A 144,179-nucleotide genomic window follows, 5' to 3' on the forward strand; every position below is an offset into this window, starting at 1 on the left:
AAAAGCATTCGCAGTGTTGTCAAATTGGTGAAGGACTTTTGTTCTGTAAGCGGTAGTGCTGTCATCTGGGATAAGAGTCTGGGTTTCTGGCATGAGCAGTGGCCCACAACCCCTGCGAATTTCCCAAGCATGCCTTCGGTAACAACCCCAGTGAAGTATTTAAGAGTGCCACTGGAAAGCTACCGAGACAGTGAGTCATATTGTAGCATGCGTTGACGACAAAGAAGCGCAGAAGTGTGAGAGAAAGAAGAAGTGTGCTAACCTCGAGCCTGAACTCTGACGCTGTTCGTAGAACCTTTGCCACGCCTTGGACCTCGGACGCAACTGTAAGGGTCGCTGTTTACGCGACATTTGGTGGAGGTGCGGGGTACGATTTTCATGAGCCGGACGTCCCCTACAAGCCCAGGACGCACCCCTAAGGTGGAGACCCCAGTACACCAGAGCAGCCGCCGACTGCAAGGTCTGCCTCCCGAGTGTGGTCCTCTCCCTGACCACAGACCAACAAGGAGCGTTTCTGTCAGCGCGATGAATCCCCCGGTATCGACAACTCCTGTCCTGCTCAACCACCAGCGGGATCCACCACATTTCCACGGCCTGCCCCATGAGGACGCTGAAGACTGGCTGGAGCAGTTCGACCGGGTGGCTGCCTTCAACGCCTGGAACGCTGACTCGAAGCTTCGCCATGTCTACTTCGCACTGGAGGATTCTGCGAGGACATGGTTCGAAAATCAAGAAGCCGGACTCCGAACGTGGGACACATTCAAGGCAGAATTCTTGCGTATGTTTACCAACACGCTTCGCAAGGAAAAAGCTCAACTGCTTTTAAATAGCCGTATACAACATCCGAATGAAACTGTTACGGCCTACGCCGAAGAGATAAAGCGACTCTTTCGACGCGCGGACCCAACCATGTCGGAAGAGAAAAAAGTGCGCTTTTTGATGCAAGGTGTTAAAGAGCAGTTATTTGCAGGCCTGGTGCGAAGTCCACCAACAACTGTCGCCGAATTCGTAAGTGAGGCGTCTACCATCCAGAAGGCACTTGACATGCGCGCCCGGAAATACCAGCGCACTACAGTGTCTATGAACGCCGCGAGTGCAGGTGAAGCCATACAGTTTTCGTCAGAATCGTTGCGTGATACGATCCGGGCGATAGTCCGGGAAGAGGTGGCCAAATACCTGCGGATTCCTCCACAGCCACAGGTTGCCACAGTTTCCGATATCATCCGTGAGGAAGTACAACAGGCGCTGGGTGTTCCCGCACCCGTCACCGGGCCCGCACCCGTCGCCGCGCCTGAACCCGTCGTAGCTACACCGCTGCCCCTGACCCTGAGCTACGCCGAGGTCACCAGCCGCTACCTGCCGCCTTCGACAGCATCCTACGAGCCTCGCGCACCGGTCGCCCATGTGTCTTCACGGCCGAGCGTACGCCGCCGAAGGACCGATATCTGGCGAACGCCCGATCACCAACCGTTGTGCTACCATTGCGGCGAAGCTGGACACCTGTGTCGCCGCTGCCCCTACAGGGAACTCGGCCTCCGTGGGTTTTCTTTTGATGCCCGTCGTCCGTTGCCTGGTCAGCAGCCACGCGAAATCGCAGAATACATTTCGCGTTCCAACACAGGCCCAAGCCGCCTCCGATCGCCGTCGCCTCGCCGTTACAGCTCTCCTGGACGCCAGGAGCAACTCCAAAGTCCCCATAGGGGAAACTAGATGCAGCAGCCTCTGGAGGTGCGGCTGCTACAGTGCGAAAATTTCAAGATCCTCCACAGACCCACGACAGTTCTTCACTGCAAACTACAGTTCGTTACATACGGCCACCAGCAGAATCGACGCCGCTACGAAATTCCGCTGATCCTCAACGTAACCACGACGCCGACATTCGCCCCACCACTCCTAGAACCAGCAGGTTTTAGAAGTACGCGAGAAGGCCCACAGACTAAAAGGATTCGGTTGGTCTATGCTTGCACGCGCTACGATTTGTAATTTATTTCTTGTTACCAAAATATGGTACGTCTGACAAGTACTGCATTGTTCTCTTGTGAATGTCCGGAGACTGCACCGTGTGTTCGCGATTTTTGTGTGGGGAAGTACTTGCGAGAGCACCCGACGAACCAGCTTATTTCATCGCGTTCGCTCTGGTGGAGTTGGTTTGGCGCACTTGTATTTGCGCCAAGGAGTTAACTGTTTTATGTTTTCTCGTGATACGAAGGACCCATTTTTACGAACTGTGTGTCAGGTTAGGTTGAACAAAGTTTTGCCAAATTTAGCTATAAGTTCGGCGAGCATGCAAGGGAGGATTTTCAGAATCCATAAAGCAGTGTGCATGTCATGTCGCGTATTGAAATCCCTATTTTCGTTTGAATATTTGTCAGCTGCAACGCGAAAGAAACTTTATAAGGACTTGTGCGATGTGTTTCTCCCGATCCCATTGTAGAGATCGTTGTACTGTGCAGGTCCATGAAATTCAGTCATTATACGAGTAAAAATATGACAGTACCACGGGGAGAAAAAATTTCTTTTTCAACTTCCATAGCAATACACTAGAATTTAGGACCTACTTAGAAACGACGGCTTTTTTGTACCTTGGGGAAATCATTGCTTCATATTCCACAAGCCGGTAACTATCGAACACGTTTTCTAAGACTATTCGGAAGCCTTTTTCTTCTGGAACATTCTACAACGAACGCCTATAAACGACCTATCCAAGGATGCATTCGGAAAACGATTTTTACTAATTGAAGATGATGATGGGCTGTACCGCTGGACATGATCATGTTATTAAATCTGGCGATCCAGAATGGCTTTCAGGCATGCATACATTGATGCGAGTAAAATATTTTTTAGGAGCTATTCCTAGTGTTATTGATGTTTTCAAGACACAAGACGAAGTGCTGGAGTGGCTTCTGAGGATGGAAGTGTTGCAGCACATGCCTTATTTTTAATGGATCACACAGCCCGCTATTGCGTGGTTTTTGGCCCGTGTTGCGTGATAGTGGAGTAACGTTCTTTATGTGTAAAATCTGGTTATAAATTTGACAATTATGAAAATAAAATGGCGTGGTCTAGTGAGATTCTGCTTCCGGCCACGCCAGTGAACGGACTCAGGATGCAGGGTTCCTCAGGAGCGGCTTCAGCGGCCATGTCAGGCCACGGTAACAGGACTGCTGAACAGGACAACACTTACCAGGTCGTTTTGCCTGCACTTCCAACAGGTCGGTTTGTTTTGAATACGGTTTTTTTGCACGCCGATATCAGGGCCCGCCCGTACCGGGTGGAAGATTTCCGCGACGCGTTGGCACAGCATTCGCTGATCCCCGATGTTATTGCAATGGGGGCGTATCGGATACGCCACGTCTAGGCCGTCACTCTCAAGGATACTGAAGCGGTGAACAAGATTGTAAGTATAGGTGAGCTTTCTGTGAAAAACGGTCGCTGCTTGGTGGTTGACCCGGCGAACCAGGACGTGCGACTCAAGCTTCACTCAATGCTACACAACGTGCCAGACGAGGTTGTTCGTGCTGAATTTGTGCCGAACGGAAAGGTGTCGGAAGTTTCCTGGGAGCGCTGGCGTGTTAAAGGTATGTTAGAGAAGTGCTCTACTACTAGACTCGTCACGCTGAAGCTGAAAGCTGGCATGAAGCTCGATGACCTGCCGCATCAGTTGAATGTTAGCGCTGAGCTGGCGCTCGTCATTGTGCCCGGCAGACCCCGTTGTGCCTACGCTGCCGGAGTACGGGTCACATCCGCAAAGAGTGCCGGGTTCCTCGCTGCAGAAACTGTCGACGGTTCGGGCATGAAGACAGCCAGTGTGCTCGTACCTACGCTAGCATCGCCGGACCTGGGACCAGCGAAGACTAGTCCGAGTTAATTATGGACGAGGCGGATGCGGAGGATGCTGCTGACAATAGGGGTCAGTCAACAGAACAGGACGCGCATTCCATGACTGTTTTAACAAAGCATAAGGTGACGGTCTCCAGTCAAGAGAATGAAACTCTGCAAGCCTTGCACGTTCCGTCACAGGACCATGAAGACGCGTCAAAGGAAGCGTCAGATGTAATCAATTTTTCTGACGCTGAGGAGCATCTCGGTACTGAGCCACCCTGTACTGATGCCATGGAGATTGGGCTGGAGGCAGTAGCCTTAATTTCCGCGAAACATCCGCACGAGGGAAGCGTTGAGGATATTCAGCTGCCAGGCGGTGTCTGTGGTGAGCCGCCGCCAAAAACTTCGGGCATCCGAAGAGCAACTTTGAGACCGAAGCCGAACTTCTCGGCTGACACGCGCCAGGCGGGGAAACCACCTCCGTAGTTTTGTGGTGCCCTGAAAGATTTGTGGGTCAGCTGCCTACCGACCAGCGTCAGGAATCTTCTACAACCAAGCGGTGCTTGTGTGAGAAAAAAAAAATGAAACACGGCGCTTAGACTACGTTTGAATGCACCCCGACGTTCTGCTGGGAGGACATTACATGCATACATACGCCACTGTTTGTCAGAAGCGGAAGCCACGCAACCATGAAGGTAGGCACCATGCGGGTATGGGCATCTTTGTCTAATACATGACTGTCAAGCCTAATTCGCTGTTACACGTAGCTACTTTGAATGTCAGAGGGCTGGGAGCGATAAGGCGACAATGCCAGGTCAGTCGCCTCCTTTTGGATAATAATATTGATATAGCAGCTCTGCAAGAGTCAAAGATTGGGAGCCAAGAAGCACTGATAGTATGGTGGCTTCTTTTCAAACAAACTTTTATGTGTGTGCATGCCATTCTGTTGGTGTATCGGGTGGATGTCTTTTATTTATGCGTAACACGCTGGGAGTAAGCCTAGAGTCCATTTTTGCCTGTCCAAGTGGTCGGCTTTTGGTTACTGATTTTACCTACTCTAATTTATGCTAGCGTGTTGTGTGTGTGTACGCTCCCAATTCAGAATGCGAGCGTGAATTGTTTTTTTGATTCTATTGAGTTGTGGTTCAAGGTCGACAAAATCTTGCTTGTACTTTGCGATTACAACTGTGTGTGCGCAGCAGCGGACCGAGCGGCAAAGTGTAAACCTCGAAGAGACAGAAGCTCCGAGCGGTTGAATGCACTTGTGCATGAGAATGGCCTTGAGTATGTTGGTAAAGTGTTCTCCACTGGTAACCAGCCAGAGTTCACGCACTTTCAGCGAGATAGCCATGCTAGATTGGACAGGGTGTATGCCTCGGTTGATCTTGTTTCCCTGTGTACTGCATATGAGGTCAAACCTGTATCTTTCAGCGATCATTGTCTCGTGAGTGCAGTGTTCGGTACGAAAGGAAAGAAAGCACGCTTTAACTGGCACCTATGGAAACTGAATGCCAAACTTCTTGCCGATGAAGAGTTCCTTACGGAAGTTAAGACCGAGTTTGAAATTCGTCTTGCTATGCGACCAGTAAGTTTTGCAGAGGAATGGGACAGCTTCAAAGAGTGGGTCAAAGTGAAAGCCATAGAAAAGAGTAGTAAGGTGCGATATAAAGATAAAGAAAAAGAAAAAGAACTGAATGAACAACTTGAGTTTTTTTTTAGCATGGAAAGTACTGTGCCAGGAAATTTCGCCAGCAAAATACGAGAGCTTAAAATTGAGCTTGAAACAATCGACAGCGAAAGATACACAGCGGCTGTCATGCGTGCAAGGGCTGAAAAACTTTGGGCTTGAGAAGTGCCGACAAAACGAGCGCTAGCAGACGAGAAAAGATACGCCTGCCAGAAAGAAATTAGGAGTATAAGGTATGCCGGCCATATCACTGAAGATGCTAAATATATTCAGCGTGCGATAACAGAGCACTTCGAAGAACTGCTTAGCGCTAAGCCTGAGACGGTAGGCGGCTTTCAAACAGACTTTCTAAGATGATGCCTGCACAGGATGACGAAAGTAAAGCGCGCCTAGAAATACCGATAACGTTGCATGAGATCGAATCTGCAATTGATGACCTGACACCTGGGAAAGCCCCTGGGCCGGATGGTCTAAGCGCTGTATTCTTTAAAACTTTTCACCAGTATGCGGCTCAGTTTATGCTCGATGTAATCACTGAAGCTTATGAACGTAATACTGTTCCATTGTCTTTCTCTACATCACACATTGTTCTAATCAGAGGTGGGCAACCTCATGAGGTTTCGACCTCATGAGGTCGACCTCAACCTCAAAATGACCTCAACCTCACGGAGTGAGGTGAGGTTGAGGTGAGGTCGCTGACAGCTCGAAATTTTTTGAGTGAGGTCAAGAAATCGGACCTCAACCTCACGCGTGAGTTTGAGGTTGAGTGAGGTCGTCATTGTGTGAGGTCGAAATTATGAGGTCCAGGCTTTTTGCTGTTGCCACGACTTTCTTTAAAGAGCGCCCCTTTTGACGCGGAGCTCGACCGTACTGCCGCGGTGTGCCCGCCGACTCTCGGTGTTTGGTTACCCCCCGTTCGGACGACCGGATGCCGCAGCCCCCGCCCAGCTTTCGGTATTCCACCGTAATGTCCGCAGCCCGAGGACGCTTCCCTCTGGCCTTCTTGGAAGGAGATATTTTTTTTTTACTTCACGAACTCCTCATGCCCCCCGCCCACCACCCCCGTTTCCTCTGACTTGTTTGTGCCGATGCTTTCCGCAGGCTCAAACACCCAGGATGAAGGAGGAGAGTAAGGGATTCTTAACTTCATAATATCAGGTTTCTCTTGAAATCTCTTATTCAGGCGCAGAAAAAAAAAAAAAAAAAAAAGAGGAAAGCGTTCTCCTACATGTTTTTGTGAGCTAGAAAGTATTGAGATGGTTTCCGGCTCGCCATTTTGGTGTCTAGACGGACGAATTTGTGTGGCGAACTGAGCGTGTCTCTTTTGTGCTCCCGTCTGCTCCAGGCGGACAAATAAATCGGATGAAAATTTTTGTGGCCAGATGTCGGAATAATTTTTTCAGACATTTCTTTTTTTCTTTAAAAATCAATTTATAATACGTGAATGAAGCCAATTACACGCTAGCACTGAGGAATGCAGTACTAAGTCGATGTCTCAAACCTTCTATACGCTCTGGGAAGCGCAGTTGTCTTCTGTTTTTAGTGTGCGACATTTGTTATTACTTTCGTCAACATGGTATTTCTTTATATATATATTCTTGTAAGTCAATTAAGTTCGCGCACTGCCGAAAATAGAACAGGCTTCTTCCCTCGCATTAGGCTCTTTCTTTGGCATCTTTTCAGAGGCCCATAGCGCAACCCTCCTTTCCACTTACCGGCGCGGTCATTTAGTTTTTTTTTTTTTCTTTATCTTTTGCAAGTATTGAAAAGCGCGATCTAGTCTCTGAAAGCGGAGCTGGCACACATGCGCCACTGCCTTTTGGTGTGTATTGGTGACAGTTCGGCATTCACTGTATGAGCAAAACCAGATGCCATGGAGACGGACGGCGAAGGGAGGAGCGCGTGCACAGCAGGGAGCGCGGTCCCTCCGGGCTGCTTGCTCGCCTCCTTTCTGTTGTTCTTGTCTTTATTTTACGTTTACGTGCTGTTACAACACTAAAGGGGAAACGGTTTCTCTAGATTCACGTACGGTGCATGCGGCGAAGCAGCTTTGGAGACACCACCATGCAATTTATTAGTTCTGTCTTCAAAGGAAAACAAGTGAATACCACAAAGAAGCTCGTCTCAGAATTGTTGGCGAAATGGCACCCAGTATTCAGTTCGGACGTACAAGTATTTTATCGTGTTTTTTTTTTTTTTTTTTTTTTTTTTGTTATTATTTTAGGCGGGTGGGAGTTGGACATTTTGCTCCGGCGAAATTTGACGGGCGAGCCGATGTTCGCGACAGCAAAGTGGTTCACGTTTAACCCTCTTTCCTAGCAGTTCCGACGCTTGTAATTTTTTAATGTAAGCGTGGTGTTCGAAGAAGCAATTTCGACAATTCTTGCAATACGACGGGATCACAGAATTATAAACAAACGCCCAGGAGTGGCCGGGTGGGACCTCATAAGATAAACAGCATTCCTCTTCGAAATTTTCTGAAGGTTTATTCGGCGTTGTCCGAATTTTATGATTAATTGGTGTTTTGCTGTCTTTTTCTCTTTTGTTTGTTTTGTTGGAGATTTAGTCTTCACAAGTCGTTTCATGAGTGGCTATTATGGAAAATTTGTGCCCCGTTAATATGACATCCGTTAATATAGAGGACCCGAATTATGGACAGTTTTCTGGGGGCGAAGATTTTTCAATGTATTTATGACTCGTTAATATAGAAACTCGCTCTCTGAACAATGGAAAGGGGATTAATGCACACAGCCTATTCGGCCCATGCATTTTTGCCTCGTTAATATGGACATCGTTTGAAAAAAGCAGGGGAGTCCGAACGCAAGTTAAAGAAGGGTGCGCAGGCCGAGAACCTATGCGACAGCCGATACGGTGAGATGCCTGAACGAGTCCTGTGGAGTCGGAAAGAACCAAAGCGAGCGTGTCGTCGTTTTAGGAGGGGAGGGGGGGGGGGGGGGGGGGGAGGGGGCGCAAGAGCGGGAAGGAAGGAAGGAGGAGGAGAAAAGGAGGGTGGATGGCAGGGGTCGTACACAGCAAACCGAGGGTCAGGTAACTAAGAAAGACCCCAAAAATAGGGAACCGGGAGATTTCTGGGTGCAGCGGCAGCGCCGCAACTAGAGGCCGCAGTTGGGAAAATAGCAACATGTGGTCGCAATAAATTCTGCTGAACGTGAACGGAAGAGAGGCCGGTAAAAGCGTAAGAAAGAAATAATAGGAAGAAAGACAATCGCCAAAATTGGGGGTGGGAACTGAAGTTTTTCTATCCCAGAACGCAGTGTGTTCCATGAAGCCGTTAACGCTTTTCGGTCAGGGTTAAGACACACTCACGAAGTAGAGCGACGAAAGAAAGGCGACTAGAACGCAACCAGAACCGGGCGTCCCGTTCTGGATGCCCTTCCTTCTCATGCTCCTGGTTTTCGTCACTGTTGCGCTGCCGAAATACCACATTTTGCACCACAGCGATCCGCATGTCGGCTTCGCATTGAGTCAATGGTGCGGCCTTGACAAGGTCTGAGCTCTTCGTAGTCGACTAGCCGTCGTTCTAAACTGTACTTCAGCTTGCAGTGTTTGTTTCATAGGAACACATACAAACGGCACAGGAAAGGGCTGTTCGATAGCCTTCTGTATAGTAGCCTGCAAACTTGACTCCCTCGCTTCCTTACACAAACAGTACAAGGCAAGAAAGAGAATCAGAATAACGGGAAGTCAGGGAGGGGAAAAGAGTGCAAAGGGAAAAAGAGTGCAAAGAAGCAGGAGCCTGTAACCCTCAACTTTAGTCAGACGTTTGGCATGGCGGGAGTTAAACACAAAAGAATGGAGCTGAACTTAGGCGCGAAGCGGGAAATCTGTGAATACAAGCGGCAAAAGCCATCTCAGTCAATCCAAGCCGTGAAAGACTGGACCCAAGTTCAACTAGGCCTCAGCCTCGCCAGGTCGACGATATACCATCTATATATTCTACAGGACTCCGATAAATGGCTCAACGTCGGCATCGCAGCGAAGGCCACAGTCCGACAGCGCCCAGCACAGTTCGAAGAAATGGAGTCAGCCTTGTTAATGTGGTTCAGGAATGTGTACGCGAATGGTGCTGTCGTGAGCGACGAAATGCTTGAAGAGAAGGCTCGCTGCCTCAGCAACATTACGGATGCTTCTTCTCCTTCGTCTTGATAGGTTTTACCTGCGATGACTTACGGAATTTTTGTTCAGTAAAACAGGGGGATGTTTACTGAGAAATATTATTCTACGCTCTGTCTAGGCGTTACTGACTTCAGCTACTCAAGAGGATGGCTGACAAGACGTTTCGGGTCGACGGATTTATGGAGAAGAGAGTAGCATCGACATCTCGGCTGTCCTTATACACCCAAATTAATTAAAACAGAAGCTATTAATTATAAATTTTTTCTCAATTATATACCTTTTGTTTTTATTCATGACTCGTTATTATGGATGACTCGCTTTATGGACAGTTTTGGTCGGAAACCAAAGCGTCCATACTAACGAGGCACGACTGTATTCGTATTTTTTTCTAATTTAATGTATTCTGTCGCAAAACAATGTACAGTGTATCAAAAAAAAAAGCTCGGCAATCATCAACGTTTTTTTTTTTTCGAAATAAGAAAAACAGCAAGGATGGAAGCTTGGGCGAGTTGGTGCCGGTTTTCTTGCCTCATAGCGCTAAACAGACAGGGACACAGCCAGACATACGGGACGGCCGATAAAAAAAAACAGCGCCCGTCCCGTGTGTCTCGCTGTGTCCCTGTCTGTTTAGCGCTACGTGGCAAGAAAAGAAAAAGAGCATATTGTCATTGTTGTCGTCGTCACTAGGGTCAACAGCATTTGTCTTTTCAGTTTATAGTAAGAACTGGCTTGTTTTATTTCTAATGCGAATCTTATTCACGTGGGTCAGATGGGATAATCTCTCTGTGTTGCATTATGGGCCTAGGCGTAGTAACGTGGTACCCATGTAGGCCTTAGATTGAAACCGACCACAAAAAGGTAGGCGAGGAGGGGGAGAGGATTGCCACTTTAGTGCAGAGTTGGACATGTGTCCGGTGTTTTTCTGCTTTTATCCGGGATATCAATTGTTGTATAAAATTAGGAGCAAAATACAGCCTTCATACGACAAAATTCTGGCTAGCCTATATACCCCAAGATTACCGAGAAATGTATATTTGCTTTAAGTTACGGTTTAATTTAATTATTCTTTTTTTTTTTTTTTTTTTTTGAGGTCAAGCGCCCGACCTCAACCTCACATTTTGAGTTTGAGGTGAGGTTGAGTGAGGTCGCCAATGGTCACCTGAAAAGTGAGGTGAGGTCACCTGGGGGACCTCAACCTCAATTGATGAGGTTGAGGTTGAGTGAGGTCGCCAAATATTTTTTGAGTTTGAGGTGAGGTCGAGGTTTTTGAGGTCAAATGCCCACCTCTGGTTCTAATACCCAAGACCGAGGATCCGGAGAAACGACAGTTGGTGGGGTCATATCTACCGATTAGCCTCACCAATGTTGACTACAAGGTGTACATGAAGGTTTTAGCAAAAAGACTGCAAAGCGTAAAAAAAAATTGGTTGGGTCTCATCAAACGTGCGGCATCAAGGGTCGATCCATTTCCATGAATATACATGTCGCAAGAACCGCACTAGAATGCGTTGATGCACTCGGTGGTCAGATAGCCATGATGCAGTTGGATATGGCGAAAGCCTTTGTCCGTGTGTCTCACGAAATTCGTTTTTCCATTTTGGAGCATTCTAACCTTGGTGAAATCACAGTGGAGGGTGTTAAAACGGATTATGCGAACTGCACGACCCGTATTATAGTGAATGGTGAGCTGACTAACAACATCGCAGTACGTTCATCAGTAAGGCAGGGCTGCCCGCTCTCACCCCTGCTTTTTGCACTGTATTTAGAGCCACTTTGCTTGGCTATCATTGATAACGATCGCATTTTAGGGTTCAAGCTGCAATCAGCACACGTGAAAATGCTAGCAGTGTTTTGTGCAACCAGAAAGAGCATCTGTGAAGTCACGGGTGTCGTCCAAACATTTGTGATCAAACCTGATGTAAGATCAATGGGGAGAAAAGCTCTGGGTTTTGGCAAGATGATTGGGACGTGGTACCTGATTTCGTCTGTAAGCTGCGATGGCCTGCTTTACCAACGCGATGTCTAGGCGGGCCTTTATATTGTTATCGAGATCCCAACGTGCACTGGATGGAAGAAACTTCCAGAGCGAAAGAAAAGGCGGATGCGTGGCAACGAAGTCAACTCTCAATGTTTTCGAGCTCCACTATTTGCAATGTTTTTCTTATTTCGAGGCTGTGGTACCTCATAAATTGGTTGTGTGTCTCACGAACCTCAATTCAGAAAATTCACCACGTTTTTGCTGTTTGTATTTGGGCATCCACATAGAAAAAAACGACCCGGACGAATTTGTTGATTTCTGTTAAAAGGGGCGGGCTTGACCTTGCACATCTGTTTTTGCGTAAGGTGGTTTCGCGATTTATATTCCTCCGTGATCAAAAAGATACCTTTCTAAGAACTGTGATGCAAGTGCGATTGCAGAGGCTGCTCCCTGAATGGATTGTGTCATGTGAAAACATGCCTGGTACTGTGAGTGGCTACCTGCGTGAGGTTGTTTTTTCGTGCAAGTTGCTGGAAGTGCGGTTTTCTTTTGATTACCTTTACAATGTTCCCAGAAAAAAACTGTATAAAGATCTCATTGACGTGATGCTGCCGGTGCCTTTTTACCGGGTATTAAACTATGGAGGCCCAGGGCAGGACGTTTTGAAAAGAGTTAAGAAGATGCCCGTGAGGCCATCTGCTAAAACGTTCCTTTTCAAACTTCACTCTAATACGCTCCCTGTTAAAGCCTGGCTGAATGAGAAAGGTAGCTTCGTCCCATGAACAACAAGGTGCCTGTTGTGCAAAAAACCTGAAACAATTGAGCGCGTTTTTTTAGTCCTGGGATGCTGTCTTTCTATGGGACGTCCTCCAAAGGACAATTAAAAATGGACTTTCCTTAACTCCGTACGGTATTAGATTCCTACCAGTGCAGAACGATGGTGCACCTTATAATTTAATTATGCTTCTTGGCCTCCATAATTTGTGGAAAACACGAATGCAGGTGCGTCATGCAGATATAAATACACGATCTGCGCGTGAAAACTTCATTGAAAGTGCGGTGTATATACGCGAAACTTTCAGGATGCAGCAGGATCCACCACAATGGCATTGTCTACTTCATGAGTTGGTGCACTTGAAAAGATTTTAGCCGCGTACGCGTTAGCTCGAGTGTAGGTGACGTGTTTTATCATGTTTATTTTTGTTTTGTGTTTCACGGCAATAAAGAAAAAAAAAAGTCTCATGGTGCAACGGTTAGCACTCTGGACTCTGAATCCAGCGATCCGAGTTGAAATCTCGATGAGACATTTATTTTAGTTTTACGCCTGGTCACTCCTTGCATTCACGTTTCTTTTCTTTTTCGCCTCATTTACGTAGTTCGCTTCGGGAGAGCCGGCGCATAAGCTGAGGATAGCGCAACCGTTCTTGGCTATTTATCACGATTCGTCGCGTGCTATTTTAGTCTCTTTATTTATTTAATTTTTTTTTTTTTGGGGGGGGGGGGGCGTTAGATAGAGGAGGAGGTCACTACACCAGTCATGCAGCACCTGTCAGGCCACTTATCCTGCTTCATCTGTCCTTGTCTGTGCTCCGGCGTGGTCTAGTGGCTTGGTACAAATACATCAGTAAAAGATGTATTTGTACCAGAGGTGGGCAACCTCATGAGGTTTCGACCTCATGAGGTCGACCTCAACCTCAAAATGACCTCAACCTCACGGAGTGAGGTGAGGTTGAGGTGAGGTCGGTGACAGCTCGAAATGTTTTGAGTGAGGTCACGAAATTGGACCTCAACCTCACGCGTGAGTTTGAGGTTGAGTGAGGTCGTCATTGTGTGAGGTCGAAATTGTGAGGTCCAGGCTTTTTGCTGTTGCCGCGGCTTTCTTCGAAGAGCGCCCCTTTTGACGCGGAGCTCGAGCGTACTGCCGCGGTGTGCCCGCCGACTCTCGGTGTTTGGTTACCCCCCAATCGGACGACCAGATGCGGCAGCCCCTGCCCAGCTTTCGGCATTGCACCGTAATGTCCGCAGCCCGAGACCGCTTCCCTCTGGTCTACTTGGAAGGAGACATTTTTTTTTTTTTTACTTCACGAACTCCGCCAGCCACCCCCGTTTCCTCTGACTTGTTTGTGCCGATGCTTGCGGCAGGCTAAAACACCCAGGAGCGCGCAAAGCACATAACTCACGTTGACCTGCGGTGCTTTTGTCGGAGGCCGCAAAGAAAGCAGCAAGCTAAAAAACGAAGCAAATTGTCTTTGCGTAGACGGCGCGGAGCAGAACTGTGTCTTGTGCATGCCCATTTCCAGGCGCTATAACGGTTGCTGCCTTACATTCGATAAAGGACCCTGCTGTACATTACACGGAAACTTAACAGAAAATGATGCAGCGAAAGTGTTAGGGGACGTGATACTGACAGATAAAAAAAAAACATGAACAAACCAGAAAAACCGGCACAATACCATCTGGGCATTTTATCGAAGTCCTCCCTTTCGAATTGTACGTCATCGTTCTATATTTCGGTCCTGTAAATTTATATTCTTGTATTTTCGAGAACAACCTCTTTTTGGTCTTGTGCTGCTTGTTTCTTATACAGATTCACAGGTGGCCCCGAACAACTGCAATGGGATGAAATGGACGGCACATCTTATAAGACGCAACTGGTATACAGGAAAACGCATGCGCATGTTAACCATTTGCCGAGATAGAACATGCAAAAAAGTATATGGGGCTTGTATGCTGTCAAGCGCAATGAAAAAAAAAAAATGATTTCGCTCCGCTAAGGCCCTTTATTTCTCTCTCAAATTTTATTGAAATCAAGCAATGCAGGAGGAAGGAGGAGAGTAAGGGATTCTTAACTTCATAATATCAGGTTTTTATTGAAATCTCTTGTTCAGGCGCAGAAAAAAAAAAAAGAACAGCATTCTCCTACATGTTTTTATGAGCTAGAAAGTATTGAGATGGTTTCCGACTGAACATTTTGGTGTCTAGACGGACGAATTGGTGTGGCGAACTGAACGTGTCTGTTTTGTGCTCCCGTCTGCTCGAGACGGACAAATCAATCGGATGAAAATTTTTGTGGCCAGATGTCGGAATAATTTTTTCAGATATTTGTTTTTTTCTTTAAAAATCAATTTTAATGTACGTGATGTGAAGCCAATTACATGCTAGCACTGAGGAATGCCGTATTAAGTCGATGTCTCAAACCTTCTATAAGCTCTGGGAAGCACAGTTCTCTTCTGTTTTTAGTGTGCGATATTTGTTATTACTTTCGTCAACATGGTATTTATTTATATATATTTTCTTGTATGTCGTACACTGTCGAAAAGAGAACAGGCTTCATCCCTCACATTAGGCTCTTTTTCAGAGGCCCATAGCCCAACCCTCCTTTCCACTTACCCGCGCGGTCATTTAGTTTTTTTTTTCTTTTTCTTTTGCAAGTATTGGAAAGCGCGATCTAGTCTCTGAAAGCGGAGCTGGCACACATACGCCATTGCCGTTTGGTGTGTATTGGTGACAGTTAGGCATTCACCGCATGAGCAAAACCAGATGCCTACAGACCATGCATGGCAAAATTACTTTTGAAAATGAATTAAATTACATTACTAACTACTTTGCTGAAAATCTAAGAAAAGTAATTAAATTACATTACTCATTACTGCTCCTAAAAAGTAATGAAATTACATTACGATTACTTCTACTGAGAAATTAAATTACTTTCTAGTTTCCATCCATGCAAAAACTAATCAAAGCTAATAAACAAAACAAAAGCTTGTTCTTCGGACGCGAAGGACACACATTCTTTCGTCTTCCCGTCAAATTCTGTCCCAGAGAGCTATTCCTTCCCTCTCTCCTACAGCACGGGCCATTACAAAAAAAAAAAAAAAAGAAAACCACGTGGTCGAACAGTCGTGAAATGACCGGCGAACCCAGCGTCTTGCTGGCACGGAGCTGTCTCCGCCATTTGAAGGGCCCGAAGAAGCCAGGTTATTTATTGCTTCCGCAGTCCCAAGAATCGACGTCGGCACATTTGTGCTCACTGCTCAGTAATGCTCAAGCCACGGTGCCTCACGTCATCGACCCTTCCGCCTATCTCCCTCAGCCCCAATCCTCCCTTGCATCGTGGTGTTGAGTGTAACCAGGCACCACTGTGCACTAGCCGACGCAGCAGGCAGTGCCGCTGCGCCGCGCTCGCAACTAGTTTTCAGCTCCAGCCATTTTGCACCATTTCTCCCTTCGGGATTCCCATGACGCCTTGTATCCTGCTACTTGGAGAATGGTTGCCCCTGCTACACACGAGGTCTCAGACGTACTGTTCTGCACAACTCTGTCCCCCTTTGCCGATCCGTTACGCTGGCTTCGCTTGCCGCACGTCGTTCTTGCTTTCGCGGCACTCTACTTTGTTGACTATTGAAGGAGTAGTGGCGCACTTTAGTCAAAGTAATTTCGAAAGGAATCAATTACTTTTGCTGCGAAATTACTGCCAAAAAGTAATTCAGTACATTACTAAATTACCAACCCGAGAAACGAATTCATTACATTACAAATTACCGCGAAAAGTAATTCAATTTCTTTACTATAATTCAATTATTGCCATGTCTGCTACAGACGGACGGCGAAGGGAGGAGCGCGTGCACAGCGGGGGGCGCGGTCCCTCCGGGCTGCTTGCTCGCCTCATTTCTGTTGTTCTTGCCTTTATTTTACGTTTATGTGCTGTAACTATACGACAGTAACGGGGAAACGGTTTCTCTAGATTCACCTACGGTGCATGCGGCGAAGCAGCTTCGGAGACACCACCGTGCAATTGATTAGTTCGTTCTTCAAAGGAAAACAAGTGAATACCACAAAGAAGCTCGTCAAGGAATTGTTGGCGAAATGGCATCCAGTATTCGGTTCGGACGTACAAGTATTTATATCGTGTGCGTGTGCGTGCGTGCGTGCGTGTGCGTGCGTGCGTGCGTGCGTGTGCGTGTGCGTGCGCGCGTGTGTGTGTGTGTGTGTGTGTGTGTGTGTGTGTGTGTGTGTGTGTGTGTGTGTGTGTGTGTGTGTGTGTGTGTGTGTGTGTGTGTGTGTGTGTGTGTGTGTGTGTGTGTGTGTGTGTGTGTGTGTGTGTGTGTGTGTGTGTGTGTGTGTGTGTGTGTGTGTGTGTGTGTGTGTGTGTGTGTGTGTGTGTGTGTGTGTGTGTGTGTGTGTGTGTGTGTGTGTGTGTGTGTGTGTGTGTGTGTGTGTGTGTGTGTGTGTGTGTGTGTGTGTGTGTGTGTGTGTGTGTGTGTGTTTTAGGCGGGTGGGAGTAGGACATTTTGCTCCGGCGAAATTTGACGGGCGAGCCGATGTTCGCGACAGCAAAGTGGTTCCCGTTTACCCTTTTTCCTAGCAGTTCCGACCCTTGTAATTTTTTAATGTAAGCGTGGTGTTCGAAGAAGCAATTTCGCCAATTCTTGCAATACGCCACGGGATCACAGAATTATAAACTAACGCCCAGAATTGGCCGGTTGGGACCTCATAAGATGAACAGCATTCCTCTTCGAAATTTTCTGAAGGTTTATGCGGCGTTGGCCGAGTTTTATGATTAATTGTTTTTTTTTTTGCTGTCTTTTCCTCTTTTGTTTGTTTTGTTGGGGATTTAGTCTTCACAAGTCGTTTCATGAGTGGCTTTTACGGAAAATTTGTGCCCCGTTAATATGACATCCGTTAATATGGAGGACCCGAATTATGGACAGTTTTTCTAGGGGCGAAGATTTTTCAATGTATTTATGTCTCGTTAATATAGAAACTCGCTCTCTGAACTATTGAGATGGGATGAATGCACACAGCCTATTCGGCCCATGTATTTGTGTCTCGTTAATACGGACATCGTTTGAAAAAAGCAGAAGAGTCCGAACGCAAGTTAAAGAAGGGTGCGCAAGCCGGGAACCTATGCGACAGCCGATACGGTCGGATGCCTGAACGAGTTCTGTGGAGTTGGAAAGAACCAAAGCGGGCGTGTCGTTGTTTTAGGAGGGAAGGGGGGGGGGGGGGGGGGGCGCAAGAGCGGGAAGGAAGGGAGGAGGAGGAGAAAAGGAGGGCGGATGACAGGGATCGTACACAGCAAACCGAGAGTAAGCTAACTAAGAAAGACCCCAAAAGGAGGGAACCGGGAGATTTCTGGGTGCAGCGGCAGCGCCGCAACTAGAGGCCGCAGTCGGGAAAACAGCAACATGTGGTCGCAGAGCAGAAGAGAGGCCGGTAAAAGCGTAAGAGAGAAACAATAAGAAGAAAGACAAGCACCAAAATTGGGGGTGGGGACTGAAGTTTTTCTATCCCAGAACACAAAGTGTGTTCCATGAAGCCGTTAACACTTTTCGGTCAGGGTTAAGACACACTCATGAAGTAGAGCGACAAAAGAAACGCGACGACCACGCAACCAGGACCGGGCGTCCCGTCCTGGACGCCCTTCCTTCTCATGCTTCTGGTTTTCGTCACTGTTGCGCTGCCGAACTGCCACATTTTGCACCACAGCGATCCGCATGTCGGCTTCGCCTTGAGTCAACGATGCGGCCTTGACAAGGTCTGAGCTCTTCGTAGTCGGCTAGTCGTCGTTCTAAACTGTACTTCAGCTTGCAGTGTTTGTTTCATAGGAACACATACAAACGGCACAGGAAAGGGCTGTTTGATAGCCCTCTGTATAGTAGCCTGCCAACTTGACTCCCTTGCTTCCTTACAAAAGCAGTACAAGGCAAGAAAGAGAATCAGAAGAACGGAAAGTCAGGGAGGTTAACTAGGGAAAAAGAGTGCAAAGAAGCAGGAGCCTGTAACTCTCAACTTTAGTCTGACTTTTGGCATGGTGGGAGTTAAACGCAAAAGAATGGAGCTGAACTTAGGCGCGAAGCGGGAAATCTGTGAATACAAGCGGCAAAAGCAATCTCAGTCAATCCAAGCCGTGAAAGACTGGACCCAAGTTCAACTAGGCCTCAGCCTTGTCAGGTCGACGATATACGATCTATATATACTACCGGACTCCGATAAATGGCTCAACGTCGGCATCACAGCGTAAGCTACAGTCCGACAGCGCCCAGCACAGTTCGAAGAAATGGAGTCAGCCTTGTTAATGTGGTTCGGGAATGTGCTCGCGAATGGTGCTGTCGTGAGCGACGAAATGCTTCAAGAGAAGGCTCGCTGCCTCGGCAACATTATGGGTGCTTCTTCTCCTCCGTCTTGATAGGTTTTACCTGTGATGACTTACGGAATTTTTGTTCAGTAAAACAGGGAGATGCTTACTGAGAAATATTATTCTACGCTCTGTCATAGGCATTACTGACTTCAGCTACTCAAGAGGATGGCTGACAAGGTTTAAGAACAGACATGACGTTTCGCGTCGACGGATTTTTGGATAAGAAGGTAGCATCGACATCTCGGCGGTGTTTATATACCCAAATTAATTAAAACAGCAGCCATTAATTATAAATTTTTTTCTCAATTATATACTTTTCGTTTTTATTCATGACTCGTTATTATGGATGACTCGCTTTATGGACAGTTTTGGTCGGAAACCAAAGCGTTCATACTAACGAGGCACGACTGTATTCCTATTTTTTTCTTAATTTAATGTATTCTGTCGCAAAACAATGTACAGTGTATTAAAAAAAAAGCTCGGCAATCATCATATTTTTTATTCGGATTAAGAAAACAGCAAGGATGAAAGCTTGGGCGCGTTGGTGTCGGTTTTCTTGCCTCATAGCGCTAAACAGACAGGGACACAGCCAGACATACGGGATGGGCGAAAAAAAATGTGCCTGTCCCGTGTGTCTCGCTGTGTCCCAGTCTGTTTAGCGCTATGTGGCAAGAAAAGAAAAAGAGCATATCGTCATTGTTGTCGTCGTCACTAGGGTCAACAGCATTTGTCTTTTCAGTTTATAGTAAGAACTGGCTTGTTTTATTTCTAATACGAATCTTATTCACGTGGGTCAGATGGGATAAACTCTTTGTATTGCATCATCATCATCATCATCATCAGCCTGATTATACCCACTGCAGGGCGAAGGCCTCTCCCATATCTCTCCACTTAACCCGGTTCTGTGCTAGCTGCATCCACTTGACCCCTGCGAACTTCTTAATCTCATCCGCCCACCTAACTTTCTGCCGCCCCCTGCATTATGGGCCTATGCATTGCATTATGGGCCTATGCGTAGTAACGTGGTACCCATGTAGGCCTGAGACTGAAACCGACCACAAAAGGGTAGGCGAGGAGGGGGAGAGGATTGCCACTTTAGTGCAGAGTTGGACATGTAGTGTCCAGAGTTTCTCTGCTTTTATCCAGGATATTAATTGTAGTATAAAATTAGGAGTAAAATACAGCCTTCACACGACAAAATTCTGGCTAGCCTATATATACCCCAGGATTACAGAGAAATGTATATTTGCTTTAAGTTACGGTTTAATTTAATTATTCTTTTTTTTTTTTTTTTTGAGGTCGAGCGCCCGACCTCAACCTCACATTTTGAGTTTGAGGTGAGGTTGAGTGAGGTCGCCAATGGTCACCTGAAAAGTGAGGTGAGGTCGCCTGGGGGACCTCAACCTCAATTGATGAGGTTGAGGTTGAGTGAGGTCGCCAAATATTTTTTGAGTTTGAGGTGAGGTCGAGGCTTTTGAGGTCAAATGCCCACCTCTGATTTGTACCAAGCAATAAAGGAAAAAAAAGGCGTGGTCTAGTGGATTCCACTTCCGGCCGCTCTAGCGAGCGGGCGTGTTCAGCATGAGCTCCGTAGGAGCGGCTTCAGCGGCACACCAGGGCCGCGGTAATAGGATGTTTGACTCTAATGAATCGGAATACCAAGTGGTCCTGCCTCAGCTACCAACAGGGCGAGTTGTTTTGAATACCATTTTTTTGCATGCCGATGTGTGGGCAAGGTCATACCGAGTTGAAAACTTCCGTGATGCATTGGTGAGCCTGGGCTTGCTGTCTGAAGTTATCGCCCAAGGGGCGTACCAGATGAGTCATGTATGGGCAGTGACCTTCAGAAATGAAGACGGTGTGAAAAGGCTCTTGTGTAGGAAGGAGGTGACAGTGAAAGAACGCCGCTGCCTTGTGGTAGATCCTGCCAATCAAGCACTGCACATAAAATTACATTGGATGTTTCACAACGTGCCGGACGATGACATACGAGGGGCGTTTTTGCCGTATGGCAAAGTGACGGAAGTGTCCCGGGAACGGTGGCGTGTTCAAGGCGTGCACGACAAAGCATCCTCGATGCGCCTGGTGACTATTATTTTGAAGACAGGTGTGACGGAGGACGACCTACCGCATTAACTCCGTATTGCAGGTGAACTTGCTCTGGTTGTGGTGCCGGGCAGGGCCCGTTATGCCTGCGCTGTCGCAATACGGGGTACATCCGACGCGAGTGTCGTGTTCCGCGCTGCGCTCTTTGCAATCGTTATAGACACGAAGAGGAACAGTGCGTGAAGACGTACCGTCTTTGCCAAAAGTAACCAGGCTGCTCAGAAGGCTGGCGGAGCAAGCACGCGGCCGTGTGGCGGCGTTGTGCTTGCTGTAGCTTATCGGTGCTCGTCAGCTTCGAGGGTGCAACAGCTAACGTAACTTCGCCTCCTCACTCTCGCCTGTTGGATGAGAAAAACTAGGCGCTGTGGTTTCAGGCGTGCGAACCCTGGTTGTGCCCAGCGAGGGCGCTCAGTATAGCGACGGGCTGTCCGCTCTGCTCGGCAACTGCGGAAAACAGAAAAGCAGGTGATAGTAGACACGGTGCGCTCTTGTTCGTTTCTAGGACGAATATGTGCTAGGTTTGCCAGACAGTGTCGCCCTGAAATAAGGGTTTCGCGAGCGAGAAAGCAATCATGTGCATATAATGGGTAAGCGTGAGGAAGGTTTCATTTTAGTTCTTTACTTAAACCAAAACTTACCTACAAGCAAACGCAAAAATTAGTTGCAATAAATCATTGCACACATTTTTAAACAGCTACCCCGAGGGGCTGACACAATTTCGCAAGCCGAAAAGAGAGATAAGGTGACTTGAAAGGGTTCACAAGCTTTCCCTAGTTACGACCCGTAATGTGGCACTACGCAAGGCACCTTGAAGAAAGCATATTGAAATTTCGAGGTGCGATGCACAGGCGTATCAAACACATAGGAAAGCGCAATTCTGCTGGTGCGCTTCAGCAGCGGATTACAGAACACAAGCACGTATAATTATACATCGAGAAACGTGACATATTATCTGCTTCAGGGCAGTTGCCAAGAAGAGCGAATAGCCCCGTCGCTATACTGAGCGCCCTCGCTGGGCTCAACCAAGCTTCGCACACGTGAAACCGCAGCCGACACATCATGCGCGCCTAGTTTTTATTATCCAACGAGTGAGAGTGAGGGTGCGAAGTTACGTCAGCTGTTGTACCCTCGGAGCTGACGAGCCCCGATAAGCCACAGCGAACGCAACGCCGCCACACGGCCGCGCGCTTGCTCCGGCAGCCTTCGGAGCAGCCTGGTTACTTTTGGCAAAGACGGTACGTACGCTTCTGTAACACATAAAGTGGCAAAGGATGATGTCACCGACCTGCTCATGGACGAAGCAGACGTCGAGGAAACCTCTAAAGGAGCAGGACCGAATAATGAAGATGCGAAGCCTCAAGAGGAAAAGTCTGGAGTACAGCACGAAGCTAAGCCCAGTAATTCTCCAGCTGCCCCGACTTCTAAACTGGAGCCGCCTTCAACACACTCTGAGAGCGATGAAGGATCTTCAGCTTCAAAAGGCAATTAAATGGAGGCAAGCGATGATGGCGCAATCCATTCAAACGAGCCAGGCACAACTGGTACTGTCTAGAAAAGGACGCATGAAGAGGCGGATATCCAGGATGGACAGCAAGGCCAACCGGCTAATGATGAACCCCCGGCAAAAACAACGGGGGGACGTCGGGCGACATTACGCCCAAAACCGAACATCCCGCCGGACCGAAGACCGGCGGCAACGCCCACTTAGTGTACAAAATCGGTGCCGTCGAAGGCGCCTAACCGCTCCTGAGTCAAAATGGACGGATTCAAGGGAACTTCGAGATGCACCTTCAAGGTACTGTTGAGGACTTTGCCGGACGTTCTTTTTTCGTACCATGTCGAGTTTTTACTACACTCACGATGTGGTTGTGGCAGTCATGTGTGTAATGACATCACACGATTCTATAAGCATGCTTTAAAATGTCGAACAACTTCAATTACTCGATAAATGTAGCGACAATTAATGTCAGGGGCTTGTCAACGAGGCGAAGGCAATATCAGCTTAGCCGCCTTTGCATGGAAAAAGAGCTTGACTTAATTGCGGTACAAGAGACAAAGGTGGAAAAGCAAGAGCAGACCGATCGTATGGTGTCGCCTTTTAAAACCAATTACAACATCTGTGCATGTCATGCCGTCGGAAAATCTGCTGGCTGTGTTGTGTTTATACGTAAAAGTGTTGGAATTATAGAGGAGATGATTACTGTGTCTGAAACGGGACGCCTTATCGTCTTGAACTTTTCGCTAGCTGAAAAAGGGTGGCGCTTGATTTGTGTCTATGCTCCCAACAGTGTATGTGAGCGATATTATTTTTTTTTTTTTTTGAAGATCTTCAGTAATATATGCAATGTGACAGGTACGTTATTTTGCTTGGAGATTTTAACTGTGCTTGTTCTGCCGAAGATCGGTCTAAACTGGTATATACAAGTGACCGAAGCGCTGACTTGCTCCTATCCTTAGTGGCTGACTATAACATGGAAGATTTAGGTCGCACTATAACGTTCGGTGGGCGGCCACAATTCACGCGCACCAAGCGAAATAGTCAAGCAAGACTTGACAGAGTTTACGTATCGCTTCCGTTGGTGCCACACTGCAATAGTTATACGGTTATACCGGTTTCATTCTCCGATCATTGCCTTGTGAGTTTCACCTTGGCAAAAAGCCAAAGCAGCAGCGATTCAACTGGAACCTGTGGAAGTTCTACGCTAAAGTACTCGATGATGAAGCTTCTGTTAACGGAGTCAAGGAAAAACTGGGGTGGCTAATGAATAATGAGCCAGAAAATTACGGATTTGCCTGGGAAGAATTTAAAACTGAACTCAAAATGGCTGCGATTGAAAGAGGGAGCATCAAGCGTCGAAATGAAAGGAAGAAAGAAAAAGAACTTCAATGCCAGCTGAAATTTTTGGTAAACACAGTGAGTTTCGAACCGGAAAAAGTGGCAGCCGAAATAAGAACCAAAAGTGAACTGGAGGTTATAGACAACGAAAAATACAGGGCAGCTCTGATTCGAGCGCGGAGCGAACGCTTATGGCTTGGGGAAGTACCAAATAAACGATCTCTAAGCGACGAGAAGAGGCATGCATCAAAAAACGAAATCAGACAGATCCGCTATCAAAACAAGGTGACGGGTGAACAAAAATTGATAGAGCAAGCTTTCGTGGATTATTTATTATAGCGAGTTATTTAGCAACGTTACCCGAGTCAGTGACGATTTCATGACGGAGTTTATGTCCGATATGCCAAAGATAGAAGATGACGACAAAGAACGCCTGGAGGAAGCGATAAGCGTGCGCGAAATTGAGACTGCTATCGAGGAATGCCTGCAGGCAAGTCACCGGGGGGACCAGACGGACTTGGAGCCGCATTTCACAAGGCTTTCGCCAATGAGCTGGCATATATACTGCACCGCGTGTTCAATGAGGCCTATAATAAAAGTCAGGTGCCACCGTCCTTTAGAGTAGCCCATATTGTTCTGATCCCAAAAACGAGTGACCGTGACAAGCTACTGTCAGTAACATCGTACAGGCCTATCAGCCTTACAAATACTGATTACGAAGTATTCATGAAGGTGCTGGCGAAGAGGGTGCAAAGCGTGATTAAACACCTTGTCGGGCCGCATCAGACGTGCGGTATCAAAGGGCGAACAATCCTTATCAATACGCACATCGCCAGAAATGTTTTAGAGTGCTGCGATGACATGGAAGGTCAAGTTGCTATGCTGCAACTCGACCTGGCGAAAGCATTTGATAGGGTTTCACATGAGATTCTGTTCAGCATATTAAGGCATGTGAATGTTCGCAGCACCATTTTAGATGGCGTAATGATGGCCTACAAAGATTGTGCAGCACAGCTCATAATAAATAAATCTCTTACGGAGAAAGTGCCTATACGATCTTCTGTAAGACAAGGATGCCCACTGTCACCCCTATTGTTTGCTATTTATGTCGAACCTTTTTGTTTAGCAGTGATTCGTCAAATAGCCATAATAGGTTTTAAGATACACTCTACAGATGTAAAATTACTGGCGTACGCTGACGACATAGCCGTATTCTGTTAAGATCGCCAGAGTGTGTTAGGGGCCGTCAATCTTGCTAAGAAGTTCTGTAAGCTCACTGGTTCAGAGTTAAACTGGGAAAAAAAGTGTTGGTATATGGCATGGCAACTGGGACATTAAGCTATATAGGTTTGCATGTATGAATTGGATAACCACACCAACGACGTATCTTGGTGTACCACTCGAGCACTATCAGAATCCCGCAGAGTACTGGAGTGAGGACAGGATAGAATGAGGGAGAAGATGGGAAATTGGCAGGGTCGTGGCCTTTCAATGTTTGCGCGTGCTACTGTGTGCAATTTGTTTTTGATAGCTAAAGTATGGTACGTGCTGCAGGTGCTGTGTATCAGCCCTGCAAATGTACAGAAAATGCACCGAGTTTTTGCTGTATATATAGGGGGCTCAACTTGGGAGAGAGTCAGCCTCACTAATCTTTTCCGCTCAGTCCGCGATGGAGGCCTGGGCCTATCTCATTTGTTTATTAGGCAGATTGTGTCACGTTTCTTTTTTCTACGGGACCAAAGGGACAGTTTTTTGCGCACAGTTATGCAAGTTCGACTCGCGAGAGCGCTGCCTGAATTCATTGTTACAACCAGTGATATAAGGTGCGCCGTCGCGTGACTGGCTACTTTCATGAAGTTGTGGTTTCTTTCCGTATGCTGCATGATCGGTTCTCATTGAATTACCTGTGTTCTGTTACAAAAAAGAAATTGTATGCTGACTTGCTGGAAAACCTACTACCAGCTCCATTGTACAGAGTAATTTACTGTGAAGGCCCAGGAAGGAATGTGTTGAAGAGGGTCAAAAGAACGCCGGTTAGACCTCACATTAAATCCTTCTTTTTAAGTTACACACGAACACCCTCCCCGTAAAAGCATGGCTACACCAGAAGGGCATATTCGTTCCATGGACAATTGTCTATTGTGCAAAAAAGCGGAAACAATTGAACACGTTTTCATCGAGTGCTGGGACCCTGTCTTCCATTGGGACATATTGCAACGAACTCTAAAGAAACACCTGCCCATTACACCCTATGGCATCCGGTTTCTGCCAGTGAAACGTGATGAAATTCCCTATGACATTGTCGCGACGCTGGGGCTACGTCGACCCGGCCTTCACTTGGTAGCGTGCAGAGACTCGGGGTTGAAGAAGGACTGAATCTTCGAAGTTGGTGGAATATGTACAAGCAGGTTTAATGGCACTTTGAGAAACTTATTTACAAGATTATTTACACGAAAAAGAAGGGTACATCAGAAAAATGGCAAGCGTTAAGAGTTCATAGCAAGAAGCGACTGGATGAGCCGTTTACCCAGGGCCCAGAGCGACATTTCGTGCTCTGCAGCGTCCTTAAAACCCCCTATGTCCAGCCCCTCTCTGAAGATGCTGACCAACCAAATCCAGGGCACGCCCCTCAGGTATCGGCATCCAATCGAACACATCACTGCACTGATGGTCTGAAGCACTGACTGGTCCGGCATTCATTCGTTGGGCGTGATCACTTGTTGGCGGGAAAAGCTTGGGAACGGCGAGGAGAGGAGGTACATTTCTATTCTTCAGCAAAGAAACCACAGGCTGGTTCTGACAAGGGGTTTTACTTCTCAGAAACCCGAGTGCACGTGGCGCCGCATAGGGCTCCCAACATTGTCCCTTTTCGACAATTGCAAATCTTTCCTGCATTCCCGGGAAATCACTTAATGGCCGTATGAGTCATGCTCCTTTCTTGTCCTGCACGTCAGCGGACATGTCACTCTGTCGTCTCCTTTGGATAGGAGGCATTCATCACTGGAGGATAGCACTTCTCGACTGGAAGGGTGAACAAAAGAAAGAAAGCACTTCCTGCTATTTCCCGCAGGGGGACGTTTCTTTGTGTTTTTCCAGACGTTCTCTTGACAGGGTCAATTTGGCATTTGCAGGTTGTCCACAAAGCAAAACAGGCTTACAAAACAGGATTCCTGGAAATAGGCTCACTTAGAGCCATTGGACCATCACCACATTTCCACAGCACTTATTCATGCCCACAGGCGAACAATAGAGCGCGCAAATGCGGATGCTTGGTCGTAACAGCCTCCTCCCCCGCCAGAAGAGTCTCGGAGGGCAGCAGTCCCAGCTGCTGCATGAAGAGACGACTTAATGGTCTGCACGTGAACGCTTGAAGCTCGCTGTTGCTTGTCGCGTTGTCTTGATTGTTGTAGGCCAAATTGCTCGAGCTGTCTGAAACTCATCCACATGTCGAAGCAAGCACTCGGCTCCCGTCTGAAGAGACCAGGTCAAAAGAAAACTGCCATTGTTGTTCGAGAAAAGCCCACTCTCAAGACGTTCAGGACCCACGTATTCCTAGAAAACCAAACGTGCTGCTTTACATAGTCACACATATACAAGCGCACGAAAAAAAAAAAAAAACCTGATTATCAATTTGGATACATGGTGAGGAACATCTCGGACCGCTTAGAAAGAGCGGCTAAGCGCGTCCGCATTCCCATTTAACTTCCCCTTTTTGTATCTTATTTCAAAATTGTACTGCTGTAAAATCAAGCTCCACCTAAGAAGGCGACTGTTCTTTGATGTCGCAGTTTGCAGCCAAGCCAGGGGACAATGGTCCGTCTCTACGGTGAATTTGGCCCCTCCAAGATAGCACTGCAATTTTTGAATGGCCCATACAATGCAAGCGCATTCTTTCTCTGACGCGCAATAAGCCCTCTCTCTAGAACTCAGTTTTCTGCTCAAGTAGAGCACGGGGTGCTCATTACCGTCGTCATCTCTCTGGCAGAGAACAGCACCTAACCCTCGATCACTGGCATCACACTGGACCGTGAATTCTCGGTCATAGTCTGGAGCTCGCAATACCGGACGGCTAATCAGCACAGCCTTCAGGTTTACGAAGGAGGCTTCCTTTTGTTCGTCCCAGACTACATTTGTCGGTTCTGTCTTGCGGAGAGCGTCGGTCAGAGGGCTAGCCAAAGCTGAATAGTTAGGGATGTAGTGATTGTAGTACCCAGTCAGACCCAGGAATGCTCGAATTTCCGTCTTCGTGCTCGGCCGCGGGTAGTCTGCTACCGCAGAAATCTTAATCTCGCTGGGTTTCCTGAAACCTTGACCTACATTGTGACCCAAGTAGTCCACGGTCGCCCTTGCCAGGCAACATTTCTCGGCCTTTACGGTTAGTCCAGCTTGACGCAAAAGGCTCAGTACAGCTCTTAGATGTACCATATGGTCCGCCCATGAGTCGGAAAAAACCGCAATGTCGTCTAAATAAGGCACCGCGAATGTTTCACACCCCTTTAAAACCCTATCCATGAGTCGGGAAAAACAAAATGGAGCATTTTTGAGCCCGAAACTCATCATTGTTGGCTGGTAGCTGCCCGTCGGAGTGACGAAAGCCGCGTATCTGCTGGCGCGTTCAGTGAGCGGTACTTGCCAGTATCCTCGAGTAAGGTCCAGCGTAGTCACATATGCCGCTCTACTGACCTGTTCTACTCTCTCCTCAATATTCGGAATAGGATACACTTGATCCCTGGTGAGAGAATTTAGCTTTCGGTAGTCTACCACAGGCCTAGGGTCTTTACCTGGAGCTTCTACTAAGATCATAGGCGAAGCATAATCGCTTTCCGAGGGTTTTATTACTCCCAATTCCAGCATGCGAGTTACTTCCCTATCCAGAATTTCTCTTTGCCTTGGAGAAAATCGGTAGCACCTTGATCGCACTGGCACGTCTGAAGTCAGCTCAATATCGTGCTCAGTCAAATCAGTCCTGCCTGGCCTGTCCACGAAGCAGGCCTCAAACTCTGTTATTATTTCGCCCAGATCTGACAGCTGGGATTTCTTTAGTTCTCCTCTCTGCTCCGTCTTTTTGTGAAGCTCCTGAGCGTTGCTTCCTTTTCCGCTGAGGCAAATCAAGTTGTCCCCAATCTCCTCAGGAAGGTTTAACGTTAGATTTACCATGGTTTCCCTCTGCTCATAGGGCTTCATAAGATTGCAATGATAAATGCGCACTTCTTTACGCCTACCGGGAATTTTCACTGCGTAGTTAGTGTTAGAAAGCTTTGCAACGACTTCAGCCGGTCCTTCCCACTGTACTTCGAGCTTATTCTGCCTTGAACTTCTCAGCAACATCACCTGGTCCCCGATACAAAACGTCCTTTGACGGGCTGTCTTATCATAGTACACCTTGGAACGAGCCTGGGCTGACTTCATGCTGGCCTCAACGAGTTCCTTAGTGTTATGTAAGCGATTCAAGAGGTTCAGAATGAATTCTACTACTGTTGGGTCTTCTCCGCGCCCCTCCCAGGCTTCGCGCACCATTCGCAAAGGTGAGCGCAGTGACCTTCCGTACACCAACTCGGCTGGGCTAAATCCAGTGGATTCGTGCGGCACTGACCGCAAAGCGAAAAGCGCTGCAGGCAGGCAGGTATCCCATTCGCGCTTGTTTTCATAGCAACGTCCCCTCAGGACTCGTTTGAGAACAGAGTGCCATCTTTCTACGCTGTTGCTCTGCGGATGATGGATCGAGCTATGCACTACCTTAATGCCGCATCGCTCGAGAAATGAGGTGGTGAGGACACTCGTGAAAACGCTACCCTGATCACTTTGGACCTCGGAAGGGAATCCAACTCGTGCAAACACTGACAGCAGCGAATCCACTACACTCTCGGACGTCACCTCGCGCAGCGGAACAGCCTCTGGAAACTTTGTGGCTGGGCATAACATAGTGAGGATATAACGGTACCCTGACTCTGTCACAGGAAGTGGCCCAACTACATCTATTACTAACCGGTGAAACGGCTCGGTAATGATTGGTACTAACACCATCGGAGCTTTCCACTTATCTTGCGCCTTTCCAACCCGCTGGCACGTGTCGCATGACCGTACAAAATTTTCCGTGTCCTTAAAACATCCAGGCCAATAGTATTCTTGCAACAGCCTCTGCTTTGTTTTCTTTATTCCAAGGTGACATGACCACGAGCTGCCATGGGAAAGTCGCAGTAAGTCTCCGCGATACTTTTGAGGAACGACTAATTGGTCCCGCTCTACTCCGCGCTTATCCTTGAATAAGCGATACAGCACTCCCTTTCTCATCTCGAAAGAAATATTGTTTGCTGTCTTAGTGGCGCGGTGGCGCTCCCTTATCTCCTGTATCTTGGGATCATTGGCTTGCTCTATAGCTAAGTCCTCTCGGGTTCCACTTAAAAGTCTCGTGAGATTACTAGACACTGGCGGCAAGAGGTTACTCTCAAGAACGTCCTCATTCCGCGTCTCATCAAGCTCACTTTCAAGTTGACATATCTGAGATGCCTCGCTCTCAAAGTTTTCTGACCAGCTATCTTCCGCATTTACCACTGTTTTAACTGCCGTTTCCTCCGCTGTGGATTTTTCTGGAATGAGCAGTGTAGCTAGTTCTCGTGCCTTTGAACGTGTTAAGGCTTGCACAACTCTGTCTCCGAAAAGGATGCCCCTCTTTCGCAGCAGCATGTCCGATTTGTTGGAGAACAAATACGGATAGCACTTAGGAAGCTTTCCTGAAACGGCAGCCTCGGTTGTTAATTCGCCGAAAGGGCCCTCGATGACCACGTTCGCGATCGGCAAGCACACACTCTGTTCCTCAACTACCTGTCGGATCCATGCACACTGTCCTGTATAGTCGGAAGGCGATACATACGCCGGATGGACAACATCCATCGTTGCGGCCGAATCGCGCAGTACCTTGCAAGGCTTCCCGTTGACTACTAGGTCATGCAGGTAGGGTTCTAGAAGCTGCATATTTTCATCGCAGTCACTGACATACGAGAAAGCAATCTTTTCTTTCCGGCAGTTGACGGCAATGTGACCCTGCTCATTACACCTAAAGCATGTGAGCGGCTTCCTAGCCTCAAGCTTATTCTTTGTGTTCTGCACGTTGGTCACTTCCCCACTTTTCTCACTGCCGTCCTTTCTAGGGAATTTGCCTGAAGAAACCTTCATTTCTTCGTTTCCAACTCTAGCAAAGTGCCTTTCCTGACGGTTTTTCACACTGAACTTGGGATTGCGGAGCCTATCCACTGCTGGGTTGCTGAATTGTCGGCGCGAAGCGTACTCCTCAATGACTTCGGCAGCTTCAGTTGCCGACTTAATGTCGCCTCGGTCCTGTAACCAATTTCTTTCTTTTTCTGGGAGGCAGCTATAAAACTGCTCCAAAAGAATTCGCTCGACTACAGCGTCCCTATCACTGTAGGAATCAGTGCTCTTTAGCCACTCGCCCAAATTAACTCTTAAATTGTATAGGAATTCAGGGTAACTCTCGTCCCTGGACTTAGTAGCGTTCCGAAAACGTTGTCTGAACGCCTCGGCGCTAAGCCTATACTTTCTCAGAAGGCAAGCTTTGACCTTCTCGTAGTTGTCCGCGTCCTCCTTGCTTAGCCGCGCGACAACCTCCGCTGCCTCGCAGGGCAGAACCGTCAATAATCTCTGAGACCACGTGTCTCGCTGGAAGGACAGTTTTTCGCAAGTTCGCTCAAAGTTAGCCAGATACAGACCGATATCCCCTGATATCACATATGGCTGCATGTACTTTGACATCTTGAAATCTGCCTCCTTGTTGAGACGAGGTACCGCTAGCTGGGGACAATCGCCCGACCTCTTGCTCAACTCTAGTTCTAATTTCCGGAGCTCAATTTCTAGCTCCAGCTTTTTTGCTTCTCTTTCAATTTCACGCTCTTTCTGCTGTCTGAGCTGTTCCTTTTTTTGACCGATGAGGTTCCATGCTTCACTGAGCTCCTCATCATCGGTTCCCAGATCAGTGATTGCCTTTATAATCAAGGGTTTTCGTGCCAAACCACTTGTATCAATTCCCAATTCCTCACACAATAGCAACAGGTCCGGTTTCTGCAGCTTTTGTAGGTCCATGATCGCTCCGAGTGTCGGCTACTTCCAAAACAACTGTGCAAACTACCAACCTAAAGGCGTTTCCACACTCTCTTTACCAGTTCTAAAATCTAACCCTGTTCTAGAACCTGGTCCACATCAGAAGAAAAGCCAAGCACTCACCCACACATGCGATCGATGTTCCGAGCTGCTCTCTTGTTGGCCGATTGTTGCGCCTGCTTGTTGCTTGAGATGCCACCTCCGATCACCAGATGTTGTGGCTTGCAGATTCTGATCCACCTCGAATCACCAGATGTTGTAGCTTGTAGATCCAGATCCCATCTCCAGTCATCAGATGTTGTGGCTTGTAGATTCAGATCCCAACGCTGGTCACCAGTGTTGGGGCTTTATCCCACCGCTGCCACCAGTTGTCGCGACGCTGGGGCTACGTCGACCCGGCCTTCACTTGGTAGCGTGCAGAGACTCGGGGTTGAAGAAGGACTGAATCTTCGAAGTTGGTGGAATATGTACAAGCAGGTTTAATGGCACTTTGAGAAACTTATTTACAAGATTATTTACACGAAAAAGAAGGGTACATCAGAAAAATGGCAAGCGTTAAGAGTTCATAGCAAGAAGCGACTGGATGAGCCGTTTACCCAGGGCCCAGAGCGACATTTCGTGCTCTGCAGCGTCCTTAAAACCCCCTATGTCCAGCCCCTCTCTGAAGATGCTGACCAACCAAATCCAGGGCACGCCCCTCAGGTATCGGCATCCAATCGAACACATCACTGCACTGATGGTCTGAAGCACTGACTGGTCCGGCATTCATTCGTTGGGCGTGATCACTTGTTGGCGGGAAAAGCTTGGGAACGGCGAGGAGAGGAGGTACATTTCTATTCTCCAGCAAAGAAACCACAGGCTGGTTCTGACAAGGGGTTTTACTTCTCAGAAACCCGAGTGCACGTGGCGCCGCATAGGGCTCCCAACGTTGTCCCTTTTCGACAATTGCAAATCTTTCCTGCATTCCCGGGAAATCACTTAATGGCCGTATGAGTCATGCTCCTTTCTTGTCCTGCACGTCAGCGGACATGTCACTCTGTCGTCTCCTTTGGATAGGAGGCATTCATCACTGGAGGATAGCACTTCTCGACTGGAAGGGTGAACAAAAGAAAGAAAGCACTTCCTGCTATTTCCCGCAGGGGGACGTTTCTTTGTGTTTTTCCAGACGTTCTCTTGACAGGGTCAATTTGGCATTTGCAGGTTGTCCACAAAGCAAAACAGGCTTACAAAACAGGATTCCTGGAAACAGGCTCACTTAGAGCCATTGGACCATCACCACATTTCCACAGCACTTATTCATGCCCACAGGCGAACAATAGAGCGCGCAAATGCGGATGCTTGGTCGTAACAACATCCTTATGCTCCTAGGCCTTCACAGTCTGTGGCGAACAAGAATGGCAGTGCGTCACGCAGATCCAAATGTTCTCTCTGTACGCGAAAATTTCATTCAGAGTATGGCATACATGAGAGAAGTGTACCAGGCATTACCCGAACCTCCCGAGTGGATCGATGTATTTGATGAGTTAGTGTGCCTGAACAAAATTTTAATTTGGTCTCGCCAACTGAAGACAGGTTGGTGTGTTTTATCTCTTGTAAACAGTGCATTGTCCGGCAATAAAGAAAAAAAAAAGGCGTGGACTAGTGGCTAAGATACCTGACTCTCACCCAGGAGGCCCGGGTTCGATTCCCGGCGTCGGAACTTGAGGTCTCATGGTGTTAGCACTCTGGACTCTGAATCCAGCGATCCGAGTTCAAATCTCGGTGAGACCTTTATTTTACTCCTACGCCTGGTCACTCCACGCATTCACATTTTTGTTCTTTTGTCGCCTTATTTACGTAGTTCGCATCGTGAGATCCGGCGCATAAGTTGAGGATAGCGCAACCGTTCTTGGCTATTTATTACGATTCGTCGCGTGCTATTTTAGTCTCTTTATTTATTTATTTTTTTGCGCGCTGGATAGAGGAGGAGGTTACTACACCCGTCATGCAGCACCTGTCAGGCCAATTATCCTGCTTCATCTGCCCTGTCTGTGCTTCGGCGTGGTCTAGTGGCATTCTACTTCCGGCCACCGTAGTGAACGGTCGCAGAATCATGTGCTCCAGCGGAGCAGCGATAGCTGCCCTTTCCAGCCGCGGAAACAGGCTCGACGACATGGACGATAGCGAGTATCAGATTATTCTGCCAACTTTGCCCACCGGACGCGTTGTTTTTAATACGCTTTTTTTGCAAGGCGATGTGCGAGTCAGGCCATACAGGGTCGAGGATTTCCGCGACGTCCTGGTCAACGCTGGTGCGCTCCCCGACGTTGTGGCGTTGGGGGCGTATCAGATCAACCATGTTTGGGCGGTCACATAAGCAGCACAGAAGCAACGAAGAAATTGGCGGCTTTCAAGGAACTCGAAGTTAAGGGACGGCGTTGCCTCATTATTGATCCCGAAGACCAACAGGTGAAGCTGCGACTTCACTGGATGTTGCACGGTGTGGCAGACGACGACATCCGGACGGCTTTTGCTGCTTTTGGGAATGTGACCGAGGTGACCCGGGAGAGGTGGAGAGTTCAAGGAGTCAAGGAGAAGGGATCCACCACGAGGACTGTGCTCCTGAAATTGAAACCCGGCATTAAGGTCGACGACTTACCTCACCAGATGCGAGTTGCCGGAGAGCTAGCCCTTGTCGTGGTGCCTGGGCGAGCGATGCAGTGCCTGCGCTGCCGCGGTACCGGTCACGTTCGACGAGAATGTAAGGTACCGCGTTGTCCAAAGTGTAGACGCTACGGACATTTTGAGGCTGCCTGTGTGCTTTCGTACGCTTCGGCCGCGGGACATGGTACTACGGAACGGTCGGCGGAGCTCACCATGGACGTAGTCGAGGCGGAGGAGGCGGCGAAAGGTGCCGGAGAAGTGCGAACGCAGACACGGGAGACAGATTCGTCGGTGGACTAGGCAGAAAACAGCAATGCTGCGAGAGATGTGGGGAGAGCATCCTCTACACCTGAGCTCAGTAGCAATGAGGAAGGCACGTCACTGGAGCTGGCAAACGGTATGGAACTGGATAATGGGGAGGAGCACTCGGACACCAGCGGTGTTCGTAAGCCAGGCGTCCCAGCCCCAGCCAAGCGATCCCAAATACAGACCGAACCCGAAGGTAACCAGGCGTCAGCCCCCAGCGTCGACGAGCCACCAGCAAAAACGGAGCAATCCCGGCGGTCCACGCTACGTCCGCGGCCAAACATTTCATCAGAGAGACGGGCAGCGGATAAAGTGCCCCCGCTGCCGGGTCAGCCGCTCGCACCGGACGGGGATGGATCCAACGACGGCGTCTAGCAACGCGCTAGACGGGAAAGGTAAGCACCATGCTTTCGGTCTCTTCACCCTTGATGAAAATGTCGCCTCAAACCACCTTAAGAGTAGCCACGTTAAATGTCAGGGGATTGGCAGGCAAAAAGAAGCAGAGCCAGGTGTACCGGCTCTTAACCGACCACGATATTGACGTGCTTGCCGTGCAGGAAACTAAGGTTGATGGGGAGGAAGAGACCGGGAGCATGGTGCGACGTTTCACGGCTAGATTTTACGCCATTGTTAGCCACGCAGTTGGGACATCGGCCGGGTGTGTATTGTTTGTCAAAAAGCTGCCTGGTCTGGTTGTAAAGGGCTACTCCTCATGCTCTTCTGGACGGTGTGTAGTGGCTGATTGTGAATACAGCGGTGTTGAGTGGCGCATTATTTGTGTGTACGCTCGTAACTGTGTGGAGGAAAGAACAGTGTTTTTCAAGAATGTTATGCAGCAGTTAAGTACGGAAAGGCAGGTAGTATTGCTGGGCGATTTTAACTGTGTAATGAATGCTCGAGGCAAAACCAGCACACGTGGATTCAGAGACAAGAGCGCTGAAAAGTTATGCCAGTTAACAAGCGAATGGAATATGGAGGATGTGGCTGATTGCTTGGAAGGACCGCATGCCGTTCAGTACACGCACTTCCAAGATTCTAGACACGCGCCTCTGGACAGAATTTACGCGTCGCTGGATTTGATTCCTTCATGCAATGAATACCGAGTTGTGCCTATGACATTCACGGATCACTGTTTGGTGCAGTGCTTATTCGGCACCAAAAAACGAAGCAATTCATTTAGCTGGGAGTTATGGAAATTGAACAATAAATTGCTTAAGGATGATGCCTTTAGACGCGTGGTATTGAATGAATTGATTAAAGTGAGGCCAGGGACTTTGCTCGAAATCTGGAAACAGTGGGAGTTGTGCAAGGAACAGATTAAAATTAAAGCCATTGACAGATCCAGTTGCCTGCTGTATGAGAAGAAACTTACAGAAACCCAGCTGAAGGCTTTGCTCGCAAAACTACACGAACAGGAATGTAAGGCACCCGGCAGATGGATAGAGGATATTCGAAAAATAAAAGAACAGATCAACCTGATAGAAGAAGACAGATACCGAGGAGCGTTAGTGCGTGCAAGAGCGGAAAATTGGGCCATGGGCGAGAAGCCATCGAAAAGGGCACTGGGGATTGAAAAGGCTCATGCCGAGAAAAACCGCATTGATAAGATCGAATGGGGCGGCGTGCTATCGTCGGAAGACGATCATATCAGGCATGGTTTCTTCCAATATTATCAGGAACTGTTCAGCAAAAATGTGGTAGACATGAAAGCTTTCAAACAAAAGTTTCTTGCAGCTATGCCGCGACTGGACGAGGATAAGAAGGAAAGATTGGAGATGCCAATCACAGAAATTGAGGTAGAAAAAGCGATCGATGGTTTAAATATGGGTCGCCTGGGCCAGACGGCCTAAGTGCGGCTTTTTATAAAGAATTTAAGAACGAAGTAGTTACAATATTGACAGCGCTCTTCCATGAAGCCTATGCAATAAATAGATTGCCGCAATCTTTCGGACTATCTCATACTATTATTATTCCCAAGACAAATGACGAGGAAAAGCTGAAGCAAGTCACAGCATATAGGCCAATTGCTTTGACAAACGTAGATTACAAAATATGGATGAAAGTGTTAGCTAGAAGATTGCCGTCAGTTATTACAAATATTGTTGGTCCTCACCAAACGTGTGGTATAAAGGGGAGGTCAATTATGACATACACACGGCAAGATCGGTGCTCGAGTGTAGTGAACTAATGCATAAATGTGTAGCCATCCTCCAATTGGACCTCGAAAAGGCTTTCGACTGTGTGGCCCACGAAATATTGCTGTGTATTCTGGATCACGTGAACCTAGGTTCAGTAATCAGGGAGGGCGTGGCCATGGCGTACCGGGGATGCACTACTAGATTAATCATTAACAAGAGTCTGGGGGCCCCCATTCAGGTGCAACGCTTGGTACGCCAGGGCTGCCCCCTCAGCCCACTTTTGTTTGCCATCTACATAGAGACACTATGTGTGAACATTATCCAAAACGAGGCAGTTAAAGGTTTTAAGTTGCAGGCAGCTAAAGTCAAGTTGCTCGCATACGCGGATGACCTAGCGGTCTGTGCTGTGGATCAGCATAGTATACGCGAGGCAGTGCTGTGTGTCGACAGTTTCAGGAAGGCAACCGGAAGCAAAGTGAACTGGTCAAAGTGTCAGGGATTTTGGCATGGCAATTGGCCATAGACCCCAGAACTTTTTGTAAATGTGCCCTGGGTAACAACCTCCACAAAATACTTAGGAGTTCCATTAAACAGCTACAGGGACAGCGATGCATACTAGAAAGGACAACTGAACGAAATACAGGAAAAAGCAGATAGATGGAAGGGGGCATATTTATCAATTTTTGCAAGAGCGACGGTGTGCAATGTGTTCTTTTTAAGCAAACTCTGGTATGTCATGCAAGTGTTGCACTGTTCCCGGGTAAATGTACAGAAGATACATCGTATTCTAGCTGTGTTTGGTCATCGAGCTGGGAACGGTGCAAGCGGACGAACTTGTTTCGAAGTGTGAAAGACGGTGGTCTCGGGCTGGGACATCTATTTCTCCGCCAGCTTGTCAACAGGTTTTTCTTCTTCCGAGATGTTAGTGACCCTTTCTTAAGAACTGTGTGCCAACTAAGATTGAACCGTGCTTTGCCTGATTTTGTTGTGGGTACCAAGAGTTTACCAGGGAGAATCTTCGGTTATTTTAGAGAAGTGGCTGACAGCGTGAAATTTCTTACAGCGCGTTTTTCGACAGAATTCTTAAGTGAAGTGAAGCGGAAAAAGCTATACGGTGATCTGTGTGATGTTGTTTTTCCAGTGCCAGTGTACAGAGCCATGTACAATGGAGGCAACGGTGGGGACGTTTTGAAAAGAGTTAAAAGAATGCAAGTGCAGCCAGGAAAAAAACTTTCTTCTTCAAAATACATACAGAAACACTATCAGTTAAAAAGTTCTTAGAAAGGAAAGGTTTATTTTTACCATGGGGTACGCACTGCCTAATATGCAAAGTGCCCGAAACAATTGATCATGTATTTCTTCACTGTTGGGAGGAGGTGCATCTTTGGGATGTTTTACAAAGAACCATTAAAAAAGAGTTTCCGCTTGATCCGTACGGCATCAGATTTTTGGCCATTCAAAATGAGGATGGTTTCCCGTCGGACCAAGTAATGCTCTGGGGCCTCCATAGTATATGGCGCTCCAGGATGGCAGGTTATTACTGCGACCCAGACGCGCGACCGGCCCGCATGTACTTTAAGGAGATTGTGCACAGATTCGTGCAAGTGGTGAGATCACAATCATGTAACCCCGATTGGCTACCCAGGATGGAAAATTTGAGCCTGCTCAAAGAATTTTAAACAAGACAAGGCCTGTCACGCAGCTCTGGCAGGTTGCTGGTGTCAAGATTGAAGTTTTTTTTTTTTGTTTGTGTGTGCAGTGTTTGTCAAAGTATGGCAATAAAGGAAAAAACAGGCGTGGTCTAGTGGCTAGGATACCTGGCTCTCACCCAGGAGACCCGGGTTCGATTCCCGGCATCGGAACTTGAGGTCTCATGGTGTAATGGTTAGCACTCTGGACTCTGAATCCAGCGATCCGAGTTCAAATCTCGGTGAGACCTTTATTTTACTCCTACGCCTGGTCACTCCATGCATTCACATTTCTGTTCTTTTGTCGCCTCATTTACGTAGTGCGCTTCGTGAGATCCGGCGCATAAGCTGAGGATAGCGCAACCGTTCTTGGCTATTTATTACGATTCGTCGCGTGCTATTTTAGTCTCTTTATTATTTTTTTTGCGCGCTGGATAGAGGAGGAGGTCACTACACCCGTCATGCAGCACCTGTCAGGCCAATTATCCTGCTTCATCTGCCCTGTATGTGCTCCGGCGTGGTGTAGATTCTGCTTCCGGCCACGCCAGTGAACGGACGCAGGATGCAGGGGCCGTATTACGCACCGCTCTCAAAATCGCTCTCAAGTTTGAGAGCGTGACGTCAAAATGACAAGGCTCAGACATGTGAAGTGTGACGACATCACGGCTTTAGCCAATTACAAGCAGGCTAGGGTGCTTAATAGCAAAGCCCCACCCCGGAAACTTTTATTTGCACGATAAAGGGGCCGTGTGCAAACATTTTTCGTGAAAACGCAGCGAATAAAAGTATAAATGCTCTATTTACCTAAGAAACATTGTTCGAAGCTATAATACGGCAACTAAAAATAGAAGCATTTTCAGTATTACAATTAAATGTGCGCCTAGGTAACGATTTTCGCCGCGAGGGTCAGCTGACGACAGCGAGGCGTGAACATGGCGGCCTGCAAAGAAACAGCTGATTTTCCCGTCTAGTTGCTACTTTTTACGCGTAGTTTAAAATCGAGGTCCTCTGCGGATGTTGTTAGTTGCCGTAAAAATCTGACTGAAAGCAGTAAAGGCTACGAACCTGCAGTGAACAGCTTGGTGAAAGTGTTTGTCACGAAAATAGCTTGCTGAAGAGTGTTTTTCATCAGTGCTTACCAGCGATGACAAGAGCGACGAGCGGTAGCCATGTGATCTAGTGTTGTTTCTTTGGAAAATACAAGAGGAAAATGAAGGCTACACTATTACTTCTGCCGATAGATGGAAGCTGACAGTGTCAGTAAAGTAGGTGTCAGCCGCTATGCAAGAGCTCGCGACTGCAGTGCGGGAAACGAGATCCGACGCACGACCCTCCACCACTGACTTGTGCAAGCCACAGTAAATCGCTGCTGTGCTTCGCAACCAGTTGACTTCAGGCACATTGGGCTCGGTTCTTCATATTGCGATTGATGTTGCTGCTGCTCCATTCCGTTCATGTTCAGTTGCTGATGTTGTTCTGTGTGAGGTACCGAAACCGACGTTTACGCTCCGTTTTGGTTTGTTCAAGAGAAAGAAAGCACTTTTTTTCTTTGTTTTTTTCTTTTAATTGTCACCGAGGCGAGAACGAGTTTGTTCTACCAGACCTCAGTTTAGAGGCGATAAAGGTAGGCCTGAGCAGGGTTGTCTAGTATGTTGCATTTCGCGCAGCGGTAAGAGTGATGGTGTTGGTCGCGCATTGTTGCAAGGCCTCTCTGACGGTGTCATAGTTTCTGTTCGTGCTAGACGGCGTCCACTCTTGGGGGAGCCGTTGTAAAGAAACTTACCAGTACAGTGAATCGAGACGATAGAACATTTCTCTTCACCAATAGATATTTCACAGGAATGAAGCTTGCTGACTTCTTGCTCAGGAAGAACATCTATCTAACTGGGGAAAAGCAAGCGTATCATGCATGTGATGCCGCGAGCGAGCTCGAAATCGGCTCAATTTCTGCGATCGCACTATGACAACTAGCTTTGAAGTGCCTTTATATCCATCAAAGAGTCTTTATTGTTTCAAAATATGTTCATTTTACACACATTACGCATTCTCTTTCAATATTGTGTGAATTATGTACAAGTTTTTTCTATTAAAATATCAGTTTCAACAGAAGATGAATTTTTTTGGTTATTGTTGAAAAGACTTAGAAAATAAATGCCAATGACAAAAGTAGCTGTGCAAAATGTGTATATCACACATTTATGGCGTGGTCATTTATTGGATGCTTATAGTTTAGCTTCCTCTACTGTCTTCAAGCTGTTTAGCATTCTTCTTGACAGTATTGCACATTTTATTAGTGTAAAATAACCTTTATTCCCACATAGCCCCAGCAATGCATTTGTTATGATTGCAGTTATTTTATTGTCACTAAGATTTTTGTCATTCAGCAGTCATTCTGGGCACTGAAGCCAAGTAAAATGCACTATTCTCCTAGCAGCTGCTACAGCAGAGAGCAAGACGTCTAATAGTCTACCATTCAGCTGGCTTTGTTATATCTGATATATAAGCATTTTGTATACTGCACTATGCATACAGTACCTATTTGTATAGGTAGCTTCAATATGCAATGGAATGGCTTCTTTGGGCCTAGTAGTTTATTCTCGTATGTACTGTCAATGTTGTATGGTCAATGTATATCAAGGTACATGTGCTTCTCTATATGCTGCCTCTTTTGCAGTAAAAACACTCAAGTGAAATGCTGCTGCCAAGAAATGTGTGTCTACTGAATATAAGTGGCAGTAAAAAAAAAAGATCTTTGTTGGTAGTATTTTCTGATTACAATCAACATCATGAACATTTACTGCCTTGCTGTAATACTGCACTTTTCAGTTTAAGCATGTTTACACCACAGTGACCACAACCAACTGTACCAGGCTGCAAGACGGTAGCAGAGAAGAGACAGCGAGCTGGGACTGGGATGGCTTGGCGCTGGTGTAATCAGCCATGACTTCAGTGGGTAGTTGGCGTCTCATGGGTAACCAAAATATGACATCCACTTAGGCTCATCTTTTGCTAATCTCAACAGCTTTTAAGCATGCTTTAGCAATCATTGAAGATCCATACTAAGTAGCCCACAGCCAGAATCGTAAACATTCGCAGGAATGCTTACAACGTGTGCCAATGCTGTTTAGGCAAGCATCATTGTAAGGACAGCCTTGTAACTTGGTAGTGATGATTACCTGCATAACAGAAGCACCCCGGTTTCTTAGGCAGCAAATAAATTTAAACACTATAAATATTTGTCTCCTATTGCTTTTGCCATGAACAAAATTTCACTGCAAGATGCATTCTTTGGCATATAGCCCGTCTCAGCATATTCAGGAAATGTATCTCTTGCCGAAGCCGAAATCTAAGTCAGTCTCTCCCTGCAAGGCTTGTTTTAAAAAAAAAAACAAAAAAAAGTCTTGTTCTCAGAAAAGACTCCCGGTCTTTGCAGAAATGAAAAGAAGCAGGCGTTTTTACGGCGCATTCACTTTCAAGCCGCGAATGTGTCGCAGGCAGAAGCGTGACGAATGGCCCGAAACCAGTCATCGAGGAGTAAGGCGCGCTGGACAATCAATAGTCCCTTCATCCTGTGCTTTACATATAAAGGGCAGGTATACAGAACCCTTTCGACAGCTCTCGCTAGGTCATTTTGAAGACAACTGTTAAAAAACAATGCACGAGTGGGAACGAGACCTTTTAGTTGAAAAAAAAGCCTTGCAGAGAAGCCGACTTACAACAAGTGGTATTGCACACATCAATGCATATAATCAAGATCGTTCGATGACCAACACGGGTTTTTAGAGCTTAATCAGCAAAAAGACGCAGGTGTTCAGCAGACCTTCGATCACCTTTCGGTGCACAGGAGTACCGCTATCAAACATTATGGTGTCGCAGCGCTGGCAGACAAGGACAAGACCAGGGACACACACAACTGCACTGAACTTACAACTTTATTTTGGACGCTTTTGATTCGCGCATATATAATTGACAGAAGGATGAAATGAAAAGAAGCAGGCGTTTTTACGGCGCATTCACAAACGCTAGACGAACGCGCCGTGGAGGAGGCGTTGGTCCGGTGGGGCAGCCAGGGTCACGGAATGCGCGTGTTCGCTTCGAAGATCTGAGATAAAGCAGGCACAATACAAGTTTACTGTGATCTTCAGAACTCTTCGGCAAACACACGCAGTCAATAACAAAATCTACTCACTATTGTGATGTTCACAACGTGCGTAGAACCCCTTGCCTAGCGACTTGTTTCCGTATCCTTGACGGCAATCATCGTTCCGCCCGATGGCTTCCGCTACCGACGCACTGCGTGATGCAAACGATCTTACATTCCCTACGTACGTTGGAAACACGGTATAATCGTGGTTGGAAGCCTCCGGTAGCAAAAAAATGCGGTGCGCTTGCCGCCGCGGTGACGACGCACTCGCCCGCAAGCCGCCGTTCATCGATGTTCGTCGGCAATCGTCGCGCAGTCACTACACTTTCTGCTTGTTCCCGAGTTGAACAGAGCCGGAGCAACTTGTCCGGCAAGTCAAACGCGTCCTCGTGCTTCGTTCTTCGCTGTGGATCGCCGATACAATGCCTCAAAGCGGCGCATCGCAATTTACGCGGCCGCCATTTTCACTCTCAAACGTTTGAGACTGCTTCTGTCGCTCTCAAAAAAACGCTCTCAATTGGCGGCCATATTTAGGTGCTTAACGTTATCATTTCTTTCGTGTTCATGACGTCTGATGACGTCCATCGGTGACGCAGAACTGACCAATAGGCCATAGGCCTTTGAGAGCGATCCGTTTGAGAGCGGTGCGTAATACGGCCCCAGGGCTCCTCAGGAGCGGCTTCAGCGGCCATGTAAGGCCGCGGTAAAAGGAATGCTGAACAGGACAATACGTACCAGGTTGTTTTGCCTGCACTGCCAACAGCTTGGTTTGTTTTGAATACCGTTTTTTTCGCACGCCGATATCAGGGCCCGCCCGTACCGGGTGGAAGATTTCCGGGATGCATTAGCACAGTACTCGCTTATCAACGATGTTATCGCAATGGGGGCGTATCGGATGAGCCACGTCTGGGCCGTCACTCTCAAGGATACTGAAGCGGTGACCAAGATTGTGAGTGTAGGTGAGCTTTGTGTGAAAAACGGTCGCTACTTGGTGATAAACCCGGCGAACCAGGACGTGCGGCTGAAACTTCACTGGCTGCTACACAACGTGCCACTGTGCTGTGCCACTGCACACGTCGCTAACTCGCTTACTTTCGCAATGCAGGCTCTCGTCCGAATCTTCACCTGTGCTCTCTTGCCGACCTTCATGGTTGGCACGCCGGTCATCACACTTGCTGCCATGTCATCACGTCAAAATGGCGACATGGCTTCCTGTCCCCTGCACCCCGACATCTGGCTGCACCTCGAAACGCCCCCTGTCGACAACCGGACCAACATCAGCAACCCAATCGTCACCGACAACCCGGAAATCATCGCCTATAAAACAGCGACATTCACCCCCCGCGCACTGTGGGCTCTGCGGCTGTGCCACTGCACACGTCTCTAACACGCTTACCTTCGCAATGCAGGTTAGTAACAAGTATGCCCTTTTCTATAGAACAACGAGCAATATTTGCCTGGTGCAGCTGCCGAGCCCTCAGTGTTGCTTTTGTCTTGCTATTGAATGGGCAAATGTCATTCGCGCATTATTATTAATTTCTGGCGACGTGGAAATGAACCCGAGACCATCAGATACAGACAATATCTTGGCTGAACTGCAGAAGTTAACCGCGGGTCAATCGCAGCTCATCATTGAAGTACAGGGTCTCAAAAACCAACTAGCATCAACTGATGTAACGTTATCAACCTTAAGTGACCGTATTGCAGACTTATAAATCAAATGTCAATCCCTCGGCAACATGCAAACAGAACTTGAAAACCTTCAGGTCAACACTACAGAGACCAGCCGCCAGCTTTCCGTGCTCGACTCCCGCCTTGATGACTTCGAGAACCAGTCGAGAAGGAATAACCTGATATTTTATGGCCTCCCCGATCCAAATAGATCAGAAACATACGAACAATCAGAAAAGATTATCATAGATCACTGCCTTCAAAATCTAAGCTTGGAATTAGAGCCTAAAGATATTGAGCGCGCTCATCGCCTTGGCCGACATAGCTCAGACCGTCAAAGGCCAGTAATAGTGAGGCTCTCTTCTTTCAAAACCAAGGGAATAATTCTATCAAAAGGCCCAATGCTCGAAAACACCGATTTTAGCATAGGCGAAGACTTCTCTCGTCCTGTCCGAAATGCACGGAAGCAACTTATTGCATTCGCGAAAAACAAAACCGGACCTTTTTCCTTACGATATAAAACTTTGCACATGGGACCAAAGCGCTATGTTTTTGATGAACAATCTCAAACCGTGAAAGAAGTCTTGTAGGAATCATTTCGCCGTCCGAAAACGCGCAATCAGCCAGGAACAAACACTCGAAACAACCTTTCATTCTCGATAATCTATGCAAATGCTCGCAGCTTTCTTCCTAAGCGCGAATTACTGTCAAGTATTACATCTTCTTCTGGCAGCGACATACTAATCGTAACTGAAACGTGGCTCACACATGACGTTGCAGATGGTGAAGTTCTAGACGACATGCCGGACTTTAACCTATATCGAAACGATCGCAAAGGTGTACGAGGAGGAGGCGTTTTTATCCGCATTAACAAACAAATATCATGTTCAACTGTAGCAATCAATTCTAACCTGGAACTAGTATGGCTCAAGTGCAGCGCTCCAAACGAAACCGTCCTTCTTGCCGTCTGCTATAGGGCCCCAAGCAGTAAACCGGGGTTCGCCGAAAAACTAAACGTCTCGCTTGTACAAGTTACTACCAAGCATCCTAACGCGAAAATTCTCCTTTTTGGTGACTAACTTTCCGTGCATCGACTGGCAAAATTTAGGGCCACTGACGGCTGGAAACTCAGAAGCAAGAAACTTTGTTGAAGTATGCCTCAATTTTAATCTCAGTCAAATGGTCCTTGAACCCACTCGTGTTACTGAAGGGACATCTAACCTCCTAGACCTAATCCTAACAAACCGCCCTGAGAATCTAACATCACTTACCTACCTGCGCGAAATTAGTGAGCATAGAGTTATTCATGCCACCTTCAACTTCTCCCCTAAACCCCGCCAAGCCTTCAGCAAAGCTATTCGTGTTTATGATAAAGGAAACTATGATGCTTTTAATGATGAATTACATGCTTTCCTGCCGTCTTTCCAATCTACTTTTCATAGCCGATCTATTGAAGACAACTGGTTAACCTTCAAAAATAAGATAAAAGAACTAACTTGCAAGTTCATTCCTTCTACCAGTTTTCGGGCCAATAGCCAAAAACTTTGGTTTACTAAAACTCTCAAAAGATTGGAAAGAAAGAAAAAACGTCTTTATAGGTCAGCAAAAATGCAGTCTAATACAGAAGCATGGCAGCGATATCATGCAGCCGAGGCACTCCGTAGCGCCAAAAAAAACTTTTTTTCGAAACTGACCTACCAGACATCCTGGTCAACAACCCTAGAAAGTTTTGGGAAATACTAAACCCACAAGCGACATGTACCATTACCCTTACTAACCGAGCAGATGAAGAGATTAGTGACGCCGACTGTGCCGACGAGTTCAATCGCTCTTTCGCTGCTGTTTTTACAACAGAAACTGACTCATCAATGCCCAGCCTACTTCCATCAGTGCGCATGGCATCTCAATCCTCATTAACAAAATTAAGCTCTCATCTGCTGGCGTTGATGATATCAAAAATACGAAGGACATATCTTCCGTATATCTGTCTCTTTTATTCTCACAGTCTCTTTCAACAGGAACGCTACCGAACGACTGGAAGATGGGGAAGGTCATCCTGCAGTCCACAAATCAGGTACAAGAGAATCGCCATTAAACTACCGTCCCATCTCACTAACTAGCGTGCCATGCAAACTCATGGAACATGTCATCTACTGCCATATCATGAACTTTCTAGATTCACACAACTTCTTCCATCCTGCGTAACATGGTTTCCGAAAGGGTTTCCCGTGCGAACACAACTAGCAATCTTTACTTTCGATCTGCACACTAACCTTGATCGCAACCAGCAAACTGATTCAATTTTCTTAGACTTTGCAATGGCCTTTGATAAGGTGCCTCACAAACGCTTAAACTCGCCGCTCTAAATTCGCATCCCAACATTCTAAATTGGATTAAAGAGTTTCTTGCTAACCGCTCACAGTTCGTCTATGTTAACAACAAAAGCTCAAACACAATCCCCGTAACATCTGGTGTCCCACAGGAATCTGTACTCGCCCCTCTCTTTTTTTTTTAATATATATAAATGACCTACCTCTTCATGTACACTCTCAGATAAGAATCTTCGCCGACGACCGCGTAATCTATCGGAAAATTACTAACGTATCTGATCAAGTAGCACTACAGCATGACCTAACCCAAGTGCAAGAATGGTGCAACCGCTGGTTAATGACTTTAAACGCCAAGAAGTGCAAACTCATCTCTTTTAATCGTCAGTATAACCCCCTTATTTTTTCATTGCTAACTCTTACACAGAACGCGTGGAATCATATAAGTACCTTGGAATCACACTTTGCAGCGACCTTTCTTGGTGTACACACATAACTAACATCATATCATCTGCAAACAGATCTTTAGGCTTCATAAAACGTCACCTACGTCATGCGCCCCAACAAGTAAAACTTTTGGCATATAAAACACTGATCAGATCAAAGCTTGAGTACGCCAGTCCAATATGGAACCCATCTCAGATATACTTAACAAATGCGATCGAATCAGTTCAAAACCGCGCCATCCGTTTCGTGCATCACCCATACTCGTATTTCATCAGAGTTTCATCTCCAAAGGATAATTCCAGTCTTGATAACCTTTTACTTCGTCGCCGCATTGCCAGTCTTTGTTTACTGCACAAATTCTAAACAGTTCACTAAATCAGGCACCTTACATTGTGCATCGCACCCACCTACCTCATCACGCTTCGCATCCATTTCAGATAACTCGGCCTGTTGCTCGCACAAAAACTTTTTCAGGATCCTTTTTTCCCCGAGCAATTGTGGACTGGAATGCCCTTCCCCACGAAGTCGCCGCCCTCTCATGCAAATCTTCATTTATTGATGCCTCAAAAATCTATTTTCAAATACAATGAACTGTGCTTGTATTTTCTCATGTCTGTAAACCCACCCCTTATGTAATGCCTCCAAGAGAGGCCTTTAAGGAAATAAAGTGAAGTGAAGTGAAGTGCCAGACGAGGATGTTCGTGCTGCCTTTACGCCGTACGGAAAGGTATCTGAAGTTACCTGGGAGCGCTGGCGAGTTAAAGGTATGTTAGACAACGGCTCTACTACTAGACTCGTCACGCTGAAGCTGAAAGCTGGCATGATGCTTTACGACCTGCCTCATCAGTTGAATGTTAGCGGTGAGCTGGCGCTCGTTATTGTGCCAGGCAGACCCCCGTTGTGCCTACGCTGCCGGAGTACGGGTCACATCCGCAAAGAGTGCCGGGTTCCTCGCTGCAGAACCTGTCGACGGTTCGGGCATGAAGACAGCCAGTGTGCTCGTACCTACGCTAGCATAACCGGACCTGGGACCAGCGAAGACTCGTCAGAGTTAATAATGGACGAGGTGGATGCGGAGGAGGCTGCTGACATTAGAGGTCAGTCAACAAAACAGGACGCGCCTTCCATGACTGTTTTAACAAAGCATAAGGTGACTGTGCCCAGTCAAGAGAATGAAACGCTGCAAGCCTTGCACGCTCCGTCACAGGACCATGAAGGCGTGTCAAAGAAAGCGTCAGAAGACGTAATCAATTTTTCTGACGCTGAGGAGCATCTCAGTACTGAGCCTCCCTGTGATGATGCCATGGAGGTTCGGCCGGAGACAGCAGCCTTGATTACCCCTAAACGTCCGCACGAGGAAAACGTCGAGGAGATTCAACTGCCAGGCGGTGTTTGTAGTGAGCCGCGCCGAAAGCTGCGGGCATCCGAAGAGCAACGTTGAGACGGAAGCCGAACTTCTCGGCAGAGACGCGGCAGGCGGGGAAACCGCCTCCGTAGTTTTTGTGGTGTCCTGAACGATTTGTGGGTCGGCTGCCCACCGTCCAGCGTCAGGAACCTTCTGCAACCAAGCGGTGCTTGTGTGAGCAAAAATGAAACAAAGTGCTTTGACTTCGTTTGAATGCACCCCGACGTTCTGCTGGGAGGACATTACATGCATACATACGCCGCTGTTCGTCAGTAGCGGAGGCACGCAACCATGAAGGTAGGCACCATGCGGGGCATCTCTCTCTAATACATGACTCTCAAGCTTAATTCGCTATTACACGTAGCTACTTTCAATGTCAGAGGGCTGGGAGCAAGAAGGCGACAATGCCAGCTCAGTCGCCTCCTTGTGGATAATGAAATAGATATAGCAGCTGTTCAAGAGTCAAAGACTGAGAGCCAAGAAAGCACTGACCGTATAGTGACTTCATTTCAAACAAACGTTTATGTGTGTGTATGCCATTCTATTGGTGTATCGGGTGGATGCCTTTTATTTATACGTAACACGCTGGGAGTAAGTGTAGAGTTCGTTTTTGCCTGTCCAAGTGGTCGACTTTTGGTTACTGATTTTACCTACTGTAATTTATGCTGGCGTGTTGTGTGTGTGTATGCTCCCAATTCAGAACGCGAACGTGTTGTGGTTGAAGGTCGACCAAATCTTGCTTGTACTTTGCGATTACAACTGTGTGTGCGCAGCTGTGGACCGAGCGGCAAAGTGTAAACCTCGAAGAGACAGAAGCTCTGAGCTGCTGAATGCACTTGAGCATGAATACGGCCTTGAGGATGTTTGCAGTGTGTTCTCCACTGGAAACCAGCCAGAGTTCACGCACTCTCAGCGTGATAGCCATGATAGATTGGACAGGGTGTATGCCTCGGTTGATCTTGTTTGCCTATGTACTGCATATGAGGTCAAACCTGTGTCTTTCAGTGATCATTGCCTCGTGAGTGCAGTGTTCGGTATAAAAGGAAAGAAATCGCGCTTTAACTGGTACCTATGGAAACTGAATGCCAAGCTTCTCGCCGATGAAGAGTTCCTTACGGAAGTTAAGACCAAGTTTGAAAACCGTCTGGCTATGCGACCAGTAAGTTTTGCAGCGGAATGGGACAGCTTCAAAGAGTGGGTCAAATTGAAATCCATAGAAAAGAGCAGTAAGATGCGGCATACAGAGAAAGAAAAAGAAAAAGAACTGAATGAACAACTTCAGATTTTTTTTTTTTAGCATGGAAAGTACTGTGCCAGCGCATTTCGCCACTAAAATACGAGAGATTAAAAGTAGGCTCGAAACAATCGATAGCGAAAGATACACAGGGCTGTCATACGTGCAAGGGCTGAAAAACTTTGGGCTGGAGAAGTGCCGACAAAACGAGCGCTGGCAGACGAGAAAAGATACGCCTGCCAGAAAGAAATAAGGAGTATAAGGTATGCCGGCCATATAACTGAATATGCTAAAGATATTCAGCGTGCGCGGTAGCAGAGCACTTCGAAGAACTGCTTATCGCTAAGCTTGAGACTGTAGGCGGCTTTCAAACAGATTGTCTAAAACTGATGCCTGCACTGGATGACGAAAGTAAAACGCTCCTAGAAACACAGATAACGTTGCAGGAGATAGAATCTGCAATAGATGACCTGACACCTGGGAAAGCCCCTGGGCCGGATGGTCTAAGCGCTGCCTTCTTTAAAACTTTTCAGCAGTATGTGGCTCAGTTTATGCTCGATGTAATCACTGAAGCTTATGAACGTAATACTATTCCATTGTCTTTCTCTACATCGCACATTGTTCTAATACCCAAGACAGATGATCCGGAGAAACGACTGTTGGTGGGGTCATATCGACCGATTAGCCTCAACAATTTTGACTACAAGGTGTACATGAAGGTTTCAGCAAAAAGACTGCAAAGCGTAATAAAAAAGTTGGTTGGGTCTCATCAAACGTGCGGCATCAAGGGTCGATCAATTCCCATGAATATACATGTCGCAAGAACCCCACTAGAATGTGTTGATGCACTGGGTGGTCAGATAGCCATGATGCAGTTGGATTTGGCGAAAGCCTTTGTCCGTGTTTCTCACGAAATTCGTTTTTCCATTTTGGAGCATTCTAACCTTGGTGAAGTCATAGTGGAGGGTGTTAAAATGGCTTATGCGAACTGCACGACCCGTATTATAGTGAATGGTGGACTGACAGCATCGCAGTATGGTCATCGGTAAGGCGGGGCTGCCCGCTCTCACCCCTGCTTTTTGCATTGTATTTAGAGCCACTTTGCTTGGCTATCATAGATAGCGATCGCATTTTAGGATTCAAGCTTCCATCAGCACACGTGAAAATGCTAGCATATATGTATACGCTGATGACATTGCAGTCTTTTGTGCGACCAGGAAGAGCATCTGTGAAGTCACGGGTGTCGTCCAAACATTTTGTGATCAAACCGGATGTAAGATCAATTGGGAGAAAAGCTCTGGGTTTTGGCACGGTGATTGGGACGTGGCACCTGATTTCTTCTATAAGCTACGATGGTCTGCTCTCCCAACGCGATATCTAGGCGTGCCTTTAGATTGTTATCGAGATCCCAACATGCACTGGATGGAAGAAACATCCAGAGCGAAAGAAAAAGCGGATGCGTGGCAAGGAAGGCAACTCTCAATGTTTTCGAGCGCTTCTATTTGCAATGTTTTTCTTATTTCGAGGTTTTGGTACCTCATCAATGTGTTGTGTGTCTCTCGAACCTCAATTCAGAAAATGCACCGCGTTTTTGCTGTTTTTATTTGGGCATCCACATGGGAAAAACCACCCGGACGAATTTCTTTATTTCTGTTAAAAGGGGCGGGCTCGGCCTTGCCCATTTGTTCTTGCGTCAAGTGGTTTCGCGATTTATATTCCTGTGTGATCAAAAAGATACCTTTCTAAGAACTCTGATGCAAGTGCGACTGCAGAGGCTGCTCCCTGAATGGATTGTGTCATGTGAAAACATGCCTGGTACTGTGACTGGCTACCTGCGCGAGGTTGTTTTTTCGTGCAAGATGCTTGAAGTGCGGTTCTCTTTTGATTACCTTTATAATATTCCCAGAAAAAAATTATATGAAGATCTCATTGACGTGATGCTGCCGGTGCCTTTTACCGGGCATTACACTGTGGAGGCCCCGGGCAGGACGTTTTGAAAAGAGTCAAGAAGATGCCCGTGAAGCCATCTGCTAAAACGTTCCTTTTCAAACTTCACTCTAATACGCTCCCTGTTAAAACCTGGCTGAATGATAAAGGTATCTTCGTCCCATGGACAACAAATTGCCTGTTGTGCAAAAAAAAAACGGAAACAATTGAGCACGTTTTCTTACAGTGTTGGGATGCTGTCTTTCTATGGGACTTCCTCCAAAGGACAATTAAAAAGGAACTTTCCTTAACTCCGTACGGTATCAGATTCCTACCAGTAACGATGATGCACCGTATGATTTAATTGTGCTCCTTGGCCTCCTTAGTTGTGGAAAACACGAATGCAGGTGCGTCATGCAGATATAGATACGCGATCTGCGCGTGAAAACTTCATTGAAAGTGCGGTGTATATGCGCGAAACGTTCAGGATGCAGCAGGATCCACCACAATGGCATTGTCTGTTTGATGAGTTGGTGCACTTGAAAAGATTTTAGCCACGTACGCGTTAACTCGAGTGTAGTTGACGTGTTTTATCATGTGTATTTTTGTTTTGTGTTTCACGGCAATAAAGAAAAAAAAAAAGCGTGGTCTAGTGGCTAGGATACCTGGCTCTCACCCAGGAGGCCCTGTTTTGATTCCCGGCGTCGGAACTTGAGGTCTCATGGTGTAATGGTTAGCACTCTGGACTCTGAATCCAGCGATCCGAGTTGAAATCTCGGTGAGACCTTTATTTTACTTCTACGCCTGGTTACTCCATGCATTCACATTTCTGTTCTTTGGTCGCCTTATTTACGTAGTTCGCCTCGTGAGATCCGGCGCATAAGCTGAGGATAGCGCAACCGTTCTTGGCTATTTATTACGATTCGTCGCGTGCTATTTTAGTGTCTTTATTTATTTTTTTAGAGGATAGAGGAGGAGTTCACTACACCCGTTAGATAGAGGAGGAGGTCACTACACCCGTCATGCAGCACCTGTCAGGCCACTTATCCTGCTTCATCAGCCCTTGTCTGTGCTCCGGTGTGGTCTAGTGGAGGATTCTGCTTCCAGCCACGCTAGTGAACGGACGCAGGATGAAAGAGTCCGCCGGAGCGTCTACAGCGGCCATGTCTGACCGCGGAAACGAGGGTTTTGCATCTGACAAGGAATACCAGGTTATCGTGCCAAGTCCGCCAACCGGGCGAGTTGTTTTGAATTCTATTTTTCTGCACGCTGATATAAGGGCCCGCCCATACAGGGTGGAAGTCGTTCGCGATGCGCTAGCCGGAATGTCGCTGCTCCCAGACGTTATCGCTCTGGGGGCGTATCGAATGAGCCATGTATGGGCGGTAACTTTCAAGGATGCGGAAGGTGTGAAGAAGATTTTGAATGCGGGCGAGCTGAAGGCTAAAGAGCATCGGTGCCTTGTTATTGTCCCGGTGAACCAATGCGTGCGTATGAAAGTGCACTGGCTTCTTCATGGCGTGACTGACGAAGACGTGAGGCTAGCTTTTGCGTCATACGGGACAGTCAGTGATGTCACTAGAAAGCGATGGCGCGTTCAAGGTGTCGCCGATAAAGGCTCAACTACGAGGTTGGTGTCCCTCAAGCTCAAGCCAGGGATGAAGCTTGACGACCTTCCACACCAAGTCATTGTTGCTGACGAGTTGGCACTTGTGGTTGTATCGGGACGACCGCCACTCTGCCTCCGGTGCCATTCTACTGGTCACATCCGACGACAGTGTAATGTATACCACGTTGCGGTGCTTGCCGAAGGTACGGACACGAACAGGAGCAATGCACCCGCACATATGCCAGCGCTGCAGGCCCCGTGAGCAGAATGGATACGTCCGATCTGCTCATGGACGAGGTTGAATCTGAAGAGGCAGCAAAAAATGTAACTGATGTGGACGAAACACAGTCAGCTGCTTCAGGATCTGAGCAGAAGACGACCCCTGAAATGGACAATTCAACCGAGACTCAGCAGACGGTAGTTTCTGCCAACAAAATCACCTCAAAAGAAGGAAAGGACAGGCCGCTTGCTGAACATTCATCACAGGAGATGCATCAGCAAGGTGAAACTATGGACGTCGCGGAAGATGCAACCGGTAGTCTAGCGGGAAAGCGTCCACGGGATGCAACAAGCGACGCATCTGGGACGCCAGGAAGCAGCATTGGAGATGAACCGCCACCAAAAGCGGCTTCGACCAGACGGCCGAGTTTTAAGCCGCGCCCCAACATCCCGCCTGATACACGGTCGGCGGGAAAACCGCCACCGTAACTACCGTGAATCTGTGCATTGGTGCTGGCTGCGTTGGAAGGTGCTGAGGGGACATTGTAAGAACAGTTTCTCGCTACTGTCTGGTGCAACTATGTGTCTGCATCATGAAGAGCATATGCAAATAAGTTCAGTAAGTCTTTTTTTTGTTGTTGTTTTTTACCAGCAAAGGCCGTCACCATATACGTTCAAATATTCAAACTAAATCATGGACCCTAGCAATAAGATAGTGCTACGTATTGCCACATTAAACGTTAGAGGACTGGGAGCAAGAAAAAGACAGTACCAGCTTAAAAGACTTCTCTTGGAAAAGAAACTTGACCTAATAGCCGTCCAAGAAACAAAGATCGAAAGTGTTGAGCAAACGGATCGTATGGTGGCGCCCTTTCAGACCCGCTACAACGTATGTGTTTGCCATGCTCTTGGTACATCAGGGGGTTGCGTTCTTTTTATTCGCAACGACATAAGAGTTGTCCCTGAATCTGTCGTCATTTGTGAAAATGGGCGTCTTCTTGTTGTAGACTTTTTCTTCCTTACGTGCAACTGGCGAGCAGTTTGTGTTTATGCGCCAAACGTTGAGGCTGACCGCGCAATATTTTTTGATAATCTTTATCAGTACCTTTCATGCGACAAGAAAGTAATCCTGGTAGGAGACTTTAACTGTGTCTGTAGCGCTGCTGATCGCTTAAAAAAGCTGCCTGTCATGGACAAGAGTGCGTTAGCGCTTAATCAGATTGTACAAGAATGCAATTTGGAAGATGTGGGGGCAGCTCTAACAGATGGTATGCGTCCACTATTTACGCATTTTCAGAATGAAAGTCATGCAAGACTTGACAGAATATATTGTCACGAAGACAGGGATTTATGGGAATCGGCAACAGGGGCAGATACACACAGTCAAGATAGAGGTTCCTGGGAAACGGTAACACAAAGACACAGGCTCATTAGTCAACAGTCCTAGCTAGCCGAAGCGCGCGAGAGTCTAACTTCTTCGTCTTTCAAGCGCTACCTCGAACCGTCAGGTGGCATTATTCCCCCCCCCCCCCTCGAAAAAAAGCCAAAAACAAACCGCAAGCTCACAGAAAAAAACTGATCCGGATGGCAAATACGACTTTCAGCGGGTAAAATACGGCTTCATGCGAAGCACATGCACCAGGTCAGACGAGCACTGACGACTAGAACTCGGTACAGTTCCGTCTGGAATAACCTCGTACGTAACTTCTGAGAGGCGACGCAACACTCTGTAGGGTCCGAAGTAACGATTGAGAAGTTTTTCTGACAGGCCTGGGCGCCGCACAGGTGTCCACACCCAGACTTTGTCACCAGGCTGGAACACGACATAGCGATGGCGGTCGTTATATCGGCGTGCATCTGTTGCTTGCTGTTTTGTAATGTGATTACGGGCGAGTTGGCGAGCTTCCTCAGCGTAGTTGGTGAATTCTTTTGCGTCAGAGGTAAGCAGCTGGTCATCAGCCGCACATGGCAGCATAGCGTCGAGCATGGTCTGTACATCGCGTCCGTATACTAGGCGAAACGGAATGAATCGAGTTGTTTCTTGGACGGCCGTGTTATATGCAAATGTGACATAAGGCAATATCTCGTCCCATGTTTTATGCCGGACATCCACATACATGGCGAGCATGTCCGCTATTGTTTTGTTTAGTCGCTCAGTAAGGCCATTAGACTGAGGATGGTAAGCAGTAGTCTTTCGGTGATGTGTCTGGCTTAGTTGGAAAACTTCTTCAAGAAGAGGCGCTGTAAATGCCTTGGCACGATCAGTGATTACGTATGAAGGGGCGCCATGGCGGAGGACAATCTGCGTCATGAAAAATTGTGCCACTTCGGAGGATGTTGCACGTGGCACCGCCATAGTTTCCGCGTAACGTCTCAGATAATCTGTAGCCACGATAATCCACGTATTGCCAGCTGACGATAGAGGAAAAGGGCCGAGAAAGTCCATACTAATTTGGTCGAATGGTACTAGCGGTGGGGGAATAGGCTGCAGGAAACCCGCTGGTTTCAATGGCGGTGTTTTGCGTCGCTGGCACTCGCGGCAACCTCTAACATATCGATGAACGGTTGCGGTAAATTTGGGCCAGTAGTAGGCCTGGCGTACTTTGGTAAGAGTGCGTGCAAAACCCAAGTGTCCAGCGGTGGGTTCATCATGGCAAGCATGAAGGATTTCATCGCGGAGATCTGCAGGGATGACTAGAAGATAGGTTCGGTCACTGTTGCCGGCGCTTTTCTTATAGAGGATTCCGTCGCGTGTACAGAAGGATGTCAAGTTTTTAGCAAACAGTCGAGATACTGTAAAATCGAAACCCTCCAGATGATCGATCACAGTTTTGAGGTCTGGATCAGCCCGTTGCCGGGCCTTTAAATCAGAGGAACTGATAATGCAAAGAAAATGGGCGTCTTCATCCGTACTGTCATGGGCCAACTCCACGGGTGAACGAGACAGTGTGTCAGCATCTTCATGTTTACGTCCGGATTTATAAACGATAGAGTAATCAAATTCCTGCATACGAAGGCTCCACCGTGCAAGACGTCCTGATGGATCTCGAAGACTAGCCAGCCAACACAAAGCATGATGGTCTGTCACAACTTTAAATTTACGGCCGTAGAGGTGAGGTCGGAATTTCATTGTGGCCCAAACGACGGCGAGACACTCCTTTTCAGAAGTTGAATAGTTTGATTCTGCCCGAGAAAGGGTGCGGCTGGCATAAGCGATCACTTTTTCCTCGCCTTGCTGGTGCTGGACCAGAACAGCACCCAGACCGACGTTGCTGGCGTCGGTGTGAATTTTGGTGGCAGCGTCCTCATCGAAGTGTGCAAGAACGGAAGAACGGGAGGGTTGTGCAGCCGTTGGCGCAGCTCGGTGAATGCCTCCTGCTGCTCGGAAGACCAGACATACGGGACGTCATCACGTGTCAGGCGCGTCAAAGGTTCTGCAATCTTGGCAAAATCGGCAATGAAACGGCGATAGTACCGCGCACAGGCCCAAGAAACGTCGGACTGCTTTCTTCGTGGTGGGGATGGGAAAATTGGCTACAGCGGCTGTTTTATCAGGATCAGGCCGGACACCGTCAGCGCTAACCACATGACCGAGAAATTTCAGCTGCTGATATCCAAAATGACATTTTTCCGGTTTGAGTGTCAAATCGGCCGAGCGAAGAGCGTCCAATACCGTTCGCAGCCGCTTAAGATGTTGGTCAAACGTTTCTGAAAACACGATGACGTCGTCCAAATAAACCAAACAGGTTTGCCATTTAAGACCAGCTAGTACGGTGTCCATCATTCTTTGGAACGTCACTTGCGCTGAACACAGACCGAAAGGCAATACTTTAAATTCATATAAGCCATCGGGTGTCACAAAGGCAGTCTTTTCCCGATCGCGCTCATCCACTTCTATCTGCCAATAACCACTTTTTAAATCAATGAAGGAAAAGAACTTGGCGTTGCTAGGTCGATGGAGTGAATCGTCGATACGGGGCAACGGATCTACATCTTTTTTTTTGTGATGTCATTCAGTTTCCTGTAATCAACGCAAAAACGCAGCGTGCCATCCTTTTTCTTAACCAACACGACTGGCGACGACCACGGACTTTTCGACGGCTGAATAGCATCATCATTAAGCATTTCCTGGACGTGTGTCCGAATTGCCTCACGTTCTTTGGCCGAAATACGGTACGGCTGCTGTCTAATAGGTCGGGCATCGTCAGACGTTAAGATGCGATGCTTGGTGATAGAAGTTTGCCGGACTTTCGACGATGAGGCAAAGCATGGGGCGTACTCCAGCAGTAAGGCACGCAGGTCGCGCTGTTGACAGACAGAAAGGTCACTGCTAATATCGATGTGGTCTAGAACCCTAGGAGGATCAATAATGTCAGACGCAAAACATTCAGAAACTTCCTTTAACAGTTCGCCGAAAGCGATGGCAGTAGAGCGATAGAGGTGGCGAGATTCATTCGTGAAGTTCGTGACGAGAAGCTCAGAGTGACCCTTGCTGAGAATAATTAAGCTTCGAGCTGCACAGATGCCACGAGAAAATAAAAGCGAACGGTTGCCTTCAGCTATTATTGGCCCGTCACGAAGCTTATCGCACACAACACTCACAAACACGCTGGAGCGGGGAGGCACTGAAACACACTCGGCTGAAACTCGTAGGGCGCACGTACGTTGGCCGTCGGTGGGGTTGGCAACCGCTTTCTCCGTTGAGAACGAGGCCGTTCACTGTCGGAGATCGATGATGGCGCCATATTCCCGCAGGAAATCCACACCGAGAATCAAATCACGAGAACATTCCCGGAGAACGACGCAGCTGACAACGAACGTTGACGTACGAATCTGGATTCTAGCCGTACACTGTCCAATAGGAGTAATTACATGGCCCCCAGCCGTGCGTATCTGCGTGCTACACCATGGTGCCATAGCCTTCCTAAGGTGCGCTGCCAGTTTCCCACTCAAAATCGAAAAGTCTGCTCCGGTATCCACTAAAGCGCTGACGTTATGACCATCGATGCACACAGGGATGTCCAACGATAGCCGGTCTCGTGAACCAAATGCTGTCGTTTCAGCTCCAAAATTCATATCTGTTCTCATTGGGGGACTTCTTTGTGCTGAAATTTTGCGGCCCCGCCCCCGGAGGTCGCTCTACTCAGTTTTCCCGGTGGGGGCTTGGCGAGCGACCAGGCGGTGCTCGCGGGAAGTCACCAGTTGTTGAAGGAGGTTGCCGACATGGGGATGGAGACCTGGATTGTCGGCGCGCCCTCCGGAGGCTCTCTTGTGCGAGGTTGTCTCCAATGTCACGAGGTAGTTGATCGAACGTGCGTCTAGATGCGTTGGTGTAAAATACCTCCGGTCCGAGTTCCCGATAAGGGCACCACCGGAAAATGTGACCAGGTTCCCCACAGTGGCAGCAAAGGCGGCGGCTCCGAGGGGCCCGCCAGACGTCCGTTTGTGGAATGTTTGACCGCGGTGGCCGCACGTACCGCGTTGGCTGCTGTGCAGGAGTGTATTGCGTTGGCTGCTGGACTGGCATGCACTGGGTTGGTGGTAACGTAGACAACGGAGCTTGGGCGGAAACTGGGCGTCGGAGAATGTCAGCGTAAGTCGGACGAGAATAATCAGGAACAGGGGTACTTTGAGCTTCAGCAACATGCAGAGATGGCTGCGTGTCTTGCTGAATCTCTTCGCGGATCATATGTGCGAGAGAATCGCCCCTGGGTTGGAACGTGCCACAAACCTTCTGCAGTTCCTCCCGTACAATTGCACGAATAAGATCTCGGAGGTGTTCAGTATTGCTTACAGCAGCTGTAAGAGGCTCGGCAGCAGTCGTAGCGAGGATTGGGCTGTCGTAGACCGCCGAGCGGCGCTGGTGTAGGATATTTTCCATGGTGACCGCCTCTGTTAAAAATGAGGCAACTGTAGTTGGTGGGTTACGTACAAGACCAGCAAAAAGCTGTTCGTTAACTCCATGCATCAGGTGGCGCAGCTTTCTGTCTTCAGACATGTTGGGATCCGCACGTCGAAATAGTTTCGTCATGTCCTCAACATACATCATGACGGACTCGTTTGGCATCTGTTTCCGGGATTGTAGAGCACGTTCTGCTCGTTCGCGCCTATCCAGGCTGACATACGCCTCTACGATAAGACGGCGGAACTGAGGCCATGATGTTAATGTGCCTTCTCGGTTCTCATACCATGTCAAAGCATGGTCTTCCAGGCAGAAAATGGCGTTCCGTAGCTTTAAGTTGTCGTCCCACTGATTAAAGGATGACAAGCTTTTAGAGGACGAAGAATTTATTAACTACGTAGATGAACAAATAAAAGATATAATTCAGGCTTTTTCGGCAAACGCTGTTGCCGAATGGGATGAATTCAAGCAGCGCGTAAAAATAAAAGCTATTGAGAGAAGCTGCATCAACAAGTTCAATCACAACAATGAAGAAAAGCAATTAAATGAACGTCTTGAATTTCGTTTGTGCATTGAAAGCGACAAGCCAGGAAGCTGTTCGAAGGAACTGAGAGAAGTAAAGAGCCGCTCGCAACAGATTGACACGAACGAGTACAAAGCGGCGGTGATAAGAGCGCGAGCTCAAAAGCTATGGGCAGGCGAAACGCCGACAAAACGCGCCTTATCGGACGAGAAAAGGTACGCGTGCCAAAAAGAAATTAAACAGATACGATACCGAGGCGAGGTAATTTCAGACAGTAAAATCATAGTGCAAGCTTTTGTTGAATATTTCAGCGAGTTGTTAGGTCATGAAAGAGATGTTCAAGAAGGGTTTGAAAAAGATGTTTTACCGCTTATGCCATCGCTTGATGATGAGACAGAAGCGCGACTTGAAGAACCAATTAGTATTAGCGAAATTCAAAGTGCAATCGATGGCTTACAATATGGTAAAGCCCCTGGACCGGATGGGTTAACTGCAAATTTTTACAAGGGGTTAGAACACCAGTGGCCATTCTGTTACACCGTGTGATCTCGGAAGCGTATGCAAAGCAAAGAGTGCCACTGTCCTTTGGCGCTTCCCATATTACCTTGATACCCAAAACTGATGATCCCGAGCAGCGGTTGCTGGTGGGGTCGTACCGTCCAATTAGCCTCACCAACACAGACTACAAAATCTACACCAAAGTCTTAGCAAACCGACTACAAACCGTAATAAAGCTTTTGGTAGGTCCACACCAAACATGTGGCATCAAAGGCCGCACAATAGCTACAAATATTCATGTCGCCTGTAATGTTCTGGAATGTTGCGATGTTTGTAAAGGCCGTGTTGCTATGCTGCAACTCGATTTAGCAAAAGCTTTTGACCGCGTATCACACGTGGTTTTACTTAGTATCCTTGAGCACACCAACGTCGGTCGAGTCGTACTAGAAGGCGTTAATATGTCATACGCATGTTGCACGACACGTGTGATTGTAAATGGTACTCTTACCGGAAGCGTGCCAGTGTGCTCGTCGGTAAGACAGGGCTGCCCTCTGTCGCCCCTACTATTTGGAATCTACCTCGAACCAATGTGTTTAGCTTTGCGTCACAGCGATAAGGTGATTGGTTTTAAGCTTTACGACGCTCATGTTAAGGTTCTAGCTTACGCGGATGATATTTCCGTCTTTTGTTGAGATAAAGACAGCGTTCGGGAAGTTGTTACCATTACGGGGAAATATTGCAAACAGACTGCCAAATTAATTGGGAAAAACGCTCAGGCTTTTGGCAGGGACAATGGGATAATAAACCCGAGTATTTCGCTTTCATGAAGTGGGCGGAATTACCTACAAAGTACCTTGGCGTGCCGCTTTGCTGTTATCGTGACACTGAGCGACAGTGGGCAGAGGAAACCAACCGAGTACGGGAAAAAGCGGAAGGATGGCAGGGAAGGGATTTATCTATGTTCGCGCGGGCTAGCATCTGTAATGTTTTCTTGCTTTCCAAAATATGGTATACCATGAATGTCTTATCTATGTCACTGGTCCATGTACAGAAAGTGCATCGCATTTTTTCTGTGTTTATTTGGTCCTCCACATGGGAAAGAGTAAGCCGCATAAAATTGTTTCTGCCTGTTATATATGGAGGCCTTGGTCTGGTTCATTTGTTTTTACGCCGGATAATATCTCGGTTTCTATATCTTCGAGACCAGCAAGACCCGTTTTTGAGAACTGTTTTACAAATAAGAATGTGCAATATGCTACTACAATTCATTGTGACGTCATTTTTAGATCCCTGTACCACGGTCTCTGGTTACTTACATGAGGTTGTTCTTGCATTCAGAATGCTGAGTGTCCGATTCTCAGTGGAATATCTTTCTTCAGTTTCAAGGCGCAAACTGCATACAGACCTTATAGACATTATGCTACCTGTGCCTGTGTACCGCTCTGTATACTATGGAGGCCCAGGACAGGACGTCTTAAACAGAGTAAAGAGGATGCCAATTAAGCCTACGACAAAGTCGTTTTTCTTCAAATTGCATACCGGGACGCTTCCAGTCAAAGTTTGGCTGAAAAAAAAAAAAAGGAATATTCGTCCCGTGGACAACCAATTGCCTCCTCTGCAAGAAACCCGAAACACTTGAGCATGTCTTTATAGACTGCTGGGACCCGATATTTCATTGGGTTGTTCTTCAAAGAACAATAAAAAAAGAACTCCCAATAGATCCCTACGGCATACGCTTCCTGCCAGTTGAAAATCAAGAAACTTTATACGATATGATAATGCTCCTTAGCCTCCATAGTATATGGAAGACTAGAATGCAAATGCGTCATGCAGTCGTCAATACGTGATCTGTTAGAGAAAATTTCGTCGAGAGCGTGGCGTATATCCGAGATGTGTACAAAAGCGAGCCTGATCCATCGGAATGGATGAATCTACTTGACCAATTGGTTGCCATCAAACAATTTAAAATCACATGTGTAAGCCGAAGGCTTGGCGACTCTTTTATCATTGATTTTGTGTTTTGTACTTGTCATAAGTCTGGTAAAAAAGTAAAAAAAAAAAAAGTCTAGTGGCTATGATACCTGGCTCTCACCCAGGAGGCCCGGGTTCGATTCCCGGCGTCGGAACTTGAGGTCTCATGGTGTAATGGTTAGCACTCTGTACTCTGAATCCAGCGATCCGAATTCAAATCTCGGTGAGACCTTTATTTTACTCCTACGCCTAGTCACTCCATGCATTAACATTGCTGTTCATTGGACGCCTGATTTACGTAGTTCGCTTCATGAGATCTGGCGCATAAGCTGAGGATAGCGCTACCGTTCTTGGCAATATATTACGATTCGTTGCGTGCTATTTTAGTCATTTTATTTATTTTTTTTGCGCGTTAGATAGAGGAGGAGGTCATTACACCCGTCATGCAGCTCCTGTCAGGCCACTTATCCTGCTTCATCTGACCTTGTCTGTGCTCCGGCGTGGTCTAGTGGGGATTCCACTTCCGACCACCGAGCGTGACGGACGTGTTCATCATGGACTCCCAAGGAGCGGATTCAGCGGCCCAGCTGGGCCGTGGTATCAGGAGTAGCGAAAGGACTGCCAAGGATTATGAACTGGTTCTACCTCATCTGCCTACAGGTTCGAGTGTTTTGCATACTGCTTTTTTTTTTGCATGGCGACATAAATGCCAGGCCGTACCGGTGGAGCACTTTCGAGACTCCCTCGCTCGTCTTTCACTGCTGCCGGAAGTGGTTGCCCTCGGGGCATATCAAATGAATCATGTGTGGGCGGTAACGTTTAAAGGGGAAGAGGCGAAAGCGAAGATTTTGCAAGCCGAAGCTTTTGAAGTGAAGGAGCACCGATGCGTGGTCATTGACCCCTGTAACCAAGGCATCAGGTTGAAACTTTTCTGGCTGCTTCACGGCGTGCAAGACGATGATGTGCGAGCGGCGTTGGCGGCTTTTGGAAAAGTTACGGAAATATCAGAAGACAAGTGGAAAGTGCAAGGGTGTGTCGACATGTCTTACAACGACTCGAACGGTCACGCTGAAGCTCAAAGTGGGCGTTACCATTGAGGACCTGCCGCATCAGCTTCGGGTCGCCGAGGACGTCGCACTCGTCCACGTCCCAGGCAGAGCCCCGCTTTGCCTCCGGTGCCGCGGGAAAGGACATATACGTCGTGAATGTCGTGCGCCGCGCTGAGGGCTGTGTCGTCGCTACGGCCCTGACGAGTCCCAATGTGTGCGCACGTATGCCAACGTTGCAGGCCCCGTGCCGAGTGAAGTGGCAGGCGAGCACTTGATGGACGCAGTGGACGCCGAGGAAGCTAGCAGTGGAATCACTGAGGATGCAGAGCAGAAAGAACAATCCTCTGTGAAGACCCCTGCTCTGAAAGAACACTGTGAATCAGATTTGATAGCTCCGTTGTCAAATGTTACTGAGACATAGACACCCACGAAAGAAGACGGCAATACCAGTGCTGCAAGCCCAGCTTCGACTACACAACGCAGTGAGGAACAGGGAGACACTGAAGCTGAGATGCCAGCTGCTTCTACCTTGCCTGTGAAGCGTGTGCACGAAGACAGTGTCAACGAGGGATCAACACAAGGAGGAGCGGGAAACGGCCAGCCTCCAGTGAAGGCCGGTCGGCCTTCAAGCCAACGCCAAACATGCCTCCAGACCGGAGAACTGTGTCACCTGAGCCTCCGCCATAGCGGGGGTACCCTTTTCGGGCGAGACGATACAAGCCCGGTCCATGATCGGCAGCAGCGCTTGGAACGACCGACGGACTCGCCAAAACGGAAGAATGGTCATCCCGTGCAACAGATCAACCACAATGCTGTCTTTCTGCAAAAGAGATGTGAGTGATATGTTTCGCGATTTATAATTTCTTGAGATGGCGACCAATTTATCCACTCGCTTGCGCGTAGCCACGCTAAATGTGAGGGGGCTGTCAACGCGTCGGAGACAACAGCAGCTGAACCGCCTTCTACTGGAAAATGAAATTGATGTGCTAGCCGTTCAAGAGAGCAAATTGGAAAGCGAACAACAAACAGAGAAAATGGCTGAAATATATCGTTCTAGATATAATGTTTGCGGTTGGAAGATCGGGGGGATGTGTCATTTTCATCCGAAATTATATAGAGTGTGTACAGTCTGTGTTCTCGTGTGAGAGTGGTCGGCTTTTGATATGTGATTTCAGTTTTTCTGGATTGGACTGGAGAGTGATCTGCGTTTATGCGCCGACTAGAATATTTGAGCGCGAAGAGTTTTTTCACTATATGAAGTCCTTCCTAATACATGAGAGGCGTGTTCTCTTGCTAGGAGACTTCAATAACACCGAGGTTTGGGCCAGTTGGTATTGATCCATATTCAAACCCATTCGCAGCACGAATAAAACAACGACAGGAAGGAAACACACACGACAGGACGAATGCATGTGTGAATTTAATCGCTGTGACCACCTGCCAGTGCCGGACTCTTTCTTTCTGCATCAAGCAAGGGGTGGTTCCCTTGGAAGTTCAAGCATTACTAGGTGTTGTGTCGCCGTCCCTGGGCCACGCAAGAAGATTGTGTAGAATACTCAAGTCCGAAGGTTGGCGCCAAATTCGTCTGTATAAAGACTGGCTTCGTGTGCTTGTCCAGGAAGGAAAGGATCCATGCGGAGCGGCGAGAATGTTCCGCGATTACAAAAAATTGGCAGCACAAAGTACAGAGTTCTTGTGGCATCGAGTTCGAGTTTCCCTACCGAAAAGGAGGAGCAACCACACTGCACCCAGCAAGGTCGACGTCGTGGATGACATCGAGCTCTCGGATGAAATTCGCGGCATCCTTGAAAAAGGGCCAAAATTCTGCTTTGAACCCGCTGCAGGGAAGCCGGAACTCCTGGCTCGACGTGTAGCAGGAAAAGCAAAGGAGCGAGACAAGGACAGAGCCGTTTGGGATGGAGCTGTGGCAAACAACGTGAGTCACTGTTCTAAGCGCTTGCCTCAGCAACGAAAGGTGGTCAGCTACTCAAAACAGCATGGCTTAATGGTAGCCCAGTCTGACAAAGAGGGTGGGTTTGTGGTGCTACAGGAAGGAGCGTATGAGCAGAAAGCCATTCAAGCTGTAGAGAATAATTTCAAGAAAACTAACTTCAAGAAGAGAATACAAAAGACCACAGCAATAAGGATGCTCCAGAATCTACACCTTGATTCGCTTGCAAAGAGTGTGAAGAATTCGGAAAGTTGCACACTAGAAGCATTCTTCTCATGCAAAACGCACAAGCCTGATTTCCCATTCAGAGTGATAGTATCGGAGAAGGGTAGTTGGCAGTCGGTTATAGGAAAGTTTCTCCAAAAGCAGCTGTCGACATTGAAGACAGAAGACCCCTTCCTCGTCAGGAGCTCGCACCAGATCGTTGAAGAACTGAAGCAAGGGCTCGGCAGCACCACATCAGCCACCTTTGGATTCTCTATTGACATTGAAGATTTGTATTATTCCATACCGCACGAACATTTGTTTAAGGCTGTAAGGTCGGTAATTGATGAGTCGGGAGAAGTGCCTTTTCAAAACTTGTCGGGTGTAAGTAGCGACCGTTTCTTAATCCTATTAGAGTTTTATCTACAATCCACTGCCATTAATTTTAACAACAGGTTTTACACGCAAAAAGCAGGTATTTGCATTGGCTCGTGTGTGGCGCCAGTTCTGTGTGACATATTTTTATCTCGCGTTGACAAGAGTTTGTTAAACTCGCTTCCTGACGTGCGTATTTTTAGGTATGTAGACGACTATCTAGTGATAATGGACAAGCCGCACAATTCATCTATTGACGAGGCTGTTGCTGACGTTCTAGACTCATTCAGGTCGGTCTCAAATGGTTTAAAGTTTACCCATGAGCTCCCACGTGACAATAGCATACAGTTTCTTGACCTAAGAATTTCATTTTTAGAAGGACACATATGTTGGATGTACAATCCAAGATCACAAAAGGCACTCCTCCCCTATAGTAGCGCTCATTCTAAAATAATCAAAAGAGCAATTGCCATGAATTGCCTCAATTCCGCCTTAGAAAAATCGTGTACGCATCTAATGTCCGAAAGTGTCAAAATGCAAACAGAGCGATTGCGTATGTCTGGCTTTCCTCCTGGTACTTTATCTGCAGTTGCAGAGAGCCTGCTTCAGAAGAAAAAGGGTATTAAAAAGAAAGATAAGCAAGATCAGAGGCAGGTCACTCAAGTAATTCCGTACCTTCATAAATTATCTCACAATCTTAAGAAAGTTGCCAAAAGATATGATGTAAACGTGGTCTTTTCTGCGCCGAGTAAGCTTTCAAAAATTTGTCCTATGATGGTGAGAAAAGAAAAGCCGATTTGTTCGATCAAGCACCACCTTTGGTTCACTCGGTGCACTACTAAGATAGTGTACAGCATTCCACTCACCTGTAATCGTGTGTACATAGGTCAAACTGGACGCTGTTTTAATCAGAGAGCAAAAGAACACCACGATCAGGTGAAAGAAGGAAAAGGCAGCAATCTCGCAATTCACTGCCGAGACTGTAAGTGCAAACCCATTTTTCGGAAAACTAAGTTTCTTGGGCGGGGAAGGGATCAGGTAGAAAGAGAAATTATTGAGGCATATCACATTAGAAAAGCAGGCGATCAATGTGTCAGCACCCCATCCCTCTATCTACATGATAATGAAGTGGCTTTTTTAGACACACATGTTTGACTGTCAGAAGGTGATAGTAGCTCTGTACTTAAGCTTGGGTTTTTCATAATAAACTTTAGTTGGAAGACAACGCAGCATTCGTCCTGTCGTGTGTGTTTCCTTCCTGTCGTTGTTTTATTCGTGCTGCGAATGGGTTTGAATATGGAGACTTCAACTGTGTCTGTAGACCGGAAGATAGAACAACAGACCGTGTCCTTCGTGACAAGAGTGCAGAGTTACTTATTGACATTGTTAATGAGGCAGAGCTTGAAGATGCTGGCTGTATACTGACGCATGAAAGCCAAGCAAAGTTCGCACACTTTCAAGGTAGCTGTCACGCAAGGTTGGACCGAATATATGTTCCCATTGATTGTGTGCCCTTGTGCTCGGAATGTCAAACACTTCCCATGAGCTTTAGTGACCACTCCCTTGTAATGATTACTCTAGGCATGAAAAGTAAGGCAACAAAGTTCAATTGGGAGCTATGGAAATTTAATGAAAAACTGCTGCTGGATGAAGCGTTTATCACTAAAGTGAAAGAATATATTACACATATGTTACGAAATGACTCTAATTTTATACAAGCATGGGAGCAGTTTAATTGCGATATAAAGATGGCTGCTATTGACCGAGCATGCACTCTTCGACGTAAAGAAAGCGAACAAGAAAAACAGCTTCGTAGCACACTTGAATACATGCTTAGCATGTAGAGCATTGAGCCTGGCTTGTTCGCCCAAGTTATAAAAGAGATAAAAACTAAACTTGAGGTGATAGACGAAGAAAAGCATCGCGGGGCGGTGATAAGGGCACGCAGATAAAATTGTGGCTTGGAGAGACGCCCACGAAAAGGGCACTTAGTGATGAAAAAAGGTACGCAGTGTCAAAAGAGATAAAAGAAATCTGCTATCAGAACGTAGTTACCTCGGAAAAAAAAACGATTGAAGGCGCGTTTGTAGAATTTTACAGGGAATTGTTTAGCCTGAAAACACCGGACATTGAACGCTTCAGAAAAGACTTTCTGTCGCTGATGCCAAGAGTCGAAGACAAAGTTGCGCAGACACTTGAAGCAAGTATTACTTCCGAGGAAATTGAGGCCGTCATCAGGGAATTAAATTCCAATAAGTCACCCGGACCAGACGGTCTTGGTGCTGCCATATACAAGGCCTTTCCAACTGAAATGGCTATTTTACTGGAAAGAGTTATTAGTGAATGCTACGAAACGAACGTCCCTCCTCCGTCTTTTCGAATGTCGCACGTTATACTAATCCCAAAAACCGATGACCCAGTTAAGCTTCAGTCTGTAGCGTCTTAGCGTCCTGTAAGTCTAACGAATGTTGACTATAAAATTTACATGAAAGTATTAGGGCGACGACTCCTACGTGTAATTACTTCTCTTGTAGGCCCACATCAGACATGCGGCATAAAAGGAAGGACACGCAGCAAGGAGTGCTCTCGAATGTTGTGACGCAATGCATGACCATTACCCATGATGCAATTAAACCTCCACAAAGCATTTGATAAAGTGGTACATGAAATTTTGTTCTCTGTTTTAGAATATGTCAATGCAGGTTCCGTGATTACAAATGGCGTGAAAATGGTTTACGAGTGCTGTTCAGCGAGACTGGTCGTGAATAAGCATTTAACCGATTGTATACCTGTTCAGTCGTCAGTAAGACAGGGCTGTCCTCTGTCTTCCCTTTTGTTTGCGCTTTATCTGGAGCTTTTCTGTTTAAGATTGCTTACAAGTCCAAACATACGTGGTTATAGATTTTTTCAAAGTGAAGTTCGGGTTTTGGCATACGCGGACGATATTGCGGTTTTTTGTACGGACCTTAAGAGCGTGCAGGAAGTTGTAAAAGAAGTCATAGCTTTTTGCACTGCAAGTGGAAGTGAAATAAGTTGGGCAAAGTGTTTAGGATTTTGGCATGGAAACTGGCAATACGCGCCTCAACTGTTCTCCAGTATGCAATGGACAATAACGCCAGGCAATTACATTGGTGTGCCACTAAAGCATTACCGTGAAAGCAAGGAATGTTGGCCCGGTGAAGTTGAGCAAGTGAAAACCCAAACTAACAAATGGGGAGGGCATAACTTTTCTATGTTCGCAAGAGCTACCGTTTGCAATATGTTCCTAGTTGCAAAAATTTTTTACATCCTGCAAGTGTTATCTATGTCAAGAATTTCTGTTCAAGAACTGCATAGGGTATTTGCCACGTTTGTGTGGGCTCCAACATGGGAGCGTACCAGTCGATGTAATCTGTTTCATACGGTGCATAATCGTGGACTGGGATTGCCACATTTATACTTAAAGCAGATTGTAACCAGGTACTTTTTTTTGCGCGAACAAAGCGATGTTTTTCTTAGAACGGTAATCCAAGTGCGTTTGCGTGATTCACTGCCGGAATATGTAGTTTCGACTATGTCTACAGGGCCAATGGCTCTAAGTGCTTTTCTTCGCGAAGTTGTCGCGTCTTTCCAAATAGTGAAGGCGAGATTTTCAAATGAGTATATGTGTACTGTTACGCGAAAACGGCTGTACAAAGATTTATTGGAAACCTTTTTACCTGTGCCTCTTTATCGCGCTGTATATGCTTTGGGTCCGGAGCGGGACGTCTTGAAAAGAGTGAAAAGAATGCCCATCAGATCGTCCGCTAAATCGTTCCTTTTTCAATTGCCTACCGGCACTCTTCCGGTGAAGCCATGGCTTGAAAGCAAAGGCCTTTTTGTGCCTTGGTCTGCTGACTGTTTAATTTGCAAAAAGCTGGAATCCATTCCTTGATTGTCACAATGTGGTTTTTTTTGTGGGACGTGCTACAGCGTACTATTAAAATGTACTTACCAATAACGCCGTTTGGCATACGCTGCCTTCCATGCGCCCATCCAGGAGAAGTGCTCAGTGATTTATTAATGGTCGTGTGTATGCACAGCATATGGAGAACGCGAATGGATGTTCGCCATGAGCATGTTGTCGTACACCCAGCCCATCAGTATTTTGTTGAAAGTGTAATGTACACGCGTGATGTTTTCGGAGGGCAATCTGAACTCTCGGAATGGCTGCCAGTCTTGGACAAGCTCACGTCACTTAATCCATTCTATCACAAGAAACTTGTCAGAAAGTGACTTCCGTTTCCATGCGACTTCTCATCGTTCTTTGTCGTTGCCAAGTCGGTAATGAAGAAAAAAAAAATCCGGCGTGGTCTAGTAGCTAGGATATCTGGCTCTCACCCAGGAGGCTCGGCTTCGATTCCCGGCGTCGGAACATGCGGTCTCATGGTGTAATGGTTAGCACTCTGGACTCAGAATCCAGCGATCCGAGTTGAAATCTCGGTGAGACCTTTATTTTACTCCTACGCCTGGTCACTCCATGCATTCACATTTCTGTTCTTTTGTCGCCTCATTTACGTAGTTCGCTTCGTGAGATCCGGCGCATAAGCTGAGGATAGCGCAACCGTTCTTGGCTATTTATTACGATTCGTCGCGTGCTATTTTAGTCTCTTTATTCTTTGTTTTTTTTTTTTTTTTTTTTTGGGGGGGGGAGGGTGTTAGATAGAGGAGGAGGTCACTACACCCGTCATGCAGCACCTGTCAGGCCACTTATCCTGCTTCATCTGACCTTGTCTGTGCTCCGGCGTGGTCTAGTGGCGTTTGAAGCAACATTTTAAAGCAGCAAGACGCTGCGGAGGAGGTCTTCAGTCTGATGGGCGAAGTTGTGGTAATGAAAGTCCATTAGACACGGTTGTCAGCCAAGGGGCATGGTAACCACGATCATTTACTGATGTATTTGTACCAATTCATGCAATAAAGAAAAAAAAAGGCGTGGTCTAGTGGCTAGGATACCTGGTTCTCACCCAGGAGGCCCGCGTTTGATTCCCGGCGTCGGAACTTGAGGTCTCATGGTGTAATGGTTAGCACTCTGGACTCTGAATCCAGCGATCCGAGTTCAAATCTCGGTGAGACCTTTATTTTACTCCTACGCCTGGTCACTCCATGCATTCACATTTCTGTTCTTTTGTCGCCTCATTTACGTAGTTCGCTTCGTGAGATCCGGCGCATAAGCTGAGGATAGCGCAACCGTTCTTGGCTATTTATTACGATTCGTCGCGTGCTATTTTAGTCTCTTTATTATTTTTTTTTTGGGGGGGGAGGGTGTTAGATAGAGGAGGAGGTCACTACACCCGTCATGCAGCACCTGTCAGGCCACTTATCCTGCTTCATCTGACCTTGTCTGTGCTCCGGCGTGGTCTAGTGGCGTTTGAAGCAACATTTTAAAGCAGCAAGACGCTGCGGAGGAGGTCTTCAGTCTGATGGGCGAAGTTGTGGTAATGAAAGTCCATTAGACACGGTTGTCAGCCAAGGGGCATGGTAACCACGATCATTTACTGATGTATTTGTACCAATTCATGCAATAAAGAAAAAAAAAAGGCGTGGTCTAGTGGCTAGGATACCTGGTTCTCACCCAAGAGGCCCGCGTTTGATTCCCGGCGTCGGAACTTGAGGTCTCATGGTGTAATGGTTAGCACTCTGGACTCTGAATCCAGCGATCCGAGTTCAAATCTCGGTGAGACCTTTATTTTACTCCTACGCCTGGTCACTCCATGCATTCACATTTCTGTTCTTTTGTCGCCTCATTTACGTAGTTCGCTTTGTGAGATCCGGCGCATAATCTGAGGATAGCGCTACCGTTCTTGGCTATTTATTACAATTCGTTGCGTGCTATTTTCGTCTCATTTTTTTACGCGTTAGATAGAGGAAAGTATACAACAGTTGCATCTTACCTGTGCTCACCTATGGAGCTGAAACGTGGAGGCTAACCAAGAGAGTTCTAGTTAAGTTGAAGACAACCCAGAGGGCTATGGAACGAAAAATGGTAGGGGTAACATTAAGAGATAGGAAGTGTGCAGAGTGGGTCAGAGAAATAACTCAAGTTACCGACATTCTATTGGAAATGAAGAAGAAGAAATGGGCATGGGCAGGACATGTAGTGCGAAGAGAGGATAACCGATGGTCGCTTAGGGTAACAAACTGGATTCCAAGAGAAGGAAAGCGTAGCAGGGGGCGGCAGAAAGTTACTTGGGCGGATGAGGTTAAGAAGTTCGCGGGGGTCAAGTGGATGCAGCTAGCACAGAACCATGTTAAGTGGAGAAATATGGGAGAGGCCTTCGCCCTGCAGTGGATATATTCAGGCTGATGATGATGATGATGATGATGATGATGATGATGATGATGATGATGATGATGATGATGATGAGATAGAAAAGGAGGTCACTGCACCCGTCATGCAGCACCTGTCAGGCTACTTATCCTGCTTCATCTGCCCTTGTCTGTGCTCCGGCGTGGTCTAGGGGCTCCCTAAAATTCTGATGAAGGTGTTAGCTAAGAGATTGCAATACATTATAAAAGATATTGTTGGACCTCATCAAACATGTGGATTAAAGACCAGAAGCATATTTAATAATATTCATGTAGCGCGTAGTGTGTTCGAGTGCTGCGATGCTCTAAACAGGAGAGTGGCCATGGTTCAAGTTGATTTTGAAAAAGCATTTGATCGTGTGTCTCATGAAATATTGTACTGTTTGTTGGAACATATTGGTGTTGGTTCCGTTGTATTTAAAGGAATTAAAATGGTTTATGCATGTTGTTTTACACGCCTTATGATTAACAAAGCGTTATCTGAAAGAATTGATGTAAGAGCATCTATGCGGCAGGGATGTCCCCTGTCTCCTCTCCTCTTTGCTATGTATTTGGAACCATTGTGTGGAATGGTAACTGGTAACGAATACAGCCGTGGTTTTAAGCTGGGAGTAAGTGAAATGAAACTATTGGCATACGCTGATGATGTGGCGCTTTTTTGTGAAGACCGTGAAAGCGTTTCGGAAGCTTTGAAAGTAACACAAAGATATTGCAGGCAGACTGGTAGTGCTGTTAATTTAAAGAAAAGTCTCGGAATCTGGCACGGGGAATGGGAAGAGGAACCGGGAATGTTCTGTGAAGTAAGAGGGGCTACAAAGCCAGGAGTTTATTTGGGAGTCCCTTTGGACAAATACGGGGAGAATACGAATTACTGGAATGAAAAAGCGGAAGAAATAAGGGAATTAAAGGACGAAAGGATGGATGGGACGTAACCTCTCTATTTTCGAACGTGCGACTGTATGCAATACCTTTTTGGTGGCAAGAATAATGTATATACTTCAAGTATTGTATTGTGCTCGAATCAATATACAAAGGCTCCATCGTGTATTTGCGGTCTTCATTTGGTCGTCCAACTGGGAACTAATTACCAGACATAATCTCTTTCGGCGAGTTAAAGACGGAGGGTTGTCTCTAATGCATCTATATGTGCGGCAGATGGTTTTAAGGTTTTGTTTCCTACGTGACCAAAAAGATGCATTCCTGAGAACCTTTATGTAAATCACGCTATCCAGTGCAATTCCAGAGTTTATAGTCTCTTCATGCTCTGCTCGGGGATACACTGTGTCACGCTTCCTGCGAGAAGTGCTGTGGTCGTTCATGTTTTTGCGCGTGCGGTACTCTGTAGAGTATTTAGCGACGGTACCACCTAAGCGGCTGTACAAGGATCTTATTTCACAATTGTTCCCAGGTCCATTGCACAGAACCTTATACTGTGAAGGCCCAGGAAAAGACGTGCCCAAGCGAGTTAAAAACATGACTGTTGCACCGGGCGTAAAAACATTCTTTTTTAAATTGCATACAGGACCACTCCCAGTCAAAACATGTATGGAAGAAAAGGGCCTTTTTGTGCCTTGGGGCTCAAACTGTCTACTATGTAGGAAACCTGAAACAGTTGAGCACGTGTTCCTGGATTGTTGGGATGCGGTGTTTTACTGGGATGTGTTACAAAGGACACTTAAAAAAGACCTGCCATTGACGCCACGTGGAATTCGGTACTTGACAACTGTTAATGATGATATTCAATATGTCCTCATCATGCTATTGGGCCTTCACAGTATTTGGAGGAGTAGGATGGCTTATAGAGATTGTGATGTCGATGCACGATCTGTATGTGATTATTTTGTTGAACAAGTGTATAAACTAAAAGAAATTTTGAAGCAGCAAGACGCTGCGAAGGAGGTCTTGAGTCTGATGGGCGAACTTGTGGTAATGAAAGTCCATTAGACACGGTTTTCAGCCAAGGAGCGTGGCAACCGCGATCTTTTACTGATGTATTTGTACCAATTCATGCAATAAAGAAGAAAAAAAGTCTCATGGTGTCAGCGACCGGGCTCGGTGCGAAGGACGACAACAGGGAGCTGATGGACGTCGCCGAGGCTGAGGAAGCAGCAAAGGGTGCCGACGTGCTGGACAAGGTTCCCGTGTCGCAGGGCACCTCGGTGACTCCGAGTGGCGACGCCCCCCTTGCCGATAAGCCAGAGCTCGCGCCAGCTACGGTGAATTTGCCACAGCCAAGCGAGGAGACCTCAGCGGACGCGGAGAGCCTGCCGGCTCCCAAGGACGCAGAAGCAAAGGAAGTGAGCGAGGTTCACCGGCACAACTGCGGTGGTCGGACGACCACGGCCGCTACCCCCGGGAAACGCCCACATGCCGACACCAGCACCGGCGACGACAAGGAGGCAACGCCCACTTCCGAGGAACCACCAGCAAAGGCGCCTCAAACAAGGAGGGCCACGTTGAAGCTTCGCCCAAACCTTGCGAGCGAGAGGCGGGCCGGCGACACGGCGCCTCTCGAGCACGGCCAGAAGCTCGAGGAGGACAGCGCCAGCAGCGACGGAGGCGTCTAGCCTTGTGCTAGGCGCGAGAGGTAAGCACCGTGCTTTCGGTCTCTTCTTCTTAATTAAAAAATGGCTCCTGCATCACCGTTGAAGGTCGCCACGCTAAATGTTAGAGGTCTGGCAGGAAAGAGAAAACAAGGCCAGGTGTACCGACTTTTAACGGAGCATGATATTGATGTATTAGCTGTGCAGGAGACGAAAGTTGACGGTGAGGAAGAGACCGAGAGCATGGTGCAACGTTTCACGCCTAGGTTTTTTGCTGTGGTTAGCCACGCTGTAGGCACATCGGCTGGCTGTGTTCTTTTTGTGAAGAAGTTGCCGGGGCTTGAAGTGCTTGGTCATTTTTCTTGTGAGTCGGGCCGGTGTGCACTTCTAGATTTTTCGCTGAATAGCACGGATTGGCGGATTGTCTGTCTCTACGCGCCTAATGTAGCAGATGAAAGGGCGCAGTTTTTCCAAGGCATCCAGCAGCGGCTCTGCACCGATAGACAACTGATCGTCCTAGGTGATTTTAATTGCGTCCTTAGTGCGCGAGACAAGACAAGCCGGCGGCCATACCGAGACGCAAGCACTGAAGTGCTATCGCGAATTGTTGAGGAGTGTAACCTCGAGGATGTGGCAGAGTGTCTCGAGGGAGCCCGCACCGTAAAGCTCACGCACTTCCAGGGTTCGAGCCATGCAAGGCTGGACCGCATTTATGCATCCCTCGACATCTTACCTGAATGCAATAGTTATGAAGTAGAGCCGGTATCGTTTTCAGACCATTGTTTAGTTAAATGTTCTTTTGGATGGGTAAAGAGAGGGAATTCTTTTTCGTGGGAAATGTGGAAATTCAATAATAAACTCTTGCAGGATGAACATTTTACCCGCATAGTAAAAGAAGAAATTGAAAAAATAAACCCAAGTAAAAATATGCACCTTTGGCAACAGTGGGAGCTGTGTAAAGAAACTATAAAAATTAAAGCAATAGAGAGGGCAACCTGTATACGGTTTGAGGAAAAACAGAAAGAGACGGAGTTAAGGACACTGCTCCGTACGTTGCTTAAACAGGAAGCTCGAGCGCCGGGGAAATGGATTGAAGATATACGGAAAACAAAGCAAAAACTAGAATTGATAGACGAAGATCGTTATCGAGGTGCGTTAGTGAGGGCAAGGGCAGAAGACACAGCTGCAGGGGAGGCGCCATCAAAACGAGCGCTGGGGTTCGAAAAAGCAAACGCTCAACGGAACCACATCGACCAAATAGATTGGGGCGGTATCTTGGCGGCGGACAACGACCACATCAAAGCAGCGTTCAACGCCCATTACCAAACCCTCTTCGCATCCCACACGGTAGACGCTATCACTTTTAAGAATAAGTTTCTGGCGACGATACCGCGTCTGGACGATGAAGTGAAAGAGAGATTAGAACTAAAGATAACTGAAACAGAAGTGGAGCACGCTATTGACAGTTTAAATGCCGGTAAATCGCCGGGACCGGATGGGTTCAGCGCGGGTTTTTACAAAGAATTTAAGTACGAAATCACACCTATTTTGAACGCAATTTATAACGATGCCTACACAGTAAATGCCCTGCCTCCGTCATATGGGTCATCCCACACCGTACTCATTCCTAAAACTGATGAAATAGACAAATTACGCCTGGTAACATCTTACAGACCCATAGCACTTACAAACGTTGAATATAAAATTTTTATGAAGGTTTTGGCCCGAAGGTTGCAAACGGTTATTAAGGATATAGTAGGACCACACCAAACGTGTGGGATAAAAGGGAGGTCAATAGTGACCAACATTCAAAAGGCGCGAAGTGTCCTTGAGTGTTGTGATGACTGGGATGGTCGGGTCGCCATGCTTCAGATCGACCTCGAAAAAGCATTCGACTGCGTCGATCACGAAATTTTGTTTTCCCTTTTAGAACATGTGAATGTTGGTTCAGTTATATGTAAGGGTGTGGCCCTGGCGTACCGTAACTGCACGACGAGAGTGATTATTAATAAGAGTCTGGGAGCCCCCATTCGACTGCAGCGTTCGGTGCGACAGGGCTGCCCCCTCAGCCCTCTTTTGTTTTGCATTTATATTGAAACATTGTGCATGAAACTTATGAATAATGTCAACATTAGTGCGTTTAGGTTACAAGCAGCCGAAGTGAAGCTGCTCGCGTATGCAGACGACATCGTTATTTTTACGGTTGACCAGGAGAGTATCACCGAGGCTGTCAAATGTATCCGTGAGTTCTCTCAAGTTACCGGTAGCGGGGTGAACTGGGCCAAGTGCCTTGGGCTCTGGCATGGACAGTGGCCGTCGAAACCAGATCGCTTTGCCAATGTTACGTGGACAGACACACCGACCAAGTACTTGGGCGTCGAGCTGGATGCCTACCGCGAAAGCGAGCATTATTGGAAAGGGCAAATGACCGAACTACGGGAGAGAGCCGAGAAGTGGAAAGGCACCAACATGTCGATTTTTGCCAGAGCTACTGTATGCAATCTTTTTTTCTCAGCAAACTTTGGTTCGCAATGCAAGTTTTGAGTTCGCGCGTAAACGTACAGAAGTTACACAGGATTTTCGCCGTTTTTGTTTGGGCCGGTAAATGGGAACGCTGCAGCAGGACGAATTTGTTCCGTCGGGTAAAAGACGGCGGTTTGGGACTCGGCCATCTGTTTTTACGGCAGGTGGTCAACCGGTTCTTGTTTTTTCGGGATGCTTCGGACCCTTTCTTACGCACCGTCTGCCAAGTTAGGCTACGGCGCCTACTGCCGGAGTTTGTTGTCTCCACCGAAGAAGCTACGGGTGGGATTTTTGGTTATTACAGGGAGGTCGTCGCTAGTGTAAGATTTCTTTCAGTGCGTTTGTCTAATGAATATTTGTCCACTGTAAAACGAAAAAAGCTGTATCGCGATTTATGTGACATTGTTTTGCCACAACCCTTGTACAGAACCTTATACAGTGGAGGTCCAGGCAGAGATGTCTTGAAGAGAGTAAAGAAAATGCAGGTGTCGCCAGGAGCTAAGACATTTTTCTTTAAATTACACACCGGAACATTATCAGTAAAGAAGTTTTTGGAGGAAAGGGATTTTTTTTTACCGTGGGGGGCGCACTGTTTAATCTGCAAGCAGCCGGAAACAATAGACCATGTTTTTTTGCATTGTTGGGAAGGGGTTTATTTCTGGGATGTTTTGCAACGTACGATAAAGAAAGAATTTCCACTAGACTCCCACGGCATCCGGTATTTAAGCATTGATAATGAAGATGGCGTTCCGTATGATTTAATCATGCTCATGGCCCTCCACTCTATATGGCGCTCCAGAATGGCGGGCTATCACTGCGACAGGGATGCTCGACCCGCTAGAATATACTTTCGAGAAAGTGTGAATTGGTTTATTGCCATACAGAAAGTGGCTGCTGAACCTCCCGAATGGCTCTCAAGGGTAGAGCCTTTGCTGTCGTTGCGGGAGTTTTAATGTACTTAGACGAAGCCAGCCTGACATTGGCTGATGATGACCTTCCAATATGTACTTTGTTTTGTGTTATTCGTGTTGTGTTCTTGTGAAATGGTATGAACCAAAGCCAGGAAATAAAGAAAAAAAAAGTGTAATGGTGTAATGGTTAGCACTCTGGACTCTGAATCCAGCGATCCGAGTTCAAATCTCGGTGAGACCTTTATTTTACTCCTACGCCTGGTTACTCCATGCATTCACGTTTCTTTTCTTTTTGTCACCTTATTTACGTAGTTCGCTTCGTGAGATCCGGCGCATAAGCTGAGGATAGCGCAACCGTTCTTGGCTATTTATTACGATTCGTTGCGTGCTATTTAGTCTCTATTTTTTTTTTGCGCTTTAAATAGAGGAGGAGCTCACCACACCCGTTATGCAACACCTTTCAGGCCACTTATCCTGCTTTATCTTCCGTTCTTTGTGTTCCGGCGTGGTTTAGTGGGACTTCTGGCCGCCGAGGCGAACGGACGTGTTTTGATGGGCTCCAACGGAGAGGTGTCAGCGGTACAGTAGGGCCGCGGAAACATGGTTTTTGGATTCTACGGACCAGGACTACCAAGTGGTTTTGCCGCAGCTGCTATAAAGTCGTACTATTTTGAACACTATTTTCTTGTATGCCGATGTAAAAAGTCGGCCGTACCACGTTGAAGACTTTCGAGATGCGCTCGCACGTCTGGGTATGCTCCCCGAGGTTATCGCCTTGGGGGCGTATCAGATGAATCATGTATGGGCGCTTACCTTCAAGCATGGAACAGGAATGCAAAGAATGTTGGCAATACATGAGCTGACTGTACAAGGAAGCCGGTGCATGATAATTGACCCGTCAAACCAAGACATCAGGCTAAAGATGAATTGGGTGCTGTACAGCATGCCCGACGAAGACATCCGTGCGGCCTTAGGGCCCTTAGGGTCACGGAAAAGTGACCGACATTTCAAAGGAAAAGTGGCGGGTGCACGGAGTTACCGACAAGACAACGACGACGAGGCTTATTTGACTCAAGCTGAAGCCAGGAGTGTCTGTCGAAGATCTGCCACACCAACTGCGCATTGCCGGTGAAATGGCCCTGCTCGTCATACTTGGTAGAGCACCGCTATGCCTTCGCCGTCGATCTACGGGTCACATCCGGCGCGAGTGTCGTGTGCCTCGATGTACCAAGTGTAAATGCTTTGGTCACGACGAAGAGGCTTGCGTCAAGACCTACGCAAGCATAGCATAGCCGGGCCGGGAGGTTGGGAAGAAGCTTCGGAACACATCATGGACGAAGCTGATGTCGAGGAAGTAATGAATGCTTCAGACGGCATCTTTAGCGCAAAAAAAACACACGCACACGAGAGAAAAGGCGGGACACGGGAAGTAATGAATGGGACGGGAGAAAAGTCCGGATCATTATCGGATTCTCAACAGACTGCGCCTGAAAAGGCAGCTGAGATCAACTCTGAAGATAGACGAGAGGAAGGACGAGAGCAAGACGGCGTCGACAATGCGAGCGCATCAACAACTGCTCAAGGGAAGGACGACAACGTCGCAGCAGCGGCAAACGATGAGAGTCAGTCGGAACTAATGGAAGTAGTTGGGAACGCAGCAGGGAAGAGGAGGCACGGCCAGAGCGCAGGGACAGAAGACAGCCTGAATGGGACAGTTAGCGAGGAGCAGCCAGCGAAGACGGTGATGCCTCGTCGTAATACCTTCAAACCAAAGCCCAATGTCTCCGCCGGCCGAAAAGCGGCCGAAGAACAGCCTCTGTAGTAAAGGGGGCCAGCAGACTGAGGGGACGAAAAGGAACTGGCAACAACCAAAAATGGCTTCGTACCAGAGACGCGGTGACTTCATGGGCGTCACTTGTTCCACGGGCGCCTGGAAACCAAGGTTTCAACCTGTTCAGATAAGCACCGTGCGGTGCGTTTGTTTTGCTTTGAAATGGCGTCAAACTTTCAGTCGGCGCTACGTGCAGCGACCTTAAACGTCAGGGGCTTAGCAGCCAGACGGCGACAGTACCAAGTCAGCCGGCTTCTACTTGAAAATGATATAGATGTGGTTGCTATACAAGAAACAAAGGTAGAGAACCAAGAGCAAACGTACCGCATGGTGCAGCCATTTAGATCTCAGTACAATGTTTGTGTATGCCATGCAGTTGGTACCTCGGCAGGCTGAGTTATGTTATTATGGAATAGCTTGGGCATAGTTGAAGAGACAGTCACGGTGTGTGCATCTGGACGATTGGTTGTAGTTGATTTTTCCTTTCTAACCTGAAGTGGCGAGTAGTTTTTGTATACGTGCCGAACAAGGAAAGTGACCGAAGGATTTTTTTTTTAACACCTAGAGGTGTATTTTAAATGTGAACGAATGTTAATTGTACTGGGTGACTTCAATTGTGTGTGCATGTCTGAAGATTGCGCTAGGAGGCCAGCTGTAACTGGCCAGAGTGCATATGTATTGAGCATGCTGGTTTCAGAATATAACTTAGAAGATGTCGGGTGCATTTTAACATCTGGCAAACAAGTGCAGTACACTCACTTCCAACGTGGAAGCCATGCAAGGCTTGATCGCGCGTACATCAGCTTGGAGCTTGTACCCCTATGCAAAAATTATGAGGTTAAATACGTACCTTTACCGACCACAGTTTAGTAATGTTCAACATTGGAGCGAAAAAAAAACAACTAAAATTTAACTGGGAACTTTGGATAGATAACAGTACTTATGTCAACACAGTAAATGAATTGTTAAAGAAACTCCTGGATACTAGCTCTGGAAACTGGGCAGAGGGTTGGGAAAATTTCAAGGCTGAGGCTAAAATTAGGGCACAAGGGCGTCTGTGTTGCACCGAAAGAAAAAACAGAACGAAAAAGAGCTTCAACGTGAACTCGATCTATTGCTAAGCATAGAAAGTGTGCAGCCTGCGAAACAGATAAGGGATGTCAAGAGTAGGCTGGAACTTATCGACGCAGGCAGATACACGGGAGCTATAGCAAGTGCGCGAGCAGAACAATTATGGATGGGCGGAACGCCGAACAAACGTGCGCTAAGTGACGAAAAGGGCTACGCCGCAAAAAGCACCATCGGCCAAATACTGTACGATAATGCAGTTACGTCAGACCAGGCTGAGATAGAAAGAGTATTTGTGGAGCACTATCGTGATCTACTGGCGCTCAAGAAAATAAAAGAAAACGGCTTTAGTGCTCATTTCTTGCAGCATACGCCTAAATTAGACGAAGATGTAAAAGCTAGATTTGCAGCCCCAACTAGTGTGCTAGAAGTTGAAAAAGCAATCGATGAGCTGAGTGCGGGAAAGTCTCCTGGACCCGCGCTGCATTCTATAAGGAATTCAAAGCAGACATCAGCGAGGCTTTACATCGAGTTTTGATAGAAGCATATGAAATGAATGAGTTGTCACCCTTTTTTCGAACTGCTCATGTTGTGCTAATACCGAAAAGTGAGGACCCTGTTAAATTACTGTCGGTGGGGTCTTACCGACCTATAAGCCTCACCAACGTTTACTACAAAATTTTCATGAAAGTCTTGGCAAAGAGGTTACAAAGTGTAATAAAGCAACTGCTAGGACCCCATCAAACATATGGGATTAAAGGGCGCACGATCTGCTCGAATGTTCACATTACTAGAAGCGTTTTGGAATGTTGTGATACCTTCGGGAGCCATGTTGCAATGTTGCAGTTAGACCTTGCGAAAGCGTTTGACAACGTTTCCCACGAGGTCCTATTCACCATATTAGAATATGTTAACGTAGGCACTGTTATATTGAACGGGGTGAGAATGGCCTACTCAGGGTGCAAGACCCGGCTTAACGTTAACAATCACCTTACTGAAGCTGTGGCTGTGCGATCGTCTGTCAGGCAGGACTGTCCGTTGTCGCCCTTGCTTTTCGCGTTGTACCTCGAGCCTTTCTGCTTAAGCTTAGTCAATAATGAAAGGATCCGAGGATTCACACTGGGAAAAACCGAGGTGAAAGTTTTAGCCTACGCGGATGATGTCGCAGTATTTTGTGAAAATAAAGAAAGCATAAACGAAGTGGTGCGAGTAGCGGGAGAATTTTGTAAGAAAACGGGTTGTCAAATCAACTCGGATAAGTCTGCTGGATTTTGGCATGGGAATTGGAATGAAACCCCTGAACTATTTGCGAACATGTGATGGACAGTCCTGCCACTAAAGTACCTTGGCGTGCCCCTAGAGCACTACAAGGAAACTGAAGTGTACTGGAATGAGGAAACGGACCGAGCCAAAGAAAAAACGCAAGGATGGCAAGGTCGCAATCTGTCGATGTTTGCTCGTGCAACGGTATGCAACATCTTTATCGTAGCTAAATTGTGGTATGTTTTACGGTTCTTGATCATGAAGCGAACCAATCTGCAGAAAGTTCACCGAGTCTTTGCAGTGTTCATCTAGGGCGGAAAGTGGAAAGGACCAGCCGCACAAATTTGTTTCATTCTGTACGCAACGGCGGTTTAGGCCTCTGCCACCTTTTTGTTAAACAAATTGTATCACGCTTTCTTTTCTTGAGAGATCAGAGGCACCCATTTCTGCGCACAGTGATGCAAACCCGCTTGGCGACCGCACTGCCAGCGTTTATTGAGTCAACCTGTGAATGTAGGCGCTATTGCCTGTTCGGATTTTGGCGTGAGGTGGTATTCGCATTCCGAATACTAAAAGTGCGTTTTTCAATGGAATACCTCAGCTCTGTTAGCAGGAGACGCCTGTATAAAGACCTTCTTCTCATATCAATCGCAGCACCTTTGTACAGAACCATATACCATGGAGGCCCCGGGCAAGACGTTTTGAAGAGAGTAAAAAGAATGAGTGTTAATCCAAGTATCAAAACATTTTCCTTTATATTGCATACAAATACTCTTTCGGTCAAGACATGGCTAGCAGAAAAAGGCATTTTTCTGCCCTGGACAGTTAATTGTTTGTTATGCAAGAAGCCGGAGACAATAAAGCGCGTATTTATTGATTGTTGGGCCCGGTGTTTCATTGGGATATATTGCAACGTACACTTAAAAAGGACCTGCCAATTTCACCGTATGGTATTCGCTCTCTACCTGTCGATAATGATGACATTCCTTACGACATGATAATGCTCATAAGCCTCCATAGCATATGAAGAACTCGAATGTCAGTCAGGCATGCCTATGTTAGCATTTCTTCGGTTAAAGAAAATTTCATACAATGCATTATGTATGTACGTGAAGCCTGTCGGGTCCTTCCAGAGCCGCCTCATTGGGTAGGGCTCCAGGATACGCTAGTCAACCTGAAGGGGTTGTAAATGACCATGCAGACCGCACGGCGGTCAGCGTGTTTTAACCTTTATATGTTTTGTAATTTGTCTGAGCAGGCAATAAAGAAAAAAAAAATCCGGCGTGGTCTAGTGGCTGGGATACCTGGCTCTCACCCAGGAGGCCAGGGTTCGATTCCCGGCTTCGGAACTTGAGGTCTCATGGTGTAATGGGAAAATCGTCTTGCTATGCGACCAGTAAGTTTTGCAGCGGAATGGGACAGCTTCAAAGAGTGGGTCAAATTGAAGTCCATAGAAAAGAGCAATAAGATGCGGCATACAGAGACACAGAAAGAAAAAGAACTGAATGAAAAACTTCTTTTTTTTTTTTTTGCATGAATACACTGTGCAAGGGCATTTCGCCAGTAAAATACGAGAGATTAAAAGTGAGCTGGAAACAATCGACAGTGAAAGATACACAGCGGCTGTCATACGTGCAAGGGCTGAAAAACTTTGGGCTGGAGAAGTGCCGACAAAACGAGCGCTGGCAGACGAGAAAAGATACGCCTGCCAGAAAGAAATAAGGAGTATAAGGTATGCCGGCCATATAACTGAATATGCTAAAGATATTCAGCGTGCGCGGTAGCAGAGCACTTCGAAGAACTGCTTATCGCTAAGCTTGAGACTGTAGGCGGCTTTCAAACAGATTGTCTAAGACTGATGCCTGCACTGGATGACGAAAGTAAAACGCTCCTAGAAACACAGATAACGTTGCAGGAGATAGAATCTGCAATAGATGACCTGACACCTGGGAAAGCCCCTGGGCCGGATGGTCTAAGCGCTGCCTTCTTTAAAACTTTTTGAGCAGTATGTGGCTCAGTTTATGCTCGATGTAATCACTGAAGCTTATGAACGTAATACTATTCCATTGTCTTTCTCTACATCGCACATTGTTCTAATACCCAAGACAGATGATCCGGAGAAACGACTGTTGGTGGGGTCATATCGACCGATTAGCCTCAACAATTTTGACTACAAGGTGTACATGAAGGTTTCAGCAAAAAGACTGCAAAGCGTAATAAAAAAGTTGGTTGGGTCTCATCAAACGTGCGGCATCAAGGGTCGATCAATTCCCATGAATATACATGTCGCAAGAACCCCACTAGAATGTGTTGATGCACTGGGTGGTCAGATAGCCATGATGCAGTTGGATTTGGCGAAAGCCTTTGTCCGTGTTTCTCACGAAATTCGTTTTTCCATTTTGGAGCATTCTAACCTTGGGGAAATCATAGTGGAGGGTGTTAAAATGGCTTATGCGAACTGCACGACCCGTATTATAGTGAATGGTGAACTGACTGACAGCATCGCAGTACGTTCATCGGTAAGGCAGGGCTGCCCGCTCTGACCCCTGCTTTTTGCACTGTATTTAGAGCCACTTTGCTTGGCTATCATTGATAGCGATCGCATTTTAGGGTTCAAGCTGCAATCAGCACACGTGAAGATGCTAGCATACGCTGATGACATAGCAGTGTTTTGTGCAACCAGAAAGAGCATCTGTGAAGTCACGGGTGTCGTCCAAACATTTTGTGATCAAACCGGATGTAAGATCAATTGGGAGAAAAGCTCAAGGTTTTGGCACGGGGATTGGGACGTGGCACCTGATTTCTTCTGTAAGCTGCGATGGTCTGCTCTCCCAACGCGATATCTAGGCGTGCCTTCAGATTGTTATCGAGATCCCAACGTCCAACGTGCACTGGACGGAAGAAACATCCCGAGCGAAAGGAAAAGCGGATGCGTGGCAAGGAAGGCAACTCTCAATGTTTACGCGCGCCTCTATTTGCAATGTTTTTCTTATTTCGAGGCTGTGGTACCACATAAATGTGTTGTGTGTCTCACGAACCTCCATTCAGAAAATGCACCGCGTTTTTGCTGTTTTTATTTGGGCATCCACATGGGAAAAAACCCCGGGACGAATTTGTTTATTTCTGTTAAAAGGGGCGGGCTTGGCCTTGCACATTTGTTCTTGCTGAAGTGGTTTCGCGATTTATATTTCTCCGTCATCAAAAAGGTACCTTTCTAAGAACTTTGATGCAAGTGCGATTGCAGAGGCTGCTCCCCGAATGGATTGTGTCATGTGAAAACATGCCTGGTACTGTGACTGGCTACCTGCGCGAGGTTGTTTTTTCGTGCAAGATGCTTGAAGTGCGGTTCTCTTTTGATTACCTTTACAATGTTCCAGAAAAAAAAAACTATATAAGCATCTCATTGACGTGATGCTGCCGGTGCCTTTTTACCGAGCATTACACTGTGGAGGCCCAGGGCAGGACGTTTTGAAAAGAGTTAAGAAGATGCCCCTGAGGCCATCTGCTAAAACGTTCCTTTTCAAACTTCACTCTAATACGCTCCCTGTTAAAACCTGGCTGAAAGATAAAGGTATCTTCGTCCTATGGACAACAAATTCCTGTTGTGAAAAAAAAAACGGAAACAATTGAGCACGTTTTCTTACAGTGTTGGGATGCTGTCTTTCTATGCGACGTCCTCCAAAGGACCATTAAAAATGAACTTCCCTTAACTCTGTACGGTATCAGATTCCTACCAGTGCAGAACGATGATGCACCTTATGATTTAATTTTGCTTCTTAGCCTCCATAGATTGTGGAAAACACGAATGCAGGTGCGTCATGCAGATATAGAAAACTTCATTGAAAGTGCGGTGTATATACGCGAAACGTTCAGGATGCAGCAGGATCCACCATAATGGCAATCTCTTTGATGAGTTCGTGCACTTGAAAAGATTTTAGCCACGTACGCGTTAGCTCAAGTATAGTTGACGCGTTTTATCATGTGCATTTTTGTTTTGTGTTTCACGGCAATAAAAAAAAAGTCTTATGGAGTAATGGTTAGCACTCTGGACTCTGAATCTAGCGATCCCAGTTCAAAAATCAGTGAGACCTTTATTTTACTCTTACGCCTGGTCATTAAATGCATTCACGTTTCTTTTCTTTTGTCGCCGCATTTACGTAGTTCGCTTCGGGAGATCCGGCGCATAAGCATAAGCAGAGGATAGATCAACCATTATTGGCTATTATTTATTACGATTCGGTGCGTGCTATTTTGGTCGCTTTATTTTTTTATTTCTTTTTTTGCGTGTTAGATAGATAAGGAGGGCACCACATTCGTTATGTCGCATCTGTCAGGCCACTTATCCTGCTTCATCTTCCCTTGTCCTTGCTCCGGCGTGGTCTAGTGGCTAGGATACCTGGCTCTCACCCAGGAGGCCCGGGTTCGATTCCCGGCGTCGCAACTTGAGGTCTCATGGGGGATTCCACTTCCGGCTGCCGAGCGTGACGGACGTTATGGGCTCCCAGGGAGCGGATTCAGCGGCCCAGCTTGGCCGTGGTATCAGGAGCACGGAAAGGCCTGTCAAGGGTTATGAACTGGCTCTACCGCATCTGCCTAAGGGTTCGACCATTGTTTTCACGGCGACATAAAAGCCAGGCCGTATCGGGTGGAGCACTTTCGAGACTCCCTCGCTCGTCTTTCACTGCTGCCGCAAGTGGTTGCCCTCGGGGCATATCAAATGAATCGTGTGCGGGCGGTAACGTTTAAAGGTGCAGATACGAAAGCGAAGATTTTGCAAGCTCAAGCTTTTGAAGCGAAGGAGCACCGATGCGTGGTCATTGACCCCTGTAACCAAGGCGTCAGGTTGAAACTTTTCTGGCTGCTTCACGGCGTGCAAGACGATGATGTGCGAGCGGCGTTGGCGGCTTTTGGAAAAGTTACGGAAATATCAGAAGACAAGTGGAAAGTGCAAGGGTGTGTCGACATGTCTTACAACGACTCGAACAGTCACGCTGAAGCTCAAAGTGGGCGTTACCATTGAGGACCTGCCGCATCAGCTTCGGGTCGCCTAGGACGTCGTACTCGTCCACGTCCCAGGCAGAGCCCCGCTTTGCCTCCGGTGCCGCGGGAAAGGACATATACGTCGTGAGTGTCGTGTGCCGCGCTGCGGGCTGTGTCGTCGCTACGGCCATGACGAGTCCCAGTGTGTGCGCACGTATGCAAACGTTGCAAGCCCCGTGCCGAGTGAAGTGGCAGGCGAGCACTTGATGGACACAGCAGACGCCGAGGAAGCTAGCAGTGGAATCACTGAGGATGCAGAGCAGAAAGAACAATCCTCTGAGAAGACCCCTGCTCTTAAAGAACACTGTGAATCAGATGTGATTGTTCCGTTGCCAAATGTTTCTGGGACCGAGACACCCACGAAAGAAGACGGCAATGTCAGTGCTGTAAGCCCAGTTTCGACTACACAACACAGTGAGGAACAGGGAGACATTGAAGCTGAGATGCCAGCTGCTTGTACCTTGCCTGTGAAGCGTGTGCACGAAGACAGAGTCAACGAGCGATCAACACAAGGAGGAGCGGGGAACGGTCAGCCTCCACTGAAGGCGACCCCCTTCGCCGGTCGGCCTTCAAGCCAAGGCCAAACGTGCCTCCAGACCGGAGAACTGTGTCACCTGCGCCTCCGCCATAGCGGGGGTACCCTTTTCGGTCGAGACGCCACAAGCCCGGTCCATGATCGGGAGCAGCGCATGGAACGACGGACGGACTCGCCAAAACGGTAGAATGGTCATCCCGTGCAACAGATCAACCGCAATGCTGTCTTTCTGCAAAAGAGATGTGAGTGATATGTTTCGCGATTTATAATTTCTTGAGATGGCGACCAATTTATCCACTAGCTTGCGCGTAGCCACGCTAAATGTGAGGGGGCTGTCAACGCGTCGGAGACAACTGCAGCTGAACCGCATTCTGCTGGAAAATGAAATTGATGTGCTAGCAGTTCAAGAGAGCAAAATGGAAAGCGAACAACAAACAGAGAAAATGGCTGAAATATATCGTTCTAGATATAGTGTTTGCGTTTGTCATGCGGTTGGAAGATCGGGGGGATGTGTCATTTTCATTCGAAATTGCATAGAGTGTGTGCAGTCTGTGTTCTCGTGTGAGAGTGGTCGGCGTTTGATATGTGATTTCAGTTTTTCTGGATTGGACTGGAGAGTGATCTGCGTTTATGCGCCGACTAGACCGTTTGAGCGCGAAGAGTTTTTTCACTATATGAAATCCTTCCTAATACATGAGAGGCGTGTTCTCTTGCTTGGAGACTTCAACTGTGTCTGTAGACCGGAAGATAGAACAACAGACCGTGTTCTTCGTGACAAGAGTGCAGTTACTTAATGACATTGTTAATGAGGCAGAGCTTGAAGATGCTGGCTGTATACTGACGCATGAAGGCCAAGCAAAGTTCACGCACTTTAAAGGTAGCTGTCACGCAAGGTTGGACCGAATATATGTTCCCACTGATTGTGTGCCCTTTTGCTTGGAATATCAAACACTTCCCATGAGCTTTAGTGGCCACTCCCTTGTAATGATTACTCTAGGCATGAAAAGTAAGGCAACAAAGTTCAATTGGGAGCTATGGAAATTTAATGAAAAACTGCTGCTGGATGAAGCGTTTATCACTAAAGTGAAAGAATATATTACACATATGTTACAAAATTACTCTAATTTTATACAAGCATGGGAGCAGTTTAATTGCGATATAAAGATGGCTGCTATTGACCGAGCATGCACTCTTCGACGTAAAGAAAGCGAACAAGAAAAACAGCTTCGTAGCACACTTGAATACATGCTTAGCATGGAGAGCATTAGGCCTGGCTTGTTCGCCCAAGTTATAAAAGAGATAAAAACCAAACTTGAGGTGATAGACGAAGAGAAGCATCGCGGGGCGGTGATAAGGGCACGCAAATAAAATTGTGGCTCGGAGAGACGCCCACGAAAAGGGCACTTAGTGATGAAAAAAGGTACGCAGTTTCAAAAGAGGTAAAAGAAATCTGCTATCAGAACGTAGTTACCTCGGGAAAAAAAAAACGGTTGAACGGGCGTTTGTAGAATTTTACAGGGAATTGTTTAGCCTGAAAACACCGGACATTGAACGCTTCAGAAAAGACTTTCTGTCGCTGATGCCAAGAGTGGAAGACGAAGTTGCGCAGACACTTGAAGCAAGTATTACTTCCGAGGAAATTGAGGCCGTTATCAGGGAATTAAATTCCAATAAGTCACCCGGACCAGACGGTCTTGGTGCTGCCATATACAAGGCCTTTCCAACTGGAATGGCTATTTTACTGGAAAGAGTTATTAGTGAATGCTACGAAACGAACGTCCCTCCTCCGTCTTTTTGAATGTCGCACGTTATACTAATCCCAAAAACCGATGACCCAGTTAAGCTTCAGTCTGTAGCGTCTTACCGTCCTGTAAGTCTAACGAATGTTGACTATAAAATTTACATGAAAGTATTAGGGCAACGACTCCAACGTGTAATTACTTCTCTTTTAGGCCCACATCAGACATGCGGCATAAAAGGAAGGACACGCAGCAAGGAGTGCTCTCGAATGTTGTGACGCAATGCATGACCATTACCCATGATGCAATTAGACCTCCACAAAGCATTTGATAAAGTGGTACATGAAATTTTGTTCTCTGTTTTAGAATATGTCAATGCAGGTTCCGTGATTACAAATGGCGTGAAAATGGTTTACGAGTGCTGTTCAGCGAGACTGGTCGTGAATAAGCATTTAACCGATTGTATACCTGTTCACTCGTCAGTAAGGCAGGGCTGTCCTCTGTCTCCCCTTTTGTTTGCGCTTTATCTGGAGCCTTTCTGTGGAGTCTTTCTGTTTAAGATTGCTTACAAGGCCAAACATACGTGGTTATAGATTTTTTCAAAGTGAAGTTCGGGTTTTGGCATACGCGGACGATATTCAGGTTTTTTGTACTGACCATGAGGGCGTGCAAGAAGTTGTAAAAGAAGCCATTGCTTTTTGCACTGCAAGTGGAAGTGAAATTAGTTGGGCAAAGTGTTTAGGATTTTGGCATGGAAACTGGCAATATGCGCCTGAACTGTTCTCTAGTATGCAATGGACAATAACGACAGGCAATTACCGTGGTGTGCTACTAAAGCATTACCGTGAAAGCAAGGAATGTTGGGCCGGTGAAGTTGAGCGAGTGAAAACCCAAACAAACAAATGGGGAGGGCATAACTTTTCTATATTCGCAAGAGCTACCGTTTGTATTATGTTCCTAGTTGCAAAAATTTTTTACATCCTGCAAGTGTTATCTATGTCAAGAATTTCTGTTCAAAAACTGCATAGGGTATTTGCCACGTTTGTGTGGGCTTCAGCATGGGAGCTTACCAGTCGATGCAATCTTTTTCATACGGTGCATAACGTTGGACTGGGCTTGTCACATTTATACTTAAAGCAGATTTTAATCAGGTTCTTTTTTTGCGCGAACAAAGCGATGTTTTTCTTAGAACGGTAATCCAAGTGCGATTGCGTGATTCACTGCCGGAATATGTAGTTTCGACTATGTCTACAGGGACAATGGCTTTAAGTGCTTTTCTTCACGAAGTTGTCGCGTCTTTCCAAATAGTGAAGGCGAGATTTTCAAATGAATATATGTGTACTGTTACGCGAAAACGCCTTTACAAAGATTTATTGGAAACCTTTTTACCTGCGCCTCTTTATCGCGCTGTATATGCTTTGGGTCCGGAGCGGGACGTGTTGAAAAGAGTGAAAAGAATGCCCATCAGATCTTCCGCTAAATATTTCTTTTTCAATTGCATACCGGCACTCTTCCGGTGAAGCCATGGCTGGAAAGCAAAAGCCTTTTTGTGCCTTGGTCTGCTGACTGTTTAATTTGCAAAAAGCTGGAATCCATAGAGCATATTTTCCTTGATTGTCACCATGCGGTTTTTTTGTGGGACGTGCTACAACGTACCATTAAAAAGGACTTACCAATAACGCCGTTTGGCATACGCTGCCTTCCATGCGCCCAGCCAGGAGAAGTGCCCAGTGATTTTTTAATGGTCGCGTGTATGCACAGTATATGGAGAACGCGAATGGATGTTCGCCATGATCATGTTGTCGTACACCCAGCCCATCAGTATTTTGTTGAAAGTGTAATGTACACGTGTGATGTTTTCGGAGGGCAATCTGAACCCCCGGAATGGCTGCCAGTCTTGGACAAGCTCATGTCACTTAATCCATTCTATCACAAGAAAACTGTCAGAAAGTGACTTAAGTTTTTAATTCCATGCGACTTTTCATCGTTCTTTGTAGTTGCCAAGTCGGTAATAAAGAAAAAAAATTGAGGTCTCCTGGTATAATGGTTAGCACTCTGGACTGTGAATCCAGCGATCCGAGTTCAAATCTCGGTTAGACCTTTATTTTACTCTTACGCCTAGTTACTCCATGCATTCACGTTTCTTTTCTTTTGTCGCCTCATTTGCGTAGTTCGCTTCGGGAGATCCGGCGCATAAGCATAAGCAGAGGATAGAGCAACCATTCTTGGCTATTATTTACGATTCGGTGCGTGCTATTTTGGTCGCTTTAATTTTTTATTTCTTTTTTTTTTGCGCGTTAGATAGAGGAGGAGGCCACCACATTCGTTATGCAGCACCTGTCAGGCCACTTATCCTGCTTCATCTTCCCTTGTCTTTGCTCCGGCGTGGTCAAGGGATTCTGCTTCCGGCCACGCCAGTGAACGGACGCAGGATGCAGGGCTTCTCAGGAGCGACTTCAGCGGCCTTGTCAGGTCGCGGTAACAGGACTGCTGAACAGGACAATACTTACCAGGTTGTTTTGCCTGCACTGCCAACAGGTCGGTTTATTTTGAATACCGTTTTTTTGCATGCCGATATCAGGGCCCGCCCGTACCGGGTGGAAGATTTCCGGGATGCTTTGGCGCAACACTCGCTAATCCCCGACGTTATCGCAATGGGGGCGTATCGGATGAGCCACGTCTGGGCCGTCACTCTCAAGGATACTGAAGCGGTGACCGAGCTATTAGTTTAGGCGAGTTGTGTGTGAAAAACGGTCGCAGCTTTGTGATTGACCCGGCCAACCAGGACGTGCGACTGAAACTTCACTGGCTGCTACACAACGTGCCAGACGAGGATATTCGTGCTGCCTCCGTACGAAAAGGTGTCTGAAGTTACCCGGGAGCGCTGACGAGTTAAAGGTATGTTAGAAAAGGGCTCTACTACTAGACTCGTTACGCTGAAGCTGAAAGCTGTCATGAAGCTTGACGACCTGCTGCATCAGTTGAATGTTAGCGGTGAGCTGGCGCTCGTTATTGTGCCAGGCAGACCCCCGCTGTGCCTACGCTGCCGGAGTACGGGTCACATCCGCAAAGAGTGCCGGGTTCCTCGCTGCGGAACCTGTCGACGGTTCGGACATGAAGACAGCCAGTGTGCACGTACCTACGCAAGCATTGCCGCTCCTGGGACCAGCGAAGACTCGTCCGAATTAATAATGGATGAGGTGGATGCAGAGGACGCGGCAGACATTAGAGGAGAGTCAATGAAACAGGACGCGCCTTCCATGACGATTTTAACAAAGAATAAGGTGACGGTCTCAAGTAAAAGACTGAAACTCTACATGTATTGCACGTTCCATCACAGGACCATGAAAGCGTGTCAAAGGAAGCGTCAGAAGACGTAATCAAGTTTTCTGACGCTGAGGAGCATCTCAGTACTGAGCCTCCTTGTACTGATGCCATGGAAGTTGGGCCGGAGACAGTGGCCTTAATTGCCGCGAAACGTCCGCATGAGGAAAGCTTCGAGGAGACTAGCTGCCAGGCGGTTTTTTTGGTGAGCCGCCGCCGAAAACTTTCGGCATCCGAAGCGCAACGTTAAGACCAAAGCCGAACTTCTCGGCTGACACGCGGCAGGCGGGGAAACCGCCTCCGTAGTTTGTGTGGTGTCTTGAACGATTTGTGGGTCGGCTGCCTACCGACCAGCGTCAGGAACCTTCTGCAACCAAGCGGTGCTTGTGTGAGCCAAAATGAAACAAGGTGCTTGGACTTCGTTTGAATGCATCCCGACGTTCTGCTGGGAGGACATTACATGTATACATACGCCGCTGTTCGTCAGAAGCGGAGGCCACACAACCATGAAGGTAGACACTATGCGGGTACCGGCGTCTCTTTCTAATACATGACTCTCAAGCCTAATTCGCCGTTACACGCAGCTACTTTGAATATCAGAGGGCTGGGAGCGAGAAGGCTACAATGCCAGCTCAGTCGCCTCCTTTTGGATAATGATATAGATATAGCAGCTGTGCAAGATTCAAAGATTGAGAGCCAAGAAAGCACTGACCGAATAGTGGCTTCTTTTCAAACAAACTTTTATGTGTCTGTATGCCATTCTGTTGGTGTATCGGGTGGATGCCCTTTATTTATACGTAACACGCTGGGAGGAAGCGTAACGTCCGTTTTTGCCTGTCCAAGCGGTCGGCTTTTGGTTTCTGATTTTACCTACTCTAATTTATGCTGGCGTGTTGTGTGTGTGTGTGTGTGTGCGCGCGCAGCTGCGGACCGAGCGGCGAAGTGTAAACCTCGAAGAGAAAGAAGCTCCGAGCTGTTGAATGCACTTGTGCATGAGTATAGCCTTGACGATATTGGTATTGTGTTCTCCACTGGAAACCAGCCAGAGTTCACGCACTTTCAGCGAGATAGCCATGCTAAATTGGACAGGCTGTATGCCTCGGTTGATCTTGTTTCCCTATGTACTGCATATGAGGTCAAACCTGTGTCTTTCAGTGATCATTGTCTCGTGAGTGCAGTGTTCGGTAGGAAAGGAACGAACTCGCGCTTTAACTGGTACCTATGGAAACTGAATGCCAAGCTTCTCGCCGATGAAGAGTTCCTTACGGAAGTTAAGACCAAGTTTGAAAATCGTCTTGCTATGGGACCAGTAAGTTTTGCAGCGGAATGCGACAGCTTTAATGAGTGGGTCAAATTGAAATCCATTGAAAAGAGCAGTAAGGTACGGCATAAAGAAAACGAAAAAGAAAGAACTGAAGCAACAACTCCAGTTTTGTTTTGAGCATGGAAAGTACTGTGCCACGGAATTTTGCCAGTAAAATACGAGATATTAAAAGTGAGCTGGAAACAATCGACAGCGAAAGATACACAGCTGCTGTCACACGTGCAAGGGCTGAAAAACTTTGGGCGGGAGAAATGCCGACAAACCAAGCGCCAGCAGACGAGAAAAGATACGCCTGCCAGAAAGAAATAAGGTGTATAAGGTATGCCGGCCATATCACTGAAGATGCTAAAGATATTCAGCATGCCGTAACAGAGCACTTCGAAGAACTGCTTATCGCTAAGCTTGAGACTATAGGCGGCTGTCAAACAGATTTTATAAGACTGATGCCTGCACTGGGTGACGAAAGTAAAGCCCGCCTGGAAACACCGATAACGTTGAAGGAGATAGAATCTGCAATAGATGACCTGAAACCTGGGAAAGCCCATGCGCCGGATGGTCTAAGCGCTGCCTTCTTTAAAACTTTTCAGCAGTATGCGGCTCAGTTTATGCTCGATGTAATCACTGAAGCTTATAAACATAATACTGTTCCATTGTCTTTCTCTACATCGCACATTGTTCTAATACCCAAGACAGATGATCCGGAGAAACGACATTTGGTGGGGTCATATCGACCGATTAGCCTCACCAATGTTGACTACAAGGTGTACATGAAGGTTTTAGCCAAAAGACTGCAAAGCGTAAAAAAAAATTGGTTGGGTCTCATCAAACGTGCGGCATCAAGGGTCGATCCATTGCCACGAATATACATGTCGCAAGAACCATATTAGAATGCGTTGATGCACTCGGTGGTCAAATAACCATGATGCAATTAGATTTCGCGAAAGCCTTTGACCGTGTTTCTCACGAATTTCTTTTTTCCATTTTGGAGCATTCTAACCATGGTGGAGTCATAGTGAAGGGTGTTAAAATGGCTTATGCGAACTGCACGACCCGTATTATATTGAATGGTAAACTGACTGACCGCATCGCAGTACGCTCATCGGTAAGGCAGGGCTGCCCGCTCTCACCCCTGCTTTTTGCACTCTATTTAGAGCCACTTTGCTTGGCTATCATTGATAGCGATCGCATTTTAGGGTTCAAGCTGCAATCAGCACACGTGAAAATACTAGCATATGCTGATGACATAGCAGTGTTTAGTGCAACCAGAAAGAGCATCTGTGAAGTCACGGGTGTCGTCCAAACATTTTGTGATCAAACCGGATGTAAGATCAATTGGGAAAAAAGCTCTGGATTTTGGCAAGGTGATTGAGACGTGGTACCTGATTTCTTCTGTAAGTTGCGATGGTCTGCTCTCCCAACGCGATATCTTGGCGTGCCTTTAGATTGTTATCGAGATCCCAACGTCCAACGTGCACTGGATGGAAGAAACATCCAGAGCGACAGGAAAAGCGAATGCGTGGCAAGGAAGGCAACTCTCAATGTTTTCGCGCGCTTCTATTTGCAATGTTTTTCTTATTTCGAGGCTGTGGTACCTCATAAATGTGTTGTGTGTCTCACGAACCTCAATTCAGAAAATGCACCGCGTTTTTGCCTTTTTTATTTGGGCATCCACATGGGAAAAAACCACCCGGACGAATTTGTTCATTTCTGTTAAAAGGGGCGGGCTTGGCCTTGCACATTTGTTCTTGCGTCAAGTAGTTTCGCGATTTATATTCATCCGTGATCAAAAAGATACCTTTCTAAGAACTGTGATGCAAGTGCGATTGCAGAGGCTGCTCCCCGAATGGATTGTGTCATGTGAAAACATGCCTGGTACTGTGACTGGCTACCTGCACGAGTTTTTTTTTTTTTTTTTTTTTTTGTACAAGTTGCTGGAAGTGCGGGTTTCTTTTAATTACCTTTACAATGTTCCATAAAAAAACTATATAAAGATCTCATTGACGTGATGCTGTCGGTGCCTTTTTACCGGGCATTACACTATGGAGGCCCAGGGCAGGACGTTTTAAAAAGAGTTAAGAAGATGCCCGTGATGCCATCTGTTAAAACGTTCCTATTCAAACTTCGCTCTAATACGCACCCTGTTAAAACCTGGCTGAATGAAAAAGGTATCTTCGTCCCATTGACAACAAATTGCCTGTTGTGAAAAAACCGGAAACAATTGAACATGTTTTCTTAGTGTTGGGAAGCTGTCTTTCTATGGGACATCCTCCAAAGGACAATTAAGAAGGAACTTCCATTAACTCCTTACGGTATAAGATTCCTACCAGTGCAGAACGATGATGCACCTTATGATTTAATTATGCTTCTTGGCCTCCATAGTTTGTGGAAAACACGAATGCAGGTGCGCCACGCAGATATAGATACACGATCTGCGCGTGAAAACTTCATTGAAAGTGCGGTGTATATACGCGAAACTTTCAGGATGCAGCAGGATCCACCACAATGGCATTGTCTGTTTGATGAGTTGGTGCACTTGAAAAGATTTTAGCCGCGTATGCGTTAGCTCGAGTGTAGGTGACGTCTTTTATCATGTGTATTTTTGTTTTGTGTTTCACGGCAATAAAGAAAAAAAAACGGTGTTCTAGTGGCTAGGATCCCGGGCCTCTCACCCAGGAGGCCCGTGTTCGATTCCCGGCGTCGGCACTTGAGGTCTCATGGTGTAATGGACTCTGGACTCTGAATCCAGCGATCCGAGTTGAAATCTCGGTGAGACCTTTATTTTACTCCTACGCCTGGTCACTCCATGCATTCACGTTTCTTTTCTTCTGTCGCCTCATTTACGCAGTTCGCTTCGTGAGATCCGGCGCATAAAAGCATAAGCAGAGGATAGAGCAACCATTCTTGGCTATTATTTACGATTCTGTGGGTGCTATTTTGGTCGCTTTATTTTTTATTTCTTTTTTGCGCGTTAGATAGAGGAGGAGGTCACCACATTCGTCATGCAGCACCTGTCAGGCCACTTATCCTGCTTCATCTTCCCTTGTCTGTGCTCCGGCGGGGTCTAGTGGCTAGGATACCTGGCTCTCACCCAGGAGCCCCGGTTTGATTCCCGGCGTCGGAACTTGAGGTCTCATGGTGTAATGATTAGCACTCTGGACTCTGAATCCGTCCAGTTTTCTGGAGTTGTACGCGGGACAGCTGCGCGGTTGCTAGCGCTTCACACACCCAGGAAGGCTTGGTTTCTTCTATATCAAGATTAGGCAGGCTGGTCGTCAACGACGCCAGTGTGCGACGCACATTAACGAAACATGACGGCGGCTGCTCGGCTGTAGGGCCAACCATGTGTTGTGACAAAAATAAATTACGCGAAGTACGTTGGAAGTATGCGAGGAGTTCTCTCCTTGAGTTGTGCACGAGGTCGCGTACTCCTCGCAAGGCGAGCATGTTACACGTAATGCGGATGCATGGTATACTGAATCCACCCATGCTCGTGGGTAGCCGAACGAACAAGCATGACAGAGGTTCGGTCCTGTCTGCCCAAACGGAATAAAAATATGACGTGGTTAGTCTGTGTGCAAACGTGCGAGGTGGACTTGCGACGCGAGCGACAAAAAAGCACACGGATAGGTCTGTGGACTTTATTATGTAGCTGCGCTCTGCCAGTGAAAGGTGGAATGTCGCCGCTACAGATAGGCGTTTCTCACCGCTTGTGCGGAGGTCCGTCCACGTTTCAAGGGCTACTTCTCCGCTGGCGAGGAAAAGTACTCCAAGGACCTCCACTTTACCCGCAAGGGTTCATGTGAAGGTGCCAAACCTCAGCGCTTTGCTTTTTTCCCCCTGTTCAACAGGGCTCCGGATATCTCGCTGTACTCGCGAAACAGCCCTACGAAAGCTGTGTAACTATCGTCATCCTTCCGGAATAGGGACACGTCGTCGGCTTACGCCGACGACGTGTACCTATTCCTTGATGTGCTGTCGATGATACGCCGGACGAGTGGATCCAGGCATAAAACAAAAAGTCTTGGGAAAAAGTGGGCACCCTTGCCTAATACCCCGGGTGACTGAAAAGGGAGCACTATGACGACCGTTCACGGACAGACGAGCATTGAGGTCTGCACAAAGTAAGCGCAGCCTGTCTACAATTCCTGGTGGAAATCCGATGGCATCGAGGACATCAAACAGGTACGGATGTTCCACCCGATCGAATGCTTTCGCCTGATCGAGCGAGACAAAGCACCCTGCAAGGCCTGTCCTATACTTGCGAACGTGAATAGGTCTCGTGTGAGCGTTAATAGAGAGTTTTAGCTTACCGTCATCCGCGATCCGCTACCGTGATCCGCCCCCGCGCGTTCCACTGCGCATGCCCAGACCCTCCTTGACGCCGACAGATGGCGCCACATACTGAATGTCGGCACACAGACCTGCCGCGTCAGGACCAATCAGCTTGACCGCCCCGCCCACGCGCGGTAGAGAGCCACGGTGGCGGATCGCGGATCACGGTAAGCTAAATCTCTCTAATATCGTAAACGCGGAACGGCCAGGCACGTTGCTGGTTTGAGCCTGGTGAATTAAATTAGGCAGGGCCGTGCGTATTCTTCGAGTCAAACAACTATGGGCCGCCATGCTTTGGGGTCGGAGGGGCCTCGTCCGTTTTCTGGATGAGTATAATGCGGCTCTACCGAAAAGAATTTCGTTGTAGTCCATTACGAGAAAGCTGTTCACCATCTTCAGCAGCGCGCCATAGATTTCGACAAAAAAAGTGGTATGAAAGCCTGTTGGAATGCCGTCCGGGCCTGGAGCCGAAGCTGCGTTCATAGCTTACAAGGTGGCGTGCAGATCTTCGCTTGTGACTGGTGCACAAAGGGTTTCTGTAACTCGTCTGCTACATGCGGCAAGCTTCCAGAAAAGCTGTGTAGAAGTCCGTCTTATGCTTCTGTAAGATGCAACCAACTGCAGGAAGAGCACAAGTTCGAAGCGTGGCTTGCGAAGATGGTGGAAATGTCAGACGTGGTTTCGCTTTGTGTGACATTTGGGAGCGTTACGAAAGGCACAGTGGCGGGAACGAATTCCTACGCGGTGCCTGCGTGTGCGTGACGTAGCCCAGCCGGGTCTGATGTAGGCTGCCCGAGCTGGCGCGCGCGACTAGCTGCCCGTCATGACTGCCTAAGTAACACGTGGTAACGAGCTTTGAGTAGGCAGAGATATTTACGCATTGCAAAGGATAAGAGCGCTCCCCTCTGTACTATACGGATGCGCTTGAGAGTATCGTTAAGTGACTGTGCGTTACCCGACGTCTGCGGTCTTGACCAAGGTAGATATACCATGGTATCGAAGGCTCCATAGACGCCCATTGGTCCAAATAATGGCGGCTCATGGGCACTGCCATATTGGGGGGCAACTACGTATGAGTTACGTTGAGTGACGTCACGCATACGTATGTTTTTAGCGCGAATTTTAAAGTGGTCTTTTTATAGAACCCGCATTTTCAAGCCGGTATCTCATGAAGGTTGCCTTTCAGTGCGCACCAACCTTTGCCAGTCAAATGTGTTCGAGTTCCTGGTAGTTATGGCCTTGTTAATGTGCAATTCGGAACCCAATGAAAGTGACTGGCAAAGAAGGCAGCATAGAAAGGCAGCAGCACTTTCAGACGCTGGCTTACCTTGGCTGGCTAAGCATGCAATCATGCACGATTCGTAGTGGAAACCTTGGTGGTAGTGGGAAATACTGGTGCTAGTACTTTTGAGTACAAGGTATGATGTACAAAGCACAGGCTCAAGTCCACAGTTTGCAATACAGTGTACGGCAAGTATGGTTTTCATATTGCTGTTCTTGCGCACCTTCATGATGCTCCTACAGCAGGGCACCTAGGAGTGTCCCGCACATACGGCAATGTTCGACAGCGATTCTACTGGCCTGGCCTCTACCGCTCTGTTCGTCGCTACGTCGCCGCCTGTGAGTCGTGCCAGCGCAGGAAGACCCCGTCTCTTCACCCTAGTGGGCCCCTGCAACCACTCGCAGTTCCAACTGAGCCCTTTTCTCGAGTTGGTCTCGACCTGCTCGGGCATTCCCCACATCGACTTCAGGGAACAAATGGATTGCCGTAGCGACCGATTACGCCACCCGGTATGCCATAACCAGAGCTATCCCCACCAGCTGTGCCTCCGACGTTGCAGACTTTCTTTTGCATGACGTCACCTTGCTTCATGGTGCTCCTCGTCAACTGCTCACCGATCGCGGTCGCTGCTGCCTTTCTAAAGCTGTTAATGACCTTCTGCGCTCATGCGCTACGCGCCACAACTTCACAACGGCCTACCATCCACAAACGAACGGTCTTACTGAGCGCCTTAATCGTACCCTGACCGATATGATGTCAATGTATGTTTCTGACCATCACCGTGACTGGGACATCTCTTTACCTTTCATAACATTCGCTTATAACTCCTCACGGCATGATACCGCCGGATACTCTCCCTTTTATATACTCTTCGGCCGCGACCCTCTACTTCCCTTCGACACCTTACTGCCTCTTGACGATTCCTCCTGCAGTTACGCTTCTGATGCCATCGCCCACGCTGATGCCGCCCGTCATATTGCTCGAGACCGGCTTCGTGCGTCCCAGAGTTCTCAAAAGCACCGTTACGATCTCCAGCACCGTGACGCCTACTACCCTCCTGGCTCCCTCGTACTCCTCTGGCTCCCTGCTCGACGTGTAGGCATGTGCGAAAAACTTCTGCCCCGCTACGTGGGCCCTTACCAGGTCTTGCGGCAACTTACCGACGTGACGTACGAGATTATCCCTGTGAACCGCCACTCTCCGGCAAACCATCATCCAGAAGTCGTGCATGTCGCCCGTCTCAAACCTTATATCTCGCGCTCACCTGTGTAGTCTACGCACCGGTACTGTGCTTCTTCCGCGGGGGGGGGGGGGGGGGGGGGGGGGTATTGTTACGGTACGCAGTGAAAGAGACGATGACGAAGTGCTAGGCTAGTAGAGAAAGACGATGCTGCAGCTACGTCTGGTTCTCCTGTGAGTGTGTCCCTGACGGTGAACTGTTGCGACTACGACGTACCATCGCCTCCTAATATCTCGACGTGCCTCGTAACAATATGATAAGCGTGTTAGAGCGATATCTAGCGGATGCGTTGTAGTTCATATATGGCTTATTAACGTGTACTTGGGATGTGCACTGATGTCGCAGTAACAATGGTTAAACATTATACATTTATTCATAAACATAAAAAAAATCGCGGAATGAAAAGACGGTATCAAAGGCGCTATTGCTCCTACTCTTAAGGCGAATCTTAAGTGTCCGCCACGTTTTTAAACAGAGAATTATCGATATTGGGCATATTTACTCGCCTTGTTATTGCAAGTTGCTTGACACATATCTGTTGTTCGAACAGTCTATCAGGAGCTAATTTTATATGGTACATGCCGAAACAAGAAAAAGATGTCCTTCAACATATCACCCAAAACAGGTAATAGCTTTAGGAACTGAAACTAAAGCTGCCTTGCACAAAGCACCTTAAATATTCCGCTTGTGGTGATCAATCATAACTGGGCTCGACGCGTAGTTAATATGAAAGGCTGAGGGGTGCACATGAACGAACTGTGGGCGAACGGTCAGCCTGGTTATGCGCAGCTGAACCGATCGATTACAGCCCCTGCATAAGAGGAAACATCCGACATTTCCGATGAATAACCGCGCGGTAATGACGGAGATGGGGATGGAGCATAGATGCACGGACGCAGAGATGGATTTTCTACAAAAGCTAAGCGAGGATTCACTGCCCAGGAACAGATGCAAGGCGACATTACATTACAAACTGAGTCTTCGCGATTTCCGCAACAGTAAGCACGCGACACTGCGCTTACAGAAGAGTTCTCCGCGACGCATACGCATCGAAGAAGCTGCGATGCACTCGTTCAACACTTTCATGAAAATATGTTTCCCAAAGAAAGAGGCCGACGCTTGGTGCCAGTGTAAAGGGTGCTCTTCTCTAACTCAGCTGGCAAGAAAGGCCAAGTACCTCTCGATCGACAAGAACTCGAGTAGAACGAGAGAGTATAGGTATTGACATTACCACGCGATATTGCGGGGATAATATTTTAAGGCAAAAGCCTTAGGCTCACAGGCAGCGGGAATGTTCGCACAAACTGACAGTTAAGGAAAAAATTGCCTCTACCGGGAATAGAACCACTATCCCTCCAATCCCCCCGCGAAGCTCGCAAACCATTAGGCCACACCGGAATTCTGTTTATTTTTATTAAACAAAACACTTTTATTTTGAATGCAAATATACAAGGCTAACATCGCCTTGAAGAACGAGGAAGCGGAGTTTAATGAACAGTTAAGAATTATATAGAGGGATCTGGTAACAAGGAGACAGAGAAAGTTAGACATGTTATCCCGAGATGTGTGCAACAAAGGAGCCAATACAGAACGCCCGAGAAGGTGGAAGCTTTGGGCGAGGGTGCTGCCATTGGCACGTGCCGACATCAACAGCACCCTAACAGCCTGCACTTCCAGATCTTGAAATTGCCCGCAGCGTGGCAGCCCTGCTGCACTTCCTCCCGCATGCTGTCGTCGAGCCTGACGGCTCAAGCGCGCTCGCTGCCCACTCTGTTTTGTCTAAAAAATGGCGCCACGCTGGTTTCGGGTCACGCACGAAACAGCAGTCACACACTCACGCCAGAGGGCATACAGTGCGAGCACTAGCTAAGGTGCCTCAATGCACCCTCCGCGCCGCCGCACTTCGAGCCACCCTAGCACTAGCACACAGTTTCGGAGCACTGGGCACCCACGAGGCGGTTCGATACACAAGCGGTCTAACCACGTGACGTCCAAATTCGTGCTCGAGAGAAACCGATCAGAATTCTCCTTTTCTAGTGTGAGGATAATAGTAGCGATGGCAACGACGATTCAGTCAGTGACAATGATAACGATGATAGTAGTGATGACAATGACGGGGCATTTAGTTTATTATTATGTTTGTAGCGATGGTGATGATGATAGTAAGGATGACAATGACGATGTAGTCAGTAAAAGAGACGATGAAGTGCTGGGCTAGTGGAGAAAGACGACGCTGCAGCTACGTGTGGTTCTCCTGTGAGTGTGTCCCTGACGGTGAACTGTTGCGGCTACGACGTACCATCGCCTCCTAAAATCTCGAAGTGCCTCGAAACAATATTTATGGTTTATTACAGCAACCAAACAAATACAGTGATAAAGCACACCAACAAAAAATACGCGTCACAGGCAGCTGAAGCAGTATTTTCTTAAATTGGCTATTCATCTCAATGGTCACATTGCGGATAGAATAAAGCCCTGCATTTCCACGAACGTTGCCAGGTAGGAAATTGAAAAGCATAAAAGACAGTGCTAAAACAGCTTCAAGTGAGGCAAACATGACATGACATAAGTAGGCGCATCAACACGGGTCGCAGCCTTTTTGACGACAGATACGCAGACGGTTCGAAGTGCTTGGAACAAACCCGCAAGTCTCGCAGCTACCATGGTGTCTTCTTCTCCAGGCTGACGTTGTGGTAGAACTGCACCCATGCTCGGCACCTGAAAGTGATGCAACGTGCCCTTTATTCACAATTGCGCCGTAAGGAATACTGCATACTCCAAACGCCAATGCGTCATTATTCCTGTCATGCTAACTGCAGTACAATATACTTCCATTATATCTGAACTATGGTAGTAAATGCTCGTCCCAAGCTCTGTGCCCAAGAGTGCGGTTACGTACGCTCGTCCTCATGCCATGCGGGTAGCTATACTTTTCTATGGTTAAGATTGACGAGAATAAAGTGCGTTTAATGTTACCCTTACGGTCATGCATATGCAGAATAGCAATAACAAGACAGGCAGTAACTCCTGCTGAATGCATTCAGCTAAAGCACCCTCAAGGCCGCGCATATACATGTGGCTGAATTTCGATACTACCAGTTGTGAGGGTCAAATTGGCTTCGCGGTGTTGGAAAACTAAACAGCGCTGTGCTCAGACTTGTCAGGCAGCACAATCGGTTTTAAATTGGCCTTCCGGTCAGTGGCATGCGCGTGGTTGCTCCTGAGAGCCCGGTATCAATTTAACGCTGGTGATAGCCGGCTGCATTAAACTCACCATAAATCAGACAAATGGTGGGCCTCTTTCGCACAGCTCAGCACTTAAAGTGTGTGCCCTTTAGTGTAGTACATAAATATCCCCAAAAAAATGAAGCCACGTGCGCACGAACTGGTTACAGAAACAGAAGCGAACAGCCCAACGAAAGCATTCGGAGCATTCGGAGCATACCTAGAGCAGACGCCTTGTAACAGACGACAGTGACAAGAGCTCACCTGTGAAAGTCCAGCGGGAAGCGATGTAGCTTGACACCGACGGTACTGTCCATGCTGTCGCAATGTGCCACGGCGCATTGTTTCTTCACACGCCGCAAGCGCATCTTGAAATAAAGCGCTTCAAAAGAACAGCGCGAAGCGTGCAAAGACGGAAAAAGACTTCGCACTGGCCGCACGTCGAAGGAAACGACAAAACCGAGAAAACTGCCGCAGCGGTGCGGCGAGGTGCAAATTTTACAAAACGGTGACAGAGAAGCGACGCGCAAGGACGACGAAAACTTCGCAAAAGGGGCATTTCGAGACCGGCGAGCTAAATTTATAAGCTTTACCAGGCGCGTTATTGCAGACAGCTGGCGATAAGAAACCGCTTCGTGAGCTCCCGCGGCCACTGTGGCCGGGTGCCGAAACAAGGCCTGCAAAGTCAAGCTGCAAATGCACCGCACACTCATTAACAGGGGGCGTAACAAGAACGTTGCAAAAAATTAAAAATGCGGCGTAATGTTTTGCTGAAATAGTTTACCTATTTTATAAAACGTGGCATTAAAATATTTATTTATTTATTTACGTTGTTTTATAGCGTTTGTATTTGTGCTTTTGAATTTCATTATCTAAGTGTTTCGCACCCTCCCCCCCCCCCCCCCCAAAGTGGCTGTGCTGCTGTCGCGCTAGACCGTTTTTGGGCCGTACAATTTTACATCCGCCTTGTCTTCACCGGCAGCCACCAAAGTTGCCTGCCAACGGCTCTTGAGTGTGTCGCACAAATCCATTGGAACGAAACTTTCGCACGATGTTGCCAGCGCCGTGCTCAGCGATGCCACGCTATCCGAGTCTGTCAGTAGACTCGTGTTCATGCGACGCGTAACCGTGCGTGGGGTGTCCTCACTAAAGTCGAGCCTGACTAACAGAGGGTAGTGATCGGAAGTACACGGCGTGCCTGCACAGCGTGCCTGCGGGGAACGAAAGAACCTCGCAGCTAACGACAAACGAAGCGATCTCTGGCGGAAAAAACTTATCCAGCCGGCTCGCTGACAGCGCTCTCTCCCACGTCGCTCCAAACGTATCTCCGTGAAGTTGCACCACGCGTCGGACAATCTGAAGTGGATCGCGAGGTCGCGGAGCGTGCGGGCACCGGCATAAGGGCGACCGTGAACCTGTCCGTGGAGGTCGCGGACGGGGTTTAAAACACAATTGAAGTCACCAAGGACAAAAGTGGGGCAAGGCTCAAGAAAAAATGAAGCGAGGCGGTCAAAAAAATCTGAACTAGACTGCCGTACTGGCGCGTATAACCAATGCACGTATCCGTCGCTGGCTTAGGGTGAAATCGACCGCGAGAGTACGGCCGTCCAGCCCAGAGGGGCGATGAACACCCGAACGCAGGCAGGGGTTTAGAAAAACGACATCAAAACCAGACTTATGAGAACCCGTCAATTAAAAATAAGCAAAAACAGAAAACCGGGAAGTGAAGTTGAGCACATCAAGTGAACTCTGAAAATTTCATTCTTGTAAAAACAGGATGTCGACAGCCCTAGCCCTAGCAAAATGCATCACCTCTCTGCTTGTCTACAGACCCGAATCCCCGAACATTCAGGGCGAGCAAATGCACAACCGCCAGGACTGCCAGGAGCACTGACAGTTCAACGTACATCCTACAGAGCCCCGCCATCGGTGGTTTTCGACGCGCACGGCACTTTTCGACCGCAACGTTAATTGTGGGGGCTTTCTGATTCCGATGATGGAGGGCGTTTGTAGTCCGGTCTGACAATGTCCTTTTTATCCGCGTGTCATCGGCGTCTGTGGCGTTACTAACCGGTTGTCGCGTGGTCCTGGCGACGCTCGCAGCTGAAGTCGATGCTATAGTCGCAGGTGGGAGGGGCTGGCCAGCTGGTGACAGGAGGAGCGTGTCGTCTACGCCTTGAGGAGTCGTCGTGCCTGATTGCTCGCACATTAGTTCGCTTGTCAGGCGAAATGGCGCGTCACTGTCTGGAACTTCCTCCATGATGTCCGACGTTGCGCTTGATTCGTCGCCGCTGTTCGCGCTGTCGGAGGTCTCTACGCCCGGAAGCGGCGACAAGGGGTCGGCGAAGACTGTGCCGAACGGCTCCGCTTCGGTTGAAAACGACCCCTCGTGCTCCTTCCCGGCCACTTCCGTCACGGGGGTAGACTCGAGTTCTCTCGGGCTGCTGCTCGCCAGGTCCGCGCCGGCAATCGGCGCTCGGACTGCGGCGCGTCCCGTGATTCTGCAGCCACATTGTCCTTGCTGGGTACTTCCTTGAGGCAGCTGCCGCCGCATAGGATCGTGGTCGCAGGCAGTCCGCTGTGGCGTGGCTTCCGCCGTAGCGCCTGCATGACGCTCCGCATCCGGTTGGGTCGTGGCCAAACACTTCGCAGCGAGAGCTCTGCAGCGTACGGCACGCCGTGCCGATGTGGCCGCCCTGTCCGCAGCGGGAACACACCTTCCGATCGCATCGGTAGTCGAACATGACGCGGTGGCCTTGGATGGTCAGGACGTTTAGCACCACCTGCTTCATTTCCATCCGGACCACGCGAGTACCGCTGCCGATGTGACGACGACCCTTTAGGACTGGGTGGTTGATATCCAGCACCTTGCGCAGAAGCTCCGTGCCGCTGCGAGTGCCGCGTCTCCCACGAACAGCGGCACACGAAAAGCCGTCACTTGGACCACGGCGGGGCCCACGCAGGTGACAGGGACAGAAGTGCCGTTCAGGTTGAAGGCGCCTTCCACGAGCATCTTCTGCACCGCCGCTGCCGAGGTTATGGCGACGCAGAACTTAATTCCTCCGTTGTGCTGGAGGCTCTCCACCGCTTTCGGGCCGACAACCGCTTCGATGCCGTCGACGATGTTGTCAGCCGTGGCGTCGAATGTCACTTGGAACAGAAAACGGGACGCCTTCGGGGGCTCCGCACGGAACATCGGAGTGGTAGCAGGTCCCGCGCCTCCCCTGACGTCACGGGCGGCCGACAGGGCTGCTGCTCTAACGGAGGTTGCCCGAGCACCGGTAAGGGCGCGGCGCCTGGGCTCGGAGGCTGGTAGCGGGACCTCCGGGACGCACTGGATCCAGGGCCTGCCTACAATAGTTCACGAAACTTCTCAGGAAGCCAACTGGGAGGAACTGCACTCGGTCACGTTTGTCGGTGCGTGGCTGGTCGAGATGAGTCCACGAGCAGGTTGCGGCGCACGCCTTTTATTAGTTTTTCCGCGCCTGCGCATTAGCGACTGCGGCGATAAGCCGGACATCACAGCTATTTTCGTATCTTCTTTATTTTTCGTGAGGCGGCGCCTCGGTAAAAAGAGGTCATCACACCCGTTATGTAGCACCAGTCAGGCCACTTATCCTGCTTCATCTTTCCTTCACTGTGCTCCGGCGTGGTCTAGTGGCTAGGATACCTGGCTCTCACCCAGGAGGCCCCGGTTCGATTCCCGGCGTCAATATGTGAGGTCTCATGGAGTAATAGCTCAAATCTCGGTGAGAGCTTACGTTTTCTCTCCGGTATTGCCACTCCAGGCGTTTGCAGGTGTTTTTGCCTAATTTATGTCCTTTCGCCTTGTGAGATCCCGGAGATATGATAATCAGAGGATAGCGCAATTATTCTTAGTTATTCATTACGATTTGGTGTTTGTTATCTTCGTGTCTTCTTTTTTATCGTGGCACATGAGGAGAGTGTCTCATCACGCCCATAATGCTTCCCGTGTCAGGCCACTTATGCCTGCTTCTTCTTTCCTTCTTTCTGCTCCGGCGTAGTCTAGTGGCTAGGATACCTGTCTTTCACACAGGAGACCTGGGTTAAATTCCCAGCGTCGGAATGTGAGGTCTCGGGGTGTAATGGTTAGTACTCTGTACTTTGAATCCATTGATCCGAGTTCAAATATCGGTGAGAGCTTAATTTTTCCCACCGGCGTGTCCACTCCAGGCATTTGCAGATTTCTTTTTTTTTTCTAATTTCCGTCCTTTCGCTTTGCGAGATGCATAATCTGGGGTCAGCGCAACCATTCTTAGTTATTCTTTACAATTCGATATTTGTTATTTTCGTCTCTTCTTTCGTTTTCGTGGAGCGTAAGGAGAGTGTGGGAAGATAAGAGGATGAGGTCACCATGACCATTACGTAGCCAAAGTCAGGCTACTTATGCCTACTTCATCTTCTCTTTGTGCCCTGACTGGTCTATTGTTTTTAATATTAGTATAGCTCTCAAAATATGCTTTAATTACTCAAGAAACCTCAGTCATACCTGAGGTGATCTGAATAAATTTCTTTCAATTGTTTTAATTTTTCAATCTGCAGGAGCCAAGAGATGCTGGATCTACAAGTTTTTTATCATTTCACAATACATACAATGGCTTCCTTGGAGCATTCTGTCACTGGGCGTGGGTCAAGATCTCCGTGACGCACCGCAGGCCATTTTAGAGTGTTCTAGTATGAAAAACTGAGCACCCTGCGATAGGCGGTCGAATGTCTCAGCGAGATGTAGTTGCATCATCATCAGTGAGCGCTGTGACACCCAGCGCGTCGTAACTTGCAGATTCGCCTTATGTGTATGTTCCGGCTGAAGCTGCGGCCCTTGATACCACAAATTGAATGTTCCTCTGCCAGCGCTGCTAGAAAATCTTGAATTATTTCGCCCAGAACCGTCATGAATATCTTGTAACCTACATTGGCGAAGCTTACCGAACGATAATAGCCCACAAAGAGACGTTTTCCGGTTCATCAGTTTTTAGCATCACTGCAACGTGCGACATTGTGAGTGGCATTGTCACGTGTTTTTTTCTCATATACTTCGACAAAGCACTTTGAGGGTAATCAAGGCTTGGTTTGTCCTAAATTGTTTATAAAGGCCATAGGGGCCAGGTGTTTTACCTAATGACCGTTTACCTGCTGGGTGCTGTATTTCTCGGAAGTAAATCGGCTGTTTTGGATGGGTTTCAACTTCATCGAGATTTAACATTAAGAGCAGGAATTCACCACGGAAGCATTCGTCGAGTTTTCATGCGTTGCTCCGTAAATCTTTGAATTTGTCGGTGATCACGGGCTGCTTGATAGCAGTGCTCAACGCCGAAACATCGTCGCCATTTCTTACGTGCCGTATGTTTTTACTGGAAGCGTGCTTTCTTTTTTTTTTTTTATCTGCTATTGCCGGCTTTCTTGGCAATTCTCCAGCCCAAAACTTGTCGACTCGTGCACATACGGTCCTCCACAATAATCATTTGTACCAGCCTGTGTTTATTTTTTCCAGCTGCATTCTTCGCGTCTCGTATTTCTTTTAGATATGTACCGTCTTTGCCAAAAGTAGCCGAGCAGCCCAGCCGGCCAGCGAAGCAAGAACGGGGCCGAGCTGCGGCGCTACCATCGCCGTCGCTGGCCGCTGCTCTCCGGCGACGAGCGTAATCTCACTGACGTAAGCATGCTCCCTCACTCTCATTCTGTGGATAATAATAAAATTTGGAGGACGCTTAAGCTTCGCCTTCAAGAGTGGAACGCGATAGCGTTATTACATCGCAGGGGACGCTTTCCCAGCAGAAGCGCTACGGCGCAGCGATCACGTCAGAGGCGTCCGGCATCAGACGCTGCACCTAGCAATCGCGCTGTGAGCGGAAAGAGGAGCCGCGTCGCCTAAACACCACTGTTCGAGTGACGCACGCTGGATGTTGGAAGGGGAGAGAGCGAGAAAACTTATTAAACGCAAGGGTATTGGGGCATCCTCGCACCGGTACCCGCGCGGCCCAAGGGGAGAAGCGGGTGAGTGAAGATAGTGATCTAAAGAAAGGAAAGACGCTTGATTTTACAACCCGTGAGGGTGCACGGCGAAACGTCAGGGGCGAGTGGCGCACCACGTGTCGGGGCAGCGCCGCACATAGAAGTTGCTTTTTATTTATGAAGTGCATGCCGGGATTTATCGCTCACGGCCAACGACGCCGACGACGCCGGCTTTTCTGCAGCACGAGCTCCTTAACGCTCCCGCGTTAAAACGTAAGCGAGTATCATGTGCGGTGTCTGATTTTGCGCCTTCATAACGCTGCGCTACTGAGGCAGGGCGCTCCGCATAGCATCACTTGCTCAATGCTCCTTTTTGTCTGGCGCTGTGAAGCTGCGCTGTTCGTTAGAATGCCTTCGCGTTTAATATCGGTACAGTGCTCCCGGAGTTGCAACGAATGGACAAATGCACGCTTTTATACTCGTTTAAATTGTCCCGGAAGTATGGGGAGGAACTCATTTCTAAATCTCGATGCGCTTTTCCAACGGTTCCTAGCCGTCTGTTGTGAACGCTACCGGATTTGCTGTCACGCTAAGTCAAGCTGAAGGAGAGAAAATTAAAAGACTTCCAAATGTTTCATGTGCCCCTCTTGCTGCATACCTTCTTTTCCGCTATTTGGTAACGTACGAAAAACGCGTTAGTGTTCTCCGCGTTGGTAATTACGTTCATGTGTCAGCCTGCTGCCAATCTGTTCGCTTAATGAGTGAACTGCATAAAAATGTCATTCTCACACCTAAAGCATATATATTACCCATTTTCTCAATAAGTGCGGCCGTTTCTTTTTTTCTTTTGTTTCTTTTATGAGGAAACACCACGCGACCAACCTAACAGCAATATGTCCTGGAAGTAAAAAGAAATTCGGACACGTGGCATTTGGTTTGGACTGCGAACTACTTTTGCGTTACTGTCTATTACCTAGCAACTTGATTGGTAGTTTAGTGACCGTTGGCAGGGTGGTGCATCGGTGACTCGATAAATAAGTTGCTGGAACAGAACCTTCAAGTCTGACACAAGAACAAGCTCGCAAACCTGAGACTCCCGTCATTACTGAACACCCTGGCCGCAAAAAGATGAAGATTAATTACGAGGGCATTTCAATGCAAGTGGAAGAAAAAAAGTCTTCGTAGGCATCCTTCGCAATAGCAAGGCTTTCTTGGGGGAATCATATGCTCAGGAATATTTGCATCACTTATTCGGCATTGCCAAATATTTTTTGAAGCAGTTACAATCTCTGCTCAAATACTCGGCATTCAGTTTGGCGTTGCAATCGCGAAAGCAATTACGCACTTCTGTCCGTTAACAAGCGGCGGCAAATGCGACATTAACGGATTGACCTCATTACATAGACAAGAATAGCCGCACTAGAAACAGCAGAAAATATCGCCTCGTTTTTATTTCTCTTTAGCTCAGCGAAGTGTCATCATTGCCGACTAGGAATCGCGGGAAAAACTAAACCCATGTTTTTATCATGCCCTGTCTGACGTGCTAACTTTTCGAATCATTTTATCTACGGGAGCTGTGTACTGGTATTCCACATGCAAAGCGTTCTAACGAAAAGCGCAGCTTCACAATGCAAGCCCGAAATCAGCGTTGAACGCGTTTTGCTGTGCACAGCGCCCTCTATGATTAGCACAGCGTTTTAAAGGAACGAAATCGTGTGCCGCACATGGCACCCGCTTACATCTTATCATCCCAAGAAAGATAGCGAGGGGGCAGCCTTACGTCAGCGAACTTACACTCGCAGCCGGCGAGCAACGGCCACTGACGGCGACCGCCACGCCGCCGCTCGGCCCCAAGCTTGCTCCGCCAGCCGGCTGTGCTGCTCGGTTACTTTTGGCAAAGACGGTACCTGGTTGTGTGCTTTCTATCCCGATAAGATGCTCGAGTTACTCAGACAACTGGAATTCGATTAATATTTATTCATACTTCATAATGCTGCTCTTCTCGGCGGCTTTCATTTTTGCGAACTGCCTCCATTTCTGCTTAGATTTCTTTTGGGACCATCTCAGAGAGACAATAGCCGCCGACGGAATTTCGCCTGATGGTTTCAGTGATGCTTTCGCATTATTATGGCGTTGTTTCCCAGTCTTGAAGTAGGACCAAAGAATACTTGTAAAAAGCTAACAGGGTGTCAGAAGTTAACAGCGCAACTTAAACCCTACATTCTCAAAATTCACCTGCATCAGGAAGGTTTAGCGTCACCTTTTAACAAAAAAAGTTATGGAAAACTGCTTACGTGCTTGATGCTAAAGGCTTAGATTTAAAAAAGTGGATTAAGGTACAGTGTGGTGGATTAAGGCGAATTATGATATGTGTTGATGTGTTTTACGATGGGGGTTAAGTGGATCAGAAATAGTGAAGCGTATACATACTGCAGTGATAATCAACAAGGCACTCGCAACCACGGGACCGTCCCGATGACGTAATGCCGATATTTCGGCACCACTTTTTCTCGAAACCGCAGCCGATGAATTTCACTGCTAATGGGGATACATATTACGTCTTTCACAAGTAACCTTTAACAAACCTTTAACAAGTAAAGATTTGCTATCGCTTGTGTTCCATGCGGTCTTTAACGAAGCTTACGAGCTGAGAGGTCTACATCATTTGCAGCATCTCATGCAGTGGCAATTCCAAAGGCAGATGAAATAAACGAATTGGTAGAGCTGAGCTTGCCGAGTTATCGCCCTATTTAGTGGGAACTTATTAGCAATAGCAAATGGGAATTAGAAACCAAGAAGACTGAAGCGTCAGCCTTGCTTTCGCATCTCACAAGCTACTGACCTCTGGTTCGCCTCAGAGGCTCGTCTAAGCGTCTTACGGTCGAGAGCATACCCAACCCTGTTTGATGTCAATTTCCTCCGGCATTATATTCAGCTCCGCTGACTTGTCAAATCTCTGAGTATTGTACGACGCCGTCCTCATTTTTCAGCAGCGTCTACTTTACCTGGCATGGAGAGCCGAGTTTTGCTTTAGTTTTGCGGGCTAGCACGAAGCAACCGCCCCTCTTGCGGCCGTTGATTGCGTTGATTGGTCCTTACCAATGGAGATTACAAAATTTGGATGCAAATTCTTGCTAAATGTCTACAAACAGGAATGCAAGACATTGTGTGAGGACGTGAGACAAGCGGAATAAAAAGCAAAACTAAATTTTAAAAATTTGGAGGACGCTTAAGCTTCGCCTTCAAGAGTGGAACGCGATATCGTAATTGCACCTCGTCGAGAAAACTTATTAAACGCAAGGGTATTGGGGCATCCTCGCACCGGTACCCGCGCGGCCCGAAGGGGAGAAGCAGGTGAGCGAAGATAGTGCTCTAAAGAAAGGAAAGACGCTTGATTCTACAACCCGTGAGGGTGCACGGCGAAACGTCAGGGGCGAGTGGCGCGCCACGTGTCGGGGCAGCGCCGCACATTGCGAGGAGGGGTTCTTCTGTGTTTGCCGCAAGATGGCTCTGCATGTGCGCAGAGCGCAGAAGAAATGTAGCGGAAACGTACTTCGCTGCTCGTGTAACTGCGACTTCTGTTATAATTACCGATATACACCGCAGTATAACGTTATACGGCACGTTTCTAAGGCAACACCGAATTCACTAGAAGCGCTTTTGTACCGCTTTCAAGCATCGAACGCACATCTTCTGGGACGCAGTACGGGGATTTTTTGCCACGGATTTGGAAGTCACATGGCCAGGGCTCTTGTGTCTCGACGCGTCTTGTGATCGTCCAGAGCTTCGAGACATTGTGATAGTGCTTGCGTTGCATGCCCTATGGCGTGCGCGCGTGGATGTGGTGGAGTGCGTGCGTTGGCCGAAACCAGCGTGGCGGCACCTATTGGACAAAGCAGAGTGGACAGTGAGCGCGCTAGAGTCCTCTGGCACCGACAAAAGCCTGCAGGAGGAACTACGGCGAGGCTGCCGCGCTGTGATGGTCTTCAAGACACGCCAGTACGAACGGTTTGGGTGCCGCTGATGCTTCACGCAGCGTTGCCCAAGAGAATTTTTTTATTTTTATTTCTTTTATTATTTCTATTTTTTTCCTCTCCTGGTTTTCCTCTTTGTCTTTCAGCGACGCACTTTAGGCTTATATGTTACACTTTTTCCAACCCTTTCTTACCAGACCTCTCGACATAAGTCTCTATTGTGCTTAATCTCCCCTCACGTTTCCTATGGCCGACGTTAACACGAGAAGCAATAAATGCACTCGGCTATTGGTTGAGTTGCAGCCTTGTACATATATATGTAAATAAAGGTTTTTTTGTGAAGAAAAACAAAGAGAAACTCGTGGCTGAGTGGTAGCGTCTCCGTCTCACACTCCGGAGACCCTGGTTCGATTCCCACCCAGCCCATCTTGGAAGTTGCTTTTTATTTATGAAGTACATGCCGGGATTTATCGCTCACTGCCAACGACGCCTACGACTTCGGCTTTTCTGCGACACGAGCTCCTTAACGCTACCGCGTTAAAACATATTCACAGCGCTCGTTGCATTCTTGACTGTTGGAATGCTGCAGGACATGGTATAGCAGCGCTCCGTTTGATCTTCAGTTGGCTTTCGATGGCGTATCTCCTAATTTTTGTTATACGCACCCTAAACTACGTCACTGTCCGCTGTGTCATTAGTGAGGGAGTGGTCATGGCTTATTGTGGGTGCACACAACCAATGAATAAATAAATCCATGAGTGAGAGTATTGATATACGGTGTTTAGTACGTCAGGACTGCCCCGGCCTCCATGCCTGTTTTGTATCTGTTTAGAGCCCTTCTACATAAATATCGTCCTTCATGAACAAATACGAGGATTCAAGCTTCATCAGACCGAACGGAAACTGCTTGATGATGTCGCGTCATTTTGAGTTGGTTGTCGCAAGTATCATAAGTATCGCAAGTGTCACACAAGTTGTAATAGCAGTAAAAGAATTTTTTCCTGCTGTAAGCACAGACAGTTATTCCGTTAATTGGGAAAAACGCCGGGGGTTCTAGCATGGCGATTGGCATGTGACGCCTGGCACTTTCGCCAATATTAGCATTGTATCGACCCCTGTCAATTACTTCGGAGAGCCGCTTCGATTCAGTCGAGACAGTTATCCGTATTGGGGAGACTAGTCAGCAGAACTCAAAGAGAAAGTGTAAAAATAGGAAGGGTGGCACTGGTCAATATTTTCTTCGCCGACTGTGCGCAAGCTACATTTAGTCAGCAAAATTTGATATGTGCCTCAGGTTATACACTGTTAGTGTTCAAAAAGCTGCACAGTATTCTTGCTGATGTGTCTATGCGCTTCTTCTTTGGAAGAGAAACGCAGGACAAAGCCATCTTGTAAAACTATCTCAGGAGGCCTTGGGATGGCTATTTTCTTACGCCATTTTGTCCATCGTTTTATGTTCCTAAGAGGAGCGAAGGATCATTTTCTTCGTGCGCTCTCTCAGGAGCGCTTCGCACAAGCTGTACCGAAATCTCGGTGTGATGGCTGACTGCGCACCAGGCGGCATTTATTTATTTTTGTAGCAAGTTGTATTAGCTTACTGTTTTCTTACAGTCCATTTTCCGTTAAAATATTTGAATGGCGTCAGTCGAAAACATTTATGGCAGCTCAACTCGCGGTCCGACTGAAACTTTCTCGTCTTCGATGAACTGACTGCAAATAGGGATGTAAAATGTGCGAAAATTTTGAAGGCCAGAAAAAAAAAATATTGGAATTTTTTTAGAATATCAAATATTTATGTTAATCAAGATGTAGCTCCTTCCTGGAACGGATGATTAAAATGAGCTGGTCATTGCGGACAAGGTATATATACAACAAGCAGCATATATACAATGGCGAAGTCATCCACAGTGATCAACCAACATGCGAAGAAAACGTGCGAAAATAAATCGGGCCTGTAAGTATTGCTAGCTGCGGAAGGGGAGATGGGTGAAATGTTTTGACAGCTAAACATCCTGCTTCATTTCTTTTTGTTCAGTTACAACGGCGCACGAATCGTGTAAGAAAATGAAGGCTTTCTCAGACACAGCTCTAGTTTTTCCAATGTTAGCCCAGAAAGCAAAAAAAGAAAAAAGGATGTGACCCGTTTTGATCCGGAGCCAGACGCATAAAAGTTTCTTCCGTATAAACCACTTTGTTGTCACAGGCGCCTTGGCGCTTGACCCAAGAACTTTGCCCAGTTTTGCTCAAAGAGTAATGTTTACCCTTTGTGCTAGCTCTAACCTCGCTGCTGTGTCAACTTGAGTCACCGTGGCAGCTTCTACGGAGCCTTCTGAGCTCCCGCAGGTATTGACGCACCGCAAGTGCCTGAGGCTTCCGCTGTAAATGCTTTCACGCCTTGCAAGGTTTTCAGCGGCCGCGCGCCCGGCTAACAGTCGGAAAAGAAGCCAGTGCCGAGAGCGCCGTGCGACCGTCGCGTTCTAATGGAGAGCTTTGCATCGCCAGGGACGAAGCCTGTCCCGAAAGCAGAATTACTCTCGGTCAGTAGTCCTGACCAGACAGTTTTCTTTTTTTTTTTTTTTTTTTTTTACTGCACCTCCGTACGTCAGGCCCTTCCCGACGCCAGCGTTTAACGTTTCATCTATTAGTGAGGGCTCGTATTTCTGCGTACACGCCACTTTTTCAGAGGCCCTTGAAACGCGTCCCGAGACCAGCCTCCCTCTCAGACCGTTTGAGCGGTAATCAGCGTCCGACCCGACAGAAGCAGCCGACGCCCGACGTCCGTTTTTAGGCGGCGAGTTACACGTGCAACGGGATTAACACCAGCGAAAGTCACCTGGCGAAGATAACTTCTCAGGTAGATGGTCGATGTTGGTGCTGCCGCTGGGGGCATGCGAGCAGAATAAAATTAGGAACGCGTTAAGGGAGTGCGCGAAAGCCTTAAGCGCTCGTTAACGCTAAGAAAAGAGCGAACTAAGTGTTTTCTCTCTTTTGCCACGTGCAAAGTGTGATAGCTGCTGTGTCGTGTTGTAATGCTTCCACGAAAGCAACCAAGGAAACGAAAGGTACGATGTCGCTGTAGCGAACGAGCTGCGCGACCAGTCTTTGGCGCGTGCCCGCGCTACGCGCATAAATAACAGGTCACGGGTGGGATCCCTTCCCACTCGTGGATTGCCTTTGACTTGCTCTTTATTTCCTTCCTGTTTCCTCTTACAGACGTAAACGTTTTTTTACTTGTTTATTTAGAAATACTGTAGTTCTGAGGGCCATTACAGGAGAGGAATACACAATCAAATAATATTATCAAAACACAAATACATAAAGAGCAGTGAGAGAGAGAAAAACAGGACCAGCATTAAGAAGTACACGCAAACAGATGCGTAAAATAATAAAAACAGCATGATCACTTGACAATTCTCCCGTTGCTTGTAACACTATTCGAAAAGGCTATCAAACTCTTCAACATTTTTAGCTTCTACAATATTTTCTGAAAGGCCATTCCACATATTAATACATCAAGGAAAAAAAGAGTTTTGAAACCCATCTAGGTGGGTTTTGTAAGGACGTATCGCGTCACTGTGATTGAAACGATCACTGTGTTATAGAGAGGGGTGAATATAGGAGAATGTTTCCTTGCTTATTTTTATTTTTTATTCCCTCGGGATGTGGGCCCAAACTGAGTGCTGCATTACATCTACAGCCGTCGTGATTTTTAATAATATAGCGCGAGCGTCGACCGAACTGCTGGCCAGCGCCTTATAACGGCGATAAGCGTATGCAACACGGTGTGAGTTCGCGCATGCGCACGAAAGTAGAGCGTAGTCTGCTACGCTGTTTCGATCACGAGGACACATGCCCTGCCACAATATTTGTCCGAAAAAAAAAAAAAAACGGTGGCCAGTGGAGCACGCGTACTACGCTTCATAACTCTTTTATCGTGCTCGCACCTCACAGAGGGCTGCTCTATTTCCTTTCTTCTATTTTTTCTTACACTAACTGATTCGATCGTGCGGCCTCCCGTACTAGGGAAAAACAGAAAAATCACGTCTAATTGCCAAATCTTATTTACGGGCATCTGCTTACTGCCCGTCTGGTTTTCGCGAACAGAATGTTTTTTTTTTTTTTTTCTTTTTTTTTTTTTTTTTTTCGGCAGGAAATATGTCCTCGTGATCGGAACAGCGTAGCGGACGACGCTCTACCTTCATGTGCGTGCGCGCACTCACACTGTGTTGCATGCTTATTGATATTATAAGGCGCTGGCCAGCAGTTTGGTCCACCCCCCCAATGCCCTCGCTATATTAATAAAACCCAGGAAGGCTATCCAGATATAGGTCAAATGGAATGCGTGTGCCCGTAGCGAAGCGGGCCAGTTTTGCGTCTGTCTGTGGTTGTCCTGAAAACAGGAGGCATGCCCTGTGGTTTGCACTACGGTGTCGATGTACAATTTTTTCGAAAAGTTATAATTCTAATAACAGTCCCTCTGATTCCGAAAATCAAATACCCACCGAATGGGCATTTCAACAGACCCAGCTGTCACAACAAGTTCTAAAGCAGCCGGGCAAGAAAACACGACACTGCTTGCCTCTGGTGTTTATGACTGTCATTAGCGCACGATCGGCTTACATCGCCACAGGCTGGCATGTTCCCTTTCATATTATTTTTTTTTTTTTTCATCTCTCGAGTGGGCGTGCGGTTCAGCGAGCTTCGCCTTATAAAAAACAGCTGTGCTAGCTGTCCTGCTTCGTGTCACGTTTATCGGCGACAATATTGCTGCTTGCCTGTACGTGACTCATCTAAACCTATGCAGAGCGCCGCATATGGATCGAATGGCTGCGGGCAGGCGCTCTCACCCACCAGCGCACTCATTTCGATTGAACTATTATCACATTATTATATGTAAGTGCGAATGAGTGTGAGGGGACGGGAGTGCACTCCTGTTTTTTCAAAGGCGCTTGAAAAAGTAATGCTCAAACGAATCGATGGGTCCTTTTCTAAATATGCCTTAATAAATGCCAGTCAGTTTAAATTTCGAAAGGGCAAGTCCACGGAATCTGCTTTACTCTTGCGAAAGGAAATTATTTTAAATAACATCGAAGCTAAGAGTTTTACTCTTGGTATTTTTATCGACTTTACAAAAGCTTTCGACCTTCTCAATCAGGAAATACTACTCTGTAAACTTGAAAGCTGCGGTGTCCGCGGTCTTTCCCTAAACTCTTTCGTTCTTATTTAAGCAGGCGCCAGCAGATCGTTTCGGTCGATAATCACAAGTCTAGCTCCCTTTTCATTGAATGTGGTGTCCCGCAAGGTATCCTTCTCGGTCCGTTCCTCTTTAATATCTATGCTAACGAACTTGCGAGCATAGCCTATCAAACAAGTTGTATTCAGTACGCTGACGACACAAGTTTTTTTCTTAGGGGCTCTTCTGCCGACGAACTAATCAATAGTGCAAATCTGGTTCTTTGTGCTCTCCACAGATGGTCCACAGCTAATGTTTGGTAGTTAACTCTAACAAAACCAAAGCCGTCTTTTTTCGACCCCTTAGCCTGGATATTATTGTAAACAATACTCTGCAACTAGAAAATAACATTATTGAAATTGTAGAACAGTTCAAATCGCTCAGTGTTGAAATCGACTCTCGCATGAGGCGGTCTGACCATATATGATGTATATTTAAAGCAAGCTTACTGGTGTGTTGGCTTCCTCTCGAGACATCGGAACGAATTTTCGCCAAAACAAGCTCCTTATTTGCCACACTATAATTCAATCTCGCATAAACCACGGTCACCTCGTTTTGGGTACAACAACCAAAACAAATCTGAACACCATACTCGGTCTCCAAAAGAAGGCCATATAGACTGATCGCTAGTGCCTGTTACACTGCCCACACGGAAACACTATTTCCGCTATATAGGATTCATCGTGTACACACCATGTTTGAATATCGTTTACTTCACTGCCTTAAATTGTTACCTCAATGCCTAACCGACTTCTTGAAGAATATTGCTGGACTTACGCCTTACGTAAGACCCTTTCACACCAGAAGTAAACAAATATGGGACGTTCCTCGAACGAGGACGTTATACGATAACCAGACCTTCGTTTTACTTCACCATGTATACTAAATCAAGGCTCCAACTTAGGGCCGCTGTTTTTTTCAGTGTTTGTTAATGATTTGCCGTTACATGTCAAAAACTCGAGAATTTTGCTCTTCGCGGATTATTTCTGATTATTCCGTGATATTGGAGATATTGAGGACTGAAGCCAATTGCAAGCTGACATTAACAACGTCGAGAAATGGGGTTTGTTGAATCGCTCAAAGTTGAATATTAAGAAGACTTCCGTCCTGGCAGAGGCACATTAATTTATGTCTTTTTTTTTTTTTTTTTTTTTTTGGGGGGGGGGTAGCCTCACCATAATATATGTCTCTAACTAGGAAACGCGACGCAGTTGTGTTTGATTATACACTTTTGACGGATCAGATTTCTCGTGTGGCCCATGTACGAGACCTTGGTGTTGTTGTTGATTCACGGCTTGATTTTAGATTGCATGTAAATTCAATTGTGTTACGCGCATTGAGACCATATTGGTTTTATCTCTAGACTAACAAAAAAATTTCAACGGCACGATGTCTACAAACCCTATACTCTGCCCTTGTGTGACCGCGTCTTCAGTTCGCGTCAATAGCCGCGGAATAACGTATCTGCCACATATAGCACAAAAATTGGAAATGTCCAGCGTAAGTTCATACGCATCTTTTATGATAGATATATTGGACGCCGTCGTTTCTACGACTACGATTCTCTATTGGCAGACCTCAATATGTGTACTCTTAGCGACAGGCGACTCATACGTAACATGCAGTTTCTGCAAAAAGTTGTGCGCGGTTTCATTAACTGAGGGATCTTACTGATGTGGCTGAATTTTCGTGTGCCACATGCAAAGGACGCAAAATGTTTTGACACAATTTATTCAGGTTTTCACGCCAACTGTCCAATGAGTCGTTTACAATTCCTGTATAACAAAACGTTTATTGACACGGACATATTTGCCTAATTGTTGTTTTCATGCCTGGTTTTAAATATTTTAAGTGGTCATTCTGATGTATCTGACCTAGTGTGCGCTCCTTTAAGCCACTTGGCTGTTGAGGGACACTCAAATAAACATATCTATCTATCTATCTATCTATCTATCTATCTATCTATCTATCTATCTATCTATCTATCTATCTATCTATCTATCTATCTATCTATCTATCTATCTATCTATCTATCTATCTATCTATCTATCTATCTATCTATCTATCTATCTATCTATCTATCTATCTATCTATCTATCTATCTATCTATCTATCTATCTATCTATCTATCTATCTATCTATCTATCTATCTATCTATCTATCTATCTATCTATCTATCTATCTATCTATCTATCTATCTATCTATCTATCTATCTATCTATCTATCTATCTATCTATCTATCTATCTATCTATCTATCTATCTATCTATCTATCTATCTATCTATCTATCTATCTATCTATCTATCTATCTATCTATCTATCTATCTATCTATCTATCTATCTATCTATCTATCTATCTATCTATCTATCTATCTATCTATCTATCTATCTATCTATCTATCTATCTATCTATCTATCTATCTATCTATCTATCTATCTATCTATCTATCTATCTATCTATCTATCTATCTATCTATCTATCTATCTATCTATCTATCTATCTATCTATCTATCTATCTATCTATCTATCTATCTATCTATCTATCTATCTATCTATCTATCTATCTATCTATCTATCTATCTATCTATCTATCTATCTATCTATTATAGTATACCAAACCCGAACGTCTTTACCGCCCCAATTAAGGACTTTAAGCTATATTTCATCAATGCCGTATTGTTTTTCTGTACTTTCCACTGCTTGCCTTGGTGAACACTGTCATGAAAATAGTCACTTCATTTTCATTACGTATTACCATGTTGCTTGCACACTGTTAGATGATGGCCGTTAATTTACTGTACTAATTTTTAACTTGCTGTTTCATTTTTATATTTGCTTTGTTTTCGTGCTTCACAATTTTCATGTTATGTATGTATATGTTCGCCTCGATTTCACACGTTTGTTGCTCTGCCTTTACTGGGCCTCGGGCATCTCTCAAGCTATCCTTGTAGCTTTTCGCCCGAGGCCTATTACCTGTATATTACTGGAAATAATTTTTTTTTCCATTCAATTCAATGTGAGCGGGCGTAATTGGAGTGAATATGTGAGTGAGTGAATGTCAGCGTTAGGTCAACTCTCAAGATGAATGGCGTAGAGGGAAAAGAGATGGACGGCAGGATGTAATTGACGTCAACCTCCTGTCGGTATAGGGTTTAACAACCAAAAGCGACTGAGAATATAAAGGGGCGCCGTCGTGGAGGGTTCCGCAAATTTCTGCTACCTGATTTTCTTACATGCACTCGCATGTCTCGGGCACCTTGCTTCTCGCCTCCTCCGAAAAGCGACCGCCATGGCGAGGATAAAAACCATATACTTGTGGTCAGTAGCCGAGTGGTCTTACCACTGGGCTACCGCGGCGGGGCGATTGATGACAAGTGGTTTATTGTTGTGAAATGCCGTCACTTTTGGTCAAGCTTCGCTGAAACGTTTCCTGTTTTTTGAAGCCAGAAAAAAACTATTTCCAAGTGGATAATTCCTTTAAAAAAAACTAACTAAAAATCCGAAGGAAAAGGTACCGCCAAGGCCAGTTCTTTCAGTCTCAATGTCCCACGTTACCTCACTATTTGCTTCAATTTGACCTCTTACGGTTTAGAAGAAGTCAATCACTAGTTATAGCCCCGCTGTGGTGGTGCAGTGGTTAGGTGGATCGACTGCTGTGCCTAAGGATGTGTGATCCAATCCCGGCCTCGGTGGCAGCAGTTTTCCGATGGAGGCGAAAAGCAAGGCGCCCGTGTACTGTACGATGTGAGGGCACGTTTAAAAACCCCAGATGGTCTAAATTTCAAAAGTCTCCTCAACTGTTTTTTTTTTTGTTTTATAGCCTGAGTCGCTTTGGGTCGTTAAACACTACAAACCAAACAAAGCCAAATCAGTCGTTATGAAAAAAAATAATCCTCGATGCGGTACGGTACAGTGGTTTTGTCTCTCCACGCTTGAAGTCCCAGTAATTTCTTGTTTCCTCGAGGCACGTGACGTCTTTGATTTTTGCAGAAGCTCTGTCGTTTTTCCACGCGGCCACATTACTCACATCCATAGTACGCTGTCCTCATGGAGACTCGCGGACATGCGATCACTATCACCCGTTAATAATTATAATTTATTAACGATGTGCCACTACTGGTGCGCAAATTTCCAGACACGCATAGAGTTTGGAGGGGGGGGGGGTAGCTGTTCCGATCTCAGAGGAAATGCCCGCGACTTGCTTGGCAAGCTCAGCCGGAAGTCAGCTACCTGTAGTGACACCTCTGTTACAAATCGTCAAGGCAGGCGCGTACACACACGTAGCTTCCACTGTACAAGCGTGCTCACCTCTCCCTGTCGAGATGCACTTCGTGATTGGTCAGCTTCGGCCGAACCTTCTGGAAACGTCCAGTTGCTTCTCCGGCCGGGTGAGCCGCCGTAGCTGCCAAGGAGGGGGTGGTGGTGGTGAACTCTTTTACTGCGCCCAAAAACAGGGGACCAGTCAAATGACCGTTTGCGCTGACTTAGAGGAGGTCGGCGGGGATCCTTTGGGATGCCGCGGCCTCCACCGCGCGCTGGATAAGCCAGCGTTTGTCTGCTGGCTCGGAAGTACACAGGAGAGACTCCCACGTCTCTAGGGTGTTTGAGTTGTCTGTGTTGTAATGTGTACAAGTCCACACCATGTGTATGAGTGTGGCCGGAGTTGAGCAGTGTTTACACATGGGGGCTATCTGATCCGGAAAGATCCTGCTGTATAAGAGGGGGTGTAGGAAGCTGCCAGTTTGTAGTTTGCTCCATTGGACGGCCTCGCGTCTTGTTAGATCGCGGTGGGCGGGAGGATATGTGCACCTCTGGAGTCGGTAGTGCTGGAGTATGTCCGTGTAAGTGGTGAATAGAGAGGCGCGTGAGATATTAGTGTCAGCGGAAGCAGGGTGGCTGATCATACTCTCGGCTCGGCAGCTGAGATCTCGAGCGAGAGTGTGTGCTGGGCGTTTCCACTGAGCGACTCGTGGGCAGGAGCCCAAAGAAGTAAGCGAGATGTGGAAGAGGGTGCTGTAGAACGTAGAATGTGTAACGCCTGGCAAGAGATACGGCCAGCATCGTAATTGCGAATAGCCTGTTGAGAGTCACTGATGACGACTTTGGTATTAGGGTCGGCTAGCGCTAGCGCAATGGCAACCTCCTCAGCTGCGGTGACTGTTTCTGCATTGCGAATGCTGCAGGCTGTGTACCAGCTGCGATGAGGGGCGAGAGCTACCGCCACCTTCGCTGGCCTTGATGGATGGTAAGAGGCGTCCGTATACGTGACGTCCGGACGTCCGCTGAAGCGTTTCTCGAATTGACGAGCCCTGTCGGCCCGTCTCTCGGCGTGGTGTTCCGGGTGCATCCGTTTCGGAATGGGAGGAATGTGGAGATTTAGGCGATATTTCGGGGTAAGTTCAGCGTAACTTGGGGTCTATTTCGGCGGGGAAATCCCAACTTGCTGCAGTACCGCTCGGCCAGCGTGTGTGAGTGAGAGCCGCTCATACTGGGCGGTGAGGGTTGCTTCGATCAGTTCGCTCACGGTATTTGAGATTCCGAGAGCCATGAGCTTATGGGTAGCTGTGGACATGGGAAGACCTAGGGCCGTCTTGTATGCTTTTCGAAGTGACGCCTCTAGACGTTCGCTTTCGGCACGAGTGAGACGTAAGTAGGGTCCAGAGTAGGTGATGCGGAAGCAGATGAAAGCCTGAACGAGGCGCAGGAGGTTGGACTCTCGCATGCCATGATGCTTGTTAGAGATTCGCTTAAGGAGGCGTCCGATCTGTACAACCTACTGGTCGATGCGTTGGATCGTGCTGTTGTTGCTGCCGTTGGCCTGTAGATGCAAGCCCAAGATCCTGATGTTGTTTGTTCGAGGAATCGGGTTTCCCCACCTGGAGATTGATATCAGGAAGTATCATTGAAGAGCGTCGTCCCGGGGAAGGGATGATGATATACTCGGACTTTGTCGCCGAGCAAGTAAGGCCAACTGTACTTAGATAATCTCCAATCCGTTCGATCGCGGTCTTTAAAGTCTCTTCAATCTGGCCGTCACTGCCGCGCGTGATCCAAAGTGTGAGGTAGTCAGCATAAATGCTGTGATGCAGGTGGGGGATGTCGGCCAGTAGCTTCGGCAGGCCTATCACTGCGACGTTAAAAAGCATCGGCGAGAGTACGGCGCCTTGCGGCGTGCCACGGTTTCCCGGAGAGATGATGGAAGGATCTCCAGTGCCGGCTTTAAGTTGCCCTGTGCGGTCGGTGAGAAAGTTTCGGATGTACGCATACATGCGATGTCCAACACCGAGCGCTTGAAGTTGTTGAAGAATCGCTTCATGGAGGACGTTGTCGAATGCCTTGGCAACATCGAGGCCGACGATGACTTTCGTGTCTAGTGTACGTCTCATGACTACCTGATGATGGAGAAGAAGCATAATGTCCGGGGCCGCTAAATGAGGGTGGAAGCCGAACATTGTGTCTGGTAGAAGATTGTTGTCTTCAAGGTATCGTGAGAGTCTGGTCTGGATAACGTGTTCCATCAGCTTCCCAACGCAGGACGTGAGAGAGATGGGACGGAGGTTGGCCAAGGTTGGTAGTTTGCCCGGCTTGGGGATGAGGACTAGATTGGCGCATTTCCACTCTTGAGGGATGGTACCGCTGGCCCAACATTCTTGAAAATAGTCGGTAAGAGCATGAATGGATGCGTCGTCTAGATTCCTAAGCATTTTATTTGAAATGCGGTCAGGGCAGGCCGCCGAAGTCGTCTTGAGGCGATTGAGTTCTGCTCGGACCTCCGCAAAAGTGATTGGAGCGTCTAGACAGAGATTGTCCGCGCCCTGATAAAAGGGGAGGTTGGTTGTTGGTTCAGGGCGGATGAAAGTATTTATAAGCTCTTGTTTGAGCTCGTCAGACGTGCCAGGATACTGGTGGAAGATTCGCTCGAGCTGTTGGCGTGTCTGGAGCTTGCCCCCTGCTGGGTCGAGTAAATGTCGAAGGAGGTTCCACGTCTTACGAGCGTTTGGAGCCTTGTTCATCTGGTCACATATGTTATGCCAGCTCTGTCGAGTGAGTTCTATTGCGTAGTTCTCGATATTCTTATGTGCGCGCGCCAGTCTACGCCGGATATCGCGGTCCCATTTCCGTGTGGCAAGTAGAGCTTCGAGCGACATCTTGCGCTCCCACAGATGGGCGTAGTAGCGGTGATGCGCGGTGATGCGCATTAAAGTCACCGAGAATGAGGAGGGGTTGCCTCTGCGCCAGCTGCTGGGGCTTTGAGGAAAAGCGGACCGAAAATATCCTTATGAGCTCGGGAGAGCTGTAGACATTAATTTTAAACAGACTAGTGCAACGTTTACGCGAGGGTCGAGGTAATATTTCTAAGAAGACGTATTCGGGGAAAGTTGGATCTAAATTGTGTTGGAGGACAGTGAGATTACGTTTGACGAGAGTAGCTATTCGAGGTTTTACTCGTTCCGATAGGTATGTACTGTAACCGGTAAGTTACATGTTCTTGTCGCATTCCTGGAGAGCTGTTAGTTCGGGGCGATCACTTGCAGCGAGGAACTGCTGGAGGACCGGACGCTTACGCACGAACCCACGACAGTTCCACTGCCATATGGTGGTGTTACCCGAGCTGCTCGCCATGATTAGGCTGGGATAGTTGTGGGGTTTGAACGGGTGTCGGCGCAGGGGCCGCGGGTACCTCGGCAGCGAGGAGTTTGCCCTGTGCTTCTATAGCTTTGCTGAGCATCTCAAATTGTTGAGAGACTTGTGAGCCGATTGTGTGGAGTGAGCGTTCGATGTGTGCTTCTAAAGCCTTGATGCGATTTTGACCGAGGTTGCAGCTTTCCTCAACTTTGGTAAAACGCCCCTGCCAACCCTCCGCGGGTGAGTCGGTGTCGGACGCTGCTTTGCGTTTTTGTGCGGATCGGTTGGGAGGAGCGATATCCATAGGTACTGATTCATATGATCCCTGCGGATGCGGGGGAGACGGAGTGAGTGTGGCTGTTGGCTTTTCGAGAGCCTATACTCTCTACTTTCGAGAGAGTATAAGTTGTTGCATGACTGCTGTCAGTTCCATAATCGCTTTGTGTGTGTCTAGAGTAGTGGGAGTCCCTTCCTGCGTACTCACCGGTTCTTGACGTTCTCGTAGATCGGGTAGAGATGGTGGTAGCCCAGGCGGCTGCTGAAAAGGATGAGGAGAGTTCCCTGTCTGCTGGACGACTGCGGGTGGTCCGGGATTGGTCCGGGAGGTCCCCTGGGAACCCATCCGTGGAGCGGGAGACTTGAGCGGTGGAAAAGAGCTCGAGTGGTCTTGGAGCAGCCGCTCCTGGCTATCGGAGCGTTGCCGGTCCCATCGGCTGGTGCGCTGGAGTGTGATCCGCTTGGCGGTCTCTTGGGTCTTGAGTTTCTCTTCCTCAGCATTTCGAATTTTCTCCCACTTCCTGCGGTTGACTTCGTAAGGAATCCTGAAGATTTCCCTGCAGCGACTATCGCCCGTGAGATGTTCTTTGCCGCACAGGTGGCAGACTGGTTTGCACGTGTGGTCGTTGGTAGGATTGGATAGTCCACAACCTCTGCAGTTGGTAGTTGTGCTTGCACAAACATCGGCTCGATGACCGAGCCGATGTTTGTGCAAGCTATCCTTGCACAACATGGGCGAAAGGCTGCGCACGCTCCTTGCGCGAAAAGGAGGACCGAAAGTCGGGCTATTTGATGAGGATTAATACTAAACTGCGCGAAAAATACAGGACTAAAGCAAACGAGGAACGAGGTAGCTTGGGACTTATGGGGTTCGAAGGAACTCTGTAAGGTTGTCTGCTGTCCTGGGCCAAACCTCGTGCAAACGTAGCTAATGACGTTCATTGCATCCAAGCTCGCAGAGAAAAAGAATGCATAATTTGTTAAAGCGTGCCTGTCTCCACCCCTCTGACCGAAGAAGACGGCAGAAGCGTCCTGAGTGACCAGGAGATGGTTGAAGCCACCCACACAAAACTTGAATGTCAGCGGGGCAGAGCTGTTGTTTCATATGCCAAGGTTTCATATGCACACCGCTATGAGGACAGTCAAGACTGCTGAGTTGTGAAGGTTAAAGGAAACACACGGAAAGCAGCCTATTGAGCAAGAAATAAGTTAATAAGAACCAAAGTTGTGCTAGTTGGTGAGGATTCATACTAAACTGCGCGAAAAAAAAAAACAGAACCAAAGCGAATGAGGAGACACAACACGGGCGCAGAAACCTCGTTCGCTTTGGTCTCGTTTTTTCGCGCAGTTTAGAAGGAAAGGGAGACATTTCTCCAATCTTCTGGAACTTTCTACGCCGCGCCACGCACGCGCTTCCTTCACTGCGCTGACTCAACGAAAATGTGCTCCGATTTCGTGACATAGGCCTGCTCACTATAAATACTCACTTTATAGGTAAGACGCCAATATACATGCACCCGCTATTACAAGACCGCCACGGACACCGACTTCGCGATGCCTTTAATCTATGCCCACTGCTGTATGCCGAACATCTCGAGTCAACCTACTGCCAACTCGCCCTGTTAGGCTACTAAGAACCACTCACTGTATCAACACCGCGCTCAAAAGCATACGAGCTTAATGTGAGTTCGGGCCGTGAAAGGCGTATGCGGATAGTGACCACCTTCGTAGAGCAGAGATCTTATAAAAACCGGCCAGAGTCCGACAAAGCCAAAGGTCTCTACTGCATCCTCGTGCGATCTTCACATGAGCAGAACTACACGCTAAGAGCCCCATAGCAGTTAACGTATTATCATCCCTCTGTCAACAAAATATAAAAACGGCTTGCTGTCATATATATGGGCTTAGCACTCAAAATCTACGAGTATTAAAAAAAATTAGAACACCACCTGCACAACTGTGCAGCAGCAAATTTCAGTGTGAGTAAACGAGTGGATACCAGTGCGAGTGACTGGACGTGAATATGAGAAGATATGAGCATCATTGTATGCCAGTGTGCGTGTGTGTGTGTGTGTGTGTGTGTGTGTGTGTGTGTGTGTGTGTGTGTGTGTGTGTGTGTGTGTGTGTGTGTGTGTGTGTGTGTGTGTGTGTGTGTGTGTGTGTGTGTGTGTGTGTGTGTGTGTGTGTGTGTGTGTGTGTGTGTGTGTGTGTGTGTGTGTGTGTGTGTGTGTGTGTGTGTGTGTGTGTGTGTGTGTGTGTGTGTGTGTGTGTGTGTGTGTGTGTGTGTGTGTGCGTGCGTGCGCGCGCGTGTGTGCGTGTGTGTGTGCGTGTGTGTGTGTGTGTGTGTGTGTGTGTGTGTGTGTGTGTGTGTGTGTGTGTGTGTGTGTGTGTGTGTGTGTGTGTGTGTGTGTGTGTGTGTGTGTGTGTGTGTGTGTGTGTGTGTGTGTGTGTGTGTGTGTGTGTGTGTGTGTGTGTGTGTGTGTGTGTGTGTGTGTGTGTGTGTGTGTGTGTGTGTGTGTGTGTGTGTGTGTGTGTGTGTGTGTGTGTGTGTGTGTGTGTGTGTGTGTGTGTGTGTGTGTGTGTGAGAGAGAGAGAGACAGACTGTGCAGAGGAGCATATTTTTCGCGGGTGTAAGCCACATCTCAATGCAGCGATGCATTATTGTGGTTCAATTTTAGAGTTTAAATTAGGATTTTTCAGAATTCAACGATGGACACTTACTACGGTGAAACGTATACAGATAGCGCTGCGAATTACGCGCGCAATAATTACAAGACTGCGCCTAAGTCTGCTTCAGAGCGGAAATGGTGAAACCCATTTTACAGGACTATCTGCACTGACTACATCGTCATTGTCATCCTTACTATCATCATCATCATCATCATCATCATCATCATCATCATCATCATCATCACCGTCGCTACAACCATAATAATAAACTAAATGCTCCGTCATTGTCATCACTACTATCATCGTTATCATTGTCACTGACTGAATCGTCGTTGCCATCGCTACTATTATCCTCACACTAGAAAAGGAGAATTCTGATCGGTTTCTCTCGGGCACGAATTTGGACGTCACGTGGTTAGACCGCTTGTGTATCGCACCGCCTCGTGGGTGCCCAGTGCTCCGAAACTGTGTGCTAGTGCTAGGGTGGCTCGAAGTGCGGCGGCGCGGAGGGTGCATTGAGGCATCTTAGCTAGTGCTCGCACTGTATGCCCTCTGGCGTGAGGGTGTCACTGCTGTTTCGTGCGTGACCCGAAACCAGTGTGGCGCCATCTTTTAGACAAAACAGAGTGGGCAGCGAGCGCGCTTGAGCCGTCAGGCTCGACGACAGCATGCGGGAGGAAGTGCAGCAGGGCTGCCACGCTGCGGGTAATTTCAAGATCTGGAAGTGCAGGCTGTTAGGGTGCTGTTGATGTCGGCACGTGCCAATGGCAGCACCCTCGCCCAAAGCTTCCACCTTCTCGGGCGTTCTGTATTGGCTCCTTTGTTGCACACATCTCGGGATAACATGTCTAACTTTCTCTGTCCCCTTGTTACCAGATCCCTCTATATAATTCTTAACTGTTCATTAAACTCCGCTTCCTCGTTCTTCAAGGCGATGTTAGCCTTGTATATTTGCATTCAAAATAAAAGTGTTTTGTTTAATAAAAATAAACAGAATTCCGGTGTGGCCTAATGGTTTGCGAGCTTCGCGGGGGGATTGGAGGGATAGTGGTTCTATTCCCGGTAGAGGCAATTTTTTCCTTAACTGTCAGTTTGTGCGAACATTCCCGCTGCCTGTGAGCCTAAGGCTTTTGCCTTAAAATATTATCCCCGCAATATCGCGTGGTAATGTCAATACCTATACTCTCTCGTTCTACTCGAGTTCTTGTCGATCGAGAGGTACTTGGCCTTTCTTGCCAGCTGAGTTAGAGAAGAGCACCCTTTACACTGGCACCAAGCGTCGGCCTCTTTCTTTGGGAAACATATTTTCATGAAAGTGTTGAACGAGTGCATCGCAGCTTCTTCGATGCGTATGCGTCGCGGAGAACTCTTCTGTAAGCGCAGTGTCGCGTGCTTACTGTTGCGGAAATCGCGAAGACTCAGTTTGTAATGTAATGTCGCCTTGCATCTGTTCCTGGGCAGTGAATCCTCGCTTAGCTTTTGTAGAAAATCCATCTCTGCGTCCGTGCATCTATGCTCCATCCCCATCTCCGTCATTACCGCGCGGTTATTCATCGGAAATGTCGGATGTTTCCTCTTATGCAGGGGCTGTAATCGATCGGTTCAGCTGCGCATAACCAGGCTGACCGTTCGCCCACAGTTCGTTCATGTGCACCCCTCAGCCTTTCATATTAACTACGCGTCGAGCCCAGTTATGATTGATCACCACAAGCGGAATATTTAAGGTGCTTTGTGCAAGGCAGCTTTAGTTCCAGTTCCTAAAGCTATTACCTGTTTTGGGTGATATGTTGAAGGACATCTTTTTCTTGTTTCGGCATGTACCATATAAAATTAGCTCCTGATAGACTGTTCGAACAACAGATATGTGTCAAGCAACTTGCAATAACAAGGCGAGTAAATATGCCCAATATCGATAATTCTCTGTTTAAAAACGTGGCGGACACTTAAGATTCGCCTTAAGAGTATGAGCAATAGCGCCTTTGATACCGTCTTTTCATTCCGCGATTTTTTTTATGTTTATGAATAAATGTATAATGTTTAACCATTGTTACTGCGAAATCAGTGCACATCCCAAGTACACGTTAATAAGCCATATATGGACTACAACGCATCCGCTAGATATCGCTCTAACACGCTTATCATATTGTTACAAGGCACGTCGAGATATTAGGAGGCGATGGTACGTCGTAGACGCAACAGTTCACCGTCAGGGACACACTCACAGGAGAACCAGACGTAGCTGCAGCATCGTCTTTCTCTACTAGCCTAGCACTTCGTCATCGTCTCTTTCACTGCGTACCGTAACAATACCCCCCCCCCCCCCCCCCCCCCGCGGAAGAAGCACAGTACCGGTGCGTAGACTACACAGGTGAGCGCGAGATATAAGGTTTGAGACGGGCGACATGCACGACTTCTGATGATGGTTTGCCGGAGAGTGGCGGTTCACAGGGATAATCTCGTACGTCACGTCGGTAAGTTGCCGCAAGACCTGGTAAGGGCCCACGTAGCGGGGCAGAAGTTTTTCGCACATGCCTACACGTCGAGCAGGGAGCCAGAGGAGTACGAGGGAGCCAGGAGGGTAGTAGGCGTCACGGTGCTGGAGATCGTAACACGGTGCTTTTGAGAACTCTGGGACGCACGAAGCCAATCTCGAGCAATATGACGGGCGGCATCAGCCTGGGCGATGGCATCAGAAGCGTAACTGCAGGAGGAATCGCCAAGAGGCAGTAAGGTGTCGAAGGGAAGTAGAGGGGTCGCGGCCGAAGAGTAGATAAAAGGGAGAGTATCCGGCGGTATCATGCCGCGAGGAGTTATAAACGAATGTTATGAAAGATAAAGAGATGTCCCAGTCACGGTGATTGTCAGAAACATACATTGACATTATATCGGTCAGGGTACGATTAAGGCGCTCAGTAGGACCGTTCGTTTGTGGATGGTAGGCCGTTGTGAAGTTGTGGCGCGTAGCGCATGAGCGCAGAAGGTCATTAACATCGGTGTGCAGTTGACGAGGAGCACCATGAAGCAAGATGACGTCATGCAAAAGAAAGTCTGCAAAGTCGGAGGCACAGCTGGTGGGGATAGCTCTGGTTATGGCATACCGGGTGGCGTAATCGGTCGCTACGGCAATCCATTTGTTCCCTGAAGTCGATGTGGGGAATGCCCGAGCAGGTCGAGACCAACTCGAGAAAAGGGCTCAGTTGGAACTGCGAGTGGTTGCAGGGGCCCACTAGGGTGAAGAGACGGGGTCTTCCTGCGCTGGCACAGCTCACAGGCGGCGACGTAGCGGCGAACAGAGCGGTAGAGGCCAGGCCAGTAGAATCGCCGTCGAACATTGTCGTATGTGCGGGACACTCCTAGGTGCCCTGCTGTAGGAGCATCATGAAGGTGCGCAAGAACAGCAGAGCGTAGATGTGTCGGGACAACAAGCAAAAGGTCTACACCATCTGGGCGCATATTGCGTTGGTATAATGTGTTATTAAGCAGCACAACACATACTGATGGGCGGATCGGTGCTGTCGTTGCGCAGGTGATCAATAATGGGACGCAGGGAAGGATCACGACTCTGTTCGACGCCGAAGTGGAGAAAGTTCGAATGGACAAAACGCAGTCGTCAGCAGTATTGTCAGGAAGTTCAGGAGGGTCAACGGGGTGGCGGGACAAGCAGTCGGCGTCTTGATGTAGGCGGCCTGACTTGTACACAACAGTAAACGTGTATTCTTGTAATCGCAGGGCCCAGCGACCTAAGCGGGCCAGTAGGGTCATTAAGTGATGACAACCAACACAAGGCATGATGGTCCGTCCCTACGCTGAAGGGCCGCCCAAACAAATAAGGGCGGAATTTGGTCAACGGCCAAACAAGTGCACGGCATTCGCGCTCCGTAATGGAATAATTGAGCTCGGACTGAGATAGAAGGCGGCTGGTATAGGCAATCACACGAGAGTGGCCATGCTGGTACTGGGCAAGGATGCGCCAATACCATGTCCGCTAGCGTCGGTACGCAGTTCTGTAGGCGCAGACGGGTTGAAGTGCGCCAGTACAGGAGGAGCGGTGAGCGCGGAAATGAGCGTTGTGGAGGCCTGAGCTTGTTCACGGCTCCACGAGAAATTCACGTTTTTCTGCAAAAGGGAGGTAAGGGAACGTGCAGGGTCAGCGAAGTTCCGAATGAAGCGACGGAACTAGGAGCAGAGCCCGAGAAAACTTCGCACATCACTTGTAATTACGTGGTGTAGGGAACTCGCGGACTCCACGAACTTTATCAGGGTCGGGCTGCACACCATTTTCGTCAACCAGATGTCCCAGGATTTTGATGTGGCGGCGGCCGAAGCTGCATATGACCATGCAGCAACAATATGACCATGAAAAAAAAACCGCTTCGTGTGGCCTACGCGCGGCGTTCCCCGCCTGTCACGAAGAGGGCCTAGGTTCGAACCCGAAGAACCCCAATGACGACACATTTATTTTATTGAATGCCTTCTATTTTCAAAAACACCCCCTCAGAGGAACCTCCTCGACAATTTTGATTTCCCTCCCCAATTTGTTAGCATTATTGACGGTTTGGTGTTTGAGATTCATGCGCGAGGTGATGTGCTATGACGTCATCACCCTGTCGACCAGTCAGGATATTTCCCGACCGCCGTCTACGGCAGTGGCGGCTTTTCGGCGGAACGAGCTATGTTGTAGGAAACAGTCAATGGCCGGCACGGAACACTTTCTTGAACACAAAACGACGAAACTGTATTGAACCTCTACATTATATATCGGACGGTTAAACAAGGGTACAGCACACACGTCTATCTTTCAGTTCACGAAGCATGTTGAATGTGATCCGCAGGCGAGTCTCTCTCCCTCGGTGCCGAGACGAGGTCCCACTTATGTCTCGACTACTTTAGACTCCCAGGCGCCAGATCATGAGGTAAACAGCAGAAGGTTCTGTTGTTAATAATAATTGGTTCACATGAAGGAATAGGCGCAGTATCTGTCACACCTGCTTCTGTGGACACCAGTACCGCGTTGTAAGGAGAGGGATGAAGGTGGGAGTGAAAGTGGAAAGAGAGAAACGGGAGCCGTAGTGGAGGGCCACGGAGTAATTTCGACCACCTGGGGATCTTTAAGCATTGCCTTACTCCGGCGCGGCTCCCGCGCCGTGCCCGCGCACCAGGGTGAGGTAACACCCCTCTCACACACAACGCAGAAAGGGAAAGGGGGGGGGGGGATACTTGTAAAGCACTGCATCCTAGAAGCGAAGAAAACACAACAAGCTGTATACTATATAGCATAAAAATGATTTCGTCACTGTCTATAAGATTGCACGCAGCAACGATTCACATTCAAGAGTAGCCGCATTCTAAAACATCTTGTTCGATAAAGCAAAGAATGGAGAAGAAACGATCAGCTATAATAACGTCGGTGCAGTATCGGAACAAACAGATTTTCTCAGCGCTTTCCGTCGACGGGAAACAATGTAAAAATGTATTTTAACAGAGCCTTCACAAAATGCATGCGGTTAGGACAGTAGACTTTGTGCATGCGATTGGGTGTAGTGCTGGGGAGCTGTTGCTATTGCTGCCAGCATCAGGGATATGATACGAATAGTGGTTCACCGCGCTAACACCTAGAATGACAAAAAAACACAAACAGTGCATTTCTCAAAGGGCGGAGCCCGTGAGCGCTCGGAATAGCAAACTTGTTAAATGACCGCATTTCTTGCTCGCGTTTTTTCTCGGTCATTGGCTGATGAACGCACATCCCGTTTTATCAAAAAGCGTGGAGCAAGAGGAGGCATTTGAAAACAGGATATAGATAGGGCACCAGTATGATTAGCAAAACAAACTTGCTTGCATTCGCACACGTCTGAAGAAGCGATATTTTAATTTTGAAGCTCATTTACATGTTTTGCACTTGCATCAAAAAAGTAAAAAATAAATGGGAATCAATGGTCGGCGCAGAGTACCTACTTCAGCGACGCGTTTCAGCTCTTTCAAATATCGAGCGTGAAGGGCGTTCTATTCGCCGCTCCTAGGTGGCAGCCCCAACAAGGATATCAGCATGCAGCACTCCTAAGAGCTTGCCATGCGGGAAAATAGATGGCTCCTCAAGCAACATTTGAATAGAGGGGGAAAGCCCCCTTTATTCAAATTTTGCTTGAGGAGTCATTTATTTTCCCATTTGAATGAAAGGACTGCGAACGGCGCTCGGTCGGCTTGATTGTTGGAGCCCCTTGCCGTCCGTGTCCCACACGCAGTTCAGCAGTCCTAGTTTTCAATTGGTCGCATACAGATGTATGTGTTCTCCACGTCTGGCATCTGTGCGTTGTTTCCTTTATGAGTCTAGGTGACATCAATTTTAACGCGATAGGGTTTGTTCTCCAAAAACGCCGGCGTCAGCGTTGCGAGGGGAAAATAGCGGGCATGTCTCTGGCAGGTTGTAGTGGCAGGTGACATGGAAGGTGACATGGAGACACGGCCGGGCACGGAATGATGGCCAGATTGTGTGACGTAGCGAGACCAAATGGCATGGCCAAGTAGCGGAAGCTGCCAACCTTGTGTTCGTATTATTATGGATATTATTATACGGAGCACTAATATACGGAGTATTATTATTGACGGGTCTGTACATGTATGCCTGCTCGATAAATACTCCTAGCTCCCCGCAAAGCGTTTGAAAGTCACCAGAGGAGCTGCAAATAGAAGTTCGGTCATCCTGCGTGTCTACCTTGGCAATATCCGCAATCCCGCAAATGTCATGTATTGAAGCCTTCAAGCCTGATTGCTCACGGCAAGAATCGCTGCCAGTCGCACCACGGTAGCACGCAAGTGACGGTTACGGGGCGATCCGGCACACGCTAGCATAGGTACACATTGGCTCGGTGCCCTCGCTTCGGTCTTTGTAAAAAGACTCGAAATATGTCCCCCTCGACTCACTCGTAATTTAGACGCGCCTCGCACTGGAAATGACACTTACGAAAGAACCTTGCACACATACTTCAACACCAGTCGTAATTCTAAATAAAATAACAACTGAGCCGATGCTCGCAGACTGAAGGTGAAACAACTTAACCCGTTTATTCAAGCAGACGGCACTATTTATAGGACACAGACACAGTCCAATGACATATCATATCTTATCCGAAGTACACATGTATAGATTACATTCCCAATCCAATTTATCCAATAGAAACCAAAACTAATGTAGTACTACAGAATGCATTGCAAACAAAGTATTAACGAATTTGAACAATTTCACTGTTGCCTTGAATAGCGTACGCGCATGCGTGCACGTGTATGCATACATGCTTGTACATACGTAAAGCAAGCGCATTCATGTCTGGTGTCATGGACACCATAGTCCGAGGCTTGAGAGTTCTTCACCGTGCACTGACATGGCACCCCACATCGGCATTTTCGGCATTGCGGGATTAGATGCCGAAATGCGATTCTTGTATTGTTGGGCTCTCAGCACCCATACACCGGAGTCAATGAGTCACCGCGGAAGCTGAAAGAACGTTTATTGTAGCGAAAGCTACATTGGGCCACTAACGAGGAGTTTCGCGTGGCGGGAGGCATAGAGCTACTGCCTAGCAACCGCCGCAGCTGGCGGACGGCGCGCGCTCGCGTCGCCATCTGGCAATCAAGAAACAACCCAACAACATAGCTAGACATAGTGAGTAGCGCATCTTAATTCTCCTTCTCTATCGTGAGCATGATAGTAGTAATGATGATAGGTTAGTCAGCGGCGCATTTCGGGCGAGCATGTACAACCTTCTTCTCTTGTATTCAGCATTGGAAAGGATTGGATCGGACTCCGTTGGATTGGACTCGATTGAATTGGACTCGATTGGACTGGTTTGGATTGGACAGGTTTGGATTGAATTGGACAGGATTTGTTGGATTGTATTTCACTGGAATGAACTGTACTTGATTGGGCTGGATTTGATTACACTGGATTAATTTGGATTGGAATAAATAATACTGGATTGGATTGAATTATGCTGGAGTGCATGGGATTTGATTGAATTGGAGAGAAGTAAGCAGCCCAGCGCCAGGCACACATGCTTTAGCTACGTATATCCTGGCCTAGCTTAGCTAAGCCACGACCAATTTTTATTGTGCACAAGTATCTATGGACCTTTCTGCTTGAGCTTCTGTGATCAACAAAAAGAACAGTTTAAAACGTGGTATTTATAATCTTTGCTACTGCAGCACGTATTTACCTGCTAGTTTTTCTCTTCATTGATACACATGCTCGTGAAGGTATCTGTGTTAGTCGCCCGTACCTAAGGTCATTTGGTAATAGCAACTCTAGAAAAAGGTGCGTGTCTGGCAACATTGTGCCCCACAAACAAAGATGGTCGCTTGATTCGGGGTTGCGGAGGCACTTCGATTGGTTACGTAGCTTAGATTTTAGGGTTTTAGCGTTGAATATCGGTGTTTTGAGGAAAGCGAGCGCATTATAGCACCAAACCACCTCATCTTGATCGGACCGAGGAACCGCAAATATTATCGCGCCGAAAACGTCACCTTGACCGTGAAGACGTCCGGCTTACAGCGTGAGCCACATGGGATCTCATTCAAGATAGAATGCTTCGCCAGTGAGCTCGGCGCGATGGAATTCAACTGCACATACGCTGCCAGCCTTTCTGAAAAGTGCAGGCACCTATGTACAGCGCTTATTCATTACTACAGGTAAGCTGTTTTGCGGTTCACTTGAAAATGACTACGTTAGATCAAAGTTCCAACCCCCTGAACGGCAGAATGAGCTCTTCGCGTTAGGAGCGATGGACTGGTTGCGCACGCTGTAGATGTAGAGCTGTCTGCAGCTTCGTTGACAATGCCTTGACTCCAAAAGTCCCAAAACCACGTTTTTGCAGCTTCTGCGGATATTTGAATCCCTGAAGTCCACATATAGCTATAGAAAAGTGAATGCGATCTACGATACATTGAAATAAGCTAACGACTGTATTTAAAGAACAACATATGTAGCAGTCGTTTAAAGCTCACACTGATTCCCGTCAATCGTGTTCTGTCGCCGGAAACCAATTCACCGTCTGTGTCCGAATGGCGACAGAGCGAAGCACTATCAGCCGCTCGAGCGCTCTGATGTTAGCTCATATGGCTAATGCGTCGGAGGCAAACACCAGCCAACAGAAACATAGCCGTGGATAATACCGCAAGGTAGACGGCAAGTGGAGCTATCAGAGGAAGTTCACTCAGAAAACGGAACCATAGTCACAAAACCATCATGCGACGTTAAATAAGTGCTCACGAGGAATGTTGACGCTTTTACCGGAAAAAAATTTTCTTGAGTGAAATGCGTCGACCAAACTTAAATAGTCGCAACCACTTTCTTTTCAGTCTTGGAGTTTTTATTGTAAAGCTCTCCGGGAGGCGTCTTCCGCTTCACTCAGGAAACGATGAAACGACACTGTGCGGTCTTTCAAGCGAGACAACACGCAATACAGAACACAGCAGAAATCTTACCAGTGTAAAGAAGACAAAGAACAGAAAACGCTGCGGCATCGCCATCACCATCGCTTATCTCCGGAGCCCATCTCTCGCGCTGAAGCTGTGCCCTGCGGCTGGCAATTCGACCCTGCTGTGCCCGAATTACTGGCAGCGCTAGACGTTCAAACCATCTATTAAATCCACATTTCACTTGGTGGAGGTGCGGGGTATCGATCCCCGTACCCATCTCGCCCTGGAACTTCGCAGCAGAACGTTGACTACCTCAATGACGGAGCCGACTTCATTGCACCTACCTCCGCCCGTCACCTGCACAGGTGCGCTTCGTCAACGGGACCCCGCTACCTTCAGTGGAAGCAGCGATGACGACGTCGACGATTGACTGACCACTTACGAACGGGTGAGCCGTCACAATAACTGAGACGACAATCGTAAGCTCAATAATGTCATCTTTTACTTGAGCGACGTCGCTAATCTGTGGTTTCGAAACCACGAGTCAGACTTTACCACTTGGGCAAATTTCAAGACCAAATTTTCTGATGTCCTTGGCCGCCCCGCCGTCCGAAACCTCCGCGCGGAACAGCGTCTTCGGTGGCGACTGCAGCTACCCGGTGAAACATTCACCAGTTACATTGAGGACATTGTTGATCTGTGTCTCGCGTTGACCCGACCATGACCGAGGCCGTTAAGATGTCATGTGCTCACAGGAATTGATAACGGCGCTTTCAACATGCTCATAGCGAAAGGCCCCACTACGGTCAAGGTAATCTACGACCTCTGTCAAAGCTACGACGAGCTCCAGAAGGAGCGTGTTTTGATTCGCCAGCCTCATGCATCCCTTGCTGGACTAGCCGCGGAGAGGGAGTCATCTAGCCTCTCTGAAGACATCAAGGCTTTTTACGCCAGGAGGTCGCGCGACAACTGTCCCTGCAGCCATATGTTAAGGAGTCGTCACCAACTGGCCTTGTTCCGGAGCTTCGTCGTGCAATCCAGCAGCATGTGTCTGAAGTCGTCCCTAATCCTGTTCCTCAATCAGCTCCGGTCGCACCCTCAATGCCGTTCCCCAAGCCCACAATTTCATCGTCCGGCGTTGCGCCACTGAGCTACGCTCCAGCATTCGCGCCGGCTCCTCCTCAAGTATTGCGTCGCACGTATGCTGAAGTCACTTCAAGTCCACCTCCTGAGCCAGCATATGCCTATGCTTCGCCCCCCATGCGGTCGGCACCAGCAGCTTTTGCTCCCCCCTTACTTCAGACACGATCTCCATGGCGCACTTCAGACAACGGGCCTATTTGCTACCACTGCGGCATCCCTGGGCACACTACACGCTACAGCCGGCGCCGAATAAATATGGCCTTTGCTGCACGGCCTGCGCCACCTTATTTGGCCCCCAGTTCCCAGTCCTATCGGGTCCTCCAACAGCACCCCCTGATCCTCCGGACTTTCTCCCTCGTCGTTCGCCATCGCCACGTCGCCGCTCCATTTCACCAATGCGCCGACGACCCGCTACCCAGCCGGAAAACTAACCTCCGCAGTTCGCGAGGCACGAACTGCGTATTCGACAGAATTTAAAAGTCCTCGTCTTAATCCCGCAAATGTTATTCCTGTCATCGTTGAAGGTGTTCATACTCTTGCGCTCGTCGACACCGGAGCCGCTGTATCAGTTATCAGCCAAAAACTCTGCCGCTCCATCCGAAAGGTGACTACGCCTCTCGAGGGACTATCGCTTCGTACCGCATCCGCTCACAGTATACAGCCGACAGCTATCTGCAGTGCTCGCGTCGCCATTGCTGCAGCCTTGTACGTCATCGAATTCGTCGTTCTCCCCACATGTTCTCATGACGTCATTCTCGGCTGGGATTTCCTGTCCCAGCATCATGCTATCATTGACTGCGCCAGTCCTCAAGTAGAGCTCAATGAATCGAGTGATGCACCATCTGATGTCCTGCTCCATGAGCCGCGTCCTCGTTTTGCGGCCAAACTCCTCGTAGGTCATGACACAACCATCCCACCCGTTAGCGCTGTTCTGGTTCCCCTCACTGCCTCTTTTAATACCGCCGCGACAGTCCTCTTTGTGCCCTCTAACGTTGTCTGCCGCCGCCGCCACTTACCGCTGCCGTTTGCCGTCCTTGACATAAACAACGGCGCTAGCACACTTCTGGTAGCCAATCCTCTTGCGTCTCCCGCTATGTTGATCGAAGGGGAGTGTCTTGGCCTCATCGAGCCCGTGGACCTTCTGTTCGCCTTTGATGATGAGTTTGCCAAGTTGACGCCTTGACCCCAACTCGTGTGGCTTCCGATCCGCTACAGCGGGACCTTTTTGACCATTCTGTGGACAGCGCTCTAGAGACGCGCCACCGCGAGCAACTTCTTGGCCTTCTACACCAATTCCGCTCCTCCTTCGACATCCCGCAATCTTCCTTGGGCCGCACGACGACCGTTTCCCACCTCATCAACACTGGCGCTCATCCACCTCTCCATCAGCGGCCATATCGTGTGTCCCCGACTGAGCGCCATGTTATTGCCCAACAAGTCGATGACATGCTGCAACGCGGAGTAATTAGAGAATCCTGTAGCCCATGGTCTTCTTCTGTGGTCCTAGTTGAAAAGAAGGATGGCTCCATACGATTTTGTGTTGATTATCACCGCCTCAACAAAATTACTCATCGTGATGTGTACCCCCTCCCACGAATCGACGATGCCCTAGACTGCATGCAAGGCGCAGAATTCTTTTCCTCACTCGATTTACGCTCCGGGTATTGGCAGGTGCCCATGGCAGAGGCGGATCGTGCTAAGACCGCCTTTATTGCTCCAGACGGACTATACGAATTTATTGTTATGCCATTCGGACTCTGTAATGCCCCAGCCACATTTGAAAGAATGATGGACACTGTACTGCTCGGCCTGAAATGGAACATCTGTTTATGCTACCTCGATGATATCGTTGTCTTTTCAACCGACTTCCCGACCCACCTGACTCGACTTCGCCAGGTCTTCACCTGCCTAACCCGCGCCGGTCTTCAACTGAACCTCAAAAAGTGCCGCTTCCATGCCTGCCAGCTCACAATACTCGGACATGTTGTGTGCAAAGATGGAGTTCTGCCTGATCCTGAGAAGCTGCGCGTCGTCGCTGACTTTCCGAAACCGACCACTTTGAAACAACTGCGAAGTTTCGTGGGTCTCTTCTCGTATTTTCGTCGTTTTGTTCGGAATTTCGCAACCATCATAGCCCCCCTTACACAGCTCTTGAAAGGCACCCCTAACCTCTCCTCTTGGTCACCAGCCTGCGATGATGCATTCGCGACTCTGCGCAATGTTCTGACGTCACCGCCAATCCTTCGCCATTGCGACCCTACTGCACCTACAGAACTTCACACCGATGCCAGTGGTGTCGGCCTCGGCGCCGTCCTCGCCCAGCACAAGCCTGGTTTCTCCGAATACGTTGTCGCCTACGCAAGCCGTGCTCTTAACAAAGCCGAGTCCAACTACTCCGTTACCGAAAAGGAGTGCTTAGCAATCGTGTGGACTGTAACGAAGTTCCGCCCTTACTTGCCACTCTTTCGAGGTAGTTACAGATCATCACGTTCTCTGCTGGCTCGCGTCTCTCAAGGATCCGTCTAGCCGTCTCGGGCGCTGGGCTCTCAGGCTTCAGGATTACGACATTCGTGTAGTGTACCGCTCTGGCCGCAAGCACTCTGACGCCGACGCTCTTTCTCGGTCGCCGGTACACTCGCCTAACTCATCGTTCCCTCCTCAAGCATCCTTGTCAGCACTCACCATTGAGGATATGCCTTTCGAGCAACGACAAGATCCTTGGGTTTCTAACCTGCTAGATATCCTTGGCACTACTTCCGTGGCTACGCATCCTCGGGCACTCCGCCGACAGGCCTCCCATTTCACCATTCGGGACAGCCTTCTCTACCGGAGGAACTACAACTCAGACAGCAGAACGTGGCTTCTTGTCAATCCGCGTCACCACCGCTCCGAGGTTTGTGCCCACCATCACACTGACCCGCAAAGCGCTCATGCCGGCGTCCTAAAAACCCATGATCGAATTCGTCAGAGGTACTACTGGCGGGGAATGTACAATTTCGTACGGCGCTACATTCGCTCTTGTACCGCCTGTAAACAACGCAAGATTTCTCGCCACCCCGCTGGCCCTCTCCAGCCTTTACCGTGTCCAGCTCGCCCGTTTGATCGCGTGGGAATCGACCTTTATGGTCCGCTACCATGCAGTGCTGCTGGTAATCGATGTGTCATCGACGCCGTTGACCACCTGAACCGTTACGCCGAGACTGCTGCACTTCCCGCGGCGACAGCCCGAGAGGTAGCCCATTTTCTTCTGCACCACTTCATTCTTCGACACGGCGCCCCTCGCGAGCTACTGAGTGATAGAGTCGTGTCTTTCTTTCC

General features: G+C 47.7%; 1 protein-coding gene, 8 non-coding genes and 3 pseudogenes across 9 annotated transcripts; all 12 read left to right on the forward strand.

Moving 5' to 3' along the window:
* Positions 1-20,346: 20,346 nt before the first annotated feature.
* Positions 20,347-23,163, forward strand: LOC146203185 (uncharacterized; annotated as a pseudogene).
* Positions 23,164-23,216: 53 nt separating this feature from the next.
* On the forward strand, positions 23,217-44,125 carry LOC146203186 (uncharacterized; annotated as a pseudogene).
* TRNAQ-CUG (transfer RNA glutamine (anticodon CUG)) lies at positions 38,774-38,845 on the forward strand. The gene has a single exon. It is a non-coding gene; the product is annotated as a tRNA-Gln (tRNA).
* A 16-nt stretch (positions 44,126-44,141) lies between the features above and the next one.
* LOC146203188 (uncharacterized) lies at positions 44,142-45,169 on the forward strand (annotated as a pseudogene).
* A 7,294-nt stretch (positions 45,170-52,463) lies between these two features.
* On the forward strand, positions 52,464-52,535 carry TRNAQ-CUG (transfer RNA glutamine (anticodon CUG)). The gene has a single exon. It is a non-coding gene; the product is annotated as a tRNA-Gln (tRNA).
* A 12,989-nt stretch (positions 52,536-65,524) lies between these two features.
* Positions 65,525-67,219, forward strand: LOC146203190 (uncharacterized). Its single transcript, XM_084602877.1, has one exon. It carries the CDS (start codon positions 65,525-65,527, stop codon positions 67,202-67,204), a length of 1,680 nt encoding a protein of 559 aa, XP_084459003.1. The 3' UTR covers positions 67,205-67,219.
* Positions 67,220-70,447: 3,228 nt separating this feature from the next.
* Positions 70,448-70,519, forward strand: TRNAL-CAG (transfer RNA leucine (anticodon CAG)). The gene has a single exon. It is a non-coding gene; the product is annotated as a tRNA-Leu (tRNA).
* A 551-nt stretch (positions 70,520-71,070) lies between these two features.
* TRNAQ-CUG (transfer RNA glutamine (anticodon CUG)) lies at positions 71,071-71,142 on the forward strand. Its single transcript has one exon. It is a non-coding gene; the product is annotated as a tRNA-Gln (tRNA).
* Positions 71,143-71,678: 536 nt separating this feature from the next.
* Positions 71,679-71,750, forward strand: TRNAQ-CUG (transfer RNA glutamine (anticodon CUG)). Its single transcript has one exon. It is a non-coding gene; the product is annotated as a tRNA-Gln (tRNA).
* Positions 71,751-83,789: 12,039 nt separating this feature from the next.
* Positions 83,790-83,861, forward strand: TRNAE-CUC (transfer RNA glutamic acid (anticodon CUC)). The gene has a single exon. It is a non-coding gene; the product is annotated as a tRNA-Glu (tRNA).
* A 3,020-nt stretch (positions 83,862-86,881) lies between these two features.
* On the forward strand, positions 86,882-86,953 carry TRNAE-CUC (transfer RNA glutamic acid (anticodon CUC)). The gene has a single exon. It is a non-coding gene; the product is annotated as a tRNA-Glu (tRNA).
* Positions 86,954-108,568: 21,615 nt separating this feature from the next.
* On the forward strand, positions 108,569-108,640 carry TRNAE-UUC (transfer RNA glutamic acid (anticodon UUC)). Its single transcript has one exon. It is a non-coding gene; the product is annotated as a tRNA-Glu (tRNA).
* The last annotated feature ends 35,539 nt before the right edge of the window (positions 108,641-144,179 follow it).

The sequence above is a fragment of the Amblyomma maculatum genome, chromosome 1, assembly GCF_055883805.1.
Source record: "Amblyomma maculatum isolate TAMU_Amacu chromosome 1, ASM5588380v1, whole genome shotgun sequence".
NCBI lineage: Eukaryota > Metazoa > Arthropoda > Arachnida > Ixodida > Ixodidae > Amblyomma > Amblyomma maculatum.

Bases quoted from the DNA above. Each gene is read 5' to 3' on its own strand.
- LOC146203190 (XM_084602877.1), top strand. From the start codon at position 65,525: ATGGTAGCCCAGTCTGACAAAGAGGGTGGGTTTGTGGTGCTACAGGAA.